Raw genomic sequence first — 112233 nt, forward strand, 5'->3', positions numbered from 1 at the left:
CAAGCCCCGCCCCCAGGAATCGGGCCCCGCTCCGGCCGGAGCTCCAGCTGGGGGGGCCAGACCCGGACCCGGAGCCGCACAGCCGGGGGGCCGCGGCGCCGGACCCGGGCCGGGCCGGGCCGGGCCGGAGCCAAGCTGTGGGGCCTGAGCCGGAGCTGAGCCGAGCCGAGCCGAGGGGGCTGGGCTGGAGCTGAGCTGGGGGGCCGGACACAGGCCGGCCCCGAACCGGGACGCGGGGCCTGGGCTGGAGCCGAGCCGAGCGGGCCGGGCCGGCGCCCCAGGACCGGAGATGCTGGGGCCGGAGCTGCTCGGCCGGTGCTGGACTGGGCCGCGCCTCCCTGGAGCAGAGCCAGCTTTAGGAAGTGCGGGGCCCGATTCGAACAGTTTTGACGGGGCCCTGGCCTTGCTGACTGAAAAAAAAAAAAAAAAAAAACACGCAAAAAAACACGCGGGCTCGTACTCACCGGGCGGCACTCATAGTCTTCGACGGTTTGTCCTTCACTCGCTCCAGGTCTTTGGTGGCACTGAAGGACCTGCTGCCGAAGGGCTGCCGAAGACCCAGAGCGAGTGAAGGACCCGCCGCTGAAGTGCCGCCGAAGACCCGGAGCGCTGCCGGGTGAGTAAAAATTAAAAAGGAGCCTCTAGCCAGGGAAGGGATTCTCGGCCACTTGCCCCCACCCCGGTGACCCTGCCACTGGGCGCGGGGCCCTCTTAGGCGCGGGGCCCGATTCGGGGGAATTGGTGGAATTGGCCTAAAGCCAGCCCTGCCCTGGAGCCCTTCTCACACCCCCCGCCACCCCAGCTTACCTGGTGCTGCCAGCCTGTCTGCCTGCCCCTGCTTCTTTTCAGACTTCCTGCGAACCTCTGATTCGCGGGAAGCAGGGGCGGGGGAGGAGCAGGGGGTGGAGCGTGCAGGGGAGGGGAGGAGGGGGAAGTGAGCTGGGGGCGGGGTGGAGAGCTGCGGCGCGGGGCCCTCTTGGTGTGGGGCCCAATTCAGCCGAATCGGCTGAATCGGCCTAAAGACGGCCCTGCCTGGACCCTGTCTGCAAGGGAGCCTCCAACCGGAAGGTGAGTGGAGCTGCGTGGTGGGGACCCCTGCTGGCGAGGGGCCAGCAGCCGGAATCCCAAAGCAGTGACTGGCTCAGCCTGCTGCCGCTCTGGGATTTCTGTCCCCAGCTCCTGCCAGCCGGGGTCTCAGCCCACTGCCAGCCTGGGGTTCCTTCCCCCCAGGCCAGCAGCGGGTGCTGAGTTCGACCCGCGGGGACGACGGTTGGCAAGGGGCCAGCAGCGGGAACCCGATAGTGGCGGTGGGCTGAGCAGCTCAGCCCGCCATGGCTCCGGGGTTTTCACCACCAGCTCCTGCCAGCCAGGGTATCAGCCCGCTGCCAGCCTGGGGGAAAGAACCCCAGGCCAGCAGCGGGTGCTGAGTTGGACCCGTGGCAGGACCCCGGCTGGCAGGAGCCGGCAGCGGGAACTCCAGAGCGGGGCGGGCTGAGCGGCTCAGCCCGCCGTCGCATGCCAGGAAAAATCGACTCGCATGCCAATTTTTCCTGTTCTGATTTGTGTAAGAGAAAACTGGAATTTCTATAGATCGTCTTTACTTGTTTATATAATTTCTGTAAAAGCACTGCTGCTGCATTTGCAGCAGGCTAATTAAATAATCTGTTTGGTTGCTTTTAAAATGTTCTTTATGTATCTACAAAGAAAGAAAATGCAAAGTAGAAATGGGAGGTGTAATATTTGGCAGGGTTTGTGTCACTTGAGGTGACTCAAGAAGTGGTTTGTCACTTACATCCCATCAAAGCCCATTTCCTTATTCAAGCACCATTTCCAAAGTGTAAAATGTGGAGTTTGATATATAGTAACATATTGCACAGATATAAATTTTTAGGACAGAAGCAGCATGTCCAAGCTATTTCACAACACTCCAATGGTCATAAGGATGTGTCACTTCAGGTGACCTGAGAAGATTTTGTCATTTATACATGCTCAAATTTTAGTTACCTGCTCAAATTAAGAGGCAATTACACCTAGTGGAACGGGCCTCTCTTGCAGAAAAGAGTTTTGCTAAGAACATAAATATACATTGCTATAAAATTCAGTCTAATTTATTCTGGTGAAATTTCTAAAAATTGAAACAGGACTGTGCACAGTACAAACACATAAAACACGATCCCCACCCTGAGGAGCTTACAGTCTATGAATACCTGTGTTCTGGCTGATCAGATCAGTATTGAGATTTGAGTTGAGTAGATCAGAGGATCAGGGCTAAATGGCTCAATGGGCACTGCTAAGTAATTTCAAACCATACAGTTTACAGTCAATGACTGTTTCTTATTATTCCCATCCATTTTCTCAGTAACCCACCATGAAGAAATTGATTTTTCCAATCAACAGTCATCAGTACTAGTGCCTAATGCAATACTGTTTTATCCAGGGCTGGTGGTATGAATGGCGAAGGCTCTGGGTTTTGGCAAGGTGGTAGTTCTGCTGCTGTTTTTGCTCTACCCTACTTCTAACACCCAGAACTACTCACCTTTATTTCTTCGCAAGATTTTATTATAATTACGAGGCAAGAAGTTTAAGGTTATGAAGACAGATCAGTTTCATCAGAAAAACCTTATGAGCATGAAGTAATAATAAAAATATGTAATATGAGGGCCTGAAAATTTTCAGTTAAAGGTAGTGGGACGAATTAATCTGTGCAATAACTCCTTTAACCCAGGATGAATCTGACCTAAAGTTTTAGTAAACTACATAGGTGTGGAAATTCAGAGTTAAGATCCCACAAATGCTGTCCCCATGTTGCAATACTGTCACCATTCCATGACATAGAAAAGTATCTCTGATAATTATCACAATTACTTTTCAATTTTTTTTTCATTAGAGCTGGTTGAAATTTTCAGGCCACAATTTTATTTTATTTTATAAAAAAATGCAAGTTTGTCAAAATCAAAATGTTTTTATAGAAAATGAAATTTGTGACAAAAAATTAAAATAGTAATAATTTTCATTTGAACTGACATTTTTATTTCTTTTGGGTTTTCAAAAAAACAGAATGAAAGAAAGGTGTGAATTCAAACCAACAACTTTTCATTATAGTTTTTTTTACTGAAAAAATAGAAATTTTCAGTGAAAAATTTAGAATGAAATTGTTTTGTTCAAAAATTTTCACTGAAATAATATTGTTTTTATAGACCAGCTGTAATTGTCTTAGATCTTTTATCCTCTACATGCAACGGGTAATAGTTTATTTTGGAGAATAGGTTTTCTATGATTTACAGGCTTTATTTGATGAATGATGGGGGGCAGGAAGGAGGGTTGTTTTCAGATGTTTGGGTCTGAGCCTCATATCAAGAGAGTGTTTGAGATAATTATAGCTGTCTTTGTAGTTTCCAGGAAGAAGGTGGGTGGATGGGTGTAGGTTAGATATCTTCCTTATTAATTTGCCTTGATTATATGGTTTATTACAGTGGCATTGTATGTAGTGGGCAAGTTGTGAAAATATTGTGGTATCTTTACTATAAGAGGAATGTAGGTTGGGTGTTGTTGTTTTGTTTATCACATGATGCTGGTATAGCTGGCTTATAAAGCAAGGATCAAGGATAGTCTAGTTTGATACATGGCTCTTATGTAGTCTCTTCATATTAGTATGCTTAGTATGAAACATTACAGGGAGAATACTGAAAATACAGTAGAAAAAGTTATGATGTGTGGCTGTCAGTGTGTCCCACACAGATGTAGAGCAATCAGAGATAGGAAGACAGGGTAGAGTTAAGGTTATTTGCACTACGTTAACTGTAAATTTCCAAACTTTCAAATGTTTGGTATTTTGGAAACTTAGGCCCAGTTTCCCCAAAAGGTATTCGGGTTCCTAACTCCATCCTCAAAGGTATTTAGGTACCTAATTCCCAATTATATCAATGAGAGTTAAGTGATCTGTGAATAGCTGGGCCTTTGTCCTTAATTTACAATTCCCAGTTTTTAAACATTTAATAACTACCAAGTAGAAGGAGAGGAAGTCTTTGGGAGGTCCAGGACTAATGTACCATTTACAAACTTCCCGTGAGGCTTAAAAGCCTGAGAAGAAGTATTGTGGTAGCATGGAGCTTTCATCCAGTGATTGTTTAATTTTAAATCCCACATATAGTAACCAGGAAGCACAAATACAGGGTCAAATTCTGCTCTCAGTCAGACTATTGAAATCCTGGGTTAAATTGTCCCTTCAAATACATACACACAGCTTCCAGAGAATCCAGAATGAGTTGTGTGTATCTGTGTCTGAGGGGAAAACTTGGCCTCATTCGCTTCAATGGAGTTATTCTGGATTTACATCATTGTGACTCAGAGCATAATCTGGTCCACAGCTTTTTAAGAAGCCACAGTTCAAGTTTCTCTAGTAACTCTGTAACTTCTCAGACTTTTTTTTAAGAAACAAATTGCTCCTAAAATCACATCCCCTTTCAAAAACTAGTCAATCCATACTAAAGTAAATAGAATAAAACAAATCTAGAGTTGCCAGGCCAAGATGTTTTTGAAATATCAAGTAGCAAAAAAGCTTAGGAAACTTCTGAAAAGTGAATCATCTTTTTCTTTTAATCTCCTATATCTATTGTAATAATTAATATTATGCCTTGTTTCATTAACTTCAAACTTTCCTGAACATGTCTCTTTAGGTTCTGTAGAAGTATATGCATGAAATTTCAGGGAAATTGGTTTCCCTTTGCTGAAATTCTAGGACAGGGGTGGCCAAACTGCAGCTTGCGAGCCACATGTGGCTCTTTTACAGTTAAAGTGTGGTTTGCAGAGCTCCCTCTGCCCCCCAATTCTGCGCCTACCAGACTGGGGGGTGGGGGTCGGGAGGGGAAAGCTCAGAGCTTCTGCCCTGCAGTGTGGTGGTGGGGCTAGGGGCTTCTGCGCAGCGGGGAGGGACAGGGCCACTGGAACCATTTTTATAGTAGGGGTGCTGAGAGCTATTGAACCAAACCGTAAATGTTGTATGTAATGGAAACTACTTCAAGCCAAGGGGTGTGGCAGAACTCCCAGAACTCCTACTTCCAGTTCCTATGGGGAGGGGGGTCTCAGTGCTTCAGTCCCACAGAGAGTGCCTGCCGGGGCTTGGGGCTTCAGCAGGAGCGGGGCAGGCACACACTGCAGGGCAGAAGCCCCAAGCCCCGGCTGGCACCTCCCACATGGGGCAGAAGCCCTGAGCCCCGGCTGGTGCCTCCCATGTGGGGTAGAAGTCCTGAGCCCCAACTAGAGCCTCACATGAGGGGCAGAAGCCCTGAGCCCCTGCAGGCATGCCCGGCTCTCAGACTTCTTAAGATTACTATATGTGGCTTGGAGAGTCAGTACATTTGGCCACCCCTGTTACAGGGGTTCAAAATCATGCTTTAAATGGAAACCTATGACAAGCTGAACTAGAGAGACTACATAACTGTTTAAATGTCTGATTGTTGAATAATAAAAGTTTACTCCTGATGTTTTGTATTTCTTCATTTCTTAAAGACAGTCATTATTCTGCAGTGTTAAACTGCAATATAATTTTGATTGTAACCATTTTATTTTAATTTTTCCCATACCGTTATGCCATGACTTCATATACACCAAGTATGCATGAGTAGCTTGGTTACCATGGTTACTGCATTGACATACTTGAAGTGGTTCTCACAGTCCAAGAGGCCTCAGTCCTGGGATTTTAATCAGTGCACCAAAGACTTTTCTATATTCAAGTGGGCAGAGAAAGGAGGCTGATTGCAATATTAGCACGGGCACATCTTGAGCCTGAAGACCTGAGGGGAAAATGTGAGTCTTGGCGTACTTAATTACTCTCAAACTCTGGGGATTTACATTAGCAAAAAGTAGTTCATATAACAAAAGAGTTTATTTTAATATCTGACTATACCTGAAGGTTCCTGTTAGATGTAGCTATGAATCAAAATGTTTGTCTACTTTGCTGAATTGGCTCCGAGGAGGCTGCTGTATAAATGAAGCAACAATAATTTGTTGTGCCTGTGTTATGCGGTATTTTCTTAACATTTCTTAACTAAAAAGTATGTTTCCAAAACAAAAATTAAATTGCCTTATTTTTCTAAACTGGAACTCCATTTACTGAGCTCCATTTGAAAGCTAAAAGCAGGTGCTTACATGCTCAAAGGCAAGAGAATTACAAGGAGGAGGGACTCTTTTTAATACAGTACTTTGTTCTATTGTGCTAACAGCAACACACTTACCTAGCTCAGAGCTCCAGTGTGGTGTGGGAGGAAGGGTGGGAATGCATAGGGAGCCTTCCCGCATTTGCTTGACCTGTACAAGCGCCTGTCACAACTTCAGTTTTGGGGAGCAAAGGGGCTGCTTCCTCTATATGGAGAGGCACAGAATCCCAGCGGCTGCCCTTAAGAACTTCACTCTCCATAGCTGACCACTGGCTCTTTCTTCTGGAAAACAGTATAAATTAAAGTTAAGTTAAGGCTGGTAAAAAGTTGTCAATAACTTATAATAGAACCGGTCAAAAATTGTCAGTCAAAATATTTGTTTGGACAGACACCGTCTTTTTTTATACAAGCTTTTTTCAATAAATGTCCATTTTTTGTCAAAAAATCGAGCTTTCAGTAAATGAACAACCAGAAATAAATAAAATAATAATGTAACCCTTCTGCCCATCTAAGTTGGCAGCAACAAGGGCCGGGTTCTGTATCTAGGGGTTCCGTTTCAATAACACAATGCAAAACCGGCTCGAGCCCCCACCCAGTGACCTGGGACAATTACATACCACCCCCTGGGCGCCTCTAAGAGGCAATACTTCCCCTCTCGCAAGCACGGAGTCTGAGTGTAACAGAAAAATGTTTAATAACATGAGGTAAACAACATCAGCATTAAATTGGAAAAACACCAGAACTAGAGTTCTTAGACCAAACCATGAGCGAAGACCCACCCCAGCAAATTGGGCCGTGTCCTCTCCCATTGGTTCTTGAAACCAGCGACCCAAGAATCACCAAAGTCCCAAAAGTCCACCAATCCCAAAGTCTCTTGGGTCAAGCAACCCAAGAATCACAAAAGTCCGACAACCCCCCAAAGTCTCTGTCCATGATCAGTGCAGCCCCAGAGTTCAAAAGGGGGGGGGCGAGCAGGGTGTTAAGGGGCACCTTACGTGATCCGAGGCCAACCGGCTGCTTCTCCGTGGGGTTCCACCGCAGCCTTCACCACGAACTGCTCCATTCCACCTGCAGTCCCACTCCTGCCGTCCCCAAACTGCTCTGGCAGCTGCTCCGCTCCGCTCACCGACCTGTGAGCCGTGCCGCTCCGCTCCGCTCACCGACCTGTGAGCCACGCCGCTCTGCTCCGCTCACTGACCTGTGAGCCGAGCCGCGCCGCTCCGCTCCAGCCGTCCCTTGGGCTGCTCCCACAAGGCTCTGCTCTGCTAGCTGCTCCTCCAGCCGCTCCGCTCACCCCCACTAAGCTAAGTTAGCTTAGCAATAGCTTCAGGCTCCCCCACTAGTTAACACAGCCTCAGTGATCTCAGCTCTTAAGTAGCTTTAGCTCTTTTGTGATTTCAGCTCTTAGTGATTTCAGCTAGTAGTAGGGGAGCCCCAGTGCTGGTGCACTATTGGCCCAAAGTGAACTCAGCTCAGCAGTCTGTAACTAGACTCCTAAGGGAATCAAAGTTAGCTCTGACATTCAGCAGTGGAGAGAGGAGAAGGTGCAATTGGTGTTTTGGACCCACACCACCAGGTACCAATACCTGTTCCCATCCTCTCTCAATTCACTGGGTTTTGTAACCCATGCCCCTTGACAAGCAAATGCTACCTAGGTAATGGTGAATGATTCACTCAGTCCTTCTGTCATACAACAGTTCCACTGGCCTTGATTCACAGAATCAGGGTAACAAAACTTTATTCTTCCTGCCCCAATAACAGAGAAACTGGGGATCCCACACCAGCCAAAGTAACCACTTTGAGTTGCTGTGGTTTCATGCCAGGCGAGTGGGTGTGCCTATGCAAACAAGATCAGCCCCTGGAGTTCTTTTCCACACTCGCCATAATTCACCACCAGATGTCAGGGTAGAGCTTATCCTGACTCTGCTTACAATAATAATAATCAGTTGACCCACTCTCCCATGGTACCAGTACCTTAGGTATTATATTACTTAGCCACCTAGAAAATTTTTATACAGAAACTAATTTAATAGAAATGATGGCTTCTGGTCAACTAGGAAGCACAAAATTATAACTAATATCTTAATCTTTGCAGACAACTTTCCTAAAAAAGAAATGTCCATATATGACATGGTGGGGAAATTTTAATACATGAATTACCCCAGAGGAATGGGCTTTGATCTGGAAAAGAGGACTCGGTGGTATGATAAAAGAAAATGTCTTTAAGATAATATTTCAATGGTATTTCACAGCAGTCAGGTTAAAAATATATACAGTATAGAGATTGAATGGGGATAAATATTGGCCCAAATTGTGAGGAAAGAGAAGATTTAATGCATATATGGTAGACAGGTCCAGTTGTCAAAGAGGACTGGGATGTGACTCATAACTAAATATTGCGAATTGTTAGCTAGCTATTATCAATTGATCCTTTGTTAATCCTCCTGGGGTTTCCTAGGGTATGTCTACACAGCAAAGAAAAACCCACAGCTGGACAATGCCAGCCAACTTGGGCTCATGGGGCTCAGGCTGGGGGGCTGTTTCATTGCTGTGTAGTTTATAGTTGAATTCTGTTCAGTCAGTTTTCAGTCTAAGACTTCTGTGGTAGGGGTCCATGAACCACAGGTTGAATTTCTAAAGGGGTATGACCTCCATCTGAAATTTTTTGGGGGGAAGAAGTGGTGCAGGAGTGGGGCCTCAGGATAAGGAATGGTGCGAAGGCGGGGGCTCAAGGGAATGGGTGGTGTGAGGGTGGGGCCTTGGAGAGAAGGGGAGGTGCAGGGGCAGGGCCCCAGGGGAGAGGGGCAGCACAAAGGGTGGGGCCACAGTTCGGGCACCGTTGGCCTCCCCATTTTTAGGGACCTTCAGCCGCTTCTGGATCATGGTCTATAAATGCCTACACAGGGAGAAGATTTCTGATTCTGGGAGGCTCTTTAATCCAGCGGGCAAAGGCATAACAAGATCTAAGGCTGGAAGTTGAAGCTATATAAATTCACACTGAAAATATGGCACAAATGTTAACCACTGAAACAGCTTATCAAGGAATGGGGTGGAGCCTCTGTCACTTGCAGTCTTTAAATCTAGAGCTGGTTGAAACTTGGAAATTCCTTTCCATGGGAAAGTCCAACACTGTAGAAAACTAGAAATTTCTACATTTGCCACAGGATGGAAATTATGAATTTTGTTGTTTTAGACAAATCAAACAGTTTTGGTTTGATTTTTTTCTAAATGAAATGGAGCAGCTGGCTGTCCTGACTCCTGGGGGACTCCCCAGGCTGCGTGATCCAGAGCTCCCCATGCTTTCCAGGCTGCTGGGCTCCCTGCCATGGAGCAAGGGGCGTAGAAGACCTGAGAGCCCCAGCTTGAACTTGGGCTGCTGACAGTAGAAGCCTGGCTCCAGAGCAGCTCACCATGGAAGCTGGCAGGAAACTAGGCAGGTTTCTAATGGAAACCTGCCTGTGTTTCAGTGAAAGTTCATTGAAACCAAAATGTTTCTACAAAATATTTCAGTTTCATTGAATTGGCATTTTCTGATGAAAAACTGGTTCATCGGAAAATTCCCAACCAGCACTATAAATAAAGAGTGGCTGTCTCTCTAAAATGTATGTTCCATGTTAACTACAAGTTCCTGAGTTGATGCAGGAATCACTAGGTGAAATTCTTTGGCCTGAGTTAGGCATGAGGTTAAAACAGCTGGTCATAATGGTCCCTCTTCTGGCCTTAAAGTTTATGAATCTATGTTCATGCTGTGACAGATTTAGCAATTTCCAGCAATATACTTGAAAGACCTTATTGCATTAAGTGTATGTATTATTGTGGGCTAGGATCATATGTAACCTCTCTAGATGGTGACAGACAGGGCCGGCTCCAGGGTTTTTGCTGCCCCAAGTGGCGCAAAAAAAAAAAAAAAAAAAAAAAAAGCCGCGATCGCAATTGCGATCTGCGGTGGCAATTCGGCGGGAGGTCCTTCGCGCCGAGCGGAAGTGAGGGACCGTCCGCTGAATTGCCACCGAATAGTTGGACCTGCCGCCCCTCTCCAGAGTGGCCGCCCCAAGCACCTGCTTGGCAAGCTGGTGCCTGGAGCCGGCCCTGGTGACAGATGTAAGACCTGGGAGTTAAAAAGTCTATAGTGAAAATGTGCCAGAGAAGTATGGACTTTAAGGACAATAAGTGTTGTTGTGGAAATGACCACCCAGGCAGTTATTTGATCAGAGACTCAAGCCTGAGGCCCATTTATTGAACACACACCAACGCGTTGAGGGGTGGCAGATTGGATACTGCGCCCGCCGATACAAAGCAACACCCGAGTATATAAAGCTAAAAACCGCAAATACATCATACATTTAAGTAATAATTGCCCTTATACGGAATTAACACTTGACAGGGGTTAGGGTCTTCTTGGGTCTTTTTGGTACTTTCCAATGTTGCTGTAAACAACCCTTTTATGGCTGTAATATGGGTTAGGGTTTCTACTGGTACTTTCCAGTGTTTAGGAACCATACCTTTTATGGGGTACCATTACATCATGCTTGTCATGGGGCACAATGATCTCAAGGGGTAGTTACACAACTGGTATAAGGGAGGGCATGGGTTACAGTTGCACGCTTTTTTTTTTTGCCTATAGATTACTGTTACAAAGCTTCATGCCTATTTGATTACAATCTTATCTTATTTAAGCAGTTAGCACATTTCTTAAGCATATTGCAAATAGTTCCTGCTTTTGGGTTTTTTTTTCACTACACCCCCTCCTCCCCCCCAGTCATGGAACACTATCTTAGTTTGGTTCAGGTTTTAGGTTTGTTAGCTATAAAGCAGGCCCAGGCCAGCAAACAGAGGCCCAATAAATTGGGGGAGGGGTCCTTTCCTCCACAGTGTTAAGTGGATTTCCTGCGGAATCCCTTGGGAGAAATTAATGCAAATTCCCCAACTCCAGTTATGCAAAAACCCAGCCTTTCAAAGCTGTGCCCTGAGGAGAGGGTCATTGTCTGCCAATTAGCTGTTACAGAAGGCCAAGATCAAAGGCCCCAGCTGTATAAAAAACCACGCCCCTGAGCGCAGCAAGTTGCAGCGCTGTAAAGCGCCAATGTAATCTGTGCCCCAGCTACGCCCCTCGTTGAGGTGGTTAGCTCTCCCAGCGCTGCGCCGCGACCACACAAGGCATGTTAAAGCACTGCCATGGCAGTGCTGCCGCAGCAGCGCTTTAGCATTGCCAGTGTAGACTAGCCCTCAGATGGATATGAACTTGTAACCACAGGAGAAACCAAGCTGTGGGTTTTGAAGGATTAAAACCTACCACTGCCCTAGACTGAAGTTGGGGGGGGGGGGGGATGATCTCTAGTGAGCTTTTTAGCATGCGTTTAGGAACTTTTATTGTTTTTATGTTTTCTCTATAATGCTTTTACCTGAAGAATAAATGTGGTTGCTTAGAAGGAGCTGTGTGGTAACTTATAACTCTGGGCAATACACTGGTTATAAAGCAAAGCACAGGTGCTGGCCTGTTCAGGCAGACTGGCTTGCTGACACTATCACAGTGTATGGCAGGGAGCTATGCAGACTTCAAATCCCCGGTCAGGAGGGAGTGATGGCTGGGAGCCAGAAGCCTAAAGACGGTGTTGTTGGTGGACCATGGTGGGGGAATACAGCTGCAGCGTCCCTCGAACTGTGACATATGCAACTATATGGGTGATACAGCACTTATTTATACTTGGCTCATTATTAGAGGCTACCAGATGGTGCAGCTTTAGCAGTACTGTTTTCCTATTATCAGTGGATAAGATACTGCAAAGTCTACCAGTATTTAATCCTGGGAAAAATCATGACCTGCACTATCAAAATGTGGAGGCTGATTTAAAGGGATAACCGAATAAAATCTAAAAGGTGCAAGTGCTTTTACGTGAAACCCCTCTGTAGAATATCGTAGAGTCGCTGTACATTCTAGAGGAGTTCATTCATCCCTTCAATGGGAGTTGAGGGCACTCATTGCCTCACAGGAGTTCTTAACACTTTACAGGGTCAGGCCTTTTATGACTAAGGCCCTGACCCTGCTGAGATTTATGCATATGCCTCATTTTAAGTGTGTCAGTAGTCCTATTGAACTTAATGCCCTCATTGAGTTCAATTACATGCTTAAAGTTAATCACATACATGCGGTTTTGCAGGGCCTAAGGGCCACATAGGCAGCTCATGAACTGTACAAGCTGCAGGCAGGCAGTCAGCAGTCTGGAGGCAGTTCTCATCAGCCTAGGGTTACCATACGTCCAGATTTTCCCGGACATGTCCGGCTTTTTGGGCCTCAAATCCCCGTCCGGGGGGAAATCCCAAAAAGCCGGACATGTCCGGGAAAATTGGGACACGCAGGGCCGGCGGTGCTGGGCCGGGGGCCGGGGCCGGGCTGGCGGTGCTGAGCCGGGGGCCGGGGCCGGGCCGGCGGTGCTGGGCCGGGAGCCGGGGGTGCTGAGCCAGGGGCCGGGGCCGGGGCCGGGCCGGCGGTGCTGGGCCGGGGGCCGGCGGTGCTGGGCCAGGCTGGCGGTGCTGGGCGGGCTGGGGGTGCTCGGCCGGGGGCTGGCCCAGGGCTGGCACCCCAGGGCCCGAGCCGACCCAGGCTGGAGACGCCGGGGGGGCCAGACTGGGCCGCGCCTCCTCCCCCCACCCTATCCCCCTTACCTGCTTCAGGCTTCCCACCAATCAAATGTTCACGGGAAGCAGGGGAGGGGGCGGAGTTGGAGCGGGGACTTTGGGGAAGGGGTGGAGTTGGGGCGTGGGTGGGGCTGGGGGCGGGGCCGGGGCCCCGTAGAGTGTCCTCTTTTTGGACACTCAAAATATGGTAACCCTACATCAGCCCTGGCACACCAAATGCTCCACTTACAAAAATGAATTGGTCCAGATGACCATCTGAACATGGTGGTCCCCATTGCCATGGGCTATAGAGGCCCAAAGGCTGGGCTTGCAAATTGCTGTGGTGGGGACTGTAAACAAAAACATTTGATTTTCTTTAAGTAAATAGCACTGAAATCTTGTCCTGTCAACTGCACTTTGAGGGTTAACTTTGCCAAAAAAAGAAGTGTGGGGTTGGGTCCTAGAAACTCATTTAAACTTTTTATTTTCTGAAGTGAGTATGCAAGGCACTCTGGGAAATGATTCAAGGGCAGTTGAGCAAATTTCTTCTGTTTAGGAGAAACTGTGGATTGGTGGGGGTTTTGTGTGAACTTTTTTAGAACAGATATGGGGGGGGGGGTGAGGGGAAGATACTTATGGAAGAAATACATATAGAGGAAGGGCCAGATACTGCAACCCTGACCCTTATTCTGTGGAAGGAATGCAGAATCTATTCCCCGAGGATTAAGTTAGAGAAGAAATGAACTCCTGTGTGTGAACGAATCAAATACCCCAGGCCAGGGCCAGCTCTAGGTTTTTTGCCGCCCCAAGCAAAAAAAATTTTGGCTGCCCCCCACACACCCCTGCCTCCCCAGCTCTGGGCTCCCCCCACCAGTGCTGACTCCACCCGCTCCCCCCTCGCCTCCAGCCGGTCCGGCGCTGGCAGGGTTGGAGTAAACAGCGGGGCTCCCAGGCCGCGCCTCAGCCCAGGGCCCTTCCAGCCAGGCCTCCTGCCTCCAAGACCGGCTGGGATCCAGGAGGGCAGAGCTGGGGGACTGCCCCGGCAGGGGACTGAGGAGCTGGGGCAGGGTAGCCCCAGAGAGAGCGGAGCCCCGGAGAGCGGGACGCAGGCCCCACATGGCAGCGCCCCGGACACCGGTCCCCACTATGGCCCCGCTGCTGCTGCTGCTCCTGGCACCCCTGCTGCAGTCCCTAGGCGGCTCGGGCCGCTTCACCCAGCCCCGGCTTATGGCGCTGGGGGGCGGCCGCCCTGCGGCACCTGCAGGCAGCTCCCCCCACCCAGTGGCCCCCAGCCCGAGTTTCCCACGCTCGGAGCCCGTTCAACCCAGCCACAAGGTGCGGGCGCTGCTCCCCGACACGAACCACAGCGGTCCCAGGACACCCCCTCTGCGCTGCTGCTGGCAGGGCTGGCTCTAGGCTTTTGCTACCCTAAGCAAAAAAACAAACAAAAAACAAACAAACAAAAAACAAACAAACAAACAAAAAACCATGGCCGGAATGCTGCCCCTGAAAATGTGCTACCCCAAGCACGTGCTTGGTTTGCTGGTGCCTAGAGCCGGCCCTGTCCCAGGCATGGCCTTGATTCTGCAATGTCTAGCATGTGGGGGGACTGCTGCACCCACACAGCATCCCAGTGAAGTTCGACTCAGGTGCACTCATTCACTTGCCTGCTGTACCTTGCAGGAATGGGGCCTGTGCTCGCATTTAGGAAAGCCCTTAAGTATGTGAATAACTTCAAGGATTTAAGGCTCTCTTTGAGAGGATTGCTGCCTATAGTACATTTTCTTTCCTAAAACATGTTCTGCAGAAATCTAGACAATACTAAATCAGTAATTATTTGTGGATACATCATTGACAAGGTAGAAGCATATGCAAAGTAAAAAACAGAATAAAATATCCCATATGCAATAACTGAAGGCCTCTAAGCATCACAATTGTCAATAGTAGAAAAAAAGTCCACCACAGGTAAAAATTCATATCAGTGTACATAGCTCTAGCAAGTAGGCCCCCAACTCAGGACAGCATGTCAGCACAAGCTTAAATCCATTTCTGTTCAGGACAGCACTTACGCACATGCTTAATTGAGCATATGTTTCAGAGCTCTCCTGAGCAGGACTGCTTTCCTGAATCAGGGCCTGAAATAATAGAATGGAAATAATAAATTGCTAAAGAAATAAAAACAATTATCAAGCGAGGAATGTATAGGAGGAAAAGAAGGGGAAACAGAGATCAGAAAAGGGTGTGGGCCAAGTTATGTCAGTGATAATCTTATGGGAGCATTGGTATGTGCCCCATTACCCCCCTTCAGTGTGTTGTGATTTGTCAGTAACTTGGGGAATGCTTCAAGATTCTTTGGCAGTGGGTGATTTCTTTCCCGCTGTGAGACTCAAGGCAATGTCACTTTCCATTATGAGAGGAGAGCCTGGGCTTTCTCAGTGCTCCTCAACAAAGGGCTAGTTCTGTTAGAACACAATTTTCTTAGATCTGCTAGGATTTATCTTCATGATTGTGATTTAAGGTGTATGTACGGGTATTTCCCCCCTCCCCCCTCCAAGTACAAAATAAGAACATTTGTAGACAGTTCCTAACTTTCCTTTTCCTGCCAATCACACTGCCCTGGTACTGTTAGTCTGTTACCTACCAGAGAGAGGCAATGAGGTAGCAGAAGGGAGAGAAACACTCCCCCACACAGAGATCAGGGTTCCATTGCTGCATTAATATTTTCTCCCACTCCCACTTCTAAAGGAGATTATCATTTCTCATCTTGTTTGGGCTCATTTCCATCAGGATCACTCACCAGTGAAGACTTAAAAGACCTAATCTGCTTCTTGTGATAGAGATTTTAGCCCACTGCAGCTTTCATACAGTATGGCTATAAAAGCGGAGGGTGCTCTGCAGAAACGTGAGGTAAGGGTATCTGGATTCTTTTTATTTCATATGCATCCACATTATTTGGTCCCCAGAGAAACTGCAATAGTAGACAACTTTTGGAAGGGAGGGTAACTAACTCTAGCATATAGAACCCTTCTGTTAGGGAATGAAATAAATGGACACAGATCTGATTTTGCTCCTGCTTAAGTCAGTGAAAACTTGCTTCAGTGAGAGCAGGACAGGACCGAATTCAGCTTGCCTTGCTCCAGTGTTTTATTTGTGTCAGGGTTTGCTGGGGCTAAGCCGAGGCACCTCTAGTCTTGGCAGTTCATGGCCCTGGCACCTCTGGGGTTGCCACGTTAGTTATGAAAGTAAAAAAACTGCTTGAGCCCCAGCATCTAATTGCCTGAGCCCCAGCAGCTCTTCCATTACAAATTAAGCACTGCCTTGCTCCCATAAGTCATACCCCACAAATCAGTGGGTTTGCGAGAATGAACAAAGCATGCAGCATGTGGTCCTGACACAGCGCAGAATATCTGCAGCTGTTCAAGTATTTTTAAAAATTGTTACATTAGCTGTTTTTAAAGTATTTATAATTCTGTATAGAATTAAGCAAGAAGATACACATAGTATTTAACATTCAGCGTGAGTATTGTATATTGATTGAGAATTCCTAAACTGTTGATAAATAAATAATCTAACTGATAAGAGTGCGTAGGTGTTGCTCTTGAAAGGTGCTATAGTGGTCTTGGAAATTATCCTACCTACCCACAGAAGAGGCAACGGCAACGCAGGTTCCCTCACTGCTTCCTCAGTTTGCCTGAACCTCACCTGGAGGATATGCTTCCAACTAGTAAGGCATTTCCCCTCCTCCCTACTTCTATGCAAACAGTTAAGAAAACAATCACAGGGCCTCTTATGCACATAAGCAGTCACCTTGAAGCTGATGGGGCTACTTACATTAGTAAAAAGAACAGGAGTACTTGTGGCACATTAGAGACTAACAAATTTGTTAGAGCATAAGCTTTCGTGGACTACAGCCCACTTCTTCGGATGCATATAGCATAGCATAGCTATTATATAGTCCACGAAAGCTTATGCTCTAATAAATTTGTTAGTCTCTAAGGTGCCACAAGTACTCCTGTTCTTTTTGCGGATACAGACTAACACGGCTGCTACTCTGAAACCTTACATTAGTAAGCACCACCAAGTCTTATCTTTCAGATTCGCGCCTTGTGAGTGTATTTGTTAATGTTTGCCTGGCACCACTTAGCCATAATGAATAGTTGGAAGTGTTCCCTCCAGGTTGAGATTTGGCACATGAATGGAGGAGTGAAGGAAGCCTGCATTGCCACTGTCTGCGCCATGCTAGTTGTATGGATAGACTGGACAACTTCCAGGATCATTACCCTTAAAAAGCACCAAACTCCCCTTCTCACACATATATATGATAGTTAAAAGACACAGTTAAAAAAATTATACATTAGAAACCAACACCCCTCAAAATACTAAAAAAAAAACAAGCCAAGAATTGTCATGGAGTGAAAGGGCAGAGAATGGTAGGGGTGCTGGGTTGATGTATCTTACATGGGCGTTGAAAGTGGCTAAAATGGGGAAAGAAACCTTCCAAAAGAGGTTCTGATTTAAAAACAATGCACATGATTGAAAACTCATTGGGTTGTTCTTAAATCTTACTGATAGTCTCAGAAATTTGATAGCAATATCTGTAACATGTCTATCGCTAATATGTTCTTTTTTGTTCAAATATATATTTGCAGCTCTATCAGTTCTGTGTATCCTTTCTTTTCATTGTTCTTTATATCCATTTAGATCACTCCCAAGTACCAAGAGAAAGCCCCTCATCCTTTTTTTAAAAATATCATGTTTGTGTTTTTCCTCTTTCACTCAAATGACTAATTATAAAAATTCAATACTAGATGTCAGCACAGCTTTCCGTAAGCATTTGTAAATGAGGATGCAATAAATAATTTTTCATGATGAAACAAGAGCTATTTATAGGCTTGGAAGGATTAGATTTTTAAATGGTAAATGTTGTTAAACATCAACTTCATCATAAACACACAAACGGAAGAAAAACAATTTCCATTGATAATAATCAATTTTACAGATAGTCATAGAAAGAAAAATGTTGCCTGAGAACTTAAGAGTTTGATTTAAGGCAAACATTTTGACATATGATGTTGACAGTTTGTGTTTTAGCAGTTATAAAGCTTTAACTTTTTGAATCCCAACATGTACTGTCATTAAATAAAAACAACGAGGAGTCCTTGTGGCGCCTTAGAGACTAACAAATTTATTTGGGCATAAGCTTTCATGGGCTAAAACCCACTTCATCAGACGCATGGAGTGGAAAATACAGTAAGCAGGTATAAATATATAGCACATGAAAAGATGGAATTTGCCTTATCAAGTGGGGGGTTCAGTGCTAACAAGGACAATTCAATTAGGGTAGATGTGGCCCATTTCCAGCAGTTGACAAGAAGGGGTGAATATCAACAGAGGGAAAATTATTTTTTGTAGTGACCCAGCCACTCCCAGTCTTTATTCAGGCCTAATTTGATGGCGTCAAATTTGCAGATTAATTCCAGTTCTGCAGTTTCCCATTGAAGTCTGTTTTTGAAGTTTTGTTGTTGAAGAATTGCCACTTTTAAGTCTGTTAAACTTTGTGTTATTGTTGAGAACAAATACATATATAGTTTAGTATGAAGATGCCGTAACTTTCTAAAATCAACATACCAAGAAAAATAGTAATGATGGGGTTGATTTTAATTTGATTGGTTTAGATCAGTGGCTCTCAGCCAGGGATACATGTACCCCTAGGGGTACGCAGAGGTCTTCCAGGGGGGTATATCAACTTATCTAGATATTTGCCTAGTTTTACAATAGGCTACAGAAAAAGCACTACTGAAGTCAGTATAAACTAAAATTTCATACAGACAATGACTTGTTTATACTGCTCTATATACTATATCAGCGTTTCTCAATCTGGGGGGGTTGAAATTTATTTTATAATCATATGGTAAAAATGAGCAAGTAAGCAATTTTTCAGTAGTAGTGTACTGTGGCACTTTTGTATTTTTATGTCTGATTTTGTAAGCAGATAGCTTTTAAGTGAGGTGGAACTTGGGGTACACAAGACAAATCCACATCTTGAAAGGGGTACAGTAGTCTGGAAAGGCTGAGAACTACTGGTTTAGATAATCATTCTATCTCTGATTTCATCCTTCCTGAACAGGGTAAATTTAGTTTCTGAAAGGACAATGTTATTTCCATTTTTTAAAATAAATATACAGCTTGACTATGTGTAACTTTCAGAGGAAATATTTCTGAGCTGTGACTTTTTTTTTTACCACTTAAATAGTACGTGGTAGTATTATTAGTATAGAGCACACTTACAAAGTTTGTGGACGATACCAAGCTTGGAGGGGTTGCAAGTGTTTTGGAGGATAGGATTAAAATTCAAAATGATCTGGACAAACTGGAGAAATGGTCTGAAGTAAATAGGATGAAATTCAATAAGGACAAATGCAAAGAACTCCACGTAGGAAGGAACAATCAGTTGCACACATACAAAATGGGAAATGACTGCCTAGTAAGGAGTACTGCGGAAAGGGATCTGGAGGTCATAGTGGATCACAAGCTAGATATGAGTCAACAGTGTAACTCTGAGATGCGGGCCCACAGGTTTCTGGGCTACCGGCAGGGAGTACTTTAGGTGAGACTCCTAGTGCAGAATAAGATCCTGTTAAAAGTGTTCAGAAACTTTCAGAAGTTCTACATAAGATCAAACAAGTGGGTAAAAAACCAACAACGAATCAACAAAAAAACCCCACAGGATATACGGTTGAATCACCACACTTGGAGAGGAAGTTCATGTGTTTGTGTATTTCCTGTAGAACATTTTTGACAGCAGCATGAGCTGCAGGAGGAGAACTGCATTTGTACTTTCGTCCAATAATAAATGCATGTTAGTTACTTAGGTCCTGCCTGTGTTATTGTTTCAGGAACTCTGCTTGCTTGGGTAACCCATCTATAAGTAGATTGTGAGGTCTTTTGCAATGCTCAACCCACAAGGGTGTGTTCATTTTGGAATACATTTTAAGATGGATAGAAGTGCAGATTAATCTTATTACTTTTGATGGAGACGGAGGCGAAGGAAGGAAGGAAGAGAAGAGCAAGAAATATCCCTACAGCTGATGTTTTTAAAATGAAGGCCGCCAGTGGAAGAAAGTGAGTGAAGAGAATGAGGGAGACCACAGAGAATCTACATTTGCATTTGATGGAACATAAGGTAATGGATGATGGTGTAAATACTTTGTGGGTTCCGGAAAAACAGCAAAAAATAATCAGGGCCTGGGCAGATGACAGTTTGGAAGTGATGATGCCTTGTAGAAAAATACCCTATGGCAGCACAGAAATACCCTTCTCTGTTGAAAGGACCGTACGCTGCATGAGAGACTGCATTAGGATTTTAAAATATGTCCCTTTCACATGCTAAAATGATGAGAGGTACAGCTGGACAGCAGGTACTCTGCCTATTAATACTTTAAGTCTTAGCACAACTCTAGCAGGTGTCTAAAGTTGGCTCCTTACTCCAATTTTCTTAATTCATGGTTCTCAGTTCTTCATTTGTAGGACTGATGAATGAAATTGTTTTTAATTGTTTACTTTATTAATGTAACTTCATAAGGTTGCTATAAAATTCAGTCTAATTTATTCTGGTGAAATTTCTAAAAATTGAAACAGGACTGTGCATAGTACAAGCACATATAAAACACGATCCCTGCCTGGAAGAGTTTACAGTCTATGAATACCTGTGTTCTGGCTGATCAAATCGGTATTGAGATTTGAGTTGAGTAGATCAGAGGATCAGGGCTAACTGGCTCAATGGGCACTGCTAAGTAATTTCAAACCATACAGTTTACAGTCAATGACTGTTTCTTATTATTCCCATCCATTTTCTCAGTAACCCACCATGAAGAAATTGATTTTTCCAATAAACAGTCATCAGTACTAGTGCCTAGTGGAATACTGTTTTCCAGGGCTGGTGGTATGAATGACAAAGGCTCTGGGTTTTGACAAGGTGGTAGTTCTTCTGCTGTTTTTGCTCTACCCTACTTCTAACACCCAGCACTACTCACCTTTATTTCTTCGCACGATTTTATTATAATTGCCAAGCAAGAAGCTTAAGGTTATGAAGACAGATCAGTTACATCAGAAAAACCTTATAAGTGTGAAGTAATTATAAAAATATGTAATATTAGGGCCTGAAAATTTTCAGTTAAAGATAGTGGGCAAAATTAATCTGTGCAATAACTCCTTTAACACAGGATGAATCTGACCTAAAGTTTTAATAAACTACATAGGTGTGGAAATTCAGAGTTAAGATCCAACAAATGCTGTCCCCATGTTGCAATACTGTCACCATTCCATGACACAGAAAAATATATCTGATAATTATCACAATTACTTTTCATTTTTTTTTCATTAGAGCTGGTTGAAATTTTCAGGCAACAAAGTATTTACACCCTAAGTCATACCCCACAAATCAGTGGGTTTGCGAGAATGAACAAAGCATGCAGCATGTGGTCCTGACACAGCACGGAATATCAGCAGATGTTCAAGTATTTTTAAAAATTGTTACATTATCTATTTTTAAAGTATTTATAATTATGTATAAAATTAAGCAAGAAGATACACACAGTATTTAACATTCAGCCTGAGTGCCATATATTGATTGAGAATTCCTAAACTGTTGATAAATAAATAATCTAACTGATAAGAGTGCGTAGGTGTTGCTCTTGAAAGGTGCTATAGTGGTCTTGAAAATTGTCCTACCTACCCACAGAAGAGGCAACTGCAAGGCAGGTTCCCTCACTGCTTCCTCAGTTTGCCTGAAACCTCACCTGGAGGATATGCTTCCAACTAGTAAGGCATTTCCCCTCCCCCCTACTTCTAGGCAAACAATTAAGAAAACAATCACAGGGCCTCTTATGCACATAAGCAGTCACCTTGAAGTTGATGGGGCTACTTACATTAGTAAGCACAAGTCTGATCTTACAGGTTCAGGGCCTGTGAGTGTATTTGTTAATGTTTGCCTGGCACCACTTAGCCATAATGAATAGTTGGAAGTGTTCCCTCCAGGTTGAGGTTTGGCACATGAATGGAGGAGTGAAGGAAGCCTGCATTGCCACTGTCTGCGCCATGCTAGTTGTATGGATAGACTGGACAACTTCCAGGATCATTACCCTTAAAAAGCACCAAACTTCCCTTCTCACACATATATACGATAGTTAAAAGACAAAGTTAAAAAAATTATACACTAGAAACCAACACCCCTCAAAATACTAAAAAACAAACAAGCCAAGAATTGGCATGGAGTGAAGGGGCAGAGAATGGTAGGGGTGCTGCGTTGATGTATCTTACATGGGCATTGAAAGTGGCTAAAATGGGAAAAGAAACCTTCCAGAAGAGGTTCCGATTTAAAAACAATGCACATGATTGAAAACTCATTGGGTTGTTCTTAAATCTTACTGATAGTCTCAGAAATTTGATAACAATATCTGTAACATGTCTATTGCTAATATGTCCTCTTTTTTCAAATATATATTTGCAGCTCTGTGTATCCTTTCTTTTCACTGTTTGTATCCATTTAGATCACTCCCAAGTAACAAGAGAAAGCCCCTCATCTTTTTTTAAAAATATCATGTTTATGTTTTTCCTTTTTCACTCAAATGATTAATTATAAAAATTCAATACTAGATGTTAGCACAGCTTTCCGTAAGCATTTGTAAATGAGGATGCAATAAATAATTTTTCATGAAGCAAGAGCTATTTATAGGCTTGTAAGGATTAGATTTTTAATGGTACATGTTGTTAAACATCAACTTCATCATAAACACACAAACGGAAGAAAAACAATTTCCATCGATAATAATCAATTTTACAGATAGTCATAGAAAGAAAAATGCTGCCTGAGAACTTAAGAATTTGATTTAAGGCAAAAATGTTGACATCTAATGTTGACAGTTTGTGTTTCAGGAGTTATAAAGCTTTAACTTTTTGAATCCCAACATATACTGTCATTAAATAAAAACAACGAGGAGTCTTTGTGGCGCCTTAGAGACTAACAAATTTATTTGGGCATACGCTTTCATGGGCTAAAACCCACTTCATCAGATGCATGGCGTGGAAAATACAGTAAGCAAGTATAAATATACAGCACATGAAAAGATGGGAGTTGCCTGACCAAGTGGGGTGTCAGTGCTAACGAGGACAATTCAGTTAGGATGGATGTGGCCCATTTCCAACAGTTGACAAGAAGGGCTGAGTATCAACAGAGGGAAAATTATTTTTTGTAGTGACCCAGCCACTCCCAGTCTTTATTCAGGCCTAATTTGATGGTGCCAAGTTTGCAGATTAATTCCAGTTCTGCAGTTTCTCGTTGAAGTCTGTTTTTGAAGTATTGTTGTTGAAGAATTGCCACTTTCAAGTCTGTTAAACTTTGTGTTATTGTTGAGAACAAATACATATATAGTTTAGTATGAAGATGCTGTAACTTTTTAAAATCAACATACCAAGAAAAATAGTAATGATGGGGTTGATTTTAATTGGATTGGTTTAGATCAGTGGCTCTCAGCCAGGGATACGCGTACCCCTAGGGGTACGTAGAGGTCTTCCAGGGGGCATATCAATTTATCTTGATATTTGTTTAATTTTACAACAGGCTACAGAAAAAGCACTACTGAAGTCAATACAAACTAAAATTTCATACAGATAATGACTTGTTTATTTTTTAAAATAAATATACAGCTTGACTGTGTGTAACTTTCAAGAGGAAATATTTTATCACTTAAATATTATATGGTAGTATTATTAGTATAGAGCACACTTATAAAGTTTGTAGACAATACCAAGCTCTCGGGGGTTGCAAGTGCTTTGGAGGATAGGATTAAAATTCAAAATGATCTGGACAAACTGGAGAAATGGTCTGAAGTAAATACGATGAAATGCAATAAGGACAAATGCAAAGTACTCCACTTAGGAAAGAACAATCAGTTGCACACATACAAAATAGGAAATGACTGCCTAGGAACAGGGCCGGCTCCAGGCACCAGCTGAGCAAGCTGGTGCTTGGGGCGGCAGATTGTTTGAGGCGGCATTCTGCCCAATCCTAGGGCGGCACGGCCGCTTTTTTGTTTTGTTTTGTTTTGTTCCGCTCTGGCCACCCTGTAGGGGATGGCGGCGCAGAGAACCAGAGCGCCCTGCAGGGCAGTCCTCTTCCTTCCGTCCCCACCGACCGGAGCGGAGCCCTCGCGGCAGGCGGCAGCGCAGCGGGAGGGGCCGCATGGCAGCGCCCCTGCTGTAGCCCTGGCCGCCCCCTTCTCTCTCTCTCCCGCTCGTTCCGTCCCCCTACCTCCCCCCCCAGCCGGTCCCCCTGCACCCGTGCTCTGGCCGCGCCGCAAGTTTTTTTTTTTTTGCTTTGCCGTTCTGGCTGCCCCGTTTTTTTCTTCTTTTTTTTTTGCTTGGGGCGGCCAAAAAGCCAGAGCCGGCCCTGCCTAGGAAGGAGTACTGCGGAAAGGGATCTGGGGGTCATAATGGATCACAAGCTAAATATGAGTCAACAGTGTAACTCTGTTGCAAAAAAAAGCAAACATCATTCTGGGATGTATTAGCAGGAATATTGTAAGCAAGACACGAGAAGTAATTCTTCCACTCTACTCCGCGCTGATTAGGCCTCAACTGGAGTATTGTTTCCAGTTCTGGGCACCACATTTCAGGAAAGATGTGGACAAATTGGAGAAAGTCCAGAGAAGAGCAAAAAAAATTATTAAGCAGCAAAGAGTCCTGTGGCACCTTATAGACTATCACACATATTGGAGCATGAGCTTTCGTGGGTGAATGCCCACTTCTTCGGATGCATGTCTTATTATTAAAAGCCTAGAAAACCTGACCTATGAGGAAAGATTGAAACAATTGGGTTTGTTTAGTCTGGAGAAGAGAAGACTGAGAGGGGACATGATAACAGTTTTCAAGTGCATAAAAGGTTGTTACAAGGAGGAGGAAGAAAAATTGTTCTCCTTAACCTCTGTGGATAGGACAAGAAGCAATGGGCTAAAATTGCAGCAAGAGAGGTTTTGGTTGGACATTAGGAAAAACTTCCTAATCAAAGTGGTTAATCACTGGAATAAATTGCCTAGGGAGGTTGTGGAATCTCCATCATTGGGGATTTTTAAGAGCAGGTTGGACAAACACCTGTCAGGGATGGTCTAGATCAGTGGTTCCCAAATTTGTTCCACCGCTTGTGCAGGGAAAGCCCCTGGCGGGCCGGGCTGGTTTGTTTACCTGCTGCGTCCGCAGGTTCTGCCGGTCGTGGCTCCCAGTGGCCGTGTTTCGCTGCTCCAGGCCAATGGGAGCTGCTGGAAGCAGCGCGGGCTGAGGAACGTACTGGCTGCCACTTCCAACAGCTCCCATTGGCCAAGAGCAGCGAACCGTGGTCACTGGGAGCCGCGATCGGCCGAACCTGCGGATGCGGCAGGTAAACAAACTGGCCCTGCCCGCCAGGGGCTTTCCCTGCACAAGCGGTGGAACAAGTTTGGGAACCACTGGTCTAGACAATACTTAGTCGTACCTTGAGTGCAGGGGACTGGACTAGATGACCTCTCGAGGTCCCTTCCAGTTCTATGACTCTATGATTTTCCCTCAAGTGTTAATATTTTTTTTTAATTATTAAGGACATTTTGATCTTATTTCTTCCTATGTATAAGCTTCTATTTTCTTAGTGATGTAGCAATAATTACTACTTATGGGATATCTTCCAAAATATAAAAACATTAAAAAAAAAGAAAAGAAAAAGAAAATGTATTAATGGAGGCAATCTTCCTTTGGCCAGGAAGTTGGACTGGAGAAATTCTGTTGGGTCATGTGGCCATTCTAAAACCTGCTTTATTACAGTCACATTACTGTAAGATCCAGGGTACATGGATCATCCTGGTAGAGGGAGAGCACAGCCGTTGTTATGTAATTTCAACTTTGTTTTAAATAGTGGGTTTTTATATATTTACAGCCATATAAACATTTATGACACAATTTTATCCTTTGTTTGAAAAACAAAACCACAACTGAAAAAAGTACTTTCAGTATGATAGCCAACATGTGTGACACTAAACAGAGTAAACACCAGAAAAAGAAACAAGGCTTTTGGTTTGTTCTTACTCTGAAATAAAATCCTCCCTTCACCTACCCCTATAACAGTCCTACCCTGGTCCCTACTCCTGGGGTTCTGTCCCCTTGCCATTCTGTCAGGGGCAAAATCTAGAAACCTTCAGGTTACAAAAGCAAGATGAATTTATGCTGTTTAGATTTAGATTTAACCATGTTGGTTTTGTACTAGTTGTGTGCCAGTTTCTGTAATAAAGTGCCTAATTGCCAGACAATATAGAATTTAATTGAAGGCCAAATCCTGTGATCCATGTTCATGATGATAGTAGTACTTCACTCTGCAAGCAGTCCCAGTGATTGCAATGAGACTGCCGATAGCAGAAGGTGCTATTCAGTATGAATAAAAGTAGCAGAATCGAGCCCTATATAAGTAGTTTGTTTTGTTTTCTTAATCTTCAAAAAGTGAGACGGAAATGGAATAAATATTTTTCCTATGCGGACTTTTTAGCTATTCATTTCTCAATATTAAAAATAAACTTTGGCCCATAGATAGTACTTTTCATCAAAAAATCTCAAAGCATTTTACAGATAGCGAAATTAATACCCAGGATGGTTACGTGAATTACCCAGTGTCACAGAACAAGCCAGTGGCACAGCCAAGAATAGAATCCAGCTCTTCTGACTCGCAGAAGATGTGCAACCTACTAAACTGATTTTTGTATCCAACTAGGTGCAGACAAAAAATAACTCACACAAAGCATAAAATGTCATTGTTTGCTACTGTCAGGGCCTGATCCTTCAAAGAGTTACCTGTGTGTAACTTTACACACACGAGTAGTTCCACTGACTTCAAAGGGACTACTTATGTAAGTGTTTAATTTGACCCTATGTAGCTAGAAAAAGGGAACTATTATTACTAACTTGACTCAAGTCCTTACTGTGTCTCTCTGTATAAACTCTATTCCCTGGTCATACCTGTGTTCATAGGTGCCGACTTCCTCTGTTCCCGGGGGCTGCTCAATCCCTGCCCTGCCTCTTCCTGCCCCAACCCCGCCTCTTCCTGCCCCTGCTCTTCCTCATCCCCCCCCCCAGTGCCTCCTGCACACTGCTGAATAGCCATCCGTGGTGTGGGAGGGAGGGGGAGGAACTGATCAGCAGGGCCGCTGGCGGGTGAGAGGTGCTGGGAGGGGGGGAAAAGTGCTGATCCGTGGGGCTGCTGGTGGGTGCCGAGCACCCACTATTTTTTCCCCATGGTTACTCCAGCCCCAGAGCACCTATGGAGTTGGCGCCTATGCCTATGTTTACCTATGTGCTTGGACCCTGCAAGTTTAACAGCAAATTATTTAGTCTTTGTATAAAGCTAATCACATTAACTTTAGTCCTCTGGGTTATGGCAAGTTAAGAAACAACTCGGAAGCTTGTTTTGAATTGCAAACACTCCAGAACATTAGAACAATACGCTAAATGCTGATCCTATCTGCCACATACTTAGTTATGGAAATCCAATGCAGTTGACTGTCTGCACACAGGTCAGTTAAAAAGAGAGAGAGCGGTACCACTATATACAATGTGAAATGTGTTAAGTTTATGGCACATGGTGATGCAATCTCAGACGATAAGGTAACGAGAACCCAGATATTGCTAACATCCTACTCACCAAAAGATAGTAAACACAAACCTCAAAAGGGACAAGTGCTGTTTTAAGAGCAATATTACATGTCATAAAGAATTTAATGCAGCTATCACCATAAGAGACAGTGCAGTACTATCACCTTTAAGCTACAAAAGCCACCAAGTTCTTGGGAATCTTACATTAGTATGGGAGTCTTTGCAGGACCCTGGTTCTTGAATACGTACTGTACAGTATGTCCTAAACTCTGCTATATTACATATGTCTGTTTAATATAGTTATTTTCAGCTGTTGTAATGAAGTGCTATAGAATTTTGAAAGAGACGTGATAATTTCAAGTGTGAATATGAAGAATACACTAGGGGACTTATCCAAAGCCAATTGAAGTAAATGGAAAAACTCCTACTGACTTCAGTGGGTTTTGGGTTAGGCAGTAGGAATACAGAAATTGCCATGTCAGATTAGACAAGGATCTGTCTAGTATAGTACCCTGTCTTCAGCACCGGATGCTTCAGAGGAAATTGCAAGAACCTGACACTACGTTGTTATGGAATAATTTGCCCATAGGGAATGATTTTTCCTAGCTCCTACTAGTTAGAGGTTGGTTTATACTATTAGGCCCTTCCAAAGTCTTGATTGTTAAAAAATCTTCTTTGATATATTTCTGGATTATTTGTTATCCACACAAGCATCTAATCCATGTTACTCCTGGGGGAATTCTGCACCACTGCACAATGAAGAATTCTGCAGAAATTCTATCCCTAAATTAACACACAGTTATGAACCTTGTATTGACATTTTGGCTCCATTCAATAGATAGTGGATAGAGGAGAATTGGTAGCTCTTGGCCCCAGTGAAAGTTTTCTGAGTTTTTCCACTTAAGAAAAAAACAAAAGTAGACAGACACTTTCTGTAGTAAATAGTAACCCCATTTTAATTCAGATCCTGAGCTAGTGTAAACTGGGGTGAACAGAGCAATGCTGATTTACATCAGATGAGGACCTGCCCTTCTGTTTGATATTTAACAACAGACTTCTACTTTTTGTGTCATAAGACTTTTGAGTCTCTTGTTAGTTTTTTATCTTTTACTACAGAGAGGGGGAAATAAGTTCCCCAAAGCACACAAAGGCGATGTAGCTGGCTCATTAGGCCATGTTCTGATCTCAGTAACACTGGTGCCAATCTAAAGTAACTCCACTGAATTCAGTGGCATTACTCCAGATATGCATCAGAATAATTGTGCAGAATATTTTTTTAAATTGACATTTTTAGGCCTGGTCTACACTGGGGGTGGGGGAGTCGATGTAAGATACGCAACTTCAGCTACGGGAATACTGTAGCTGAAGTCGACATTTCTTATTCCGACTTACCCCCCATCCTCACGGCGCGGGATCGACGGGAGCGGCTCCCCCGTTGACTCCGCTACCGCCGCTTGCTCCAGTGGAGTTCTGGAGTCGACGGGGAGCGCGTTCAGGGATTGACATATCGCATCTTAACGAGACGTGATATATCGATCCCCGATAAATCGATCACTACCCGCTGATACGGCGGGTAGTCTGGACATACCCTTAGTCTCCTTTTCTCACAAGGACTCTAGACTGTAACTCCTCTCCCTATGACTGGAATATTTGCCCTGATCCTGCATGCCAGGGGACCTTACACCTCTGGTACAGTATAAATAAATGTAATAATTAATAGGGCCTAAAGGAAGTGCTTCCAAGTCAGATGACAGTCTTCAATTTTCCCTTTGGTTTAACAGAACACCTTTTCTAGAGGGTCAATTCCTTTAAACGTATAAATAGAACATTGTAAAGCTATATTTAACAGGAAACAATGCCCAGGGCATTATATGTGGGTGTGCTAAGGTGTCACAGCGCCCTCTTAGAACTACACCAGGTTGCTGCATTTGGGTCCTAACATGTTAGACTTGTGTGCTGTTACATTTCTCATGGTCTGGGTAAGCAGCGCTCTCTTTTTTCTTGGCCTCTCTGGAACACTTCCTGGACATAGGCTCTCGATCATGTTACCCCTTCATCAACATGGAACCCACCTGCATTAGGCCCCCAGGACCAGTGCTGACACCCCCAGACTTCTCAGTAGCTTAAGCACAACTTTTCCCCAAAGCTCCAACGTTGTGATTACTCTGGTTTACAGCTCACATCCTTAGGGACACGTGATAACTGAACACACAGACTTTGTAAGTGTTCTAAAAACCAATCACTCTTTATCTAGCACAAGAAGTATACAGATCTAGACAAAGTAATAAACAGCTACACACATTCCTGTACCTCAGTTTCCTCACCACTCTTGAGGGGAATGGTGCTGCTAAAGTAGGGAACCTTCCTGGCTTCTATACTACCCCGATGGAATCGGATGGCACAATGGTCCAAGTGCCTGTCCCAACTCCCTTTACTGAGATGCCTGCCTGACCTTGAGGACTCCTTTTTCTCTCTCCTGTGCGGCAGAGTCCTTGTAACCCTGATAAGGCTGGTCCCAGGATCCCTGGGTGGCTTAACCCCCAGTTTCATCCTGGGCTGCTCAGGACAGGGGCTAGAGTGTCCCCATTCTGGGGTACTCTCTCATCACCAACCACTTCCCAGGCTCACCTCAGGCAGACTGTCAAAAACAGGGCAGACACCCCAAGCTGGGGGTGTGTTGTATAATTAGACAAATGTGAACTCCTGGATTACTATGCCAGTCTTACCATGGAGTCACAAAAACAACGAGGAGTCTGGTGGCAGCTTAAAGAGTAACAGATTTATTTGGGTAAGCTTTCGTGGGTAAAAAAACCACTTCTTCAGATGCATGGAGTGAAAATTACAGATGCAGGCATAAATATAATTATCACAATGGTCATTCTTGCCTTGCTTCTGGGATGACCAGGGGAATAAAATAAAAACAGGTAAGAGTCCAAGGACTCTGGGTCAGTGAGCAGCAAATGCTTCCACCAAAACTAAATAAGCTTATAGAACAATGTATATATGAGTTTCTGAACTTGTTTTAAATTGTCTCAATAGGAAATCATTTTTGGTCTTTGTCTCTTCAGTAATTTGGATATATCAAGAGCTTGTGTTTGCAAAGATCTCAAGACCTGAACTGCTAGAATTTTGAGTCTCCTGCATGTTCTCTTACTGCGCATAAAGATTTTTCTTGTATTGTGCTAGTATTTCCTGTGGCTCCATTGTCAAATTGAGATTATCCTTCTTTTCAGCAAGTAATAAGTTGCTCAATTGCTTAATCCCATGCCTCTCAAGGGAGTGAGAGAGGCGGTATTGTGTATTATATTATTACTATGAACACTTTAAAATTATTTGTATAACACTGAAAAGTGTGCTAGGAGCCTTACAAACATATTAAAAAACCATATCCCTGAACAGAAACGCTTACAATCTAAAGACAATTAACAGGCAAATGAAGGGAAGAAGGCATGTGGCGTATTTTTATATATATGTCTGAAAAGTGGATTTGTATCTAGTAACAATGAAGTTGAGTTCAACAATGTATAGTTCACTGCAGGCCTCAGACTGGAGATGAACTATAATAAAGCAATAGCCAAATCTTGCTTGCCTTATGCATGTGAGAAGTCTACTTGAAATGAATGGGACCATTCATGTGAGTAAAGTGAGTTGGATCTGGCTACAAGAACAGGTATTCAGAACTTTAAGGACACTTATGTTAGTGACCAGATATTTTCATGGTATTCCAAGAACCTGAATTGGAGTAAAAGAAGGACATTGAAGTGGTTTTGGACATTCTACACAGAACAATCCTAGTCAGAGATTAAGCTCCCAAGGAACCCGCAGCTCTGAAGTATGTAAACTTGCCTTTGTACATATGCCACCATATATGTTTTTAATTCCTTGCATGGACAGAAGCCCAACACTTTAATTTTAGAAGATCAGGCTAATTTCCCTATCAAGAGTACATAGGGAAAAAGAGAAAGAGCTGTCTCTGTAATACCATTTTTTTTTCTCTTTCCCACATTCTAGGAAAGAATCTCTTGGTGTCTCTGCAGGGATCCAGAGCTGAGAATAACTGCTAGAAAATGGCACTATCTAAGGTCATAAGAAGAAATAACTCTATATACTCTTCTCTCTGCCCTCTTTTCCTTTTGTTCTAAAATTTTATTTTGTGACTGCAATTTTCAAAGGATACTGGCAACACACATTGTACATATGTAAATAATTCAATTATAATTTTCTCTTGAAGTTCAACTATGAATATAGAAGTGTTTTATTTTATCATCATTAAGACTTTGTGGCTCTTCTGGCTTGTTCTATCTATTAAGATTTGCACTGAGTGGATAAGAGTGATTAAGAGATCACCAAAGAATACTCTTCTGTTACAAGCATGAATTATTCTGTTTAACTTTTTTTTTTATTACATCTTTCCTCCAAAAAGGGGAGTAAAATGCAAAGTCCTCCTTTTTTGTGTTTTAATAATTTGAACGAACACAGAGAAAAACACAATTCAACTTATCTGCTGTTCCTTTTCAAAATGGCCACCAAGACCTCAACTCTGTTCCCTAGGGACCCCAGAAAGGGAGGAAAGCATAGGAGCAACTTCTGAATCAATATGCAGCTCCCACTATAAATGGCGGGGTGGAGATAAGGAGAGACTACTGGTCTAGTTTAGCCTTCTAAGTGGCCCATGCTTGCGAACTCAGGGCATGGTCACGAGTCAAAAATGAATGGAGAAATAAGGTATAAAGTGATTACTACTATCCTGACCCATCAGGGCTGTGGAAAACTCCTGCCTGCTTCCCACAATCGATGTTGTAGAGTTCTCTCTTTAGGGATGCATTCTTGGAGAACTAGCTGGTGGGAGAGTTCCTGGCAGTGTAGTTCTGATAGTCATATTCCTATGTCATGTTGGAGGCAAAGAGCTTGTGATGGGTCTGGGCATGGATGCCCTTGACATGAGTGGGTCTTCTTGTGTTGATCTTGTTGGGGGACAGGCTAAACTTTGCTGAGTCCCACAGAAGGGAGAACACCCTTAAATCCCCAAGCAATAGCACAGGGTTTGGTATACAAAGGAGCAAGATTATTTTCTAATCTACCATTTGTTTTTGTTTCTTTCAGATGGAGTTGAAGATATTCAAAATGATTTTGTTTTTAATTGTAGTATTCGCCCCTGCTTGTTTGTATTTATTCAATCCAAATTTGATTGCAATCGTTATATTCTGGCAAAAGAAGGAAGAGGCCACGGCACTGACTTTTATAGCAGAGAGCAGAAACTTTTTGCAGTTGCCAGCTATAGACTGCAGTAGGACTCCTCCATTCCTGGTACTCCTTGTGACATCATCACATGGCCAAAATAAAGCTAGGATGGCTATCCGTCAAACATGGGGGAAACACAGACTAGTTGATGGCAACCGCATCGTGACATATTTTCTTCTGGGAACCACCATGAACCAAACTGATCAAACTGGTATTATTGCTGAAAGTCAGAATTACAGAGACATTATCCAGAAGGATTTTATAGACACATATTACAATTTGACTTTAAAGACAATGATGGGAATTGAATGGGTTCACAAATTTTGTCATCAATCCAGGTTTGTGATGAAAACTGACTCAGATATGTTTGTCAATATCTTTTACCTGACTGAACTTCTTTTAAGAAAAAACAGAAGCACTGGATTCTTCACAGGCTTTTTAAAGACGAATGAGCTCCCAATAAGAAATATAAATAGTAAATGGTATATGAGTAAAGATGAATATCCAGGAAGCACGTATCCTCCATTTTGTTCGGGGACTGGTTATGTTTTCTCCACTGATGTTGCTAGTCAGGTTTATAATATTTCAGAAAGTGTCCCTTTTATTAAACTGGAGGATGTTTTCATAGGACTGTGTCTTGCTAAACTAAAAATCAATCTGGAGGAACTTCATTCAGAACTGACATTCTTCTCAGACAGGGTTGAGTTCTCTCTTTGTCACTTCAAGAAAATTGTGACATGCCATTATGTGAAACCTTATGAGCTGCTGATCTACTGGAATGCACTGGAGAGCTCAATGGATGAAAAATGCCCAGATGTTTGAAATAGCTGAGCTAACAAAGTGACACAAAAAAGCTACAGGACCAGCCTTTAGTAGGGTTATCACCTGGCCAGCACTTGACTGGCCTGGCCATTTTTTTATGGACTTGCCAGTTGCCAGAAAAATAATGTAATCTGCCTTTTTTTTACATGTGTCTAAAGATTTGCATTATTATTACCACATGACACAGGGATATTTTATGTTAAAAATTTCTGTGTCCAGCTAAAGATGCTGCAGTGTTCCCACTTCCGCAGCTTAAGTGAGAAAATGATGTTATCAATCTTATCTATATGTGCTCTCTCACTAGATACTGTAACTGGCTACTGGGGGCAGGATTTGCAGAATTGTCTTGTAGGAGTGGGAGTGGTGCCGTTTTTTTTTGCATTTCAAAGGTGATAACCCTAACCCAGGGATAGGCAACCTATGGCACGCGTGCCAAAGGTGGCACGCGAGCTGATCTTTAGTGGCACTCACACTGCCCAGGTCCTGGCCACCGGTCTGGGGGCTCCTGCATTTTAATTTAATTTTAAATGAAGCTTCTTAAACATTTTAAAAACCTTATTTACTTTACATACAACAATAGTTTAGTTATATATTAAAGACATAGAAAGAGACCTTCTAAAAACGTTAAAATCTATTACTGGCACGTGAAACCTTAAATTAGAGTGAACAAATGAAGACTCGGCACATCACTTCTTAAAGGTTGCTGACCCCTGTCCTAGCCTTTAGTCAGGCAAAACTTGGGGCTGTGGACTAGTACAGTCAAAGAGACACTGATAAATATTTTAATCTCTTGCCCCTCTGTAAATTTGCTGTTATTTGCTGTTGTTTATTTGCAAACACTGGATTTTCTTGCAGAGCACAAGCCAACAAAACTGCTTTGTCTCAGTAACAACACTTACAGTAACGTCAGCAGAAGGCAGGGAATGCTTACATATCATTTGATTCTCTCTATCATTTTCTCTGTTTCCCTAACATTAAAAGTTTACAGTCCAAAGTCCATTCCCTGACACATTACAACAAGGTTAGGCCACTTTCCTGTAATGAGCTCTGTGTGAGTAGAGAAATGCATCTGCATGAAAACCTTTACACTGCTGAAGTTGATGGGGCTTTGTACAGGTGTGCAGAGCTACCTATTCCAGTGGGTCTCAAACTTTTTTACTGGCGACCTCTTTCACATCGCAAGCCTCTGAGTGCAACCCCTCTAATAAATTAAACACACTTATAAATATTTAACACCATTATAAATGCTGGTAGCAAGCAGGGTTTGGGGTGGAGGTTGACAGCTCGCGACCCCCCCCCGTAATGACCTCACAACCACCTGAGTGGTCCCAACCCCCAGTTTGAGAACCCCTGACCTATTCAGAGCCTGTTGCAGGAGCAAGGTCTTAAGTACCTTAGGTTAACTTCTGAGCCTTTAAGATCACTGCATTAGTTTTCTATTATACATTTCACATTTAAAATCGTGCATACAGGGCTTAATTGAGAGCCCAATGGAAAGAAAAAGTCAACAGTGCTGACAGAATATTGGAGTTGGTAAATAAATAATGTATTTCAACATGCTATATTCCCCCTTCAATACAAGGTGTATTTTTGAATTCAGAGGAATTAGTAAATACTGCAAAATTCTAAACTCAAACATCACATTTCCCTTTATGCTGAGATTGTCAAAGGGGCTGAAGAGAATGAGGTGCCGCCATCATATTAATGGGATTTGGGTACTGACTCCATCAGTCTCTTTTCAAAACCCCAGCCTCAATTGTTATAATTATACTCAGGCCATATATGTAAAAGTGGAATGAACAAAAAGGCTATTTGTATATAGTGTATTTGATGTAACAAAATGTGATTGTTTTAAATATGTCTATTCTCCGCTTGAATTTGCACATGCAACTTTTTTAAGGCTGATATAAAAAGTAGGACAGTCTTTACATTATTTGCATAGAACATATAAATATCAAATTAACAAAACTTAATGTATGATACTATTTTAATAAAAGATTATTACAGCTTTTTGTGTGTCCAGTTGTCTTCTACTTGAGAGTGCAACTAATGCTTTGAAATTCATTTTTCTAAAAGGGTTATTTATTTTAAAAACAAAGAGTCATGTCTTTCCTTCTCTAAAATACCTTGGGGGAGAGGTCCTCTAATACAGAGTTCTCAAACGTTTTCTTTCTGAGCCTCCCCTCCCCCAACGTGCTATAAAAACTCCATGGCCCACCCGTGCCACAATGACTGGTTCTCTACATATAAAAGCCAAGGCCGGCACTAGTGGGTAGCAAGTAGGACAATTGCCTGGGGCCCCATTCTACAGGGGCCCCCGTGAAGCTAAGTTGCTCAGGGCCCTGGGCTTCAGCCTCACGCGATGGGGCTTCGGGTTTCTGTCCTGGGCCCCAGTGAGTCAAACACTGGCCCTTCTTCATGGACCCCCTGAAACCTGCTCATGGCCCCCGAGGGTCCCGGATCCCTGGTTAAGAACCACTGCTCTAATAGGAGATAGGTTTCTTTTCCAATGCGAGCATATAATTCCCATGGCCAAGAACAGGATAACTTTATTTCCAGAGTAGACAGTATATGATACTGCCACTGTAACTGCCACCACAATATGCTTCTTTGTGGTACAAAACATTTGCGTAAAAAATTACACTGTTTGCAGAAAGCGTCATGGAAATGTGAAGGTAAACTATTTTTCTAAATAACTTCTATGGCTTATCAATAAAAGTATTGTTAAATGTCCAAGGAAAGGCTGCTACGAGTAGAGCTAGGCTAAGACTGGAATCTTAGAATCAGATGCCTTGGAACTTCAAGGGACAGAAGAGGATGTTCCATCTCCATTTTCGGCACCCTATAAATACATATCAACACAGTGTCTGAGCAAGTCCTGATTGTTAATATATTTATCCTCACAACACCCTGGTGAGGTGCTGCTATCCCCATTTTACTGGTGGGGAACTGAGGCAGAGAGGCCAGGGGCTAAATCCACAAAGGGACTTAGGTGCTGCTACACCCTGCCACCTAGAGGAATCCTCAGCCCTGAGTTAGGCACCCAGGCTCCCTATACAATGCAGGAGAGAGTCAGGCACTTAAGAAAGGGATTCACAGAAGCCACCAAGCTGAGTGGGGAGCTGCCTAAGCTAGCCAGTAGGAACCCTTCAAAGGCAGTTAGGCACCTATCGCAATTTGGCATTCATAGCTGTGAAGCCTGTCCTGGAGTTGGGAGCGTAAACCAGGTCAGCCCCCTTCTCATGAGAGAGAGAGAGAGAGAGATGCACATGCAAACCTTCACAGCTGAAAACCCTCTGGCCTAGTGATTAGGGCACTCACCTGGGATGTGAGAGACACCTTCTCAGGACAGTTGTTAGTCTGGTTTATTAGGTTAATACTGCCCTCTGAGAAAAGGAGCCTAAATAAGTCTTCCACACTGCTGAGCAGACTCAAAACTCTGAGCTACTTAGATGGCCCCTGTGTATCTCACTGTGAGATAGTATCTCACTATCTTTTGGAATGTATTTATCCTGTCAAGACCACTGCGAGGAAGTACGCTATACCCATTTCACAGAGGGGGAATGGGGCACATAGAGATGGGATTTGCCCAAGGCCACACATGAAGTCTGTGGCAGAGCAGGGTATCAAATCTAGGTTTCCAGAACCCCAGGCTAGCCGCCTAGCCAATGGATAATCCTTCTGCTTAAAGAGCCAGAACCAATATCATGTTCATTATGTAACTACTCAAAACCAACCAAGCCAGCCTGAGATTCAAAAGATTAATGTTTAAAACAACAGTTTCAGGGTCATCCTCATTACAAAACAAACAACCTCCCACAATTTTTTACTGAAGAATTTAATTGGACGAATTCAGAGTTTCATAAAATCTGGCTGTTACATTGTTTCACAAACTCAAAACCGGGCAAGTTTTCTCAAAAAACAACAACCGAAAACCCCCTTTCATAGGAATATTTCAGCAGGCTCCTTTTGATGCTGACACAGAGTGTCACCAAGTGAATCAGCTACGTCCTTTGTTGCATCTGAATCCTGACCTAGCCTGATCCTGTTTCATTTGTGACTTTGGTCAGGGATCACAACCCAAGACTACAGACATCAGCTTCCTACCCAAAAAGGACATAGAAATCAGATCCCTCCTAATCTTTACAAAGCACCAGCGAGGAGTTGTAAGGCATGAAATGTCATAAATTAGTTATGTGGTGTGATTTACACCTTCGGGTTGTAAAACTTCCAAGCAGCAGTGTTCTCTTCATGTTTAATTTAATTGCCATCACTGCAAAAGCTGTGTAAGTAAATGTTTGACTCTCACCCATAAGGGACCTGCAGCTTTTACATGTGGTTTGTTAGTAAAGTTTCAGCAAGAGAATAAAAAAATAAAAAGAATAAATTGAGCCTTCATGCACTAGTAGGAGGCATTCGTCTGGCTCATGAGTAATGCGGCTTTCTTCTGTGGTAGGAAGAGGAGAAGCAGCATAACGTTACTTTGGCACTTTCTGTGCAGCTCTGCTCTGCAAAGTCATGTTGTGAAATAGCACCTTCTCACACATCAGATCCCCTTATGTGTATTTGGATTCAGAGCCAATTACTTTTAGTTCACGTACATCCCTACGCTGATGTAGGGAGAGGGAAAGGAGTTTGTGCCTCATCCAATCAGAGACTGTAGGAGCTAGTGATGCTCCTGGCACAGTTGATTGCTGCCCTAAATTGGTGTATCCTTGCTGCAGTGGTCCCTATTGGTCTTTGCAAGGGCTCAGGATAGCCAAGGGAGAGGAAAGCCTTGGCCAGGCCCTTCCTCACCCCCCCAATATGCCTACACCTTGTCAGTGTCTGATGAATTTTTCCCAAGAACAGGTATAACTGAGAAGGATGGCCTTCTGCAACATTTGTCAAGAGAGTTAGGGACACTTTCACTAATGTTTTAAAAATGCTCACTAGATCAGGAGTGATGCCTGTGGATTTTCAATTTTTAAAAGCAATTCTCTCAGCTTCCTGGGATTCTTATTTTGTACAAAAAGCAAACCGCTGAATATTGAAATAAACAAACTTACCATATTCCCCCATCAGAGGAGTGCAAGACTCAACATTGATCCTAGGTGCTTCTGCTTGACCGTAACCAAAATATCAGTTGAGTATCAGCAACATCCTCTCCCAGAGGACTATGCCATCCTCTTGCAGGTGGATCTGATTCAGTCATAAAATCCTTGGCATGAACACAGTGCCTTTCATACATGGATTTCCAAGCACAGGTGCTGTCCATTTCTAACTTATGATCCTACCCTTGACTGGTTGGACCCCTCAGTGGAGCAAAAAGGCATCAGTCATGAGGCTGCATTTCATGGAAACTGCACAAAGGTAGATTGAAACATTTTCAGACACACTGTCTGGTCGTATGACAATATCATTCTCTACAATCAGTGTCCTGTGGGTCATTCACAATTAATTCCAATAAGAGTCTTCAGTTTTCAAAAGGTACGGGTACTTATAGCTTTCATAATTGGCAACCTTGCAAAAGAACTGACCATTTAGAGAGAGTATGACTTCATATCTTATCGTATCAGCTTGCCTGTGGATGTAACATCTGCTCTCCACTTGAGCCCTTTGAAGAAATAGGGTGAAATGGGAAGCCCAAGACGAGTTCCGAGGCCCCAACCCTTAGGAAAAACAAGTTATGGATCATGATGTTTTCACTGTCATAGCAGACTGCAATACGCTGACAGCTACAAAATCTCCCTAGAAGACATTGACTGATATCCAGACTAGCAACTGGGAAACTTGACAGTGCTGAGATAAATATTTTTATCTAATTTAGATAACACTTTTTAAATGTAAAGCTAAAGAGTACATTGCTCAGGGAAATCAGTGCATCAGAAGTGCACTAAAAATGTCCTTCTTCGATTTACATGCCTTCTACACCCAACAAAATTGCTTCCTCTTTGATTCTGTGATAGATATTATTCTTTATTTACAGTTGGATGACTCACCGCTGAACTAATCTTTTTCATATCCCCTGAATTATGACACTTTAAAAAATTGTAATGAGATTTAGCTGGCAAAATTAATGCCATTGGAAGACTGAATGCACTGACCAAAGGGAAGACATGGAATGCAGTTAAGAAGTTGTCTTGGGAGTAAGGTAGCAGACAACTACTTTCAGGCATGCAGATTTATTTAGGCCAGATAAAAACTATATGATCTGGAAGGCTTTTTATTCAAATTAGGTTTAATTCCATGACTTCCTGTGTGAAAGTCGGAATGAATAATGATTCTAGAATAGAGCTACACTCTGCCATTAAATGGAGGCCCATTGCAATTTTCATAAATTTATGACTTTGTGCTAACAATCAAGAGAAAATTAGGAAAAAGACTTGAAGCAAGAAATAAGATTTGGGCTAATTTTGTGTTCTGAAATTTTTGGGTGCTCAATTTGAGACACGTAGGCCCAGATCCTCAAAGGTATTTAGGACCTAACCTCCATGGAGCCTAAATACCTTTGTAGATCTAGATCACTAGTGCCCGACTTTCAGATGTACTGAGAATTCACAGCTCTAGTTGACTTCAACGGGAACTTTGGGTCCTTTGAAAATAAGGCACCAGAGGCTAGGTTCACAAGGAGGACACACGCAGTGCAACGCCTAACTTTCAGGCATGCTGCCACTTAGTGGAATTCACAGCCCGGAGTTAGGTACCCAGGTTCCCCATATAATGCATGGGTAGTTAGGTAGCTAAGCAAGTGATTCACAGAAGCCAGCCAGCTGAGTGTGTAGCTGCCTAAACCAGCCAGAAGGAAATGTCGTGGAGAAGGGTAAGGCCTAAATCCGCACCACTCAAAGGGAATTAGGTGTTTAAGCCAGGTCATTTTGTATAAAATACTTAAATAGCCTTTGGGCCAGAGAGAGAGAATGAGTGATTCTGTAGCCTAGTAGTTATCATACTCTTTTGGGAGACCCGGGTTCCAAACCCTTCTCCAAAGACTATTTAAGTATTTTATATAAAATGGAAGAGCTTCAACAGAAGTGACTGAGAGCACCTCACTCTAGCTGATCCTATAGCTCATGGATTAAGGTATTCAGGTGGGAGACCTGTGTTCCAGTCCCTGCTCTGAATCAGGCAGAGTGGGGGTCTGAGCCTTGGTCTCCTGCATGAGTGCTCCAACCACTGACTAAAGGGCCGGGGGAGAACACCATTGCCTTCTCCTCAGCTGTTTTAAGCAGGACTCAATCTGTTAGTCTCTGGGCATGCCTACTGCATTGGTCTCACAGGTGAGATAGGCACGGGTTGTGACATTGCACTCCATATGATTTTATAAAAATATGCTAATGAGTGTGAATATAATGTAACTAGAATATGCTTCATGCAAAAGGTCTCTTGTAAGGTATCATTACAAAGCTTATAATCTACTGAGTGTGTTCATCCTATTTGTATGAATGTATCACTCTTGTATCTGAAACTAGAAAGATGAAATATAACTCTGAGTCCTATTGTAATTATGCAAAGTGTGGGCCACTAATGGTGGTTTAGAATCTTGATGGCTCCCATCAATTTGGACAATTGGTTGTAAATGGCTCTGCTTACTTGCAAGCCTTCCTGTGAGTCAGGCCAGGAAGAATGAAGGCTTGGGGTCTCACAAGACATGTGACCATGTCACCTGGTACTGGAATCCAACTAAAATCTGGGGCTTTTCCATTTAGAAGGAGGGATGGGGACTCAGAGAGACAAAAGATTCCCGCCTTGTGCCAAAGCTATATAAGGGAGTGGAACAGAACAAAGGAGGCTGCAGTCATGAGAAATCCCCTAGCTACTACCTGAGCTGAAACAAGGACTGTACCAGGAGAAAGGATTGGGCCCAGCTAGAAAGGAGTCTAGTCTGTGAAAGAAGCTTATTGGAACATCTCAAGGTGAGATTTATCTGTATTCAGTTTCTTAATGTATTAGGCTTAGACTTGCGTATTTTTGTTTTATTTTGCTTGGTAACTTATTTTGTTCTGTCTGTGATTACTTAGAACCACTTAAATCCTACTTTTTATATTTACTAAAATCACATTTGCTTATTATTGAACCCAGAGTTAGTGACTAATACCTGGGGGAGCAAACAGCTGTGCATATCTCTCTATCAGTGTTATAGAGGGCGGACAATTTATGAGTTTACCCTGTATAAGGGTATGTCTACACTACGAAATTAGTTCGAATTTATAGAAGCCGGTTTTATTGAAATCGGTTGTATACAGCCGATTGTGTGTGTCCACACATAAAATGCTCTAGGTGCTCTAGTCGGTGGACCGCGTCCACAGTACGAGGCTAGCGTCGACTTCCGGAGCATTGCACTATGGGTAGCTATCCCACAGCTATCCCACAGTTCCCGCAGTCTCCGCCGCCCCTTGGAATTCTGGGTTGAGATCCCAATGCCCGGATGATGCAAAACAGTGTCGCGGGCGGTTCTGGGTACATGTCGTCAGGCCCCTCCCCCCCCGTCACAGCAACGGCAGACAATAGATTCGCGCCTTTTTACCTGGGTTACCTGTGCAGACAACATACCACGGCAAGCATGGAGCCCGCTCAGCTCAGCTGAGCTCACCGTCACCATATGTCCTCTGGGTGCCGGCAGACGTGGGACTGCATTGCTACACAGCAGCAGCTGCTAACTGCCTTTTGGCAGTAGACGGTGTAGCATGAGTGATAGCCGTGGGGCTGGCAGCCGTAGGGCTGCATTGCACCAGCCCCTTGCCCTTTGGTAGGCGATGGTATATTATGATTGGTACCCATCGTCGTCGTACTGGAGTGGCTGTCAATCATGGCCACCTGGGCAGACATGCTACTGTTTCGATGATGATGGCTACCAATCGTAATATACTATTTTCTGCCAATTGCCCAGTATTGTCTGCTAAGCACCCAGAAGAGGCTGAGGGCGATGCTGGGTGCTGGTGGACGTGGGGCTGGCAGACGTGGGGCTGCATTGCTACACAGCAGCAGCCCCTTGCCTTTTGGCAGACGATGGTATATTATGACTGGTATCCGTCATCATCATACTGGAGAGGCTATCACTCATGCTGCACCGTCGGCTGCCAGCTTAAGATGTAAAAAATAGATTTGTTCTGTATTCATTTGCTTCCCCTTCCTCCGTGAAATCAATGGCCTGCTAAGCCCAGGGTTTTCAGTTTAATCTTTGGGAGGACCATTCTGTGTGACAGTTGTTTGTGTTTCTCCCTGATGCACAGCCAGCTTTCTTGATTTTAATTCCCTGTTCCTGTACCTGTACGCCATGTCGTCACTCGGCTCTCCCTCCCTCCCGCCCTCCCTCCTTCTCCTGGTCCGTCAGATACTAGTTTCGCGCCTTTTTTCTGACCAGGCGCCATAGCTAGCACTGGGATCATGGAGCCCGCTCAGATCACCGCGGCAATTATGAGCACTATGAACACCACGCGCATTGTCCTGGAATATGTGCAGAGCCAGGACATGCCAAGGCGAAACCCGGACCAGCCGAGGAGGCGATTGCAGCACGGCGACGAGAGTGATGAGGAAATTGACATGGACATAGACCTCTCACAAGGCACAGGCCCCAGCAATGTGGAAATCATGGTGTCACTGGGGCAGGTTCATGCCGTGGAACGCCGATTCTGGGCCCGGGAAAAAAGCACAGACTGGTGGGATCGCATCGTGCTGCAGGTATGGGACGATTCCCAGTGGCTGCGAAACTTTCGCATGCGTAAGGGCACTTTCATGGAACTTTGTGACTTGCTTTCCCCTGCCCTGAAACGCCAGGATACCAAGATGAGAGCAGCCCTCACAGTTGAGAAGCGAGTGGCGATAGCCCTGTGGAAGCTTGCAACGCCAGACAGCTACCGGTCAGTCAGGAATCAATTTGGAGTAGGCAAATCTACGGTGGGGGCTGCTGTGATCCAATTTGCCAGGGCAATGAAAGACCTGGTGATATCAAGGGTAGTGACTCTGGGCAACGTGCAGTCAATAGTGGATGGTTTTGCTGAAATGGGATTCCCAAACTGTGGCGGGGCCATAGACGGAACCCATATCCCTATCTTGTCACCGGAGCACCAAGCCACCGACTACGTAAACCGCAAGGGGTACTTTTCAATGCTGCTGCAAGCCCTGGTGGATCACAAGGGACGTTTCACCAACATCAACGTGGGATGGCCGGGAAAGGTACATGATGCTCGCGTCTTCAGGAACTCTGTTCTGTTTCGAAAGCTGGAGGAAGGGACTTTCTTCCCGGACCAGAAAGTGACCGTTGGGGATGTTGAAATGCCTATCATGATCCTTGGGGACCCAGCCTACCCCTTAATGCCATGGCTCATGAAGCCGTACACAGGCAGCCTGGACAGGAGTCAGGACCTGTTCAACTACAGGCTGAGCAAGTGCCGAATGGTGGTGGAATGTGCATTTGGACGTTTAAAAGCGCGCTGGCGCAGCTTACTGACTCGCTCAGACCTCAGCGAAAAGAATATCCCCATTGTTATTGCTGCTTGCTGTGCACTCCACAATATCTGTGAGAGTAAGGGGGAGACCTTTATGGCGGGGTGGGAGGTTGAGGCAACTCGCCTGGCTGCTGATTACGCGCAGCCAGACACCAGGGCGGTTAGAGGAGCACAGCAGGTCGCGGTGCGCATCAGAGAAGCTTTGAAAACGAGTTTTGTGACTGGCCAGGCTACTGTGTGAAACTTTTGTTTGTTTCTCCTTGATGAACCCTCCACCCCCCCCCGATCCGGTTCACTCTACTTCCCTGTAAACCAACCACCCCACCCCACCCTACCCTCCCCAATTCGAGCACCGTTTGCAGAGGCAATAAAGTCATTGTTTTTTCACATTCATGCATTCTTTATTAGTTCCTCAGAGAAGCAGGGGGATAATTGCCAAGGTAGCCTGGGATGGGTGGGGGGAGGAGGGATGGAAAAAGACACACTGCATTTTAAAACTTTAAGTCTTATTGAAGGCCAGCCTTCTGATGCTTGGGCGATCATCTGGGGTGGAGTGACTGGGTGGCCGGAGGCCCCCCCACCGTGTTCTTGGGCGTCTGGGTGAGGAGGCTATGGAACTTGGGGAGGAGGGCTGTTGGTTACACAGGGGCTGTAGCGGCGGTCTCTGCTCCTGCTGCCTTTCCTGCAGCTCAACCATACGCTCGAGCATATCAGTTTGATGCTCCAGCAGACGGAGCATTGACTCTTGCCGTCTGTCTGCAAGCTGACGCCACCTATCGTCTTCAGCCCGCCACTTGCTCTTTTCATCCCGCCATTCAGCCCACCACCTCTCCTCTCGTTCATATTGTGCTTTTCTCATGTCCGACATTGACTGCCTCCACGCATTCTGCTGTGCTCTATCAGCGTGGGAGGACATCTGCAGCTCCGTGAACATATCGTCCCTCGTCCTACGTTTTCTCTTTCTAATGTTCACTAGCCTCTGCGAAGGAGAAACATTTGCAGCTGGTGGAGGAGAAGGGAGAGGTGGTTAAAAAAGACACATTTTAGAGAACAATGGGTACACTCTTTCATTACAAGGTCGCATATTTCGGCTTGCAGGCAGCCATGGTAGGCCACAGTGTTTTGGCTTTTTTAACCTTCTTAACATGCGGGAAAGGTTGCAAACAGCAGCACATTTCCCATATCAAGGATAAATTGGGTTGTCCATTTAAAATGGGTTTTCAATGTAAAAGGAGGGGCTGCGGTTTCCCGGTTAACATGCGGCACAAACAAGTAAACCCCCCCCCCCCCCCACACACACACACGATTCTCTGGGATGATCACTTCACCCCTCCCCTCCACCGCGTGGTTAACAGCGGGGAACATTTCTGTTCAGAAGAGCAGGAACGGGCGCCTCTGAATGTCCCCTTAATAAAATCACCCCATTTCAACCAGGTGACCGTGAATGATATCACTCTCCTGAGGATAACAAAGAGAGATAAGGAATGGATATTATCTGCATGCCAGAAAACACCGGGACCATATGCTGCCATGCTTTGTTATGCAATGATTCCAGACTACGTGCTACTGGCCTGGCGTGGTAAAGTGTCCTACCATGGCGGACGGGATAAGGCAGCCCTCCCCAGAAACCTTTTGCAAATGTTTTGGGAGTACATAAAGGAGAGCTTTCTGGAGATGTCCCTGGACGATTTCCGCTCCATCCCCATACACGTTAACAGACTTTTCCAGTAGATGTACTGGCCACGATTGCCAGGGCAAATTAATCATTAAACACGCTTGCTTTTAAACCATGTGTAATGTTTACAAATATTTACAAAGGTACACTCACCAGAGGTCTCCTGTGTGCCCTGAGGGTCTTGTGTGAGTTCGGGGGTTACTGGTTCCAGGTCCAGGGTCACAAACATATCCTGGCTGTTGGGGAAACCGGTTTCTCCGCTTCCTTGCTGCTGTGAGCTACCTACAGTACCTCCTTCCTCATCTTCCTCATTCCCCGAACCGTCTTCCCTGTGTGTTTCTCCAGTGAGAGAGTCATAGCACACGGTTGGGGTAGTGGTGGCTGCACCCCCTAGGATCGCATGCAGCTCCGCGTAGTAGCGGCAAGTTTGCGGCTCTGCCCCGGACCTTCCGTTTGCTTCTCTGGCTTTGTGGTAAGCTTGCCGTAGCTCCTTAATTTTCACGCGGCACTGCTGTGTGTCCCTGTTATGGCCTCTGTCCTTCATGGCCTTGGAGATCTTTTCTAATACTTTTCCATTTCTTTTACTGCTACGGAGTTCAGCTATCACTGCTTCATCTCCCCATATGGCGAGCAGATCCCGTACCTCCCGTTCGGTCCATGCTGGAGCTCTTTTGCGATCCTGGGACTCCATCATGGTTACCTGTGCTGATGAGCTCGGCATGGTCACCTGTGCTCTCCACGCTGAGCAAACAGGAAATGATATTCAAACCTTCGCGGTCTTTTCCTGTCTACCTGGTCAGTGCATCTGAGTTGAGAGTGCTGTCCAGAGCGGTCACAATGAAGCACTGTGGGATAGCTCCCGGAGGCCAATAACGTCGAATTCTGTCCACACTACCCCAATTCCGACCTGCAAAGGCTGGTTTTATCGCTAATCCCCTCGTCAGAGGTAGTGTAAAGAAACCGGTTTAAAGGACCCTTTAAGTCGAAAGAAAGGGCTTCGTCGTGTGGACGTGTCCAGGCTTAATTCGATTTAACGCTGCTAAAGTCGACCTAAACCCGTAGTGTAGACCAGGCCTAAGATTTATTCAGAGTAAAACAGATTTATTTGGGGTTTGGATCCCATTGGGAGCTCGGTGTCTGGGTGCTAGAGACAGGAGCACTTCTTAAGCTGTTTTCAGTTAAGTCTGCAGCTTTTGGGGGACATGGTTCATGCCTGGGTCTGTGTTTGCAGCAGGCTAGGGTGTCTGGCTCAACAAGACAGGGTACCGAAGTCCTAATCTGGCAGGGAAAACAGGCTTAGAGGTAGTCTCAGTTCCAGTCCCTGCTCTGTATCAGGCAGAGTGGGGGGTCTGAGCCCCGGTCTCCTCCATGAGTGCTCCAACCACTGGCTATGGGGCAGGGGGACAACACCATTACCTTCTCCTCAGCTGTGTTTTATGCAGGACCCAATCTGGTAGGAGTGCTGCTAGGCAGTCTCTGGGCATGCCTACTGCATTGGTCTCACAGGTGAGATAGGCACAGGTATGACTAGTTTATAAATCTCACTGGGGCTTAAGTGTGAAATATGTGCCATGCTGCTCAGTGATGTCAGGATTTAGGTGGCTGTGTGCATGCCTAGATGCAGATAATTAGGTGCCTAGGGAACTTTACCAGTGGAAATGTAGGTGCCCAAGGGCTCTAGAGGCCTATGGTGTTAGGTGACAGCTGGGCAGGTAGTTTGTGAATGCCAGCGGCGCTAAATGTTTGATTTGGACACTTAAAGTGGCAGCAGGGCGCTTAAGCCCCCCTTGGAAATCTAGCCCCACGTTTGTCAATTTGGGCACTGTAGCGAGGAGGCATGGCCTCCCTTGGAGATGAATGGACGGACAGCCGCGAGCCTCCCCCCGATGGGAAGAGCCAGGACACCCAGGCCCACCCAGCTGGAAGCAGAGGAGTGGGACATGAACCAGACATATAAAACGCCAGCCCTCCGGCTCAGTTAGAGAGGAGCTGCTGGAGGAGAAGGACGTCTCTCATCTGCTGCTGGAGCTCGGACTTGACAGCAACTGCAGTGCCCAAGAACCTTTAGGAGTTGCTGGGGCTGCTGTTCACCGTTTACCGCAGCGAGACGGATGACGACCCAGGGACCCAGGGACCCCCCTTTGAACCGGAGTGTAGGAAGTAGCCCAGGGGAGACAAATATAGTTTGACTGTGTTGCTGACTGACAGCTGGCCAGCAGGTTGCGGCTGGATTTCCCCACTGACCTAGTGGCAAACCACTCTGCCATGGTTCGGGCCCTGGGCTGAGATGCAGTGGAGTCGGGTGGGCCTGCCACCACAGGCCAAGAAGCCTGCGTTTGTTGGCAGTCCACCAGAGCCAGGACCCTGACTGCTTGCTGCCCCGCCGTGTTTGAGGGCCTGGGCGAATAGACTGGTTACAACACTGTCCTGAGTCCAGGCTTGAGCTTTCTGACTTTGCTGCCCACCCTATAGGGCCTGGGCTAATAGATCCCTTATTTGCTCTGTCCTGAATACCAGCAGCCAAGGCTGCCTAACTGCTTGCTAGCTTTCCCTGCTGGAGGCCCGGGGCTTGTGGACACTCCTGCTCTACCCTGACTGTAGGCTAGAGCCCTCTAACTGTTTGATGCCCAGTCCAGTTGGAGGACCGGGGTCCCTAGACCCAGTACTGGATTACCCTGCCCAGTGGCAGAGAACCTGATGCTAATTCACCCCTGAATTGTGCTCTTTCAGAGGACGTGTAACGAGGGGGCGTGGCCTCCCTCCCAGTTGGATGGAGGGACCACCGCGAATGCCTTACAGGCACCCAAAATTAAGGCATGCAAAATTTGCGAGCACTCTGAAAATATGGTTTCATGAGACTTGCCCAAAGTCACACAGGCACAGCTAGTAACAGAAATTAGCTCTCTCAATATCGTGGGCAGTTCCTTTACCACAAGACCACCATTGCTCCTGTTAACCATGGAATACAGTTATTATCTATCCACATACTGGTATTTGTGCACTTAACCCTGTCCCAGAAGTGCTTCTCCAGTCCATTTGCATATATGCAGATTCTTGACTGGAATGTGACATGAAAAAAAATATTGTTTTCTAGACAGCAAATACCTCTTGCCTCAATCAGGAAACCAGCTATTTTAAAATCTGGGATCCATGTAGAATATATAGCCAAATATTTTGCCCTTTCTTGTGCAACAGTGAGTAGGACATTTTAAAATGTTTCAGCCATTACTTATGAGATAATAGCACTTGAAGGCCTACTTGGGACTGACACTTCATTGTGCTGGGTGGTGTACAAACAGAAAACAGACAGTCTCTACTCTGCAGTACTTACAGAGCTAAAAGATGCAGACAGACGAAGGGTAGTGGATAAGGGTATATAAATACAAGCAAATGAATATGGTGAAGAATGGGTGTAGCTTGTTACATGTGTTACTGCTTTTCGTTAGGGATAGAGGTAAGAAGTAATGGAGCTGGAGAAGGAAAGAAGGGGAAGAGGAACAGTCATGACTCTGCCTAACCCTGATCAGCTATCAGCATATCAGCAGGCAGGGCTGCGTAGACATCATGGTACAGAGCCTATAAAACTGGTAGGTGTGCATATCTTTTAGCTCATACCCTTTAATGTGCTCTCTACTTTCTCCTATTTCCTATTGGAGACAAGTACATTTCCAAATGTGGAGCTGTCCATCGGAGACATTTCTAATGCTCCCATCACTTAAGTGTGCAGTTGACATTTCCAAACCAAATTCCACATAGGAAACTGAGGGATTTTAATCCTGCTTCTAAGGCAAATCTCAATGCAATTTCAACTATGCGTTTGCTAATGATGTTTCCTTAATTTGACGGAGAAGTGTAGTGTCCCTGACATTTCAGTGCATGACTTCTCAGACTGGTTCTTCTCTCACTGAGCTAATTAAACTAATGTACAGTATTAAAGAGTGGTAAGTGCCTACTTCCCTTTCTGTGCTCCCTCTCTCATTAGAAGTGTTTTACAAACGAGGGAGCCTACGTGCTTTTCAGTTTCTATCATGACAATTTGCCCATCTCTCCTGGGAGGGAAAAACAGGCGCTTAGAAAAAATTACACTTGTGGCAAAAAAGCTTTTATTCAACTCTTCTCAGAAAGAGACTGCGCATTGGAATGTGCATTTTAAAATGTTACACATCCATTAAACTGAGCCCTGTGGTGGACTATATGGAGGCTCCCTGCAGAAAAAATTACATGGCTTGTAAAAGTGATTTCTAAACGGTTCAAAGGAACATGAGAAAGAGGAGGAAAAAATCCTATAAACAAAGAAAAATGGAGGGTTTGAGAGGGGAATTTGGAGGTGGAGGAGGACAAGCCAGTTACTTACAAAATGATTTTCCATCTTCATCAGGCTTGCAAACCTATGTCTGCACTAGCACTTTTGTCGGTAAAACTGGTGCCTGCTGCCATGCGGCCAGGGCTGGGGCTCAGTGCCCGCAGCCAGAACCCAGAGCTGGGGACAGGAACTGCATGTCCGGAGCCAGGGATGGGAGCCCGCTGCTGTGCAGACGGAGCTGTGGGTTAGCGTCTGGGGCCAGTGCCTGCCGCTGCACGGCCAGAGCCCGGAGCTGGGTGCTGTGTGGCTGGATCCAGGAGCCAGTGTCTGCTGTTGTGTGGCTGGCACCAGTGCTCGCTGCTGTGCCGCCAGGGCCAGGGCCAAGGGCTGGCACCTGGAGCCAGCTCCCACCCTCACATGGCTGGAGCCCGGGAACAGAGCTGTGGGTCAGCGCCTGCTGCCATGCAGCTGGGGCAGAGGATCAGCACCAGGGGCTAGGGCCACGTTGCTGGAGCCCGGGGCCAGTGCCTGTCACCGCACGGCCGGATCTGGGGGCCAGAGGCCGACTGAAGCTCCGCGGCTGGAGCTGGGGGTCAGCATCTGCTGCCCTGTGGCTAGAGCCTGGGACTGGAGCCGGGAGCCAGCGCCTGCTGCCACACAGCTGGAACCAGGGGCCGGAGGTTGAAGCCCGACAGCTAGAGGCCAGGGCCATGTGGCTGGAGCCTAGGGTTGCCAACTTTCTACTAGCACAAAACCAAACACCTTTGCCTGGGCCCTGCCCTGCCCCTCCTCCGAGGCCCCACCCATGCCCCGCCCCGTCTCAGAAGTGCCCCCCCCCATTGCTGGCTCTCTCCACCCTCACTCACTTGCTCATTTTCACCGGGCTGGCTCTGGGGGTTGGGGTGCAGGAGGGGGTGAGGGCTCCGGCTGGAGGTGCTGGCTCTAGGGAGGGATGAGAAATGAGGCATTAAGGATGCAGGAGGGGGCTCCAGGATGAGGCAGTGGGTTGGGATGTGGGAAGGGGTGAGGGCTCTGGCTAGGGGTCCGGGCTCTGGGGTGGGGTCAGAGATGAGAGGTTTGGGGTGTAGGAGGGGGCTCCGGGCTGGGGGTGGATCCGAGGGGTTCAAAGTATGGGAGGGGCCTCTGGGCTGAAGGAGGGGGGGTGGGAGAGAGTATGGGCTCTGGGCTGGGGCTGTGGGTTCCAGGATGGGGCTAGATATGAGGGGTTCAGGGTATGGGAGGGAGCTCTGGGCTGGGGCAGGGTGTTGGGGTATATGTGTAGAGGTGAGGGCTCCAGCTGGAGGTGCGGACTCTAGTGTGGGGCCAGGGGTGAGGGGATTGGGGTGCAGGAGTGAGCTTCAGGCTGGGGCAAAGGGTTGGGGTGTGGGAAGGTGAAGGATCTGGCTAGGGGTCTGGGCTCTGGGTGGACCCAGGGATGAGGGATTTGGGGTGCAGGAGGGTGCTCTGGGATGGGGGGTGGAGCCGAGAGGGTCAGAGTATGGGAGGGGGTTCAGGGCTGAGGCAGAGGGTTGGGATGTGGGCTTACCTTGGGCGGCTCCCGGTCAGTGGTGCAGCGAATCTAAGGCAGGCTCCCTGCCTGTCCTAGCACAGCGCTGCGTTCCGGAAGCAGCCAGCAAGTGCGGCCCCTAGGCGGGGGGGCCAGGAGGCTCCTCGCGGTTCTCTCACCCAGAAGCACCAGCCCCCCAGCTCCCATTGGCCGTGGTTCCTGGCCAATGGGAGTGTGGAGCCAGTGCTTGGGGCGGAGGCAGCACGTGGAGCCCTGTGGCCCCCCTACTTGGAGCCAGACCTGCTGGCTGCTTCCGGGGTGCAGTGCGGTGCCAGGACAGGCAGGAACTAGCTTACCTTAGTCCTGCAGCACCACCGACCGGGCTTTGCTGACCGGCGCCACCAGGGTCCCTTTTCGACTAGGTGTTCTGGTAAAAACCGAACACCTGGCAACCCTACTGGAGCTGGGGTGTGTGTGTGTCAGTATCTGCTGCCCCACAGTTGGAACCCAGGGCCGCATGGCCAGCTTCCTGAAGTCCCACTGCTGGAGTCTGCCACCCAACCCCCTGCCCTCCACAACGTGGGTCAAGAACTCACCTGGCTCCTGCAGCATTGTGTCCCATCTCTCTCTCGAGGCGGTACAGGGTGATGCAACCAGGAGCCACAAGGAGGGAGGGGCCGATGCTTTGCTCCTCCCATCACCACCCAGGAGGATGTCATGGCTGCATGAAAAGCCCCTGGTGGCTGCATGAGGCCACAGTGGCCGCATTTGAGAAACGTTGCTTTAGCGAAGGCTGAGGGGGGATATGATTGCTATCTTTAAATATATTAGAGGGATTAATACGAGGGAGGGAGAAGAATTATTCCAGCTTAGTACTAATGTGGATACGAGAACGAATGGATATAAACTGGCCGTGGGGAGGTTCAGGCTTGAAATTAGACGAAGGTTTCTGACCGTCAGAGGGGTGAAATATTGGAACGGCCTTCCGAGGGAAACGGTGGGGGCGGCGGACCTGTCTGGTTTTAAGATTAAGTTAGATAAATTTATGGAGGGAATGGTTTAATGGTAAAACATAGTAGTCAAGGAAAACCAAGAAATGGTAGGTAAATTGTATAATGGCTGACAGGGGTCAGGCTGGAGACTCTTGCCTATATGCTCGGGGTCTTACTGATCGCCATATTTGGGGTCGGGAAGGAATTTTCCTCCAGGGCAGATTGGCTGAGCCTCTGGAGGTTTTTCGCCTTCCTCCGCAGCATAGGGCAGGGATCTCTAGCAGGAGGGTTTCTGCCGATTGAAGTCACCTAAAACAGGATTGGGGACTTCAACAGCAGAGTCCAGGGAAGGGGTAGGGACGGTTTTATGGCCTGCAGCATGCAGGGGGTCAGACCAGATGATCATAATGGTCCCTTCTGACCTTAAAGTCTATGAGTCTATGAGATGACATGACTGAAATGTGAACAAACTTTTGAAAACGTATTATAAATAGCAGTTCTTAGGGCAGCTTGTCTCCCTTCAGTGCCCTTTAATGGATAAGAAGAGCAGGACTACACTTCAAACAGCAGCCACAGGAAAAGCAATTATGAGACTATGCTGCTATCAGCATTAGTAACTCCTGTTAGCATGAATACACGTGCATATCAATAGCCGAATACAATTTTAAGATTTTTAAACAGTACAGGCCCGGAAGAGGTATAAACAATTTGACATTCAGGGCCTGATCTAGCAAATCCTTAACACCAAGCCTATTGCAAAAAAAGTGGGACTAATTATGGTAGCAATGCATCACTGTATTTGGCATTAAGTGTTTGCAGTGTTAGGACCTTAATTATTATAATCCTGATACTTGTAAATTAGGGGTTTTTTAGGGATAAAACTTAAACAAAGGTTTCTCTTTTCTAGATTGTGACTCAGACTAGATGCCCACATGGGAGCGTTGGAAAGGCCACTTAAGTCCTTATGGATCTACAACACGGGCTTTCAAACTTCATTGCACCGCAACCCCCTTCTGGCAACAAAATTACTACATGACCCCAGGAGAAGGGACTGAAGCCAGAACCCACCTGAGCCCCCCACCCCGAGTGTGTGTGTGGGGGGAACCAAAGTCAAAGTCTGCACCCCACGGCCCAAGGCAGGGAGGCCAAAGCCCAAGAGCTTCAGTCTCAGGTGGGAGGCCTGTAACCTGCGCCCCTCTACCCCGAGCCCCAGCCAGTCTAACGCCAGCTCTGGTGACCCCATTAAAAAGGGGTTGCGACCCACAGTTTGGGGTCTCGACCCACAGTTTGAGAACTGGTGCTCTCCTGGGACTATGGGTTTGGACATGTTGGGTTTCTCTCCTGCATAGGCCTTGGCTACACTCAGGACACTGTGAAGCGCGAGTGTAGTCGCGCTGCCAGCGCTGCGAGAGCTCTCTCAGCTCCACCTGTCCGAGGGGAGTAGCTTGCAGCGCTGCGAGTGAGCATGCAGCGCTGCAGGCATTGATTACACTGGCGCTTTACAGCACTGCACTCGCTTCTCTCAGGGGTGTGTTTTTTCACACCCCAGAGTGCAGCAAGTTGCAGCGCTGTTCAGTGCCAGTGTAGCCAAGGCCTTAGCTGCTCTGTGGAGAGTAGCTAAGATCAGCAGGGTGAGGGAAGGGAGTAATTTGCTTCCAACCTGAAGGAGATTTTTTTTGTAATACGTGAGCTAAAAATGATCAGCCATATCTGAGTGAAAGCAGAGTGGGTAAAAATATGCTTTCCTTATTAAAAAAATCTTGCTTCATCTTTGTGTCACTCATACACATCTGCCTCATTCATGGGGAAACTGGGTACGGTTTTCAAAAGCATCTAAAAGTATGTCTACCCTGGAGCTGTAATTCCCAGCTCGAGGAGGCATACCTGCACTCACTCTGATCAAGCATGTTAAAAATCGAGTGTAGCTGTAGCAGTGTGAGTGGTGGGAAGGGGTAACAGCTTTGAGTAGGTGCCCAGCCTCTTGGAAGGGCTCATACTCAGGGCAGCTAGCTCCTTCTGTTGCACTCTCGCTCCATCAGAGCTAGCAAGGGTATGGCTCCTCAAACTGGAATTTACGCCTAAAGATCAAAGTGTAGACGGGGAGTTAGGAGGCTAAGTTCCATTTTCAAAAGTGACTTAGATACTGGGGCCCTGCCCTTCGCAGATATTTCTGCATGTAATTCCCATGGAAATGAATGGGAGTTAGGTGTCTACATACCTCCTGAGCATCTGGGCCTTGGGGGCCTAGGTATCATTGCAAGTCAATGGTATTTACGCTTCTGCCGGTCAGATTTATAAAGATATTTATGCACCTAAAGGTGCAAGTAGGTAACCAATGGGATTTTCACATAATCTGAACACCTAACTTGCAGTAGTTTCAGTGAGAGTTGGACACAGCCATTTTGAAAGCTCTACCAGGTGCCTATCTGCATCTGTAGGCAGCTAAATATCCAGGGGGCTGGAACAATGTATATAGTGGGGGTGCTGAGAGCCATTAACCCAAACTGTAACCCTGTATATGATGGAAACCACTTCAAACCAGGGGATGTGGCAGCACCCCTAGTTCTAGCACCTATCTGAACACCTTTAAGAATCTGGCCTCAAGTGCCTGAGTCACTTCTGGAAATGTCTGGAGTGACTTAGGTACTTTTGAAAATTTGATCCACTATCTGGTTTAGTGGGTGGGCAAATCGAGATGAATGTTACAAAAGACGAGGGATGCTGGCAGAGGGCTCTCCATACAGGCAGTTCTTTTTCGGAATGCTGTCCCTCACCCCAATGTCAGAAACAGACTAAATTTTTTGACCTTCCTGGCATGCTGCAAAGCTCATCTGTTTGAGCTGGCATTGCAGTGCCGTAACGAGGGCGAGGCGAGTGAGGCACTTGCCTCGGGCACTCAGAGCCGAGGGGCGCAAGTGTCCCTGCTGGACCGAAAGCTGTGGCTCTCCCGGCTGCTGCTGCCTCTATGGCAACCAGAGACACTGGCAGGCAGAGGGCTGAGGGCGAGCAGCCGGCTGCTGCAAGTCAGGAAGGGGAGGGGGAGAACAAAGGCACATAGGTGCTTCTCAAACGCAGCCCTCCCCTCCCCTGGCACCCACCTGGAGGAGATGCTGAGGGGGCTTCTGGTGGGAGACAGGATCATTGGCAGTGGACCTCACTCACCTGAGCAGCTGCTGGGGCTTTGGTGAGTGTTTGACTCTGTGATCCGCCACCCCCCGCCCAGCTATCACTCCTGCAAACTGGGCAAGGGGCAGCCCCATCCCCCACCCCCAGTGAGGCTATGGCGAGAGGCAGAAGAGGAGGAAGGAAGCCAGATATGGCAGTCCCTCCCCCCAGCACCCACCACCCCCTCCCAGAGCCCACACCCCCTCTCCGGCCCCCAAACTCTGTTCCAGAGCCTGCACCCCAGACTCCATCCCAGAGCCCAACCTCTCAACCGTCCTACATCCCAATCCCCTGTCCCAACCCAGGGCCTGCACCCCAGACCTCTTCCCCACACCCAAACTCCCTCACAGAGCCTTAGGTAGGTGGGGGGCAGAGTTTTTGGGGGGGCGGTCTCTGAGTGTTCTGGGCACCACCAAAATTTCTACAAACCTACTGCCCCTGATACTTGGATGTGGGGTGAGGAGGTGAGTCAGTGGATGGAGGGGGGCATCCATTTTCAGTATTTTAATTTTTGGTACTGCATTGATTGACTGGTGTGTGCTTAATATAGTGACCCCCTGGGTCTTTGAATGAGGCTTTATACTTGGCGGGGGGGGCAAGCAGCGAGTTGGGGGTGAGCGGGTGGGCGAGCGGGTGGGCAAGCGGTGGGTGGGCAAAGTGGCGAGCAGTGAGCCAGCAGGGGTTCTAGGGGTGGGCATGGGGGTTTCTGGCAGGGGAGGGAGAACGTGAAAGGAGGCGAGTGGTGGGTGGGCGACTGACTTGGAGGGACGCTAGGGGGTGAAGAGGGTTGTGATGGTGGGGCCGAGCGGGGAGGGGGCGGGTCCTATTTTACTGCTGTGATTTGGTCACCCTATGCGTGCTGTTTCTTCCCTCCACCCCCCAAACCTTCCTTTTTGGCTGTGACGTTATTGACATAATCTGGGACTGTATAGAACATGGGTGTAACCAAAGTCCTGTAGTGGCACCAAATCTTGTATAAAGGGGGTCAAATTAGGTGTCTAAGACAAGGTTATGGTTTGCTGGTTATGATTATGCTCTGTTTATGTGTGTATCATTTTTGTAGTTGAAATTATGAAGGTTGGCTCTATACTGTCTGTATTTCAAACTTATGCTATGCTTCTGGGTGACATCCCAGACAAGTTGGTGTTAGCTCTGCCTAGCCTGCTCGATGGCCTATTAAGGACCATCAGCTATACAACTGACCCATGGAGAGAAGGCAAATATGCCTTGCAACTCAGCAAAGTATGCAGGGACTTGCCCATGTGACTCCAGACTCCATTTTGCTGTAATATTCCACAGTGAGAACAAAGAGGTGTTCTTACACCTGGAAAAGACTATAAAAGGCTGATGCCTCATTTCCATCTTGTCTTCAATCCTGCTTCTTACCTCTGGAGGGACTTTGCTACAAACTGAAGCTCTGAACAAAGGACTGAATGACCCATCCCAGCTGGGGATTTATTCCAGAGACTTAATTAAACCTGCAGTTTATTCTATCACTGCTACAAGCCTGAACCAAGAACTTTGCCATTACTGTATGTAATTGATTCCATTTAACCAATTCTAGCTCTCGTGTATATATATATATATATTTTCCTTTTATGAATAAACCTTTAGATTTTAGATTCTAAAGGATTGGCAATGGCGTGATTTGTGGGTAAGATCTGGTTTGTATATTGGCCTGGGTCGGGGGCTTGGTCCTTTGGGATTGGGAGAACCCTTTTTCTTTTACTGGGGTATTGGTTTTCATAACTATTTGTCCCCATAATGAGTGGCACTGGTGGTGATATTGGGAAACTGGAGTGTCTAAGGGAATTGCTTGTGTGACTTGTGGTTAGCCAGTGGGGTGAGACCAAAGTCCTCTTTGTCTGGCTGGTTCGGTTTGCCTTAGAGGTGGAAAACCCCCAGCCTTGGGCTGTAACTGCCCTGTTTTAAGCAATTTATCCTGAATTGATACTCTCATTTGGGTCGTCACAGTGGCATAGCCGTGCTAGGATCCACAGAACTGGGTCAATTAAGCTTTGGGTCAGAACCCCACGCTATCCAAATTTGAATTTTGGGATTGAGAGTTTGGTTGGTTAAAGAGCAGTTGCAATGGGTGAGCAAAGAGCATATGAGGGCTTTGACAAAAAAGCCCTGAAAGATTTGTGTTCAGAAAAGGGGATAAGGTTTAGAAAGAAAGCTACAAATCAAGAACTGAGAAATCTGTTAATGGCCAGTAATCAGAAGGCAGGAGCACAGCCCTTACCTGATGCTATAGAAGCTGCAGAAGCAATTGGAATGCAAAAGGCAGCAAGTAAACTGCAACTTGAGCATGAACAAAGACTGGCAGAAATTTGATTGCAGGAACTAGAAGCTAAGGCAAAAGTGGAAAGACTTCAGCTCCAAGTCAAAAACGCAAGGGAAGAACAGCAGAAACTGTATCCTCTTGAAAGTCCAGTTTCTAACAATGTTAGTATGTTGTTGTCTGGGTGTAACCAAATGTACCCCAACACTGCCAGCTTTTATGTAAATGCTGTTACTGTGTGTTCAGTAGAGGGTGCCAATGCTATGTATGGGAGTGGTAATGAAAAATTCATAGAGTGTGTAAAAGTCAATGGTAAAAGCTGTTTAGGGCAAATTATGGCTTCTAACATCACTCTTGTTAAAGCAGATCTTGTCAAAGAGGAAGATTACTTACCAAATCAGAGTGTGAATGTTGTAATCCTCTATGAGTTTACTGTAAGTGTGCCTTTAGCCAGAATCCACCTTGAATGGAATGGTACTCAGCATGAAGTTATAGCTGGTGTAAGGAAGTTATTGCCTAAGGATCTTTTGATTGGAGAAAATGTTAAAGCTTTGTTCAGTCCAGGTAGCCAGTCACAGGACAGGAATGATCTTAAACCTGTGTCTATTGTGGGCAATGATTTGCCTGGGGAGGGTTTCTCCAAAGGTTTGTCTGAGGAGAAGAGCTGTTTGTCTGTAAATGAAGTTTCTGAATGTCTGTCTAATGTCTCAGAAGTAAATCAGGAGTTAGATCAAGAGCAGAAAGATCTCATTGGTCAGAAAAATGTTTCTCGGGAGCAGATTAAAGTGAATGGTCAGGTGAAAGCCCTAACTGAGGAAGGAAAGGGTAGATTTTGGATGGGCGATGGATTGTTGGCTAGTGCAGCTTGTAAAAGTGGACCTGAAAAGGGTAACTGTGATTTGCTGGAAGTAGCTCTGGGCAGTGAGAAGAGCAGCCATTTATCTGTTGGGAGTGGCAATGTGCCTGGTAAGGAAAGTCTGGACGAGCCTAGGCAGCCTTGTGAGCTGATGGCTTTATCTAGTCTTTGGGAAGGCAAGGATAGTGGAAGATGGGTTTGTTTCCGCGGGGCGGGCGGCTCTGGGGGGGATTGTTTCCGCGGGGTGGGCGGCGCTGGGTGTGGGTGTGTGTTTCGGGGTGGGGGGGAGGCTGGGCAGCGCTGGGGGGGGGGGGCGCGCAATTTTATATTCTTGCCTTGGGCGCAAATATAGCTAATTACGGATCTGTGGCATTGGCTGAGGTGGGGTATTTGTCTCATGGGACAGTATGGTGGAGGTGTGAAGCTGCACTAATCACACAAGTGGTGATTACTCGAGGTATGGTAGAGTGGAAAGAAGCAGCGCTGCCGTTCGGGCTAATTTATGCTTTGCAGCTGCTACATTGTGTTTTTAAGTGTTTGTCAAGGGCTCTGAGAGCTTTGGACAGACTCCCTTTGGAATGGAATTTCCTTCCAACCAACAGCTAAATAAATCAATTAAGTTGTCCAGGTGTCCTTCTCTACTGAGGCAATCCAGGATGGTAGCTGGTCTCTGTGACTTCTGCACTCCTCCTCTGGCTTCAGACAGTTAGAAACATACTTGTTCATAAACGTACATGTTTGATACTTTTATGCAGTTAATTAGGCTTATTGGCTGAGAGGATAAGACTTTTTTTTTTTTTTTAAACCTCAACTTTTCTACTATGATATCAGAGGCAGAGCAACAAAGGTGTTTGGAAAAGTGAAGAAAAGTAAAAAATGAGAGCTAGTAAAAAATCTGAATTTGTGTACCATGTGCAATTATGATATTTCGAACAAATATTTCATTAAATATTGAAATATTGATTTTTTTTCATGGAAGTTCCAAAAAACTTTGTGGAAATATTGAAATGCAATGTTTTAACATTCCTGAATCAAAATGTTTCAGTTCATTTTAAGTAAATTTGACATTAATCTGTGTTTATCTGAGCTACTGCCGTGCCTTATGGGAGTTGTAGTTCAGGTGCCTCAAACATCCATTCTTTCTTATGGACAGCGTCTCCTCCTGGATTATATCTCCTGTGATCACGTGACTCCCGTGATGCACTGCATTGATTCAACCAGATAGGAGATCATGGTGAGCATAGGAAATGTAGGAAAAGCCAGGGAGCCCAGCCCATAGCAGAAAATGGGAGCATGATGCACCCAAACTACAACTCCCAGGAGGCACCATGATAGCTCAGAAAACAGATTAATGTCAAACTGACCAGAAAGGTTTTGATTTAACAAACTGAAAGGGGAGCAGTGGGGGTAAAAAACCTAACTGGCTTCAAGACTGAGCTCGATAAGTTTATGGAGGGGATGGTATGACAGGACTGCCTCCAATGGCATGTAGCTGATCTGCAACTACGAGCAGCAAATATCTCCAATGGCTGGTGATGGGACACTAGATGGGGAGGGCTCTGAGTTACTACAGAGAATTCTTTCCCAGATGTCTGGCAAGTGGGTCTTGCCCACATGCTCAGGGTCCAACTGATCCTCATATTAGTGGTCAGGAAGGAATTTTCCCTCAGGTCAGATTGGCAGAGACTCTAGGGTTTTTCACCTTCCTCTGCAGCATGGGGCACGAGTCACTTGCTGGTTTAAACTAGTGTAGATGATGGATTTTCTGTAACTGGAAGTCTTTAAACCATGATTTGAGGACTTCAGTAACTCAGCCAGAGGTTAGGGGTCTATTACAGGAGTGGGTGGGTGAGGTTCTGTGTCCTGCAATGTGCAGGAGGTCAGACTAGATGATCATGATGGTCCCTTCTGGCCTTAAAGTTTGTGAGAAATATTTTGATTTAGGTCACCCTGACCTACTATTTAGATTTTGTTTAGGTTTTCCCAATGTAAAATTTTTAAAAAATCAGGAAAATTGAAATTTTTCCCAGGGAAAATTTTGATTTTGCAGAAACTGTATTTTCTATCAGAAACATTTTAAAGGAGAAATTTTCTGACTATCTTTTTTGAAAAATATACTTCAAAGTAAAGGCTAATTTCTGCTCTACTTTACTCTGATGTAAATGCAATAAACCTCAACAAATCCCTGGGGGTAACTCTGGAGTTACTAATAATCACAAAAGTGCTAGTGCTCACACTGGAATGATCTGATAGTTCATCCTAGGCAATATCGCTGAGCAGGCCTTAGTAATGGCAGTCAGTATCATCACCCTCAGGTCAGATTTATGTGCAGTTTGTTCCTCGATCCACATCATAGGCGTTTACTTAATTCTCTTCGCAGTGCTTGTTAATGATTAATAAAGGAATATGCACATTGGTTTTGGAATCTAACCTTATCTTATCACAACTACATTGTCACTGCAAAGCACAGCCATGAAAAGCAGGGAACAGAAACTACACTGAAACAGTTTCTTTAAGATCGTCCAGCAGACTGGCAAAGAGAAATCAACACTTTTGAAGTCATTCAGTGTGTATGTGTGTATGAGGAGTTATGTGCATCCAGGTGCCACTGATAGTAGATTTTTGTTCATGTGAGACTATCTGAGAATTTATCCAAGACTTTTAAAAGACAATCTTCACTGCGAAGGTAAGAAAACATAATCTGTATGTATTAGTTTAAAATGGATTAATGATTTTATAATGTATTTTTATAAATAAATCAAATAATTTAATCAGAATCAATCTAAATTGGAGTTAGTTTTAAAAATATTTCCTGGGGTTAGAAATGGCATTTGAAAAAGGCTTTCGATTTTCCAACTGTGTTACCAGTTAACTGCTAAATATTCTGGCATAAGGAATTGGGTCTGAAATACAGCTTTAAAAAAACACTAACACTGGGAACAGTGAGTGTGGTAACATGTTGCTCTTGTATTCACTTTTCAGCTGTAACTTAGGCCCTGAGCCTGCAATGAGTGCTGCTTGGGTGTGTCGTCGTGTCCACAGAAGTTAGTAACGCCACTTAATGCACTACCGGAAGGCACTCAAATACTATGGTGATGAGTGTGGCACAACAACCTTTATAGAATAAAACAGAACAGAACACGCAGAGCCCCACTGACTTCAGTAAGGCTCTTGTGAGCACATGGGTCCTCCCATATAGGGCTCAGTGCAGGATCAGAGCCTTAGTGTTCATTGCGTAACCTCTCTTTATATGTCTTCAGTCTTTATTCATGGAGCAACTAAGAAGCTCCTAGAATACCAAAAGCTAACCTTATGTTACACTCAGTTGCTAGTATGGAGCTTGAGCTAAGCTTTAAACTCCATGTTTATTTTCAATTCATACTCATTTGTGTGTGTCAGCCTTGATTCTCCATTGTTCTGCACCACATGGGGTCATTTACCTCAGTACATGGTGGGTGCAAAGTGGGTGTAAAATGCTGCCAGAATGGAATAGGCACATTTTACACCCAGTCAGCACTGGTGTAAACACAAATTTCACAGCATTGGAGACTCAGGCCCCACATGAATGTAGGGGGCCAGATCCTGCTCCTATTTATTTAAAAGTCTTCATCTTTGACACTGAGTTTAATAGGTGCAGGAGCAGGCCCAGGATCTGCCAGAACAAGAGATTTAAAGCAAAATTTAGTCTTAACGACTATGCAATATTAAGGTTATACAAGTAGCTGGTTGATAGTTTTCCAGCTATTTGGTATGCTGGCTGAAAATGCTGTTTTATCAAAATTGAGACTTTCTGTGGGAATGTATTAATTTCATCGACATTTCATATAGAAAAAAAATGAAATGAAGCATTTGAATAATGGCAAAACATTTTGTTCACCCTTATCAGAACAGAACATCTTGATTTTCAATTTCAAAATGATTTTTCATTTCAATATTTTATATTTTATATTCTATTATAATTGGCAATAGAATAGAAAATTTTTAAAAAGTCAAAACTGTAATGAAACACTTTGATTTTATTGAAACAAAATAGTTTGATTGACCAGAAATGAATTTTCATTTTTGAAAATTTAATTAATCAGGAAATTATAATTTTGTTTCTATTCCAATTCAGAAGGAAAACAAAATCTGAAATCATGGAATTTTTTCTAGTTGCATGGGTACAACAGAAAGTGCAAGTTAATAACTTTGGATTTGCTTCCTGGCCTGGAGAGTTACCTCTATTATTTCTATTAATACTGGAGCTAATTACATGCAAACATTGCCAGATTTTGTGTGGTGAGACTAAATGCTGCAAAAGAAAGAGAAAAGTTCCATTTTATTAGGAATTGGATCCTGTCTTTTTCAGCTGCTTAATAACGGACTTTTCACCACACAAAATGTGAGAACGAGCTAGCCTTTAAATTACAATTAAATGAACTGAAAAGGCATTTTGTTTGTTTGTTTGTTTATTTCACCTGCCAGGACCTGATTTCAGGGTTCTAGCTATTTTGCAAGAGGTAATCACAGCACAAATAGTTCCAGTGGGGAATGGAGCCACATACATTCTGCACATTCCTTTAAGGGTCTTGATCCTAGGAAGTGCTACAAATTCAACTGAGGCAGAAATTTGCCTTTTCCACACAGCTATAATCACTAAATCCCTATTGGTTATTAATACAGTCCCTTAAATACAGGCTCTTACTGTAACATAGCAAGGTACTGGATTTGTTCAAGAGAAATAAAATGGTCATGCCAGCTTTTTTCCCCATTTAGTATTGCTTTTAAAAGCAAGGAGAAATAAACCATTTTTATAGGGAACCCACAATGTCACTGCTGTGCTATTAATTTGTACAGGTTCCAGAGTAAGGATCTGAAAAAAGTGTCACAAAGCAAGGTCTATTTAAAGGCAACAGAAGTTTGTTCCAGGGAGTAAAGGTTGTGGCCACAAAATAGTGTCCTTTCATTCTCATCCTCTTCCTGAATGCATGAGTTTAATTCCCTAAAGTGAAAAGTGTGCAAGCCACGACATACAGTAACTCCTCGCTTAACGTTGTAGTTATGTTCCTGAAAAATGTGACTTTAAGTGAAACGATGTTAAGCGAATCCAATTTCCCCATAAGAATTAATGTAAATAGGGGAGATTAGGTTCCAGGGAAAATTTTTTTTGCCAGACAAAAAGCATTATATACATTTTAAACAAGTAATTTAATACAGGTATAAGTTTTAAACAATTTTAAACAAGCAATTTAATACAGGTACTGTACTATAGTTAGGAGGTGCCCCTGCCTTACCCCACACAGGCACAGCCCACTGGCACTGGAGACAATGAGGCAGGCAAGGAGGCTGAAGGTGCTGTAGGCTAGGAGAAGCACGTTGCACAGCAGCTGCAGCTTCCCCTACTCTGCAAGCACCTGGGCCGGGGGCTCAACCCTCAGCCCACCCACTCCTCCTCTTCCCCCAAGCCCCCATCCTTAACCCGCCCCTTCTTCCCCCCCACCTCCTCCCCCTTTACTTCCCACACTGCATCCTCCCTCCCTTCTAAATGCCGCAAGCCAGCTGATTGCCTGGGGCTGGCTCTAGGTTTTTTGCCGCCCCAAGCAAAAAATTTTTTGGCTGCCCCCCCACCCCAGCCCTGGGCTCTCCCCGCATCCCCCTGCTGCCCCAGCACTGGGATCCTCCCCCATCTGCACCCCCTCTAGCCCCAGAGCTGGGCTCTCCCCCCCACCCACACTCCCTGCTGCCCCAGCCCTGGGCTCCCCCCCTCCCAGTGCTGACTCTGCCCACTCCCCAGTGCTGACTCTGCCCACTCCCCCCTCACCTCCAGCTGGTCCGGCGCTGGCAGGGTGAGGGTAAGCAGCGAGGCTCCAGGGCCGCGCCTCAGCTCAGGGTCCCTCCAGCCAGGGCTCCCACCTCCAGGACCGGCCGGGACCCGGAAGGGGGCTGAGGAGCCAGGGCAGGGCAGCCCCAGAGGGAGCGGAGCCCTGGAGAGCCGGATGCGGGTCCTGCACGGCAGCGCCCCGGGCACCGGTCCCCACTATGGCCCTGCTGTTGCTGCTGGCCGCCCTGCCGCAGTCCTTGGGTGGCTCAGCCCACTTCGCCCAGCCCCAGCTGCAGTGCTGGGGGGCGGCCGCCCTGTGGCACCCGCAGGCGGCTCCGTGCGCCCGAGTGTCCCGCGCTTGGAGCCTGCCCGGCCATAAGGTGTGGGCGCTGCTCCCCGATGTGAACCGCAGCGGCTCCACAGCGCCCCCCATGCAGGATGCGCTGCTGCTGCCAGGGCCGGCTCTAGGCTTTTGCGGCCCCAAGTGCAAAAAGAAAGAAAGGAGAAAAAAAAAGAAAAAAAAAAAAAGGCTGTCTGGAATGCCGCCCCTGAAAATGTACCGCCCCAAGCAGGTGCTTGGTTTGCTGGTGCCTGGAGCTGGCCCTGGGCAGGAGGCAGGGGAGGGAGGGGGAAACCTGCACGCCAAGTCCTCGCTCCTTCCCCCTCCCTCCTGCCGGGGAAATCAGCTGCGTTTAGGGGGGCAGGAGGGAGGGGAGAGGAGCGAGGATTCGGCACGCAGGCTTCCTCTCCCTCCCCCCACCTCCTGCCTGGGGCAATCAGCTGGCTTGCGGCGTTTGGGAGACAGGGGAGGGAGGGGGAGCCTGCGTGCCGAGTCCTTGCTCCTCTCCCCTCCCTCCTGCCTCCAAAACGCCGCAAGCCTGCTGATTGCCGCGGGCAGGAGGTGGGGGAGGAGAGGGAAGGCGCTGATCCATGGGGTCTGCTGGTGGGCCGGAGGCGTTGTGGGGCGGGGGGTGGGGGGGGCGTAGGGAGGCTGCCAGCTGTGGAGAAAGCTGGCAGCCAAACAACAAAAGAGTGGAGCATTGCACAACTTTAAATGAGCATATTCCCTAATTGATCAGCAACGTAACAATGAAATAACATTAACCAGGACGACTTAAAGTGAGGAGTTACTGTACACCTTATAAATATTAGGGTTACAATAAAACAAACTACAACTATTAGGAAACTGGGATTGCGCAGCATCTCTACTTGGAGCTGGGGTGTGATTCCCAGTTAAGTAGATATACTTGCACTAGCTCTCATTGAACTAGTGCACTAAAAATAGTAGTGTAGCCGTGGTAACATGGGCAACAGCAAGTAGTGGCATGGGCTAGCTGCCCTGAGTACATACTCACGGGGTCTGGACAGGTTTATGCTCAGGTGGATAGCCTGTGCCACTGCACCTACGCTACTATTTTCGTAGGTTAGCTTGAGGAGAGCTAGCATAAGTATGTCTCTGTGAGTTGAGCCTCGCAGACTCACATGGAGATGTGACCCAGGAAATGCAGTGCTAAGGTTATACTCTCACACAGGACAATCCATACAACCTTAACTCTGCCCTCTTTGGGATGCCAGCAGAAGTTTGCTTTTGGGAGTGGGGCTATTTGTCTTTTCTGACCAGAGTAAAGTGCAGAAAAATTAAATTAGGACATACCCTAATGTACGGATAGCCTCTTTTATTGTGACTGCACAAATGGAAACCAGGAAACGCAGCTCAATGTGTCCTGTTGTCTCTGTCAGTCAGCAGCTAGTAGTCTCAGGATCAATGGCACCACACAGAACACACTGAGAGTCTTGTTGAACTGTGTGAATAAAAGTTATGAGTAGGAACTGTATTGGGCACAGAGAAAATAGCAATTTTTTGTAGGGGGAAGTAAAGTACCGTGATGTATTCCCAGTTCCTCTTGGTTCTCTGCAGGGATAGAGATAGGGTTGTGTAGCTGCCTTGTGTGCCAAGTGTCACCTTATCTGCACAGATGCAAATATCAGCTATATTGTAGCCCTGTCACAGCTGGGAATATAAGAAATGTAGATGATATTGTAACTGCAGGGAAACAAAACTATTAATATATAACTGACAGGTGAATGGGATTTGTGTGCAGCTGTATTGGGCAGTAATAAGACTAATATCAGTGCTTTCGAAAATCATGTTTTAACCAATATTCATTGTATTTTGCATGGTCAGTAATTCTCTGGAAACAGAACCAATATGCATAGGTTAGAAAGCTGCAGATTTTTATTTGGTAAATGTCAATAAATGTTGATTACACACAAACCAAAGAAAAACAATATTTCCATTGGTAATAAGCAAAATTTACCAATAGGCAAGTAAGAAAAATGCTGCTTGAGAACTTATTAGAGTTTGGTTTCAGGATCTTTACTTTGTATATTTTGACAGCTGATACTGACAATCTGTGTAGTAACGGTTATAAAGCTTTAACTTTTTGAATCTCAATGTCTACTGTCATTAAATAGTTATTGTCTGCCCCTCCCTGTTGTTACCCCCCCCATAATTTCCCAGAACTCTGAAAATTTACATTTAAATTTGTGCAACTGTGAAAATTTAAATTGATACAAATAAAAATGCTTAAAAATAAACATTGATATTAGCCATGAAAATTACAAAACCAAACCCCAAACTCAAATTCTGCCAAGCCTTGTTGTGAGGAAATAAAATGGGCTTGAAACCAGTGTGGATTCTAGCAGAGGACACGCAGGGGCACAAAGCCCACACAGAAGGGGTTTCAGAGGAGCACTATTCCCACAAAACCCACTATGCTGGGGGTCCCAGAGCCAGCCAGAATAGCTTTAAAAGTGTGTGGTGCTGGCCAGAGCGGAAATGTACTGAGGGAGCCTGGAGCTGTACTGATTAAACACATCCCATGGGTAGCCTCAGGCATGAATCAAACCCCGTCCAATTACTTTAGAGAGGACAGTTACATGAGTGACCATAGAGTTCTTTAGTCTGCCAGAACACTAGCAGCAGCAAGGACGATGTACTCCGAGTACACATTTGATTGCAGACAACTCAGAATTATTTCTCCCAGCTGCCCATGATCCATTTTCATTATATTAAAGGGTCTCCCTGACACCTTTAATCTTCTCAACATGTGTGTGGTACAGGACACACAGGGACAAATGTTTAAATGCTAGAGCGTTATAAAAACCAGCAGCAATACATTACTGATTTCCTCAACAATTCTATGTTGTGTAGCTTCCTTATAACTATCCAATGATAATTGCATGCCCTTTTGTCCTAGGTTTCAGGAGAAAATGCTCCAATGGATAACCTCCAGAAATTTATCCCAGTCACTTTTATCCTATTTGCCTCACTAACAGGTAGGACACTTCTAATTCATGAAATAACTCATAATGGACACCATTTATAAACTAATTTCAAAGCACTGTAAATATCTATTACAGGCAGCATCAAATGTATGTTTCAAATAGTGAATGAATTTATTAAATCTTCTTAGAAGGGATTGCTTTACATTTCAAGCTCGAAAATGCATCATGAATTTGGCTGGACCACAGTATGAAGGTGTTAGAAAGGGATACAGTGGGGTGAGGGAAGAGGGAGAAGGTGTAGAGGAGTCAGGGAAGCAGATGCAAGGAAGATCGTGGCAGAGGGAAGGCATTAGTTCCTCAGAAAGCAGAATGTTCCCCCTCCATGCCCTCTCCAGAGGTTGAGGATGCTCAGCTCCTCAGAGACTTCCCCCTCCTCCTGTGTCTGCACTGCCTGGGGAAATCCAGGGCTGGCCTTACCATGAGGTGAACTGAGTCGGCCGTCTCAGGTGCCAGACTGGGGGAAAACGCCCCTCTGGGGCAGCATTCAGAAAAAGAAAGAAGGCAAAGGAAGCTTTTCCATTTAAGCAGGAAGGCGCTCTCCTGAGATACATACACACAAATGTTCACAGTGATCCTTCCGGCCCCAGTGAAGATGTGAGTGGTGAGGAGATGCCTGATTTTCCAGTTAGTCAGAGTGCAAGTGACCTGGCAGCTACTGCAGCATCCATATCTCCATCTCAAATGGATGTAACCATGCACATTCCTGAAGAAAAGTGTAAATCAGAGAGGGGCGTGGTAGAGGCGCAAGAAACAGCTGCTGCTGAGTTTAGTTCCTTAAGTCTAGATGATCCAGGACTGTGGACCCACTTGAGCAGTAGCCTGAGGGACTTCCTTGTACTGCATGGGCCACAGCAAGTGGAAAAACTTCATGTTCCCCAAAGACCCCAAACAACAATTCAAAGTTGAATTCTTTAACCAGGTGCTAGATTGTGCAGTACAGTCAGTTGAAGAACATTTCATGCAGCTCAAGGAACACAGCAGTATATTTGGGATGTTGGATATTCCAAAATTCCTCACTATACCTGAAGAAGACCTATGCCAGCAATGCAGGGCACTAGAGACAGTGTTGACACATGATAACATGTGCGATATTGATGCAAGTGATTTAGGTGATGAACTGAAAGTCCTTTCAAGATATATTTCAGCAGGATCAACTCCAAAGGCTGTTCTGGAATATATGTGCACAAATAAGTTGACCACCCTCTTTCAAAATGCTTTTGTTGCTCAGTGCATACTTCTAACACTTCCTGTAACAGTTACCAGTGGAGAACGCAGCTTCTCTAAGCTGAAGTTAATAAAAACACATCTATGCTCCTCAATGACACAGGAGAGGCTGGTCGGCCTTGCAACCATCTCAATAGAGCATGAGCTGGCCCAGACTGTGGACCTTCAGCAGGAAGCAGTTCAAATCTTTGCAACCAAGAAGGCACGGAAAGCACCACTTTGATTATTGAAACAGATAAAAATGCCAGTGTTTACTCTGCAGACAAGAAAAGTTACATTTGCTATTCAGGCGTTTGAAAGTTAAGTGTTACTTAACATTTTTGAACAAGGCATTTTAAGTTGTTAGTTCTCCTTTATTGGGGTAGGTAGCAGAGCAGTACCATGAGAGGAATAGAACAGGAAGAAGGCAGAATTGAGACCTTTGAAAGTTTTGGCTCAAGCGAAGGGGCATGTGGGCGTCATTTGAGCTCCCTGCCTCAGGTGCCAAAATGTTGTGGGCTGGCCCTGGAAACGACATATCGGGGAGCAGAATTTCAGTTGGGAGCAACAGGGGGAGCTGTATCTGTCTGGGGAATTTATGAGGCTCCAGGCCTTTCCACCAGCAGGTGAAGCAGCACCAATACCTGAGGGGAGAAGAAGAATTGTCCAAGCTGGGAATCTCCTAGCTACCTCTACTGGATTATTTTCTACAGGACGATATGTCTCCCTGCTGGTTCTCCCTAGGGGACTGAGAGGGAAAGAGGCAGACCTTGCTACTTTAAACTCTCCCTCCCCTCCAGGGGAAATGGGAAACGCTTCCCCGCTCCTTGATTGAATCTAGGAGAAAGAGAATGGCCCTGTCCGGTTCCTCTGCCCTCTGAGCTTTCCATAGTGGGTTGTGTGTCGGTGGGGAGAAGATAAGGCGCCCACGGGTTTCACCCACAGCACCACATTTACATGCTCACACTCATTTTGTTTGACAGCTGCTTGGGGACATAGACACCTTTCACACCCATTTATTCCCATATCATCTCTATGTCCTGTCTCTCACACAAGACACTATGGTGTCATTTCACCACATGTCACTCTCTGTGATGACATAAAGCCACCAGAATTGTGGAGCATCTCCCTTCCACTTTGATCTGCTTTAACCTCTGGTTACCTCACTCAGTTATCTCATAGAGACTTGCGCTTCCCCAGCAGCCCAGCCAGCTAGGAGTGCTGGGCTAGCATGACCAGGCTTACAAAGTGAAAACCAAGAACAGTTACACAGCAGCAGGAAGGAGGTAGGGGAGAAAATAAGGCACTTTCCCCTGCTAAGTGACCAGTTGATAAAATACAAAAACCATCCTCACCTCACTAAAACTGATGCCTTCCTTCTGCCAGGATCTTCCTCCCATCTTCTGCTTTGATTCCTCTACTTTTACCCCCACATCCTCAGTCCTCCCAACTCCTGGGCCTGGACATTCCCACTCCCTCCTACTGCCCCTGCTCACTCACTCACCGTGACAGGTCCAGGTCCAGAACAGGTGAGTCTGGCTCCTCCTCACTTGTCATCATCAGCTTCCAGCCTGGGCCAGCAGAGCAACATGCTCCTTTTCCTCTCTCAGCGTACTCCCTCCCTCTCTCTTCTTTCAACCCCACCTCAAGCAGCCACATTCAATCAGCTGACTCTAGCGCTCATTCCCCTCTCCTTTCCTCCCCATCCAATAAATAAGCTCTGCCCCAATAAAGCAATGAATCCCCACACATCAATTATTCTGGAAAGCAACTAATGCTGCCCTCCTTCCCCAAATCTATGCCTGCTGCCCCACTACCTGTCTGCAGGCCCCTATGCTATGGGTGGCCCATCTCTGCTCCTCTCCTGGGTTTGTAGAAACCCTCAGCCCCCAGCCAATCCTCCTTCTGCATCTGGTGCTTTTACTTCTGTTTCTCCCTCTATTCTTAAAGAAGCAGTGGCTCAGAGCCTGCTCTTCTCCCTCTCCTCTGAAAAAAGCCACGTCTCCATCTACTCAGTTTCTCATTTTGCTTCCTATCCTGAAAAAGCACTAGCAGTGCCTGAGCCACCCCTCTCAGATCCCTTCTTCCCCTCTCTCACCTTTACACAAGACACAGCACTAGGGATGCTCCCTGTGTCCACCTCCTGTTCTCATTGGGGTGGAGGAGGTGACCTGATGTCTCGGCGTTCTAGTGAAGGTGGAACAAATCCGCGGTGCTAACAGAATGATGGGACTATCCCTTCAAACTGGGACAATCTTAGTAAAGCAGGACATCTGGTGACCCTAGCTGAGTCAGTAATTCACAAAGGCCAGTAACTGGGCATCATCCCACTAAACTAGTGATGCTGACCCACTGACCTCAGAAAAATATGTTCCTTCACATCAGCCCAGCAGATAAGAGATGCTTAATCAACATCTGCCTTGAAATCATTCCAGAAAGCTAGAGATGAGTCAGTAATGTCAAAGTGGCATAGCCCTTGACACCAGCATAGCAAGCTAGAGATGTTGAGCTAGAGGCCTCTAGCCAGTCACAAGGGATGAATTAGTGAGCTCACAAAGGTCTGTATCCTGGCATCCACCCAGCAAGCTGTAAGCACTGAGCCAGTGACATTACAGAGACCTGTCTCTTACCAGCCAACCAGCAACTAGCGGGGTCGCACCAGTGAGGCCACCAATGCTTTGACATCAGTCCAGAAAGCAAGAGTTGCTGAGCAGGAGATAAATTAAGGAGTGTGTGTGTGTGTGTGTGTGTGTGTGTGTGTGTGTGAGAGAGAGAGAGAGAGAATGTGTGTACAGGGGGCGGTGGAGAGAGAGTATAGCTCCCCCTCCTCTGCTAAAAACAGGGAGTATTCCCCTTCCTTTCCATCTCTTACCTCTTATATGACAGATGAAAGGAAGACTCAGCATGTGGGAGAATCTGCAGTGGGAGATAAAAAGAAAAAAGATGTGGCTCTGTGGGAATGCTTTAAAAATACCATAACAGAGATAGAAAAAATGATTAATGAGGAGGACTTGAGAATAAAGACATTTTTCCCACCCCATCCCTTGCTGTAATGTGTTCTGATGTGTTATTTATCAAGGACAAGGAGTGTAGTCGGTGGTGGAGGGAGCAGAAGGAGAAATGGGCACTTTCTTCTCAATCCTTTCCAGATGCCAAAGCACCCATTTGAAAATCTGATCCCCTTCTATGAGAGGAAGAGCAGGTGAGGACAGGAAAATGATAGTAGGAAGGGATGGGTTTCAGACAAATGTCTCATTAACTTGTGCACCATTTGCCACTGGCACTGAGTAACTGCAAACAAGAAAAGCATTTATTTCTGAAGGAACCATAATACCTGTTCCAGTAAGTTAGTGCGACAGAGTGGGGAATAACCATTCATAGAACAATTGATGCGCACTATGAACAAATTTGGATAAGGTTGGATGGCTGAAACACCAGGTACAGAACTGCACCCTTAGGCTTAAGTGAAATAGTCTTGTTATGAACTTTCATCAGGATTGATCCTTTAACAAACATCTACTGATATGCCCAAGGCAATGTAAAGCTTTACTAACCCACACCTTATCACGCAAAAGCAAATAAACAATATGATTTCATGGAGCATTGTGCATGGTTTAGAGTTTTCTCCAGTGGAGTGTAATAAAGTGGGGCTAGTTGTCAGGGCAAGAATTTTCATCAGGTGTATGGGAGAAGCTAGGTGCTGAACTTGTGTTAATAAGAATTGAACATATAACTCCCTGAAAAAAGCAACGAGAATTTAGTTTGAGGTCTCAGTTTTTCTCAGTGAACATGTAAGATATTTTTCAGACAGTAAGGTGATGAAATTGATATTGAAGTGTATTTGCTGAATTAGGGAACACTGTACCTTAGAGAGGAATACTAATCCTGTGGTTAAAGCATTAGTCTTAAACTCAGAAGAGCTGGGCTTAGTTCCTGGTTCTTCCACAGACATCCTTTGTTCCCAATCGGAAAAATAGGGGTAAGAATACCTCCTTTTCTATTTAGGTTCAGAGTTCATGGCAGGGCTGTTTCTTATGATGTTTCTACATTGCCTGGCACAATGGGAGCTCATATTGATTTAGGCCTATGTCCTCCTGTAAAATAAATAATAAAAATTAAAAAAACAAAGAGATGAAGTTTCTCTTTGAAACAACAGGTAAATGACTGAAAAATGTTTTGGCAGAAGATACAGGAGAAGGCATTTTACTGTCTAACCAGTCCCTAGATTCAGGAGCCCAGGGGTAGGGAAATGATTCCCCTAAGCAATACAATGTGGGTGGGCAGGCAGTGGTACCATCTACACCAGGGACCGAGGGCCACATCTGAGTATGGAAATTGTATGATGGGCCATGAATGCTCATGAAATTGGGTGTTGGGGTGTTGGAAGGAGTGAGGGCTTTGGCTAGGGGTGCAGGTTCTGGGGAGGGGCTGGGGATGAGGGGTTCAGAGGGCAGGAGGGGAATCAGGGCTGGGGAAGGGGGTTGGGGCACCGGAGGGTAAGGGGTGCAAGCTCTGGGTGGAAGCAGCGGCATGTCCTCCCTCTGGCCAGGGCTGGCTCCAGGCACCAGCCCACCAACCTTGTGCTTGGGGCGGCACCTGGAGGGGGGCGGCCGGGCTCGCCCGCCCTCCCCCCGGCGCTCTGGCCGCCGGGGAGAGCGGAGCCCCGGCCCGGGCTTGCCACCCTCCCCCCGGCGCTTTGGCCGCTGGGGAGAGCGGAGCCCCAACTGGGGCTTGCCGCCCTCCCCCCAGTGCTCTGGCCGCTGGGGAGAGCAGAGCCCCGACCGGGGCTCACTGCCCTCCTCTCAGGGCTCCGGCCACCCTCCCCCCGGCGCCCTCCCCCCGGCCGCCGGGGAGAGCGGAGCCTCAGCTGGGGCTCACCGCCCTTCCCCCGGGGCTCCGGCCGCCCTCCCCTGCCGCGCTGGGGGGAGAGGGGGGGCGGCCGGTGGCTTTTTTGCCTGCGGCGGCAAAAAAGCCAGAGCCGGCCCTGCCTCCGGCTCCTATGTGGAGACGCGGCCAGGTGACTCTGTGCACTGCCCCGCAGGCGCTGCCCCTGCAGCTCCCATTGGCTGCGGTTACTGGCCAATGGGAGCTGCAGGGGCAATGTGCAGAGCCCCCTGGCTGCCCCTAGGTGTAGGAGGGAAACGGGGGACATGCTGCTGCTTCCGGGAGCTGCACAGAGCCCTGGCATGTGTGGAGTGGGGCAAGGCGCCGACCCCGCCCCCTGTCTGAAGCTTGAGGGCCGGATTAAAATGTCTGAAGGGCTGGATGCTGCCCCCGGGCCGTAGTTTGCTCACCCTGATCTACACTCTGTTTTGGGATTTTCTGTCAAGGAAGGGCAGCTTTAAGTTACTGTGGGGATAGGTTAAATCAACACTTCCTCCAGTGGATGTGACCACATCTCCACTCTGAGTAGCACTGGACACTTTCTGAGCTGTGTTGGTGTCTTATGGGCTCCCAGTGGAGGGGCAGTTGTGACCACTTCCCACTTTCACTTTTGTGGCATCCTCCCTCCTTAGTGGACTTTCCACCTGAAGCAGGTTCTCTGGGTTAGAACAGGAAGCATTCTATTGACTTCAATAGGCACTGGATCAGGCCTTGTGTGCATAAGGCAGCGTAGATCCTGGGCTTTGTCTGGCTCATGGACTGTTAAAATGTAATTGTGTTAGTTAAAGGGATGCATACTTCCTCTTACTGCCCTGCTCGGCTGAGTAAGACAAGGGCACAATCTTGCCATAGACCAGAGAATCAAGGGATGAATTTTTAGTCTATGATTCAGTGGCACTTATAAACATGATCTCGTAACCATAGATGAGATACAGAAACCCAGGTGATTTATTCACAGGGATGGTAAACCATTAACTTCTTTAATAACACAAAATATTTACTGAATTAAGACTGATTTTATGAATCTTCCTAGACAGCAAAAAGACAGTGTCTATAAATGTCAAAGCTGAAGCATTGAGGAGAAAGTAGAGAAAACATAGGCTGTGCATGCTGAAGTTAAGTGACTAATGTGGAATCTAATAGGTGTGATGGCATGAATGCATTTATTTCCATTTTATTTTTTAAATTTAAAACATAATACATTTGTAAGTGATACACAAAATACTGTACAAGAAGATTACAAAATCACACATAAAAACCATAGTTTCCTCCAGTTTTTTAATGGCATGGCTCTGTATTTGCTGGTTTAACTGGGGGAAGGAGTCAGGTGGGGGCTGGGCCTGGGGTGGAGCGGGGGGTTGAGCACCACCCCCGGGTCCAGAGGAAGCCGCTGCCTATGATTGATTGCCTTAGGTGGCTCCCTGTTCAGCTTTCTGGCTTTTGTGGATTCCATTCTTAGGGTACATCTATACTTACCTCCGGGTCCGGCAGTAAACAATCGATCTTCTGGGATCGATCCCGGAAGTGCTTGCCGTCGATGCTGGTACTCCTGCTCCGCAAGAGGAGTACACGGAGTCGACAGGGGAGCCTGCCTGCCGCGTGTGGACCCGCGGTAAGTTCGAACTAAGATACTTCGACTTCAGCTACGTTATTCACGTAGCTGAAGTTGCGTATCTTAGTTCAAAGTGGGGGGGTTAGTGTGGACCAGCCCTTAGGCACCTAACTGTTGCCATACATTGAATAGGGAATCTACATGCCTATTCAGGCAGATAAGACTACAAAACAAAAATACTTCCCAGTGTGAGGTAAATTAGGATTGGAGGGAATACTGATTATTTTAGGATCCAAAACAATAGAAAGTCCTATCAGTTCTGTGAAATGTTTCATGCCCAAATATGTGCACAATGGACATTCAAAAATCAGATACATTAGATTAGTATTCAACACTCCATTGCTCCAGCACATATAATTGACTTGGATCTCTACTTTTGTCATTCTGAATGGAGTCCAGTGAGTTCTAAAATGTACTTTTTGTTGTATAAGCTCCAGCTGTAGGTGAGGGTTGAAGAGCTGAAGTTTCTGTTAAATCTGAATGAACCTGTAATTGTACAGGACTTAAGCCAGAGGCACTGTAACCTAGGAATGTGCTAAATAAAGCTGTGCTAAGTTTTGATCCATGGGGTATTATTCTATTATTTCTCCAGTTTATCCAACAAGCCGATTTTCCAGGTACCCTTTCCAAATTTTAATGCACCCTTCCCCCCCTGCTACTGCTGCTATAACAAGGGACTAGGATCACTGGCTAAGAAATAAAGTATGGGTGTACAGGGATCTATTTGCATTAATGGGAATTGTGTTGCTAAGTTCCTGCGCACTGTGTTGAAAACCCATTAGGTTTTTTTGGACTGTTATATAACTCAGGGTTTGGGAAAAATCACATTTCTGTAGTGAATTCTAAAAATGGTTGTGTACAGTTTGAACCTCATGATAGCTATTAAAGTCAGTTGCAATCAATCATCTAAAGTTCACACAAAGCCTTGAAAATTTAACGCTCAGAATTCAATATATCGAAATTGTATAGCCCCACGGGACAGAGAGAAAAAAAAAGGGTAAAGATTTTTCATATTTCAAAGGCTAACTAATAAGCAGACTAGTTCTGTCACGTATGTTTGTGAGGTCGCAATCCACAAGAAAAACCCTGGGTCAGAATGTTTGGTGGCTCAGAGAATTGTTAAGGATACAGAGTCTTTTTCACTTAAGTTAGTGATTCACAACTGGCAATAGTCAGTAATGACCAGAAATCATGATAATCTGATGACGGTTGCTGTAAATGGAGCATGTAAAACTGGTTAGTGGTTTCAGCCTGATTTCTAGCTATTGTACCGACATCACAAAAGCCACTGCTGTTTTAGTGATGTCATCAGAGGTTGTAGGCTAGGATGCCCTCAGTTTAGGAATTGGCAGGTAGAAAGAGGAAGAACTGTCTTTCACATATTTTGTTTTAACAACTGTTAATAAAACATGTTAAGTGTTTACATATAATTGTGTTTCAGGACTTGAAGCAACTGTAAGTTTTAAAGCACTCCAGTTCACCTTTAAGATAATGATGCATGCTAAGGATAGCTGCAACTATACAAGGAAAAATGGGCTATTTCTGTTGAAAGGAGAGTGCTTTACAATGTATTTTATGATTTTGATAACTAACAGTAGAAGTGAAGTTTGCATTTGATTGGCTATTCTGTCGCTCATATACAGAGATATTTAGGAGACTGCAATGCAGTGGAAAGGCACAATGTTTTTAATGGAAACCTGTGAAGGCAGCAAATCTCTATAACAGTCTTCCATGAACATAAAAGCAAATCTGTCTGTACTGAATCTTTTATTCCCATGACTATTTCTACTGTCCTCCTCCTGGAGGGTTGAAAGTAAAGTGTATTTCCCCCCCTAAGGAAATAACAGTTTAAGAATTTGAGGTATAATGTAACTTTTCAAATGATAAATAAGTTAAAATTAACTGAAATCTTGTGCATAGGCACATTTGAACATATATTTAATTCCCCACCCATTAGTCTTCATAACTGAAAGTTCTCCTCCAACAAAAGCCTTAACTCTGCTCCGTAGTGACACTATGAAAGGAAAAAAAATCTAATGTGTCTTTAAAAATCAGTTTAATCTTATCTGGGATCACAAACACTTAAAATGACTCAGTCATAATCACATTGTTTTTGCACGTTGTCACTACAGAGCAGGGTTCAGGTTGTTGAGTGCCCTAACTATGCATTTCCATATGGTAAATTGTTTAGGTTTCTTTTAAGTTTAACTCTAATTGTGTATTTCCTGGGTTTATAACACTTGGTTTGGGGATAATACAATATCCTTGCAATGTATTCGACCTTAAAACTACTGATATAAAGTCAACCTTCCTTATCCTTAACTCCATTTTAACATCAATTTTTTTACTGGGAATTATTAAATGATAATGGGGATTTTAAGCTTTCTCCGAAAGCATCTGCTATCATTCATTGTTAGAGATATGTTGCCAGATTAGAGGACTCAGTGGTTTTTTCTGATATGTTCTTCAGATGTCAAATACGCAAAATATTCATGTGAAAAAGTGCTGTCACTCAGAGCCAAGTATTTTTGTTTTGTAGTCTTATCTTGCTGAATATTCAAGGTAAGCCAAAGGCACCTCATTGACATTGGTGCTGGTATATTTACAATTCTTGTTTTTTTCTTTCCAGGTTTTGGCTTTGGTTATTCTATTATAAAGGGCCCAGTTAATGCAACAGTCCTAGCTGGTTCAGAGGCCCGGTTTAACTGTACTGTGTCACAAGGATGGCAAATTATCATTTGGCTTTTAAACGGGAATGCTGTTCTCACAACAACTCACGCTGGAGGAGCTGTTGTAACAATGGTTCGCTTCACTCAGCAAAATTATACCAGTGGTGAGAATTTTACCTCAGAGCTGATCATCCACAACGTCCAACAGAACGATTCTGGTAAAATAGAATGCAGCATCCAAACTGGTGTCTCCAACAGCTATGCCTTTCTTTCTGTGCAAGGTGTGTATGCCTTTTCATTTTTGTCACAGAATTTTTATTAAATTATACTTAACAGAAATCCTGTGGCACAATGCCAAAATTACCAGTCTGTATGTGTATCGACTTTCAATGAATGCCCTACGCCTGCTATATTTCTCATCTTGAAAGATGGATCAGTAATTTCATGTACAGATTGGCATTCCAGAGGCTGCCACTGCAAAAGACTTCAGTTGTGCTCACTTTTTCCTGTAGCAGCTCTTACTCTGTTTTGGGTTGTGTGAAAGTGCCAGAAGCCTGTATCAGTGCTGCCAGCCATCAGTCAAAAACAATCTCTTTTGGCCAAAGTCTTATGGATTTTTTTCTCATTTTTGTACATAAAACTTCTTTTGCATTTAAAGTAGAGCTTCTTCCTACTGTCTGACCTAGGAATAGTCAGTCTCCACCCAGTTTCTATTGGGGTTTAGCCTCTGAGTCACGAGGTGATATCCTTCATGTGACTGCTGCTGTACACTACAGCTTCCAGGATACAGTAAACCTTTCATGTATATCAGACATCCTCTCTGTAGGTTTCCTCAAGCATCATTATTAAGAAAGTGCATCCAATAAAATGGAATCTTCCCTCCATCTACTACTCATTTGTCCAAAAAAGAAGAAGCCTGATGCCCAGAGCATTACCTTTCTATAAACTTTCCGTGATAAACCTGAAGAACATCTCTAAGAGGTAACAGAGAAATAAAATCCTGATGACACATGGTCCTTTAGTTGGTGCAGGAGATATTTCAGTATGGCCAAAGAGTGACACTTCCAAAGCTTTCATTGAACAGATGGTGGAAAACTAAGTCTAGTTGTAAAGCCAAAATGGACTATAACATGGCCAAGAAGCTGCAATGGCTCCACATTTATCTCATGTAAACAACATCCCTATGTTTTAGGTCTTCTATTTTATTTTAATTATTTTTTTTAACTTGCAAATTTCAAAATATGATTGATTTTTGGTAGCAAAAGATTATTTAAAACTGGCAATAAGACACCATTGCAGTTAAATATTCTGAAGGAACAAATCATCTTTTCCCCCACAGTTAATGGATCTTTGTTCATCAAAGATCACAACTCGGCAGTAAGAAAGAACGAAACAATTGAAATTGTTTGTGAAGCCTTAGGATGGGCTCCAGCTCCAGACATGACCTGGATGATAAACAACTCTTTTGTAGATAAGTCCAGGTATGTCACTAACCACAGTCAAGGCTCTAATGATCTTCACAATGAAGTGAGCACCTTAACTTTGACTCCGATGGCCAATGAGACGCTGACTTGTTTAGCTTATATAGAGGCACTCCCTAAGCCCCAGAATGCAACTGTAACCCTTATTGTGCAGGATTCTCTTGCAGGTAAGTGAACATTCTCTATACTATGCCTTTTTGTTTTATTTTGAAAATCTTTTATTCCAGTTTAAGCAACATGACACCTGCAAATGTAACAGAATCAAACTCCAGTAAACAGTACAAACATCACATAGTGTTAAATTCACTCCTGTCAGGGGCGACTCTAGCTTTTTTGCCACCCCAAGCATGGTGCTGGTGCCTGGAGCCACCGTTGACTCCTGTGCCGAGCACCAGCACAAGTCCTGAGCATCACTAAATTCTCTTTATTTGGAGCAGCACAAGGGAAGCAGAACTCTCCCTAATGCTTATTAAGGGCTTCATTGCATACAAAATTGGATTTTCTGCCTTTTGCATGATCTCACCCCATGAATTTAGGCATTGAAAAAAATTGATTCAGGCGATGAAATAACAATAGATTTCTGTCAGTCACATAAACATCTTTCGCTATGTCTTGTTTGCACAGGACTAAATCATAATGTGAAATCCTGGCTCTACTGAACTCTGAAAGTTTTGCCATTGACTTCAACAGAAGTAGGATCTCACCCCTACACTCAAGCCAAAGTAAACACTTGTGCACAACAGAATGCGCCCACAAGGTTACACAGCAGGCATGAAGCTGTTCTGCCATTGCAGTTACGACCTAGGAACCATACTGTGTGTGGTACCCACCGTGCTTCCTCCTGCGGGGTGCTGGCTGTTCCATCAGCCATGGATGACTGTAGAACTGTGGCATTCCAGCCGCATGCACATTCCCAAGCTTCACTCCAACTCAGAAATTGCCATGCTCGATCAGACCAGTGGCCCATCTTGTCCAGTGTCATGTTCCAGATAGTGGCCAGCACCCAAACATATTGCTAAGTTCCTGGCCTCACCAGCAACCTGTGGCAATTAATCCCACAGCTTAATATGACCACGATGCCAGGGGAATCACCAACCAGCTGGATAAGCTGAGCTGCCACCTGCATTGTGCTGCCTGAGTAGCACAAAGCCAGCGGAGCTAGGGGCCAGGATCTGCAAACCTGTTTTTGAGGTAGTGATGGATGGTTTTCTTTTCCAAGCGCTAGCACAATAAGAACAAACAGGACTAGATCCTCAACTGGGGCTAAGCAGCGCTTGGTGAAACAGAGGGAGGAGGCATGAAAATGCCCTTTTTGGCCCTTCAATCTTGGGAATTATCTAGCCGTTTGTTCCCAGTGCTGTAAAGCAGAGGAGTTTCAAGGCTGCTGGAATTAACACCAGCTGCTCATGGTCTCTAGGGGCTGTTACAAAAGGTGAGATTACTGGGGCATAAGGACACTTTTTTCACCCTTCCTATGGTGGGAGCTGGAGGAGTGGTGTAGAAGCCCTTATGGTGACTCTGTGCCACCCAGAGTTTCCCCTAGGCAGAGGAGGTCCTTAAATCCATGTTTCTTTTACTGATTGGGTGAGTGTGGAAAAAAGGAGCTGAGCTTTTGACATCAAACTGACAGCTCTTTGACTGAGTTGGCACCCCTCGGAGTGTTATGTGATATGTGACCCATTCCGTGTTCTGAAATGGGTGGCGCTGGCATGATGTATAAAAGGCATTCAGATACTACAATGACGGGTGTGGTATAAAAACCTAGATAAATAGATAGGCAGATTGGCTGGGCCTTTTACTTTAGTGTGAGACATTGTTAGCAAGTTTCTCAGGACTACTTTGTAATGCAATTGAAAAAGGCCATTTTACTAGTTTTAATAAGACTTCCTCTAAGTTAAATTGCTTCTAATTACTGACTAAACAAAAGAGATCTGTCCTGAGAACTTAATAAAATGATTACATTCCCGGCCTACTCATTCTAGAACTATTGAGGCATCCACTCACAGTTTCCATAGTTACATGCTGTACATTAGAAGAGGAGAAAAACAGATGTCACAGACACAATTAGTACATAATTAGCGATCATATAGGACCATCATGCATTCCTCTTTGGGAAAATGATTATGCAGTAACACACTAAAGATTTCTTAGCATAGGCATAGTTTGACGTCTACATTTGGAGGGGTGGCTCCAGTCAAGCCAATGGGACCGCGTGTGGGGGTGGGGGCGGGCAAACTCTGATTTGGGGGGTCCGCAACTTTTACCATGATTTCAGGGGCTACTTAGGGAACTGAAAACGCTAATGTTTTTGCAGATAATAATTTAGAAATATCTGACAGGAGCACTGTATTGAATTCCTATATCAAGAAAGAAAATTAAATAAATATTAGACCCATTCAGCTCTAATACTAACATGTTCTGACATCTTGTGGCAAGTCGCTTATGGGACACTGGTTAGGTTTAAAATTGTAATGTATATTTCTACTCAGATACCCTTACCAAAGTCAGAAGGGACCATCGTGGTCATCTAGTTTGACTTCCTGCACATTGCAGGCCACAGAACCTTACCCACCCACTCCTGTAATAGACCCCTAGCCTCTGGCTGAGTTACTGAAGTCCTCAGATCATGGTTTAAAGATTTCCAGTTACAGAGAATTCACCATTTACCCTAGTTTAAACCTGCAAGTGACTACTATGCCCCATGCTGTAGAAAAAGGTGAAAACCCCCACGGTCTCTGCCAATCTGACCCACCAGGCAGATACCTGGGAAAGAATTCTCTGTAGTAACTCAGAGCCCTACCCATCTAGTGTCCCGTCTCCAGCCATTGGGGATTTTTGCTACAGGCAGTCACTGATGGGCCACATGCCATTGTGGGGAGTCCTGTCATACCATCCCCTCCATAAACTTATCAAGCTCAATCTTGAAGCCAGTTAAGTTTTTTGCCCCCACTGCTCTCCTTGGGAGGCTGCTTCAGAACTTCACTCCTCTGCTGGTTAGAAACCTTTGCCTAATTTCGAGCCTAAACTTGTTGATGGTCAGTTTATATGTATTTGTTCTGGGGTCCACATTGCTGCTTAACTTAAATAACTCCTCTCCCTCTCTGATATTTATCCCTTTGATGTATTTATAGAGCGCAGTCATATCTCCCCCCAGCCTTCTATTTGTTAGACTAAACAAGCCAAGCTCTTTGAGTCCATTCCTCAGATCATCCTAGTAGTTCTTCTCTGCACCAGTTCCAGTTTGATTTCATCTTTCTGAAACATGGGAGATCAGAATTGCACACGATATTCCAGATGAGGTCATTTGATCCTTTATTTCACTTGTAACATCTGAAAGGAGAGATGGCCAAAGTAAGGATTGCTAGTTGAATTTCCTAGTGTTTTATTTAATGTCCAAGGCAAGGCATCAGATAATGTTACATTGGGCCTGGCCCACAGGGATTTAACTAATCTGTCAGTTAGGCTATGTCTACACTAGAGGCCTTACACTGGCACAGCTATACCAATGCAGCTGCTGTGCTGTAAGATCTCTTGTATAGCTGCTCTATGCTGATGGCAGAGAGCTCTTCTGTCAACATAATTAAACCACCCCAACGAGCGGTGGTGGCTATGTCAGCAGGAGAAGCTCTCCCACTGACATAGCTCTGTGCACACTGCCACTTATGCTGGCAAAAATTATGTTGTTCAGGGTGGTGCTTTTTTCACACCCCTGAGTGACATAAGTTTTGCCAACATAAGTGGTAGTCAAGTATCAAGGGGTAGCCACGTTAGTCTGTATCCACAAAAACAACAAGGAGTCCGGTGGCACCTTAAAGACTAATAGATTTATTTGGGCATAAGCTTTCATGGGTAAAAAACCCACTTCTTCAGATGCATCTGAAATCTGTTAGTCTTTAAGGTGCCACTGGACTCCTTGTTGTATAAGTGGTAGTGTAGACATTAGAGAGACTAAGGTGAGGGCTTCCTCACTCACAATTTAGCAAAATACTATAGTTCCCCTGGGGCTGCAGTCCCTGGGACAAGCAGAAAGATCAAACAGGGAAGAGATTAATTAAACTGCCAAACTGGGAAAAGCAGATGATAATGATGACAGCAGTTGAGATGGGGAGGGGGATGGAAAGGAAAACTGGGAAGTCTGTGGGTGTTTATTTTTCACACTGATTTATATGGAAGTGTTAAACCATACCGGCAGCAGCTGCTCCAGTTCCTTACAGGCACATTCATGGTGTCCATAACATACTGAACTATGAGTGACAATGTGGTACAATGCCATCTTGCAGACACCGCAGGTAACTAGTAGGAAGTAGGCTAGGCTAGACACAGTCAGAGGGTATATTTTCACAGTAGCTGGGAGGGAGGTCTAATTTGCAGCACGGGTAGACAAACATACACTAGTTTTGCTCAAGCTAACACCTAAAAATAGCAATGTGGCCCAGGCAACACGGGCAGTGGCTTGGGCTAGCCCCTTGAGTACGTATCCAAGGGATCAGGCGGGATTGTACTCAGGTGCTAGCCCAAGCAGCTGCGTGTGTCACTGTGGCCACATTGCTATTTTTAGCACGAGCAGAGCTAGCGCATGTACATCTACCCCCACTGGGATTTACGCCGTTGCTGGGTAGATGTACCCTTAGAGTTCTCTGAGCCAGACCCTGGATGCAGTCTCATCCATTACGTTGTTGCTGTCACGTAACAGCTTTTTACTGAAACCTAAGACTCCCCTCTTCTTCAAGAATACTACAGTCAGTCTGTTCTCATCCATGTTATAAAAAGAAAATCTGCTGTGTTTTGCACACAACAATCTCATTTCCCCCTCTGCTAGATTATACAGAAGATCTCTTGTAATGGATTCTAGTGATACACAGTAGGAAGTACCTTTCCTGCTAGTTCCCTATCAATCCTGAAAGATGGCTGTGCTCCACTGCAGTGAAAATGCCACACAAATCTCATCTTAAACAGAAGATTCAGGTGAAAAAGAAATGAAGGAAGATGATTCCTTAAGCAATGCACTTTTTTAGGTTTATTGAAATATCTGAAATTATCCTGGGCACTTTACTTGTAAGACTTGTTTCAAGCATATAAAGTTTCCTGACATCAATGTGCAGGCTTTTTGTAGCCCTTGATCTCAACAGAATGACAGTGAATTGGACTGGTTAAAGTATGCATGCTGAAGGAGTTCCCACAGTATGGAAATAACTTAGAATTAATGTGAAAGATGCTATTAGAGAATATGCTGAGAGGAGACTTATTAGACGTATATTAACCTGAGGTTATAGAGTATGGATAAAGTAAGGGAAAGAATTAAGGACACTTTTAGAACTCCAAGTATATGATTATTATGCAGTGCAGGTTTCTTGTGCTTAGCTTTTCCTATCAATTAATATTGAATTTCTAATGATAATTAGAGTCTTCTGCTTTTAAATCAATATAGTTCTTGGGAATCACAAGTGTTAAAAACACTCCTCCTGAACAGAGTGATCATTTTGAGTGACAAGTACATTGGAGAAGAGCTGGTACAGAGCACAGGAGCAGTGCCATTGGCATCTTCCTGCTTCTACATTCCAATGCTGGCAAGTCTTAGTGATCCATCTATGTCAAAGCTCAAGGGCAGGCACTGTACAAACACCTTCCTTTGCTCCCTCTTTCTGCTCTGTGCTGCCTGAAAAGCAGACTATTCCTGAATTTGACCTGAGCAGCCATCTTACTCTGGCAAATGAATAGGCCATGAAGGCTCAAAGGCTGGTTAAATGAAAATCACAAGAACAAATGAAGCTGTTGTAAGAAATATTCCTCAAATCTTAGCATCCCAGTTGCTGTATTTACCAAGAAATGTGAAACTAATGAGAGTGTAGTGTTTGCCAAAGTATAACATTGCAGCTAATAAACAGAAATCTTAGGCTATCACATATGGAGATCTGTTTCTAGGACTCACTAAAAAAATATTGACTAACATACCTCTATTAATCTATATACTGCTTGTATCTAACCTTGATATGACTTAGCACAACACATTATTTTCTGCATGTGTCTTATCACAAATCTGTATTAAAGTTAACTGAGAAAGGTATTACAAGAAGCTAAATATAAAAACAAGATCTTAAAATAAGAATACTCAAAATAACTGATATTTGGGAGCAATAACTTATTAAAAACATCATTAAACATACAGGCAAGATTAATATTAATTTAATATTTTAACTACCTGAAAATCCCCATAGCATTTTGTATGGCACAAAATAAAATAAAATAAAATAAAATGCAGATTTATGCTGTAGATTTATTTCTTCCATGCAAAAAAATCACAAAACACTTCACAATTGATTTATACATATTAACTACGAGGCTGCAGATTATAATATACTGGTAACCTCAGAAGTTATGGTGAGGCAGAACAAAAGCTATACAAGGCCAATCTTAGGAAGAATGATTGAAAACAGAGACCTGGAAAATTAAGGGCTTGATTCTGCTTCCCTTAATGTAAAATGGGAGTTTGCCACTTATTTAAATGGTAGCAGGATCTGGATGGTTAGTTTTCTCAGAGAGTGCATTAAGAGCCCTAGACCAGAAAGAGGGATGAAACTTGTTGTGATGAGGTTTGAAGGCGGACAGGATTCAGAAAGATGCACAGAGAAGGAAGGTGTGTCAGAGGTTGAGCACAGAATGGGAGAAGGATTCATTGTTCAAATAAACTGGGATGAAGGGGGAAAAAAATCTGCTGTTTGAGGTGTGTAGAGAATGAAGTGAACAGAAAGTATTGAGGGGAATTAGGTGTGTTGTGTGTGGCCGGAGGAGGAGGATGGCTGCATGCATACACAGGATTTCCATTACTCTCCATGGAATTAATGTTCACACACATAAGGGCAAAATATCCTCTTAGGAGAGAGAATTAATAATGACTATTGAAATGGAGACAATACATTCTTGAAGTGCTCTAGATGGGTAAGGATATGTATTAAAGTTGGAATCCAGGAACATTTTGGGTAGTAGTTTACAATTAAATCCAGGAGCAGCCCCTCAATGCTTAATTTGGTTAATTTGCATGATCAATTTATGTGCTGATAGTTCATAAGGATTAGAGAAGAGACTAAACTGAATAATTTGTGAACCATCCAATCTTTGGAGTGTTCAGAATCCAAATTCAAGTCCAAATTTTGCAGCAGGGCTATTATGCTGTAAGGGGCCAATCCAAAACCCCAGAAGAACATCTGCAAACTTTGGTGAGTCTGAAACCTGTATCCAAATTTTGCCATTCAGGCCCATCTTTAATTAGGAACACTAAAAAGGACATGACACACACAAATCCAGTGCAACAGAGGCAGTATTGTCAAGTCCGTACAAACCTTGTGCTTTTGGGTTGGATTTGAAGTTTGTTTTTAATATAGCTACTAGGGCTATATTTTGGACTGCTTTTGGAGCCGGCCTTAGCTTTTGGGCTGAGGCTGCTCACTGCAGTTAGGAAGATCAAAGATTGGTCCAGTTAGTAAAGAGCACCACAGATATTGGATGAGCCTGATGGACAGGGCCATATTACCATCAGAAGAAGTGGCTATTGCAGGGGCGGGCAAACTTTTTGGCCTGAGGGCCGCATCGGGTTTCGGAAATTGTATGGAGGGCTGCTTAGGGGAGGGAGTAGTAGCCCGGCCCCCACCCCCTATCTGACCCCCCAGGACTCCTGCCCCATCCAACCCCCCCTGTTCCCTGATGGCCTCTCTGGGATCCCTGCCCCATCCCCCCCCACTCCCTGTCCCCTGACCGCCCCCAGAACCTCTGCCCCTGACTGCCCCCCGCCACCCCATCCAACCCCTCCTCTCATTCCTGACAGCCCCCTGGGACCCCTACCCCATCCAACCACCCCTTCTCCCTGTCCCTTGATTTCCCTAGGAACCCCTGCCCCGACTGCCCCCCGCCAGCCTATCCAACCCTCCCTCTCATTCCTGACTGCCCCCCGGGAACCCCTGCCCCCATTCAACCCCCCTGTTCCCCACCCTCAGATTGCCCTCACCCTTATCTACACCCCCGCCCCTGACCCCCCCCCCCCGTACTCCTCTGCCCACTATCCAACCCCCCTGCTCCCTGCCCCCTTACTGCGCTGCCTGGAGCACCGGTGGCTGGTGGCGCTACAGCCGTGCCGCCCGGCTGGAGCCAATCACAAAGCATCGGGTCAGGCCCCGGCTCTGCAGCTGCGCTGCCCCAGGAGCTCACAGCCCCGTTGCTCAGACCATCGGTGGAGTGAGCTGAGGCTTCAGGGGAGGGGGAACAGCAGGGGAGGGGCTGGGGGCTAGCCTCCCAGGGCAGGAGCTCAGGGGCTGGGCAGGAAGGTCCCACGGGCCAGATGTGGCCCGCGGGCCATAGTTTGCCCACCTCTGGTCTATTGTATGTTGACAACTAGTTAAAGGGTAAAAGCTATCAATTTAATGTTGATTATTTTGAGGGATATATGGTGAGCACCTTTTGTTTGTGGCAACCAGAAACAGCGATACATTGAATGATTTTGAAATCACCTGATTTAGCATTACAGGTAAAAAAAAAAAATCGAATCATAGTTATGTGAAAACACTATAAATGCATATTGTACATCACTATGCAATATTATATGTTATAGTCCAGGATGCAGGAATGTGCTAAGCAATCTCAAACTCAATAGATGTGTTGTTAACATGCTTGTCCTTTACAGTGGACAACTGAGGTTGTTTTGAATTATTCACAATGAGTGTGATCTAATCCTGTTGAAGCCAATGGAAAGGCTCCCATTTGCTTTCAGTGGGGTTTAGATTGGGCTCAGAATGTCTACAAAATACATTTAAGTGGGAAGAATGAAGAAAATTAGCAGCCTAGGTTTGTCAGAAATATAACTAGCAGCTAAAGTAGAATAATTGTAACAAAGAATTATCATGATCAAGGCATTTTGTGGTACTGGGTATCATCAATATAGGGTAAAGTCATTTTGAACACAAATGAGGAACAAAATCCATCTCTTGTTTTAAATAATCAACCAGTAATTTAATAATGCTTCCAGAAAGTTGGTCATGCTCTTCAGAAAAAGAAAGGTCGCAGCTCTGCTACTGTAATGCTTCTTCATTTCATTTAATAGAAAATGGTAACCAAGAAGACAGCACGCGGACACGGACTATTATACTTGCAGTCACATTGTCAGTTGGTTTTCTTCTTCTGATCATTATTATTTTTATAATAATATACTGCTGCCTAAAAAACAAAGGTAAATGGATTTTTGCTACTGGATCTGCATTTTTTAAACCTTAAATTAGATTTAATCTATTACTATTTCAGTTAAAGCACAGTGCACAGTTTGGTAAGGATTGTTCAGGGCAGAGAGGTGATTCTGATAACCAGTGGCTTGTAGATACTCCAAATAGTTGCCTGCTGACTTCTTCCGATATAACTTGTTTCCAGTGGAATTGGTGGCTCGTTAGTATTTCTGTCAATAGTAAAAAGGAAGGGTAAGATTTTCAAAAGTGGATAAATGACTTAGAATACAAATCTCATTGAAAGTCAGTGTACAACTACACCTAGATTTGTACAGCTATACAATGTACACCAGCTACAAATGCATTCAGTAATTTCTTTCCTAGCATTAATTTTCCATGTAAGTAAGTGCACCAGGATGTTATGTGACTGCAGACGGGAGGGGAAGGGGGCTATGAGATAATTTCTGTATTAAAATACAGTCTGAACTGTGAGAAAGTGGGAGAACCTCAGTAGCAAGCCTTATTTTATTTTGCTGAATTTTAAAACCATTTCTTCCTTTCTTTCAGAGTCCACCTATCAAAAGGAGTTGAGGTAAGTTGAATACCATGGATTCCCCCTCTGCTATGCCCCTTGTATGTTTCTGCGACACCATAAAAGAGCCATTAGAGCCCCAGATCTGTCCAGGAGAGAACTGTGCAAGGCAGCTTTACACTGCCCTATAAGGCCCCCATCGCAAGCCTAGGCATAAGGGATGTGCCAGGAGAGGTGGGGGAGGGCCACAGCCTATAGCACTGTGGGAATTCTGGGCAGTGCTGTCACCCACAGGCTGCCCTTCTAAATTATTCTGGGGCCTCACTGGCTCCCCTCAGCAGCCCAGAACCCTAAGGAAGCAAAAGTGGCTCAAAGCCACCAGCATCACCCGCCCCCACCCCGGGATGCAAGTTTTATGCAGAGCCTCTTAGACTACACTGCAAGCTACGGGTGTGATTCCCTGCTTGTGTACACATGCTCGCTCTAGCAAGTATAAATAGCAGCATACCGGGGTTGCATGGGCAGCAGCAGCAGCTTAGCTGTGTTGAGTACAAACCTGCCCGATCCTCGTGGGTATGTACTCGGCACGGCTAAGCCATACCGCAGTGCTGCTGGGGATATGCTATTATTTATGCTCGTGCCCGTTCTCATCACGTTAGTGTGAGCTATATGGGAATTATACCCCTTGTTTGCAGTGCAGACATAGCCTTAGAGGTACAGCCCAAAATCTCATTCCACTTTTATGGTTATACAAAATGATTATACAATCAAGGCTACATAATTGGAAGTTATAATAGATACTGTAAATCACTAACTTAAACCCCCCCCCCCACATCAGAAAATTGCCCATTACACTCATTGGAGTGAATCAGCAACACCATATTACTGAAAACTGTAACTGATATTCCCATAAAACTTTTGAAAACAATAAAAATGCTGGTGGGATAGCTCAGTGGTTTGAGCATTGGCCTGTTAAAATGAGGGTTGTGAGATCAATCCTTGAGGGGGCCACTTAGGGATCTGGGGCAAAATCAGTACTTGGTCCTGCTAGTGAAGGCAGGGGGGCTGGAGTCAATGACCTTTTGGGGTCCCTTCCAGTTCTATGAGATAGGTATATCTCAATTTTTTAAAATTTTATCTAGTTATTGAGTTCCACATTCAGCAATATACCTAAGCATGTGCTTAACTTATAAGCCTGTGAGCAGTCCCAATAAAGCCAATGAGAATACTCAGGTACCCAAAAATTAAGCATATGCTCAAGTTCTTTACTGAATATGGGTTTAGATTTGATCCTATACTTCTAGATATTCCTATTTGCACCAGATTTCCTCCAGCCTCAACACTTAGCATTTGCAACAAATTCCACAGGAGGTCACTGTGCACCAAAACAGCTCTCTCTTCCAAGTTTCAGTCAAGATAACAGTAGATTTACAACTTGCACAGAGTATAACCCAACTAGAATGTCTGTGATACAGAAGAAAGGTTGAAACTGAGACAGATTGATGCAAATTAAATGAGACAGATTGGCAGACAAATTAGATGATGTCCCCTGCTTTTTTAAGGATCATAAGTTATACTATATAAAAAGCGGCCAGTGATACCTGTCAGCACTTCCTACTTAGTATCAGTTGCATCTGAATACAAAGCAAACAAATTGTTTTTGCATTAGGTTGAAACACCTTAAAATGTAGGATCCTGTTAATCAATATTAAGATCCTATTTGTCAGTACTAATGTGAACAGAAAACTTTTTCAGTGGGGTTACTTTGTGTAATTTTTTAGGTGTGCACTGTGTATCCAACTATAGTTATTCTATGCTTCTGGGATAGTTAACCCTACTTTGTTTTCTGTCTCCTAGCTATTTTTGATGAATTACTTTGCCTCTCACCCCATGATACTTAACTTCTTTAGTAACATCTTGTGTGAAACCTGGTCAACAGCCACTTGAAAATCTATCAACACAACTACAACAACACTACATAAATACATTTTGTCATTTGGTTCTCCTTTATCCACTGTTTTATTGATCCATTCAAAGAATTCTGAGAGATTAGTGAAACAAGGTTTCCCTGTGAAGAAACCATGCTGAATAGTCCCGATCATATCATAATCTTCCAGGTGTTTTGTTTTTCTGTTTATAATTATTGTTTCAACCAATTTATCAGGTACAGATGTATAAATTGGTTGGACTAAATCAACAAAGCATCTGAGGCCAAATGCAGGTCCAAGTCAATTTGTATTTTTGATTCAAATAAAACTGCTGCAAAAGTATCTGTCATTGTGGCTCGTGTTCTGAGTCCTGACCAGACTCACTGTATAGATTAATCCTGCTAGGGCTGAACCTATTGGTATGTCTACACTGCAGTTTGACACTGGTCCATGCCAGCTTACTCGGGCACACAGGGTTTGGACGAAGGGGCTGTTTAATCATCGGGTAGATATTTGGGCTCAGGCTGCAGCTTAAGCTCTGGGATCCTCCCACACCACAGGGTCTTAGAGCCCAGCACCAACCTGATCTTGAATGTCTACCCTGCAATTCTAAAGCCCCTTAGCTTGAGCCCTATGAGCCCAAGTCACCTGGCATGGGTCAGCCATGGATTTTTAATTGCAGTGTAGACATACCATATGATTCTCTGAAGAGGGAATCTACACAACAGATGAAGTTAGTAGTTCAGGGAGTGTACATGCTAAAACACAATGTTCGAATCTCTTGCCCTCATCCAGGTACACACCTGCTTGTCTCTATTCACGGAGGGCCCACAGAGTGTTTTTTCCACAGGTTTTGAAGGAGTGCAAGGCAGGGCATAACAGTTATGTCTGGTTGCCTCTTTCCTGTGTACACATATTATTAAAATAAAAAGGAGCTTGAATTTGGCCCATGGTAAATTAAGTTGGAGCTTCATGAAATGGTACATGCTTTTTAGTCCCTAGTCTAACACAAGAAGTCCTGTTGATTTCAGTGGGACTATTCACATGATTAAAATTAATCACATGCTTAAGTACTTTGCTGGTTCAGGGCCTTAGGGTTTAGCTTGAATTTAGGAACTCAGCAAAGCAAAGACTTTAAGTACATGTGCAACTTTACTCATGTGAATGGTCCCAATGAAGACAAAGGGGCTACTCATGTGTTTAAAGTTACACACGAGCATAAGTGTTTGCAGGACTGGTGCCTTTTTTTTCTAATTATATCTATGAATGAGTGCTCTCTATCCCCAAATACTGCATTGGAACGACTCTGGTTTCATATAGGGCTTTAAAAAACTCATTGCAGTCTACTCATCTGATCCTAACATCTATTTATTTAGATCTATAGAAGCATTGAAAATGCCCCTGTCTGACAGTCTAGGCACCTTGTATATTATGTTAAAAGTATAGAAATAAATGCAGCAATTTCCCCACATAATGGGAACAAAGAAAAAAATCCCACTCCAGCTACAAATCCCAGCCCTTCTTCGGCATACCCCTGCCCTTAGCTGGCTTGTCTCTCCCCAAAAGCCTGGGCAAAGAGATGGGCCTTGCAGCGTGCCCTGGAGGACCCCAGACTTGGGCTATTTGGAATAAATGACGAGTAAAATCCCTTGTAGCGCAACAGAGTGATAAATAGAGGTGTATTATCTGTGTCCCACTGGCTACAAATGTAGGCCCCCATCCTGCAAATGCTTACATAGGTGCTTAACGGAGGAGTAATCCTATTGACTTCAGTGGGACGACACACCTGCTTGAGGTTAAGCATGTGTGTAAATGTTTGCAGGATCAGGGCCATAGGTCAGATTGTGACGGAGCCTTACACGGTGTGTTTGGGAGGGTGCACACAAGAAGCCTCCTGTTGCCTTGCACAGCTTGCAAAAAGACCTGTCAGTTGTACTCCCTCCATTTAACTCCAGGTGTGCATCTTACCCCAAAGGGGAGCTTGGAGGGTGGGAGGCAGAGGCAGAGTCATAGCCCCACTGAACCACCAGAAGCTGCTTGCACCCTCCTCTATGGTGTGGGGGGGCAGAGGGACAGACTGCATAGTCCCCCTGCGCACAGGGGAAACTCTCTCTATTGCTCCCAATGCAGGGCTGTGGTTAAATCACACAATCGAGTCAGAATATGGCGTTGTGCTTTAGTTTTTACAAAAATTTTGAAATGGGTCACACACTTGAAGTCTTAAGATGTTAATCATCTTAATTTCCCAAATGTTATTAAGCAGCTGATCAGAACTTTTTAAGCAAAGCCTAGTTAGGATTTATACAAGACCGTGCATGCAGTGGGTAAATTCTTTCAAGGATTATACATTATTTTTCTTTACTTTTTTGGAAGTTGGATGCATCTGTAAGTCCTTTGACCCAGATCCTCAAAGGTATTTAGGTACCTAACTTCCATAAAAATCAATGAGAGTTAGATGCTGAAATACCTTTGAGAATTTGTGCCTCTCTCTCTGTTGGATACTGCCTAAGAATGCTCATAGAATGTAGGTTTTAATGATTGGAATTTTTATTTCCAGAAAAGTTTCAACTAAGAAAACCAGTGATGGTAGTGTGAAGACGAGGAGAAGCAGTGGTAATGAAAATTCTGGATACAGTCCAGAGGACCCAGTGTACACAAAACAAATGCCAAGTGAGTCAAATATGTCAGTGATAATGAAGCAAGCGTAATAGAGTTGGCTCACCGATTTCCAAGAAATGTGCATTTTTTACTCTGTGCTACTTAAATAAAGTCTTAGAATACCCAATATATTATGGAAAACACAATGTGGGCCTGACCCTATTCAGGAAAGTTCTGATCTCTCAGAATGCTAGGGTGTTTGGAGGCTTCCAAACACAGTTGTAGTTGTAGGGGTGGACACAGGGCCAGTGCTTCCACTAGGCGACCGTAGGTGGTCGCCTAGGGCAGCAGGATTTGGGGGGCTACATTTTGCTGCCCTCAGAGGTAATTCAGTGGTGGGGGGTCCTTCTGCTCCGGATCTTCGGCAGAAATTCGGCGGTGGGTCCTTCATTCGCTCCGGGAACCGCCGCCGAAGTGCCCCGAAGACGCGGACCAGAAGGACCCCCGCCGCCGAAGACCCCAGGGCCCCTGGATGCTCAGAGGAGGAGAGCTGCCACCTAGGGCGGCAAAAACCCTGGCGCCGCTCCTGGGTGGACCTTTGCCCAAAAGTCTAAGTGAACGTGTGAACTGAGCATTTGTGAAGTTGCAAAAACTTTGGTTATTAAAAAAAAAAATCTTCTGTGTGCCTTTTCATTTCCAAATTCCTGCGAGGGCCAAAGACGGAGGTACCAGAATCCCACAAGGAAGGCTGATCTTGCAGTGATTTACAGTTTGTCAGAAAGCAGAAAATGCAAGAAACATCACAACAGAGCCTGTGGGCATGAGATTTCCAATCCAGTTTTGCAGAAATTCCAATAGTTTAGCTAACTCTAGCAATGTTGGATGCTTTTCTGAATACAACCGCACCTATGATTGTTTTATGGCTCGTCCATCACTATTATTTTGCTACCCATGTTACTTAATAATTGCAGTTGGTACAACCATATGTTTTTAGTTAATTCATGCAATAAATGTTGTATTGTTCATTCATGCAGTGTGACCCACAAAAGTACTACTCTAGGAATGATATCTCAGGGTAACATTTCAATATCTTCATAGTTTTTCAGGCATGGGTGGGTATTTCTTTGGTTTATTATCTTATACAATAGCACAGAGATATTCTTAGAGGATGATATATTTACGGATGATATACTTATGGAATGGTGAACCCCACTGACATGTTCAGTTTCCCACCACAGTACATTCTGTTACCATGTAGTAGAACTCTTAATTAGATCTGGGCAATTTATTTGTGTGTGTGCGGGTGGGGGGGAGGGAATAGTAAATTACCCCACAAATACATTTTTGGGAACACTAAAAATATTCAAGAATTCAGGACAAATTTGGTGACTAGTTCAGCCAAAATAGGCTGATTTTTTTGAAATATTTAGTTTTGACATTTTCAAAATGAACTGTTTTGACTTTTTGTTCCAAAGGCACATTTTCTTGAAAAAATGCCATTACAAACTGACATTTGAACCCTTTAGTTAAACCCAAATAATTTTTTCACAGTGAGAAATATCAAAATGCAATTTCAGTTCTAAAATAACTGACTTTTCCTCCTGATTTTTCGGTTTGGCCACCGAACCAAAAAATTAATTATTCACTCAGCTCTCTTCTTAACTGTATAGACTATATAATCCTGGGGGTGGGGGAGGTTAAAAAACCCAACAATTACATTTGTTGTTGGTGGTTTTTATAATGTTTGCATTCACTGATGGTGACCACAGAGTGGTGGCTAGGGACTTGGTAGACCACTAACTGTTGTACCACATCTGGAAGATATAGGTGGAGACACAAAAGTTGGAAAGAGCCCAATTCTTTGAACAGCTTAGGTTTCCTCACAGAAATACAGGGAAAAACAATTGTCCTTTGCAATCCTTTTCTCCATGTTGCTGAATATATGTATGAAAATATACTAGAGAGTTAAGATTTTAGCAATAAATGACTAATGTAATGCAAATTCCAGCTCCCAGACAGGAGGCCTGTTTTTGAACATATATAAACAAATAGTAAATGTAAATCTCAACCAAATCCTCAAATTCTTGCTTGCCACTTGTATTTATAATCAGATTCTTTTTCTGTATCAAACATTTAAAGGATGTAAAATGATTGTACACAGCGTATAATCCCACTATGCACACTTTTTCCTAAAAAACAATTAAATATAAAGAAGTGCATCTACTACGAAGATTGCAGGGGTACGCAGAAGCAATATTTTGCTATTTCATAAAGTATAAACTTAGACAAGCTTAGATAAACTTCAGCAAGAAGATTCAACAGTCTCCTAGATGAGATCCTTGAAAATTTATTTGGCAGAAGTAACTCTGCAAAACACCTACAGTAACAAATCATATTTTATTTTTATACCAGAATGATTTATGGTTCATGCCATGTTGGACAGTGAATAACAATGATCTTATATATTCTTCTGTTACAGGAATTGCCCCTCTTCCCCCAATGGCCTCCAACTTTCATCGCACAGAAGAAGATTTAGAAGTCAGTTCCCCATCAGAGGTAATTGGCAAATAACCCACTGAGATCTTGACATTTTCATATAGCAAATATGTACTATACTTAGATCATGGATTTCTAAAAGACTCTGAAATTTAAAAGCCAAGTCGGGCTCCATTCTGGCCTTCAACATTATCTCCTTTTAGCTTCTATGAAACGCCTACTTTTCAGGACATACACTGGATGCTAATGCTAGTTTCTTAGATTTGCATCTAAAATTAAAAATCTAAAATTTGGTTTAAAAGATTTTTGTTTTTATTACAATGACGTTGCACCTTCTTACCAGCCTGGGCTATAACTACGCAAGATCTAGGCTCCTTATCATATGCTCTTTTCTATTCCCAACCACCCCGTCCCATTAGATTATGGAGTTTTTTGCCCTGCTTTCAATGTGCAACATTTCCCTGCTTTTGTAAGCTACTGTTTTCAAGCTCATAAGATGCTGCAATTCAGTAGCACTATATGTACATAGGGCCTGATCCAAACCACCGTGAACTCATTGGGTGAGTTTCCATTCATTTCAGCAGGGTTTGGATCAGGCCCATACTTCGTAAAATGTTTTGAGATGACATGGTGATATAGGTATAAAGTACACTATGGGGCATGCCCTTGGAACATGCTTTAATGCGATGGCTATTTTACCGGAACTTCTCTCAGGAAACTTTCCTGTTTCATTTCAATGGAGGTGGGAAGAAGGGGATGGACCATTATCAAAGTGCCATTGGTTAGAAAAGAAATGTGAGCATACTTTGTGGCATAAAAGATGGCAGTGTATCATTCACAAGACTATCTTCTCACACATTTAACTGAGCTGGCTTCTCTGCCCTCTGTAATTCATGATCAGGGTAATATGGAAGTTCATTTCTTCTATGATTTTTGTTCTTCTCAACATGTAAGTCTCTTGGTCTATTTGATTTGGAGCTGAGAACAATAGCTGTTACAAGAAAGCACCAGGATGACACTAAGTGACAGACTCAGGTGAATGTAGGAACAACAAAGTGACATGAAGAATGGTGCAGCTCAATTCCATAATGATCTCCCCTGTACAGTACAGAAGAAAGATATAGGTTACCACAAAGTAATAGTATGGCAAAACTGCAGTCCCTCGGCCACTATAGGGACTTAAAAAGCTAACTTCTATACACAGGTGTCTCCCTGGCCTCTCTTGTGTTACTCTCTCCTGAGAAGGCTTTGACTACTTGACCAACCACCTTTCTCCATCTAAGGTTCTTTTGTCGACAGAGCCTAGCAAGCTGGTCTGTGAAACTCATGATGCAGTGTTTTTGTCAGAGTGCTAACTCAATAATTTCACAAATGCCCCTAGCGTTTGCTTGGTCACTTTGGAATATTGATATTGCAGGATTTAGTAAGTACTTAGCCATACAACAAATTTTTTCTGGTTTATGTATTTATTTTTCTAAAATAACTCAGAAAAGACCTTTTATGCCTGCATCTTCCTCCTCTCCAAGGGTGAAATCCTGGCCCTACTGAAGTGAAAGGGAGTTTTGTCCATTTTGTCAGCCCTTTGCTATTCTAGATTTTCAGGCTTGTCTGATTTGGCATCTGAAATTACTGTTGGTGCTAGAAGTTACAAGTACACCAGTACATAGACACACATACCTGCTCACAAGGATAGGCCATTACACTGTGAGTTCTTTGTGGACTATTTTAGAACATTTTGCTATTGCATGAAGCTATGCACAATGAGAAGAATAGGTGTATTTATGTGTTTAAGTGCCCAGTACTAGGTGCCTAATATGTGTTTAAAATAGGCACAAATGATGTTACATGCTCAGAATGAGGTGCTGAGGCCTTGCATTGCTGACTACAGTCTAAGGGTGAGATTGTGACTTTAGACACACACAGCATCACTTCCTTTGCTATCTTGGATGGTTTCTTGATTCTGGTTCCACTGCACATGCTCTAAAATGCTGCACATATGCAAGTGTTTTTTCTGTGGTGTTACAAAACAACTGAAATGAAATACGACCAAATAATGGTTTCCATGTAGATTCATGTGGATTACTATTTACTGTTACATTTAATTGAAGTTGAATGAATAGTTGTAAGACAAGACTCATTTTCAAATAAAACTTGTTTAAGAAAAGTTAGCGTTCAGTACAGCTAGCTAGTCTATTATTTAAACTCTCCCATTTTTGTATTAATTGAAGCGATTCCATTTGCAGCAGATACAGCCTCACACATTGCTTGCTTGGCCTTTGCCTTGTACTGTAAATTGGGATCGGTGGTTTATAGAGCACGTGTGATTTGCACAGCTTTTATAAACTAGCCAGCCAGTCCTGATGTTCTTGGTTTGAAATCAGAATTTTCCTTCTCCTAGCTGGATTGCTGAGCCCCACCTGCCCAGGCTCACACATTAAAAAACAAAACCTCTGGGCATTCTCAGGAAGACTATGTTGATAATCAGCATAAATATGCTAAGCAGTACTGAACTGTCTGAGAAGGGGCATTACTAGGTACAGCTCTAAGCCTTGCAATACCATCAAAACTTGGAGGCCTCATAGTCTTTTGCGTCCACCATTCTTAAAGGGCCAAGAGGCCTGGTTGTCTGAGGGTGTGTCAACACTGCAAAAAAAGACCTGCAATAGCGAGTCTCAGAGCTCAGGTCATCTGACTCAGGCTCGCAGGGCATGTGCGATGGGGCTAAAAAATAGTAGTGTAGCCCTTTGGACTCAGGCTGGAACATGGGCTCTGAGACCCACTCCCCACAACGGTTTTCAGAGCCTGTGCTCCAGCCTGAGCACCTACATTGGCACTTTTAATCCCAGAGCCTGAGCCCTGCGAGACCAAGACACTTGACCTGGGCACCGAGACTTGCAGTTGAGGCTCTTTTTGTTGCAGTGTTGACATAACCTAAGATGAAACATCAGTTCTCTAGCCACTGTAGTAGTGGAAGCTGGGGATTGCGACTCCTTCATAATCACAGTAACAACACAGATTTGCATTTTCCCTGCATGATTTCTTGCTGGGCCATGTGACAACATTTTCTTTATTTTCAGATTTCATGTCACCATTACAGATACTGACATTCTCATGAATTTTACAAGTCCTTGTAATATTTGGCATCTAAAATGAAAGATACAACTTAAAGCATGTATGTGCCACACAAGTGAATGTAGAACCTTGTGGCCATTCAATATGGCTGAAGCATGAAGAAGCAGAGTTCAGTATTTATTTTCTTGTTTGTGCCCTTCTCTGCTACCGCCTCGCTTAAGTGTAGTTTCAAGCTCTAACAGCTGGTAACACAGGCAGGAAATGCTGGTCTGCTCCACATTAATTTATCTTGTAAATTTGTAAAAGAGCTTTAGTATGCCAACTAACATCTCACCAATAGTCTGTCAGGAAAGAGTCAGTGATGTGGCATTCAGTTCCTATATACTCTGGTTTCTCTTCAGATTGTATAAATCTTTCATCTTTACTAAAGATTTCTGTGGACAGGAACATGTACCAGTCTCTGTACCAGTCCCATATGGTCTAGTGGTCAGGATTCCTAGTTTTCACCCAGGTTCATTTCCTGCTGTGGGAACAGTGCTTTGGAGGGAGGGATAGCTCAGTGGTTTGCATATTGGCTTGCTAAACCCAGGGTTGTGAGCTCAGTCCTTGAGGGAGCCATCTGGGGATTGATCCTGCTTTGAGCTGGGGGTTGGACTAGATGACCTCCTGAGGTCCCTTCCAACCCTGATATTCTATGAACATTTATGAGTTTATACAACACACGGAACTCTTGTTTATTCTGAATGAGGTGTTTCAACATATAGAAAGCTGAGATGTATCTTCTGATGATATCTTGTATTAATTCACTGAAGAGTGAGCTTAGATCTTTCTCTATATTATTCAATTTAGAAACTTCTCAGGATAACTACTTAAAATAATCAAAAATCTTTCTGGGTAGCCATTATATTTCAGATGGACTGCTAGCTAACAAAAATATCACTAATGCAAAGGTGTGAGATATGTTCAAAGCAGTTGAAGATGCAACATCAAAATCATCACTAGCTCTTTTAATTGTTGCAACATTATTATGAAGTTTGACAGCTGTCTTTCATTATCTCCCATTTTCTCACCATTGTCTGATAAGCTTTGGAATTTTTGGAACCCTGGATGGTCTTGCAATATAAAGATGAAGCATTTCTCTTAAACTAGCTGTCAGTCCAGTGTGCAGGCACACCATGGAAGGGCTGTGTTGTCTATCTCTGATTTCTCACATCAGAGAGGAAGACAGGGCAAAGTTATGGTGGTTTACATCTACATCAGTAACTGCAGGCACGTTCTTTTACAGAGGTCAAGAATTACTCTGAGGGTGAAAACTTTTTGCAATGGTATTTTACAATATGGTGAGAGAATGTTTTAGCAATCTAACCAACGTTTTGGTCCTCCACAGTAGAATATGGTTTCACATGATGTATAAGTGTCCCAACAAGACACTTTGTGTATCTTTACAAACTCCAGAAATTCCACTTTCCACTGTTTCTTCCGAGCACGGTGGCCATAGATTCTCAATCTGAACACAGCAGATTTCCCCGTTAGCTCTTTGGCTCCTCAGTACACCTCTGCGTGTCTAACTCACACATGGTTGATTACAGCAGTTTCAATATTCTATAAGGAAGCCTTTCCAGAAGAGACGGTGGTTTTGCAATTTGTGGACTGAATCTATGACATTATTCTCAAACATGGTGAAAGATTCCCCCCCCAAAAACTGCTTTCTTGTAGTCTTCAGATTCAGATTCAGAAACAAGGCTTCCTGCCAAAAGATTGGCCACATATGAACACCGACTGATCAATTACGGCAGCTGCCAATATGTCACACATGTTAAACAATGGGCTGCTCATTCAAGATATTAAATGACGTGTCAACCAGGAAAAAAATCAGATGGCCACAGCCATATAACTGCCTGTTATTTGTTCTTGGTTGGTGATTACTGTTCAACCAAACAGCATGTTCAGTAGCCATCTACACTCCTGCCACCGCAATCCCTGGCACAGGCATCTATGTTTCTTGCTTGTCTCTCTCTGTCCAGGTACAGCAGACACTACCAGTGGCTCTTCTTCTTCCTTACTCTATTGCTCTTCTGGGTATTTTAATAGAAATGAAAAAAGGAGAGGGAGAGGAATTATGTGAAGAATTGTTTCCACATTCCAGGAGGATATGGGAGTGAAGACCCCAGCACCTGGCTCACGGTCCCTGGATGATAAGGAAGGATGAGTAAACATCTGGGCTTCTGGCAGTCCTTCCATGGAGGACAGGTGAGGGGAGTGAAGAACCTAGCTTCTAGCTCTTCCTCCCTGGAGGAGAAGGAAGAGGAAATGAACACACTTGCTCCCTCTCATTGAAGGAAAGAGAATGGGAAGTGAAGACCCAAGCACTTGTCTCTCCATCCCTGGATGACGGAGGAAGGGATTAGATCTCTGTGCTTGGCTTCCTTGACACCTCGAGGAATCAGCAGGAAGAAGAACAGAAGCAGCAGTGGCAGCAGGAGATGGGCAGGGTTTGATGACAGGGCTTCATTTTCAAATGGTATTCATGCCTGGAGAGATTGACTATAATGCAAACACAGTCACTGAGAATGAATAGAATCTGAATCCAAATATTAGCATTTTTCCTAGTCAAAACTATATGTGTGCTCTGATAGTACTGTGAGTACTATTATGTTCATAATGTACTCACTGCAGTGCAAATAAAGTAGTGTGCAGACATCAGAAATATCATACCCATAGTACTGACATCTTAGGAGGACTGAGAGGAGGTCTTGTACATTCAGGCCCTATAGTGCCACAAATAGGATTGCTCTGACCTTTATGTTTGTCTTCAACTCCTTGTGGATTCACATGTACTGATCTAACCACAAACATGTTGGGTATCTATCATCATGTGATTATTCAACATGCATTCTGATCATAACCTGCTTCCTTTTCTCATACAGATCTCAACACATGTAAGGTGGCAGTCATCTCAGGTCCCCAGATCATCACGTTCTCTTCCATACCACACTTCCATTTCACCTGTGCATCACCTTAATCATCATAGGCAGCAACCTAAGACACAAAACTACAAGAGGCAGCAAACAAGGACCCCTCACTTAAGGATCATTTACCCCAGGACCCTGCAATCCAGAAGCCAGCATCCACATACCAGGACCCTGTACCGCCACAAATACCAACACAGACATCAACACCCACACACTACGGCCTGGCATCCCAGAACTCAGCAACTAAAGAGTCAGCACCTACAAACAAACAAACAACAAATCAGAAGTCAGCACCCACAACCCAGGATCCACCAGCCCCAGGGGCAGCAAATCAAGAACCCTCCTGCCAGGACCAAACAATTTGGGGGTCAGCAACCCCAGTCAAGGTACCAGAAATCCACAGGCCAGAACCCCCAACTAGTGATGCAGAAACCAAAGGATTCTCATATGTAATCCAGGAATCATCAATCCAGAGGCCAGCACCAGCAACTCAAGACTGAACAAACCTGAAGCCCTCACCTGAACTTTAGATCCATCAATCTAGGAGCTGCCCCTTTGATCTTCCATACTATCAAGTGCAGCAGCATTACTTTTGTTTTTACAAACCTTCTACCTTTTGTTTTGCTCCTCCTTTCAGATTTAGAAATTGTTGGTTTTGGCTCCCCTTTCCTCCATTATAATCAGGAAGGTTTTGGTTGGGTCTTCTTTTTTTCATTTCCTCCATTTTTGAGTTCCATGTTTGTGTCTTATTTCCCTTGTTTAAAATAAATTCCATGTGTTTAGCATATTGTAACATTCTGTACTGACTGATTTAAACATTTCTTCTGTACAGTACATTCCCCAGCCTACATGAAAATTAGATGCAAAGTATTAGGCATTTAGGGCCTAATCTAGCACACAATGCAGCCAGTAGAAAAACTCCTATTGACTTCAATAGGCTTTGGATCAGGCTTCTGATTAGGATCTTAAACCATGTTGACATCAAATTTGGCATTTACTTTTCAATGCTTAACAAGGTGCTATTTTAAATTACTAGATGGGATTTGGTTCCAAAGATTTTGTTTACATAGAAGTCCTTGCTCCCTACTCCTTGGAGTAAAGCGCTCAAGAACATACAGTGTCTCTTTATATAAACTGGCAACATAGAACAGCACAGACAACAGCTGTCATAAATTAATCTCATCAGAATAGAAACTAATGTAAAACGTTCATAGACTATGAATACTGGTTCTTTTGCACAGCAACTGCACTGATCAGTTCATACCATAAGCAAAAGATTTGGCAAATCATCATAGGGAAAACTAATGCTGTAGCATTTATCAGTTTAAAAATGATATGATATAAATATTGAGCTAAGGAGAAAATTGCCAGCAAGCAGAAGACGAGGCCAAGGCATCTGTGCAGAGGTGCTGGAAAGTCTCCACTGTGAATGCATTAGCTAAGGAAAAGCCACAGGAAGATGAGAGTTGCAGAATTCTGTTTAATTGCATATTTTGTTACTGTCAGTGATGATAATGAAGTGTGCTTCTTGTTCCCAGTCACAGGGGTAAGCTGTGGACTAAATTTATGCTCTGGGAGTAAGATACTCTCAATGCATTTAGCTTTGGTCCTTAGGGTTGTTTCACTTTCTTTGAAGCACTGATTTCAGTCCTACATGGCATGATGCAAAGTCCACTGAATTGAAGTTTTTACATTGACATCAGTGTTGGGTCAGGACCACAGGTTTTTTTGCCCCAGTAAGAGCTATGAGAACCAATTGTAAAGGTGCTGAGCACCCTCGGTGAGGTACTGAGCTCCTTCAATTCCCCTTGATTTCAACAGGCATTGAAAGCACTCAGAACCTTGCAGGACTGGGTGCTCTAGTAAGCAAGCTCCATAACTGGCCCACTTAATTACCATAAATGCCTCTGATAGACAAGATGATCATTTTGTAAAATCATCTGTATATGTATCGTGGACCAAATCCATCCTCAGCGTAAGTCAATTGCCTTCAGTACAGCTACACCAAGCTTGGATTTGGCATAATATCTGCAGTCCTTATTTTTTAATCTAACGCGAGTCATAGTTCCAGTAATGGGGAGGGATCTGGTTTTCATTCTAACTACTACAAATGACAGCATATAAATTAGAAATATTAGTTAGTTGCGGTTATGGTTTTATGATGGAATGAGGCTGGGGTAGTGGCCACATTTATTGCATTACTTATAACCACATGGGGACTCTGTGGATTGTTTGAGAAGAAAAACTGCACTATCAAAACTGAATTAAAAGGCCAATAAAACAGAAATACAAACCATGACAGCAAGTAACTTCACATTTAAGGGTGAAATGTACCATTGAGTATGTCCTGTTATGATGTTCATTGGCCAGTGAATCTTGATTAATAGGACAAGAAATGGACATGACACAGTTGAAGAAAACGCGGTTCCAGTTAATAGACACAATGATGATTATTTTTTCCAGATGCCCAGGCAGGGGAGCAAGGTTATGATCTTGTTTTGGGCATGTGCGGGGAGTGACTTTGGGTGAGCAGGAGAGTATGGCTGATGGTGTTACACAACTGAGGGTATGGAGGCAGTCTGTTCTGTGACATGATTTTTGTCACAGTGGATGTTGTGATATGGTACATTTGAATTATTGTTAGAGTATCCAGGCTTTGGGATGGGTGCTTTTTTTGCTCATTTATCCATTGAAATAAATAACTAAAATAAAATTTGGAATTAAAAGAAACAAATGTGGGTAAGCAACCTTGAAACCTAAAACAAACAGGAGATGTCCCGTGACCTACAAGCTGGCTGATACTCAGTCCCACCTCTGGAATGCACCTGATTGGCAGAGCTTCCAAAGAGGTCCCCTAGTCAGAGAGTCAGCCTCTTTAAAGACACACCACGCATACAAGCACACAGACTCCTCTCACCGTAAGCCAAGCCATAACAAAGGCCTGAACCTGCAGGTTAAACTCCCACTGATTTCAGGCAGTTTTGCTTGAGCCTCTAAGCTGTGTGCTGCCCAGTAGCTCCAGCTGTGAGTACAGTAGAATGCGTCAAGCAAACAGACATGCTTGGAAACACGCCTACTATATTAATTTCAGCAATTTGTTCTAATGCCGTTGGAGGTGAAGCTTTGGCTGGGTAACAATAGGCAGGACCTTCAGCTCATGTTGGCAGGGAGGGATAGCTCAGTGGTTTGAGCATTGGCCTGCTAAACCCAGGGTTGTGAATTCAATCCTTGAGGGGGCCATTTAGGAATCTGGGACAAAAATCTGTCTGGGGATTGGTCCTGCTCTGAGCAGGGGGTTGGACTAGATGACCTCCTAGGGTCTCTTCCAACCCTGACATTCTATGATTCATCTCACATTTCCATAGCATCCATGTCTGAGGCACTGCCATCTGTCAAATCAATTTGAAGTTCAAACCTCTGTTTCCTAATAGCAGGTGTGTGCACATCATTCATCCACTTGATGTCATATAAGAATTAAAATGACTACACTGTGCTTGTACTAGCTGAAATCTTTCTTTCACTGATTAAAGAAACACAGTTAAAGAATTCAACCCTGAAGTGAGCTACTGCATGCACCAGTTTTATCCTCAGCTTCATCCATGGACTACTACTTCCTTTTGTGTGGCTGAAGAGCTGTAATAAACAGAAAGATTGATTTGGTATCCAGTTCCTCCCAACCAAGCCAATGTGATAAGAAAGGCTTTATGCTTTCAATAACCTTGAGGGCAGTTGATAAATCAGCATGTGGGGTTTTAAGCTTTTTACTGACAATCGTCAATGGATAAAGAATTTCATGCTATGACTGCAGAGAGATTTAAAGCTGTGAAGAAGGAATGCTACCAGTTTGCTTCATATTTGACAGAGGGGATCATTGTGACCATCTAGGAACATTGATAATACAGCATCAGATACTTCATTAAACGAATCAAGCCTCATTGTTGCTACTTCTCCCCCCAGCACGTTAGACATAATTGACAATGAAACCATTAATCTTCATGAGGTCCGAGAGGGATCCGGTGAAGACTGGAAACACATATGTGCTGAATTATTCCAAAGAAGAAAAAGCTTTGCATCAAACCAAGCTGAGGGCACGGCATCCATAACACAATGATAGAAATCAAGAAGTTACTATTGTGCTCCTAAGTATCTGAATTTCATGTATGAAACCGTATAATGCATCCGATCTTTTTAAATCTTCATTAGGGAATGCTGAATTGCCAGGGGCTAGATGGTACCAGTTAGCCACAGACTGAGTAGAGCCGCATGGCTGCAGGGGGATCTCGCAGACACTAGGCCTAATTCACTGCACCGTGTGTAGGCATTTACACCAGTGCAGTGTGGGTGTAAAACTCAGCCAGAGCAGGGTCATAGCCTTTTACAGGCACTTTTCATTCACTTGGAACTGGTGTAAATATATACACAAGATGCAGGGCAATAGTGAAGCATGCCTGTTGTGCTTTTAGGGGCATAATCCCTTTCTGTAGTGCCTGCAGTGGGAGTGCACATACTGCCTCAGCCCTTTCTGGGTGGAGAGGGGGGAACTGCAATTGTCCATACCTTTGGATGGGATTTCCAAGGCAATAGAAGACTCCCCTTCCCCTTCCCTATCTACGAGCCATAACATTATTCAAGACTGCCTCTATCAGTTCACCCTTATTAAAACAACCACCACGACCACCAGCAAAAATTGACCCTATTATGGCATTGTCTAATAATGGTCCCAAACCCTATATCTTACAATAACACTACAGTAGTGTTTGGTGCAATTGACCTTTTTAATAAAGTCAAACACAGTGAAATATTTTGGTGCAACAAAACTATGGAAATGGCATGGGTCTACACTTTGCTAAACATCAGATTTAAAAAAATTCCATAGGTTGGGAAAGTTCAGAGCCGGTTCTGAACTATGCAATTCTTCTCTGTCTTTATTTGAGACTTCATGGTTATTAAGTGCAACAAACAAATTGAACCTCCCCACTATTAGTTTAATCTTTTCAATATGATTTATGTTAGAGGGGCAGTCAAATCAACAGTGTGCCATCGCTGGTAAATAGTATCAATGGCCAATGAGGGTCTGGCAGGAGAATCTTGCCTACATGCTCGGGGTTCTACTGATCGCCATATATGGGGTCGGGAAGGAATTTTCCTCCAGGGTAGATTGGCAGAGGCCCTGGAGGTTTTTCGCCTTCCTCCGCAGCATGGGGCGGGGGTCGCTAGCTGGAGGATTCTCTGCGACTTGAAGTCTTTAAATCACAGAATTTGGGGACTTCAACAACAGAGTCAAGGGAAAGGGGTTGGGTCAGCTTTTGTTGCCTGCATCGTGCGGGGGGTCAGACTAGATGATCATAATGGTCCCTTCTGACCTTAAAGTCTATTAGTCTATGAGTCTAATCTGAGAAGCAGGTGGTTGCCTTCCGCAAACATAACATTTGCCTTCCGATTTTTTCAGCTGATATCTGCACCATTTCTTTTATAAATCTGTAAATTTTTCTGCAAGTAGCGATCCTGCACTTTTATTTATGTGACTTGTCTCAGATGGTCTGACATAATGACCATACCTATAACTGAAGTATCAAGAAATGCCCAATATTGTTTGGCCTTAACCTGAACAATTGCTGTCAGCTATTCTTCCCATAGGTGCCACAGACCAAAGGAAAGATCACCTGTGCTCTGGAAATTACAAGTGAGCAATGACTCTGCTGAGGGAGATAGGCAAAGTCCTCAGACTGCTGCTAAATTGCAAGAGGCTAAGATCAGCAGGGACCAGCAGAAAGGTCCCTGAAAGGGTCTCTTAAGCAGAGATGGGCCACCTGATCACTTCTGAAAGCACTACTCACTCTCCGTTGAAATAAATAGTTAATAAACGTGGGTAAATTTGGCAGCTAACATATGTTTCAGTGGTGCAGAAGGAAAAAGAAACAGACTTATGTTTGAAACAGAAGACAGCTGTCTTATGACATGTTCCTGGAATAATTATATTTATCCTGTGGTTTTCTTTGAGGTGCCGGGAGCCATTAAATCCAAAGCAAAAATGGAGCAATATTGTCCACATTTGTTATCTAACATTTTCTTCTATGACCTATTAAATAATTCATATGTACCAGATGCATTATTTAAGATGTTAAATACAGGCAGAATACCAAGAGAACATAGATTTCATGCACTTACGCTTTAGACTCAAGCAAACAACAGGAAGACTATTCAGTAGCTGAGATCCAGTTTTCTCATCTTGGGTATGATCCAAAGCCCCACTGAAGTGAATGGAGAGACTCCCATTGACTTCAGTGGACTTATGGTCAGGCCTATTATGAGTCAATCATTGTTAGTCACACTGGGGACTATACTAGCACACAGATTGTCCAGGGTTTGGGGAGCCCAAAGCCAACTTTTTTTTGTTCCATACGTCCTAATTTGCACTGTATGCTCCTCAGCCATAGTCGAGGACCTGGGTTATTGGCTATAATTCCCTGATGGTTTACAATTGTGAAACTACATTTGTGAAGTTGCACAATTATAATTTTGCAGTAATTTCTTGTCTTTGGAGCTCCTTAATAAGTAACTATTTTTCTTAAACCTCAGTATTTTTTTGAGGTTTAACAATCTGAAGTATATATTTCTTGGTTGCAGTAGCTGAGGATTTTGAGTCTTATTCTACCTTGTCTTTTCTCTTTCATATGATATTTTGCACAGACTCAAATGTAATTAAGGATGGAAGTCTGTTATACTAACCACAAATCTTCTAGGGGAGGATTTCCAAAAGTGCTCAGCGTAGACCTAACTCTGGCCCCACTGCGATCAATTGTAAAATTCCCATTGCCTACGATGGGAGCAGAGGTAGGCCAATGCCTTTTGAAAATCCCACCCTAAATCAACAATGCAAAGTCAGGTGACCTACCTCTAAAATATTGCTTCCCTTTGGTTGACATGTTTAACATTTTTAATTTTAGTATTAAGAGAACAATGCCAGAAGTCCTACTTTTATTTCAGCTTGTTGAATAGCTTCAGTAAAAAAGATCAGAGAAGAGGTATTTCAACCATCTTTTGCTGAAAGGGGTACAGATTACAAGGGTGTACTAGCAGCTCTCAGACTGCAAATTATTAATTAACAAATGCCAGAATTGTCAGTCCTACAATCAGTGTGTCACATGTGAAACTTACATAAGTGTATTCTTTCTTCCTGATCCTGTTTTTTCTTTATGCTTGGGTTTTGAGTGGGACACTTGATGGATTTCATTCTGATATAATCTAATACGTAATTGTTTGTTAATTATCCATAGGTACCTTATAAGGTGCAGCAGAACAGAGTATCACCTCGAAGACTTACTGATTATCCAGTCAACCCAAGGAAAATCAGAAACATGACACTTGTATAGGAGTTACTGCTCTTTGAGGTTCCTGTATCACTGAAATTTACACCTTTGGATGACTTCCTGCAACACAGAAAGATCACCATAATTTCACTTATATTCGAAAACAGGACCATAGATTTATCTATTTTTCATATAATGAACAATTTCTACCAAGAAGAACTAACAATCTTGACTTTAACATACACATTTTCAACAAAATTCTGTATACAAATGATGGACCTGATCCTGTAATAGGATCCAGGCAGGTGCACCTTGCAGAGCTCCACTGACTCCCAGGGGACTTCCCAATGGCAAGGGGCCATGCAATGGAGTCCTATGGAAGTCAGTAAGGCTCCACATGGGCACAAAGGTTTGCTCACCCAGATCCAACTGAAAGATCAGAGACTATATAAGCTGGAGATTTATTAGTCCGGAACAGCAAAATCTATTGCTGGATAGTATAATATTGCTTTTATATTACTTAATTTATACTTTCTGATCATCCCAAGATCCATCATCAACAAACTTTTCCATTTCTTATTTCCTAATATGAGCCAAGATTTCCAATAGGGCTGGTTGAGGATTTTCAATCAAAATTTTTTTTTTGCAAAAAGTGTCTGTTTTCTAAAGAAAAATTCAACTGTTTGTCAAAAAAGTGAACACATAAAAACAAAAAAAATCAGCTTTTGATTGAAAAACAGAATATGTCAGCTGAAAAATGTTGATTCAGAATTCATGTAGCAATGCCTCATGAGAGCTGAAGTTTCGATGTGTCATTTCCCTGTTCTTCTCTATATGCTGAGTTCTCTAGCCAGACATCTCTCTTGGCTTACTCTGGCCAGATTCTCTCATGATGCATCACAGTGGCTCATCAAGATGGGAGACTGTGGTGCATCATGGGAGATGTAGTCTGACCAGGGAGCTTGGCCTATAGAGGAGAATGGGGGCATGATGCACCTGAACTACAACTCACATGAGGCACTAAAGTGGCATTACCAAGTACAAAGTTTTGGTTTTCAGCCAAAAATTATGGGCTGAAACTTTTTCAATTTTCAGCTGAACATTTTTAGTTTATGATTTTTCACCAAAAAGTTAAAATTTTCCATGGAAAAAAACCATTTTCTAACCTGCTCTAGCTGCCATATACTCATAACTTTCTAAGTTATCCTGTAATTTATATATTGATATTTCATAAGGATCAGTACTTTTGAATGTTGGAAAGAAGTGATGGCACCAGAATTATCTCTACAATGATATTCTATGCAACAAAGAGAATAAATCCAGATCCTGAATTGTGGGAAAATTTTGTTTTGCACTCTGAGCATTTTCAATTTCATTAAATTGTGACTACTGAATCCAGATTCTGCATTATTAGTAGCATTTTACTGTCAGTCAGATCAAATGCTGAGGCCAATTCATATTTTGACACATCCAGTTATCTACAAAGATATTTCAAATTCTGGAATACTCCCCCACCTTTTGTCTGTCTTGTCTATTTAGGATGGGATTTTTCAAATGAACTGTCATTGACCTCAATGGGACCCAAAACATTGACATTATACAGAGATAACATAAATAATTTATATCTAAGAGTCTGTGTGTCCTTCCTTTGTATTAACAATGAATTGAGAAAAATCAGTATCGTATTGGTATTAGTATTATTATATCTGATATCCTTTAATATTAGTGTAGGCTAAAATAAATCTGTAACAAACCTAAAGATAAAATCCATTTGCAACAACATGTAGGGCCCAAATCTACAAGAGTTCTGCTAGGGGGAATTCCCATTTAATGCCATGATCAGGCCTAAAGTTACACCAATATTCAAACTGAACTGTAGCACAGAATAGAAAAATATAGCTTTGGTAAGGCTTCCAGTACAAGTGAATGAGTAACAAGCTCTCCTGCATCATTGTATTGTGGTACAAATATGAACATTGTACTGAGAAGAAATTTTATTTAACATTTAGAACTGGTTGAAAAATTTCTAACAGAACAGAAAATGCTGATTTGATGAAAAATTATCAGACATTTTGTTTTGATAAGGTAGAAGAACCTCATTTCAACTGTAATGTTTAGACTTTTATATTACCTTAATATAATATATAAAACACTCAAAAGGCACTTTGATATGGACACTTTGATATTTCTGAAACAAAATATGTTCAAAATTTTCAGTTCATGGGAAATTTTGATTTTTTGTTCCAGTGAAAGGAAATTTTGAAATGTCACAAGTTCCCGTGGAACAGAAATTATGACATTAGACCAGTTCAGGTTCTCCACTAGAAAATGTTGATATGACAAAACTGAAATGTTTCATGCGAAAATAGCAGCATGGTAGACAGTTTCAATGGGCAATTATCAAAATGTTTCATTTCAATAA

The 112233-nt window shown here is 44.2% G+C and overlaps 2 protein-coding genes across 14 annotated transcripts in view; both read left to right on the forward strand.

Annotated features, from left to right (window-relative positions):
* Window positions 1–33959, forward strand: part of B3GALT5 (beta-1,3-galactosyltransferase 5) — a 48768-nt gene extending 14809 nt beyond the window's left edge. The window contains exons 2-6 of one of the 5 annotated variants that reach the window (XM_034753001.1): window positions 15558–15677; window positions 19667–19953; window positions 21154–21286; window positions 31443–31513; window positions 32535–33959. In XM_034753001.1, coding sequence (XP_034608892.1) covers window positions 31499–31513; window positions 32535–33494 — 975 coding nt within the window. In that variant the 5' untranslated portion in view covers window positions 15558–15677; window positions 19667–19953; window positions 21154–21286; window positions 31443–31498 and the 3' untranslated portion in view covers window positions 33495–33959. Of the gene's footprint in view, window positions 1–5713; window positions 5806–15557; window positions 15678–19666; window positions 19954–21153; window positions 21287–31442; window positions 31514–32534 lie in introns of those variants that run through there. The other 4 variants (XM_034752995.1, XM_034752998.1, XM_034753021.1 and 1 more) reach the window with 4 other exon arrangements.
* Window positions 33960–48868: 14909 nt separating this feature from the next.
* On the forward strand, window positions 48869–111440 carry IGSF5 (immunoglobulin superfamily member 5). 9 transcript variants are annotated; one of them, XM_034753057.1, is made up of 10 exons: window positions 61123–61389; window positions 67764–67842; window positions 72134–72256; window positions 78180–78500; window positions 79559–79867; window positions 88789–88914; window positions 89471–89495; window positions 93921–94033; window positions 96441–96517; window positions 102457–105354. In XM_034753057.1, exons 3-10 carry the CDS (start codon window positions 72241–72243, stop codon window positions 102952–102954), a joined length of 1485 nt encoding a protein of 494 aa, XP_034608948.1. In that variant the 5' UTR covers window positions 61123–61389; window positions 67764–67842; window positions 72134–72240; the 3' UTR covers window positions 102955–105354. The 9 variants fall into 9 exon arrangements, with proteins under 9 accessions (XP_034608923.1, XP_034608931.1, XP_034608957.1 ...); XM_034753032.1 differs by lacking the exons at window positions 61123–61389; window positions 72134–72256 and adding an exon at window positions 48869–49183; XM_034753084.1 differs by lacking the exons at window positions 61123–61389; window positions 72134–72256; window positions 102457–105354 and adding exons at window positions 48879–49183; window positions 109779–111440.
* Window positions 111441–112233: the final 793 nt, after the last annotated feature.

This window comes from Trachemys scripta, chromosome 1, assembly GCF_013100865.1.
Source record: "Trachemys scripta elegans isolate TJP31775 chromosome 1, CAS_Tse_1.0, whole genome shotgun sequence".
Classification (NCBI taxonomy): domain Eukaryota; kingdom Metazoa; phylum Chordata; order Testudines; family Emydidae; genus Trachemys; species Trachemys scripta.

Excerpts from the sequence above, each read along its gene's own strand:
- IGSF5 (XM_034753032.1), top strand. The coding sequence starts at position 49,061 with ATGGAGCTGGAGAAGGAAAGAAGGGGAAGAGGAACAGTCATGACTCTG. Across the intron at positions 78,501-79,558 it reads TGCCTTTCTTTCTGTGCAAG|TTAATGGATCTTTGTTCATC; the intron begins GTGTGTATGCCT and ends TTTCCCCCACAG. Across the intron at positions 94,034-96,440 it reads GTACACAAAACAAATGCCAA|GAATTGCCCCTCTTCCCCCA; the intron begins GTGAGTCAAATA and ends CTTCTGTTACAG.